Raw genomic sequence first — 144,179 nt, forward strand, 5'->3', positions numbered from 1 at the left:
AGCTGATATTATGGATGACAGAAGGAATAAGAAAGTCAGAAGATGAGGCGGGAGAATAGTTGAGTTTTAGTGTGAAAAGTTTGCCTCAGAAATTTATTCATGTATTGTTTTGGTTTGCTAATGCTCCCGAAATGCAATATACCAGAAATGGAATGGCGTTTAAAAAGGGGATTTATTAAGTTGCAAGTATACAGTTGTAAGGCCATAAGAATGTCCAAACTAAGGCATCCAAAAAAAGATACTTTGACTCAAGAAAGCCAGTGGGTCCAGAACACATCTGTCAGCTGGGAAGGCACATGGCTGGTGTCTGCTGAAGTCTTTGGCATATGGTTCAAGCAACTTCCCCAGGGGTGTTTTCTTTCTGCGCCTCCAAACATCTGGGTCTCCTGTTGGTTCTGTTCAGCTCTGAAGCTTTTGCCAAAATGGTTCCCTCTTAAAGGACTCCAGTAAGCAACCCCACCTTGAATGGGTAGAGACTCATCTCCATGGAAACCACCTGTCATGGTTAGGGACAGGTGTCAACTTGGCCAAGTTGTGGTACCTGTTCATATGATTGGGCAAGCGCTGGCCTGCCTGTTGCAATGAGGACATTTCATAGGATTAGGTCATGATCACGTCAGCTACATCCACAGCTGATTCCATTTGTAATCAGCCAAAGGGGAGTGTCTCCTGCAATTAGTGATGCTAAATCCAATCATGGGAAGCCTTTTAAGGAGGACTCAGAGGAGACAGATTCCATTCCTGCTTTGGCTGGTGAGCCTCTCCTGTGGAGTTCGTCCAGGCCATCCATTGGAGTCGTCGGCTTCGCAGCCTGCCCTGTGGATTTTGGACTCTGCGTTCCTACGGTCACGTGAGACACTTTCATAAATTTTATATTTGCAAGTGTTCCCTGTTGGTTCTGTTTCTCTAGAGAACCCTAACTAATACACCACCTAATCAAAAAGTCCCACCCAACAGCATTGAATCAGGCCTAAAGAACATAGCTTTTCTAGGGTACACAATTTTTTCAAACCGGAAGAACAGACATTATGTTAGTGGCATCTCTCACCTGTTAGAATGGCAAAAATCCAAAATTTTGACAACTCACTGTGCTGGTAGGTTGAGTGAAATAGACATTCTTGGAAATAAATAGTAGGCATGCAAAATGTTGCAAGCTTATGGCAATGCCTGCCTAAATGACAGGGGCACACACTCTTTAAAGTAGCCACTCCATTTCTAGAAATGTATCCTAATGATAAACCTGCACACATTAAAAATTGAAGTGAGGACAAAATTAATATTGGAGCATTGTTCAAAATAGCAATTATTGGAAACAACCAAATGTCCTGGTTTGAAGCTATTATGTACCCCAGAAAGCCATGTCCTTTAATCTTTATTCGGTATTGTTTGGTGGGATCTTTTTTATTGTTTCCCTGGAAGTTGTGACCCGCCCAATTGTGGGTGGTAACTTTTGGTTAGATGGTTTCCATAGAGCTGTGTCTCCATCCATTCAAGGTGGGGTTGCTTACTGGAGCCCTTTATAACGGAACGATATTGGAAAAACTTTTAGAACTGATGGAGCCCACACAGCCAGAAACATTTGGATATGCATGAAGAAAATGCCCCTGGGGAAGTCATTGAAGATGCCTGGAGAGAAAGCTAACAGAGATCACCATGTGCCTTTCCAGCTGACAGAGGTGTTCTGGAACCATTGGCCTTCCTTGAATCAAGGCTTCTTTCACTGGATCCCTTAATTTGGACATTTTCACAGCCTTAGAATGGTAAACTTGCAACTTAATAAATTGCACTTTTTAAATGTCATTTTAATGTTGCATTCAGACAGCTCTTACAAACTAAAACACCAAGAAAAATCCATAAGGGGCTGGCTAAAACTATTACAAATCATGCTATGCAATACTATGCAACAATTGTTTTTTTTTTTTTTGGAAATGAGTGAAATCTACTCCCAGATAAGATGCAGTAACAGGGTCTGAAGCCATCATAAAAAAAAAAAGCAACAGACAAAATATATGAAACACAATTCTCAAGATACTTGACACTGGGCAGAGAAGGATAGTGGTCCCTGGAATCCAGGCAGAGCCCAGCAGACCCCTTGAGTAAGAGAGGAACTGGGAATCTGGGTAGAGCCATAGAGGAGAAAAATCAAGCAATGAAATTCCAGAAATGACACATGATCAAATTCATAGACAAGGACTCTAAAATAGTTATTATAACTAATTTCCACATTGCAAGAAAGAACAAGAAATATTGAACATATTAAGTAAGATATACAATATGACTTTTAAAAAAACAAGTAAATTGAACTTCAATGGATGAAAACTACAATGTCTAAGATGAAAGACATGAAATGTCTCATTTAAGGCAGATTATACTGCAGAAGAAAAGATGAGTGAACTTGAAGACATAGCAATAGATACCCAATATAAAATACATAGAGGAAAAAAGACTGAAAAAAATTAACACAGCATCAGTGAGCTGTAGGATTTATGACCACATATATGTATGTGGAACTTGCCACAGGCCATCAAAATGAGCCGTAGTCAGCCGGCAGCCCGTACTCTAAGCAAGGCCGTCACATACACAAGCCAGGAGACCTCTCACACATGCGCAGCAGAAGGTCAATGAGTCGGTAAAATCATGCCTCTGTCTAGCTCAGATATAGTTATAAATCCTAACTTGCCTGATGATTGGTCCATGATGTCATACCCAAACATTTCTGCATCTTGCTGTGTACACCTCCTTTGTCCCAACTCACCACAGCACCCTCAAAGCTTCGTGTCCTGCTGTACAGCTAAAATAAAAATGATTCAAGCCTGACCTCTTGTGTCACATCCTGGTTTGGAAGCTGCTCGGCTGAAGGCTGTGCCCCAGCATTAGGGGTGCAACATGTATAACTGCAGGAAGAGAAGAGAGAGAGGGAGCAAATAAAAAAAAAAATTTTTTAAGAAATAAGGGCCAGCAAACTTTTCCAAATTTGATGAAAATTATGAACCTACAGATCCAAGAATCTCAACAAACCACAAGCATAAGGACTGTACCAAGGCCCACATAATAAAATTGCTTTGTACTGATGATAAAAGAAATCTTAAAAGCAGCCAGAGTATAAAAGACCTATGTACAGAGGAACAAAGGTAAGGATGATAGCTCATGGGAAACGATAAAAGTCTGAAGACAGTGGAACAACAGCTCTGAAGTAGTTAAATTAAAAAGCCAACCAAGGAGGCAGGACAAAATGACAGCATAGTAAAGTCTGGAATTTAGTTTATCCTCCAGAGCAGCAGGTAAATAGCCAGGAACAGTAGAGAACAACTGCTGGGGGGACATCAGTGACTGGACACACAGGGTACACCAGTCTGGATCGGGTGGGAATGACTGAGATCCCTCACAGAACTGTAGGTCTCCCAAGCTGCGGAGGCCGGCACCCTTCCCCTAGGGACATGGCAAGCTAGTTCCTCTAGGGGAAAGGACACAGACTTTACTAGTAGCAAGGAGTTAGCTCAACCAAGCTCTAATTGTGAAATTATCAAATTCTGACTGCTGAAAACCGGCCCTGAGCACAGATAAACATAGAGTAAGCACTAAAGGAACCAGGTCTTTTTGCCCCAGCAGAGGGGGCAGGGCTGATGGAAGAAAAAAAAGAGAGAGAGGCTTTTTTAGTTGGATGGCAGAAAATACTGGAAAAGAGATGGAGCCCAAGAAAAGGGGGCATAGAGAGCCTGAGTACGCATAGAACCACATACTAACTCCAGCTCATGATTGGTAAACTCGGGGAGTAGGGGTCTGGCTCTGAAAAGGCTTTTTTTTTTTTTTTAACATAACAGCTCACTAGATGGAACTGCTAGCACTCTCAGGCTCCAGCCCTGCCCTAGGTGAGGGCAAAATTAAGGCACATCTAAGAGACAAAGTAAAAAGTCAAAGGAACAGGGACAATTCTCTAACAGGTGTATCTTCCCCCAGAAAAGAGAGGGTGAGGACCCTTCTTCAGGGAATTCAGCCCACAGGGGCTGGAAAAAAGAAGCAAAGAAATCCCACCTACTACCTCAGCCACTGTCTCAATGACACCACTGGCAGGGAAAGGCTGCTGAACTTAAAGGCACTGCATCACTTTACACTGGTGGGAAGCTGTGCACAGACAAGCACCAAATGCTGGACAGGACAGGAAAAGCACAGAGTCTAGGGGCTTCATAGGAAAGTCGAACAACCTGCTGGGTCTCACCCTCAGGGAAATATGATACTGGCTACATCTCTCTTGAGATGTGGGCCTGTCTGGTCTGGGAAAATCTGACTGCAGTCGATCATATCTGAGGAGACCCTCAAAAAAAAAAAACAGAAAAAAACAGGTTTTATATGGGCAGCACAAGAAACAAAAACACAAGAACTGAAAAATTCTAGTTAGTTAAACAGAACCTATGCTAGAAGTCTAGAACAAGTTGAACTAAATGCAAAAGAGCAGATAGAGAGCAAAGTCATCCAACCAGAACTCCCTAGGTAAAAGGGTGAAAATAACCTCCAGGATAAATTAATTAAGGAAATAAAATGCCTAGACACCAGCAAAAAATAATGAGTCATACTAGGAAAATTGAAGCTATGACCCAGTCAGAGGAACAAATCAACAGTCCAAATGAGATACAGGAGTTGAAACAACTAATTCAGGATGTTTGAACATATGTGCAAAATTTCGTCAAAAGTCAAATAAACAAGTTGAGGGAGGATATAAAGAAGGCACCGGGAAAACCTAAAGAAGAGCTCAAAAAATTTTAAAAACAAATCACAGAACTTATGGGAATGAAAGTCACAGTAGAAGATATGAAAAAAAATAATGGAGACTTACAACAATAAATCTGAAGAGGAGGAAGAAAGGATTAGTGGATTAGAGGCCCAGACATCTGAAATATAACACACAAAAGAAAAGATAGGGAAGATAATGTAAAAATATGAGCAAGGTCTCATGGAATTGAATGACAACATGAAGCACATGAATATATATATTATGAGTGTCCCAGAAGGAGAAGAGAAGCCAAAAGGAGCAGAAAGATGAAGTAATCACTGAAAATTTCCCATCTCTTATGAAAGACATAAAATTACAGATCCAAGAAGTGCAGCATACTCCAAACTAGCTACAAATAGACATACTCTAAGACATTTGCTAATCAGATTGCCAATTGTCAAACACAAAAAGAGAATTTTGAAAGCAGGAAGAGAAAAGCAATCCATCACACACAAGGGAAGCTCAATAACATTGTGTATGGATTTCTTAGCAGAAACCATGGAGGCAAGAAGGCAATAGTATGATATATTTAAGACTCTGAAAGAGAAAAATTGCCAACCAAAAATTCTATACCCAGCAAAACTGTCCTTCAAAAATGAGGGGAAAATTAAAATATTTTCAGACATACAGTCACTGAGATAATTTGTGACTAAGACACCAGCATTACAAGAAATATTAAAGGGAGTACAGCAGGCAGATAGGAAAAAACAGGAGAGAGAGGTCTGGAGAAGAGTGTAGAAAGGAAGACTATCAGTAAAGGTAAAAAAAAAAAAAAAAAAACTAAATATGGCATTGTTCTAGTTTGCTAGCTGCCGGAATGCAATATACCAGAAACGAAATGGCTTTTAACAAGGGGAATTTAATAAGTTGCTAGTTTACAGTTCTAAGGCTGAGAAAATGTCCCAATCAAAACAAGTCTATAGACATGTCCAATTTAAGGCATCTGGGGAAAGATACCCTGGTTCAAGAAGGCCGACGACGTTCAACATTTCTCTCTCAGCTGGAAGGGCACATGGCGAACATGGCGGCATCTGCTGGCTTTCTCGTGGCTCTACCAAAAAGGACTCTCTCCAAAATGTTTCCTCTTTTAAAGGATTCCAGCAAGCAACTCCACCTTCAGTGGGTGGAGACACACCTCCATGGAAATCATCTAATCAAAGGTTACCATCCACAATTGGGTGGGTCACATCTTCATGGAAACAATCAAAATGCTCCCACCCAGCAATACTGAATGAGGAGCAAGGGCATGGCTTTTCTGGGGTCCACCACAGATTCAGACCAGCACAGGCATATTGAATCTAAAAGACAAAATGGTAGAAAAAAAGTATTGTCTTTACAGTAATAACATTAAATGTTAATGGATTAAACTCCCCTATCCAAAGAAATAGACTGGTAGAATGGATTAAAAATCAGGACCCATGTATATGCCATCTACAGGCTACTCACTTTAGACCCAAGGACAAAAATAGGTTGAAGGTGAAAGGTTGGAAAAAGATATTTCATGCAAACAATATTCAGAAAAGAGCAGGGGTAGCTATACTAATATCCAGTAAGTTAGACTTCAAATGTAAAACAATTAAAAGAGACAAAGAAGGACACTATATATTAATAAAAGGAAAAATTCAATGAGAAGGCATAACAGTCATAAATATTTATGCACTGAACCAGAGTGCTCCAAAATACATGTAAAAACAATGACGATACTGAAAGGAAAAGTAGACACCTCTACTATAATAGTAGGTGTCATAGTCAGGCTCATGTGTCAATTTGGCCAGGTGGTGGTACCTATTTGTCTGGTTGGACAAGTGCTGGCCTGTCTTTTGCTATGAGGACATTTCATAGAATTAAATCATGATCATGTCAGCTACACCCACAGCTGATCCCATTTGTAATCAGCCAACGAGAGTGTCTTCTTTAATAAGTGATGCTTAATCTAATCACTGGAAGCCTTTTAAGGAGAATTCAGAGGAGACAGACTCTCCTCCTGCTTTGGCCAGTGAGCCTCTCCTGTAGTTTGTCCAGACCTTCTGTGATAGTTAGATTCAGTTGTCAACTTGGCCAGGTGAAGGCACCTAGTTCTGTTGCAGTGGACATGAGCCAATGGTATATGAACCTCATCTGTTGCTGATTACATCTGTAGTCAGCTAGGAGATGTGCCTGCTGCAATGAATGATGTTTGATGTAATTGGCTGGTGCTTAAATGAGAGACTCAATGTAGCACAGCACAGCCTAAGCAGCTCAGCATACCTCATCTCAGCACTCGCCGCTCAACCCAGGCCTTTGGAGATGCAGAAAGGAATCACCCCAGGGAAAGTGGTTGGAACCCAGAGGCCTGGAGACAAGGCCAGCAGAGATCACCCTGTGCCTTCCCACATAAGAAAGAACCTCAGTTGAAAGTTAGCTGCGTTTTCTCTGAAGAACTAATGAAATAAATCCCCTTTTATTAAAAGCCAATCCATCTCTGGTGTGTTGCATTCTGGCAGCTGGCAAACTAGAACCATATACCAGAAACAGAATGGCTTTTGAAAAGGGGAATTTAATAAGTTGTTAGTTTACAGTTCTAAGGCCGAGAAAATGTCCCAATTAAAACAAGTCTATAGAAATCTCCAATTAGAGGCTTCCAGGGAATAATACATTGGTTCAGGAAGGCCAATGAAGTTCAGGGTTTCTCTCTCAATTAAGAAGGCACATGGCGAATTCAGTCAGAGTTTCTCTCTCATCTGGAAAGGCACATGGTGAACATGGTCAGGGTTCCTGTCTCATCTGGAAGGACACATGGTGAATATGGCATCCTCTACTAGCTTCTTCTCCTGGCTTCCTGTTTCATGAAGCTCCCTGGGAGGCATTTTCCTTCTTCATCTCCAAAGGTCATTGGCTAGTGGACTCTGCTTCTCATGGCTATGTCATTCTGCTCTGCTGTCTCTGAATTGCTCATTCTCCAAAATGTTTTCTCTTTTATGGAATTCCAAGACCCACCCAAATGGGTGGAGACATGTCATCACCTAATCCATTTTAACAACCACTCTTGATCAAATCACATCTCCAGGGAGATTATCTGATTAAAGTTTCAAACATACAGCATTGAAGAGGTATTATTCTGCCTTTGTGATATGGAATTTAGATTAAAACATGGCTTATCTATGGGACATACATTCTTTCAAACCAGCATACCCTCCCTTGGAATTGTCAGCTGCACAACCTGCCCTACAGATTTTGGACTGTACATTTCAATGGTTACATGAGACACCTTTATAAATTTTATATGTACGAATATTTCCTGTTGATTCTGTTTCTCTAGAGAACCTTAACTAATACAACTTGGCACCAGGAGTAGTTCTAAAGAAACAGAATCTTAAAAATGGGTTTTTATGACTGGTTTTCTAAACTGACTGGACTCAAAGGCACTAAGGACCCTGATTCCCACAATCAGAATGACACTCCCAATCCATGGAGTGAGTTGGCAAAAGAGATAATCAAAATATCACCATTTGATTCTTCTAATGCTTTCCTTGTACGAAGCCAGGCTCTGGGGGATAATGTTTTTGACACCTTTATGGAGTTTTGTGGGAATAGGAGGTATAGAGATGTTGGCTGGTTGTGGTTAAATACACATTAATTTGTGAAAGGGATGGGCTTAAGGCTTCAAACAAGAAGCTTAAATGCCATCTGACAGATATAAATGTTTCTTTGAGGGTCCTGAAGGAAAATCTTATTTCCTGTAGCTGCAGACTTGAGATCTCTGAAAGTCAGAGTCAGAATCTTATTGTTAGAGTAGTTACTTTACAACATAAACTGAAATCTCAATATTACATGGCATCTGCCGTTAAAGTGAGGGCATTGATTGGAAAGGAATGGCACCCTGAGAAATGGGATGGTGACATATGGATTGATAATGATGTCCATGGAGAGGTTGAAACCCTAGGCCATGTTGAGTCTTCTCTAGGTAACCCTGTAACAGTCTGCCCTGAGGACATAGCTGCCCCACCTCCAGTCTGCCTTGAGGAGTTGGCCACCCAACCTCCACCTGAAGGAATTAGCCCTAGAGTGATTAATCCTGTTTCACCAGATGAAACTGCAAATGAATGCCCTGAAGTAAATGGCATTTACTTCAATAAGTATCTTATTGGAAGATACTTCTAATTCTTTTTATGACCCACGCCCACCACCCCTCATTTCTTCCAGACCTATAACTAGACTAAAGTCCCAACAGGCCCCTAAAGGTGAGGTACAAAGTATCACACATGAGGAGGTATGTTATACTCCAAAAGAACTGTGTGAGTTTTCCAATTTATATAGACAGAAAGCAGGAGAATATGTGTGGCAATGAATTTTAAGAGTGTGGGATAATGGTGGGAGGAACATAAGGCTGGATCAGGCTGAGTTTATTGATATGGGCCCACTAAGCAGAGATTCTGTTTTCAATGTTATAGCTCGAGGGGCTAGAAAAGGTATTAACAGTTTGTTTGGATGATTGGTTGAAACATGGATCAAAAGGTGGCTGACGTTACCCTAGGTTGAAATGCCAGAACTGCCCTGGTATAATGTAGATGAGGAGATCCAGAAGCTTAGAGAGATTGGAATGTTAGAGTGGATTTATCATGCAAAGTCTGGTCTTACACCCCAGGAATGTCCAGAGGATGCATCTTTTACAAGAACAGTGAGAAATAAATTTGTGAGACTAGCGCCATCATCCCTGAAGAGTTCTATAGTTGCACTTCTCTGTAGGTCAGACATTACTGTGGGAACTGTTGTCACTGAGCTGGATTTCTTAAACACAATGGGGATGACAGGATCCTGAGTTGACAGAAACCAGGTGGCAGCACTTGATCGCCAAAGATAGGGTAGACATGGCTATTATAATAGACAGCAAACTCAAAGCAGGAGTCAAAGTAATCTGACTCACAGAGATTTGTGGCATTGGCTAGTAAATCATGGGGTACCTAGAAGTACAATAGATGGGCAGCCTACTAAATTCTTGTTTGAGCTGTATAAACAAAAGAGTTCTAGGTCAAGTGAACAGAAGTCTAACCTGAATTATAAAAACACAGAGTCACAGCCCCTTAATTGATTTCCAGACTTGAGACAGTTTACAGACCCAGAGCCCCTTGAACTAAGGGGAGGCCAGGTCCCTTTGGGGAAGAACCCTGTTACATTGCCACTAATTTATACTGTTAATCTTCCTCCAAGCCTTCCCCAAGGAGACCGACGGCCTTTTACCAGGGTAACTGTGCATTGGGGAAAAGGAAATGATCAGATATTTCAGGGATTATTAGACACTGGTTCAGAAGTGACATTAATTCCAGGGGACCCAAAACATCACTCTGGTCCACCAGTCAGAGTGGGGGTTTATGGAGGCCAGGTGATCAATGGAGTTTTAGCTCAGGCCCATCTCACAGTGGGTCTAGTGGGTCCCCAGACCCATTCTGTAGTTATTTCCACAGTTCTAGAATGCATAATTGGAATAGACATACTGAGCAACTGGCAGAATCCCCATATTGGCTCTCTAACTCATGCAGTGAGGGCTATTATAGTGGGAGAAGCCAAGTGGAAGCCACTAGAACTGTCCATACCTAGCAAAATAGTAAATCAGAAGCAATACCAGATTCCTGGAGAGATCACAGAGATTACTGCCACTCTTAAGGAGGACTTGAAGGATGCATGGGTGGTGATTCCCACCACATCCCCCATTCAACTCTCCTATTTGTCCTGTGCAGGAAACAGATGGGTCTTAAGGATGACAGTGGATTATTGTAAGCTCAACCAGGTGGTAACTCCAATTGCAGGTGCTGTTCCAGATGTGGTATCATTGCTTGAGCAAGTCAATACATCCCCTGGTACCTGGCAAATGCTTTTTTCTCAATAACTGTTAGTAAGGACCACCAGAAACAGTTTGCTTTTAGCTGGCAAGGTCAGCAATATACTTTCACTGTCCTACCTCAGGGGTATATCAACTCTCCAGCCCTATGTCATAATCTTGTCTGCAAGGACCTTGATCATTTCTCCCTCCCACAAGACATCATACTGGTCCATTATATTGATGATAGCATGTTGATTGGACCTAGTGGGCAAAAGTAGCAACTACTCTAGACTTACTGGTAAGGCATTTGCATGTCAGAGGATGGGAGATAAATCCAACAAAAAAATAGGGGCCTTCCACCTCAGTGAAATTTCTAGGTGTCCAGTGGTATGGAGCATGTGGAGATATCCCTTTTATGGTGAAGGATAAGTTGCTGCATCTGGCTCTTTCTACAACCAAAAAAGAGGCACAATGCTTAGTTGGTCTCTTTGGATTTTTGGCAACAACATTCTCTCATTTGGGTGTGCTACTCTGGCCCATTTATTGAGTTACCAGAACAGCTGCTAATTTTGAGTGGGGACCTGAACAAGAAGAGGCTGTGTGACAGGTCCAGGCTGCTGTACAAGCTGCTCTGCCACTTGGGCCATATGATCCAGCAGATCCAATGGTGCTGGAAGTGTCAGTGGCAAATAGATATACTGTTTGGAGCCTTTGGCAGGCCCTTATAGGAGAATCACAATGCAGACTCTATGCAGACCCTTAGGATTTTGGAGCAAAGCCTTACATTTGCTGCAGATAACTACTCTCCTTTTGAGAAACAGCTTTTGGTCTGCTACTGGTTCTTAGTGGAGACCGAGCACTTAACCATGGGCCACCAAGTTACCATGAGACCTGAGTTGCCTATCATGAGCTGGATGTTATCTGACCCACCAAGCTATAAAATTGGGCATGCACAGCAGCACTCCATCGTAAAATGGAAATGGTATATATGAGATAGGGCCAGAGCAGGTCCTGAAGGCACAAGTAAGCTACATGAGGAAGTGGCCCAATTGCCCATGGTCTCCACTCTTGCCACATTGCCTTCTCTTTCCCAGACCAGAGCTATGGCTTCTTGGGGAGTCCCTTACAGTGAATTGACGGAGGAAGAGAAAACTCGGGCCTGGTTTACAGATGGTTCAGCACGACATGCAGGTACCACCTGAAAGTGGACAACTGCAGCACTACAACCCCTTTCTTGGGTGTCCTTGAAGGACAGTAGTGAGGGAAGATCCTCCCAGTGGGCAGAACTTCGAGCAGTGCTTCTAGTTGTTCATTGTGCTTCAAAGGAGAACAGGCCAGAGGTGCATTTATATATTGACACATGGGCTGTTGCTAATGGTTTGGTTGGATGGTCAGGGACTTGGAAAGGCCATAATTGGAAAATTGGTGACAAAGGTCTGGGGGAGAGGTATGTGGATAGAACCTTCTGAGTGGGCTAAAAACATGAAGATATTTGTGTCCCATCTGAATGCGCACCAGAGGGTGAATTCAGCAGAGGGGGTTTTAATAATCAGGTGGATAAGATGACTCATTCTGTGGATACCAGTCAGCCTCTTTCACCAGCAACACCAGCAATGGGCTCATGAACAAAGTGGTTATGGTGGTAGGGATGGAGGTTATGCATGGGCTCAGCAACATGGACCTCCAATCACCAAGACTGACTTGGCTACAGCCACTGCTGAGTGCCCAACCTGCCAGCAGCAGAGACCCACACTCAGCCGCCAATATGGCACCATCCCCAAGTTGACCAGCTGGCTACATGGTGACAGGTTGATTACATTGGACCACTCCGTTCATGGAAGGGGCAGTGATTTATTCTAACTGGAATAGACATATACTCTGGATATGGGTTTGGTTTCCCTGCATGCAATGCTTCTCCAGAACTACCATCTGTATGCCTTATCTATCATCATGGTATTCCACACAGCATTGCATCCGATCAGGGAACACACTTCACAGCAAATGAGGTGCGGAAATGGGCACATACACATGGAATTCTCTGGTCTTACCATGTTCCCCATCATCCAGAAGCAGCTAGATTGATAGAACGGTGGAACAGCCTTTTGAAAACTCAATTATAGTGCCAACTAGGTGCAATACCTTGAAGGGTTGGGTAATGTTCTCTGGGAAGCTGTGTAAGCTCTGAATTAGTGTCTGCTGTATGGTGCTGTTTCTCCCATAGCCAGGATCCATGGGTCCAGGAACCAAGGGGTGGAAATGGAAGTAGCACCACTCACTATTAGCCCTAGTGATCCACTAGGAAAACTTTTGTTTCCTGTCCCTGTGACCCTGAGCTCTGCTGGTCTACAGGTTTTAGTTCTAAAATGGGGAGTGCTTCCACCAAGAGAAACAACAATGATTCCATTGAACTAGAATCTAAGACTGCCACCTGGTCACTTTTGGCTACCTATGCCTCTGAATCAACAAGCCAAGAAGGGGATTACATTATTGACTGGGGTCACTGACCCTGACTATAGGGAGAAATTGGACTGCAACTACACAATGGAGGTAAAGAAGAGTTTTCCTGCAATACAGGAGATCCCCTAGGGTGTCTTTTAGTACTACCATGCTCTGTGATTAAAATCAATGGAAAACTGCAACAACCCAATCCAGGCAGGGCTACCAATGGGTCTGAAATTTCAGGAATGAAAGTTTGGGTCACCCCACCAGGCAAAGAGCCACAGCCAGCTAAAGTGCTTGCTTAGTATAGAGGGAACATGGAATGGGTAGTGGAAGAAGGTAGTGATAAATATGAACTACAGCCACATGATCAGTTACGGGAATGACTGTAATGCTGTTTTGTTCATGTTATACTGTTTAAGTTGTAAGATATCAAGTTTAAGAATGAGTATTACCCAAGAAATAGCATCCTATTCTGGAGAGATTCAGTGTATTTCTGGTTATATGCAGGACAGTTGAGTTTTGTTAGGTGAGAAAAAAAATGTGTCTTTTATTGTTTTCTATTTAGAAATTAGGTATGGCTAAAGTGATGAGTAAGGTGATGAGTATAGCTGACAAGGGGTGGACTGTCATGGTCAGGTTCATGTGTCAACTTGGCCAGGTGGTGGTACCTGTTTGTCTGGTTGGGCAAGTGCTGGCCTGTCTTTTGCTATGAGGATATTCCATAGAATTAAATCACGATCATATCAGCTGCATCCACAGCTGATTCCATTTGTAATCAGCCAAGGGGCAGTGTCTTCTGCAATGAGTGATGCTTAATCTAATCACTGGAAGCCTTTTAAGGACGATTCAGAAGAGACAAGCTCTCTTCCTGCTTTGGCTGGCGAGCCTCTCCTGTGGAGTTTGTCCAGACCCTCCATCAGAATCATCAGGTTCACAACCTGCCCTACACATTTTGGACTCTACATTCCCACGGTTATGTGAGACACTTTTATAAATTTTATATTTATGAATATTTCCTGTTGATTCTATTTCTCTACAGAACCATAACTCATATAGTAAGAGACTTCAACTCCATACTCTCATCAATGGATAGAACATCTAGAGAGAGGATCAATATGGAAAAAGAGATTTTGAACAATATGAAAAATGAACTAGACTTAACAGACATTTATAGGACATTATACCCCACAACAGCAGGGTACACATTTTTCTCAAGTACTCATGGATCATTTTTAAGGATAAACCATATGCTTGTTCACAAAGTAAGTCTAAATGAATTTTAAAATATTGAAATTATACAAAACACATTCTTAGATTATAATGGAATGAAGTTGGAAATCAATAACAGGCAGAGGGCCAGAAAATTCACAAATATATGGAGGCTAAACAACACACTCTTAAACAACAAGTGGGTCAAGGAAGAAATTACAAGAGAAATCAGTAAGTGTCTCAAGGCAGAAATAAATGAAATCAGAAATATGAAAACAATAGAGAAAATCAACAAAACCAGAACTTGATTCTTTGAGAAAATCAATAAAATCAATGGAGCCCTGAGCTAGGATGATCAAAAAAAAAAAAAAAAGAGAGAGAGAGAGAGAGGATACAAATAAATAAAATCGGATATGGAAAAGGAGACATAACCACTGACCCCACAGAAATAAAGGAGATAATGAGAGGATATATGCTAATTACTAGACAACATAGGTGAAATGGACACCTTCCTAGAAAAAAATGAATAATCAACACTGACTTGAGAAGAAACAGACAATCTTAACAAAACAGTCACAAGTAAAAAGATAGAAACAATCATCAAGAGGCACCCAAAAAAAGTAAAGTCCAGGACCAGATGGCTTCACATGTGAATTCTACCAAGCATTCAAGAAAAAATTATACCAATTATGTTCAAACTTTTCAAAAACATTGAACAGGAGAGAAAGCTATCTAACTCATACTATGAAGTTAACATCACCCTAATGCTGAAGCCAGGCAAAGATACTACAAGAAAAGAAAATTACAGACCAATCTCTTTAATGAATATAGATACAAAAATCCTCAACAAAATATTGCAAATCAAATCCAGCAGAATATTAAAAGAACTACACACCATGACCAAGTGGGATTTATTCCAGGTATGTAAGGCTGGTTCAACACAAGAAAATCATATAATACACCATATCCATATCAATAAGTCAAAGTGAATGAACCTTGAGGACAGTGTATTGAATGAAATGTCAGAAACAAAAAGGCAAATATTACATGCCTCACTCATATGGATAACTATAATACATAAACTCAGAGAACTGAAGTCGAGAGCATGAGTTATCAGTTTGGGGTCTATTGTAAAGCATCCGAGATTGTAAGCTCTTACAGCAGTCACATATATTCAGGAGTCACAACTGTCATTTCTAAATTCTGAGCTACTGAGTTATTTGTGTATAACCTGGTCATTCCCTGAAACTGGGGATATTTATGTGATACTTGAAATTCAGAGTTAGAGCACTGAAGCTATGAAAGTCAGCATTTCCCCATACAGCAGGTGTTAAAAAAGTTGAAAAAGTGATCAGATGTTGACTAGAGCTGTGAATGAAGCTCAGCTGGATAGGACTAAAGTGAATCAGAATACAGGGTAAAGGGTGATATGGTCTATACGTTAAAATGCCAACTTCTGGCTTTTTTTCATGGCACCTCGGAGGCCGTGGGCTGCTTCACCATGAAGTTGAACAGCTCCTTCCCTGCCACAGGCTGCCAGAAGTTCACTGAAGTGGACCATGACGATGAACACAAACTACGTACCTTTTAAGAGAAGCAAATGGCTACAGAGTTGCCGCTAATGCACTGGGCGAAGAGTGGAGGGTTGTGTTGTCCGAATCCGTGGTGGGGCCAAGGAGAACTGGAGAAAGAAAGGGCAGATCTGTTTGGGGTTGCATTGTGGATGCCAGTCTGAGTGTTCTCAACTTGGTTATTGTAAAAAAAAAAAAAAGGAGAGAAGGAAATTCCTAGACTGACTGATACTACTGTTCCTCATCAGGAGGGACCCAAAAGAGCCAGCAGAATCCGCAAACTTTTCAATCTCTCTAAGGAAGCTGATGTCCCCCAGTATGTTGTGAGAAAGCCCCTGAACAAAGAAGGTAAGAAACCCAGGAAAGCACCCAAGATGCAGCGTCTTGTTACTCCATGTGTCCTGTGGAAGTACATATTGCCCTGAACAAACAGCGTATAAGAAAAATAAGGCCGAGGCTACAGAATATGCTAAACTTTTGGCCAAGAGGATGAAGGAGGCCAAAGAAAAACACCAGGTAGATTGCCAAGAAACGGATGTTGTCCTCTCTGAGAGACGCTACCTCTAAATCTGAGTCTGATCAAAAATTAGATTTTCTAAGAGTTACAAATAAATAAGATCAGACATTAAACAAAACGAAACAAAACAAAAACTTCTGTACCCTAGGGAGAGATGTTTATTTGGTGTAAAATTTATATCTTGGGTAGTGCATTATCTAATTTAACTTGTATGATCAGTTTATTCAAGCACCATAATTACACGGAATCTTGAATAGGGCGTGAGACCATGCTGGGTTGTCCAGGTTAGTATGATGCCCCGATACATCCCAGAGTAATTTGAACAGAGAATAAAAATTATTTGCAAAAATCCCCTAGTGAGACTGAGAGAAAGGAGGAAATATTAAACTTCCCCATCTGGGGAATTCCTGATATTCTTGCAAGCAGTGGGGACAACCAATTCAATAGGCTGAGCCCTCAATCTTGGGGTTGGCCCCTGTCATGGTCAGGTTCATGTGTCAACTTGGCCAGGTGGGAGTACCTGTTTGTGTGGTTGGGCAAGTGCTGGTCTGTCTGCTGCTATGAGGACATTTCATAGAATTAAATCATGAACATGAGTGTCTTCTGCAATGGATGATGCTTAATCTAATCACTGGAAGCCTTTTAAGGAGGGTTCAGAAGAAACAAGCTCTCTTCCTGCTTTGGCTGGCGAGTCTCTCCTGTGGAGTTCATCCAGACCCTCCATTGGAGTCATCGGCTTCACAGCCTGCCCTGTGGGTTTTGGACTCTGCATTCCTGCGGTCATGTGAGACACTTTTATAAATTTTATATTTGCAAGTGTTCCCTGTTGATTCTGTTTCTCTAGAGAACCCTAACTAATACAGCCCCTATGAAACTTATTCTTGCAAAGGAGAAACTAAGTCTACTTATAATTATGCCTAAGAGTCATCCCCCCCAAAGAACCTCTTTTGTTGCTCAGATGTGGCCTCTGTTTCTAAGCCAACTCGGCAGGTGAACTCTCTGCCCTTCTTTCTATGTGGGACATGATTCCCAGGGGTGTAAATCTCCCTGGCAATGTGGGGACAGGACTCCTAGGATGACCCAGGACCTGGCAATGAATCAAGAAAAAGGCAACTTAAAAATAGTAGGCATATGTTTCTTGAAGATGATTGTATAATGATGTAGCTTTCACATTGTGACAATGTGATTGTGAAAACCTTGTGTCTGAAAACCTTCTTTTATCTACCTTATGGACAGATGAGTAAAACATACGGATTAGAATAAATAAATAGGGGGGAAAATAGTAGGCATGCTTTGGTTAGACATTGCTGCATATCATAACTTGCCAAACCTCAACCAAAACCATTCCTGCTAATCCTAAAGAACACCAAGGACATTATATAAGATTCTACAAAGGTTCCATGCACTAGGGTAACTCTTCAAAGCCTACAATCTCCAGATGGGTTCCTGGACGAGATAAGTCCTGAAATGCAGAGGGCCCAGCCCTTCCAGAACGTCAACTAGTTCCATCCCCCATCCCATATTATCGACAGCCCCTTCCAAAATGAAAAAGTTAGAATGGACATAGCCCCAATACCCCTAAAGAGTGGGGAAAAGATCAAAGGTGACGGTGGAGTTATACAGAGAAGTTCGGGTTTAACAAATAAATATGAGTGCTGAATCATTATACTGATATATATTTTTTAGCCTTCCAGTACCTTAGAGCAGCTAGAAGTAAAACCCTAAAATTATGGAATTATAACCCATACCAAACTCTGAAATCTGTTCTAGTTATTAGGATGTGCTTTGAAATTTATTGCTTTTATCTATGTATGTTATTTAAAGAGAAAGAGGAATAAAACAGAGAAGATAAGATTTAACAAATGAGTATAATTGTTATATTGATATTTCTGTTGGTCTCCAGTGTCTTGGAACAGCTAGAAGACAAAATGAAAAATCATGAAACTGTAACTCATACCCCAACTTTTAAATCTGTTCTATAACTACTTGTTAAAATGTACTTGGGGGCGGGCCTTGGTGGCTCAGCAAGCAGAGTTCTTGCCTGCCGTGCCAGAGACCCGGTGCCTACCCATGCCAAAAAAAAAAAAAAAAAAAAAGAAAAGTAAAGAAATGTACTTGGAAATGTATTGCTTTTTGGTATATACGTTGTATTTCACATTTTAAGAAATTAAAAAAAAAATAGTATGCAAACATCATAGTATCTTTGCTGGCCCTACCCCCACCCTGACTCTGGTTTAATGTGAAGCCAGTCTGTGCTCCCAGTGTATGCCTGGTACCAGTTCTGGAGGGAGAAAGCAACCCTTGTGCACATAACAGGGTACATGTCTATCTGTACTAATCTATTTGGTGGCAGCCTAAAAGACTGAACCAGGACACTTATTACAGACTCGTCAGAACTTGCCCTACATGCCCTTGGGACAACCAATAAACTGCAAAAAAGCAATCAAATCACAATGGCACAGGGCAACGTATAGCTGTTTTCAAGACTTGGAATGGAGAGCCCAGACCGGGAGGAAAGACTCTTTGGGGGCATTCACATCTGTGAAGATGGGAGAGTTTCCAAGGTCATGTGCACATGCACAGGCCAAAGCAAATGCTTAAAAAGACTGGGAGGGGTGTGGCATGTATGAATTTTTCTTTTTTGTTTCTTTTTCTGGAATGATGCAAATGTCCAAAAAAATGATCATGGTGATGAATGTGCAATTATGTGATGATATTGTGAGCCACTGACTATGCTATGTATGGAATGTTTGTATGTCAAGTTTTATTAATAAAAATATTTTTTAAAACAAAACAAACAAAGAAACAAAAGACTGGGAGGACCCTATGCTCTCACCGTGGGCTCTTCTTTAGGCCTGTTGTTCGGACGGCTAAATTCTGAAGGAGAGTATATGCACAAACCAATCTACAAAGACTGGGAAATGTGTTTTCTCTTCTTTTTTGTTAGTTCTTGGGATTCAAGGAAATCTCAGTCATATCACTAGCTGGATACAAGCTTAAGAAATGGACACCTCAGTCACTAATTTCCAGATATAACACATTAAATTATTAAAATGCCCAGTATGCAACAAAAGATTACAAGGCATGCAAAGAAATAGGGAACCATGGTCTGTGCAAAGGAGAAAGATAAAGAATTAGAAACCATCAAATGAAGAATACTAGACTTTGGATATACTAGACAAAGACTATTTTAAAAGTTGCCTTAAATATGCCCCAAGAGGTAAAAGAAAACATGGACAAATAACAAAAGGAAAATGATAGATGAGCAAAATGAGAATTTTACTAAAGAGATGGAAATCATAAAAAGGAACAAAAGCCCCAGAAATACTGGGGCTAAATAACCCCAATAACTGAAATAAAACATTCTCTAGAGGAGTTCAGCAGCATATTGGAGTTGGCAGAAGAAAGAATCAGTGAATCTGAAGGTAAGACAATTGAAACTATTCAGTCTGAGGAGCAAAAAGAAGAAGGAATGAAGAAAAGTGAACAGAGTGTGTGGGCTATGCTAGTTTGAAACTGTTATATAACCCAGAAAAGCCATATTTTTCTAGTACAATCTTGTAGGGGCAGATCTATTATTGGGGGGGAACTTTTGATTAGGTTGTTTCCATGGATATGTGACCCACCCAGTTTTTTATTAGGTTGTCTCTATGGACATGTGACTCTTCCCATTCAAGGTATGTCTTAATCTGCTTACTGGATTCTTTAACAAAGGGACATTTTGGAAAGGACGTAGATGCTTGGAGATGCAGACAGAAATGCCCCGGAAGATCACAGGTAATGGTGCATAGTAACTGAAAGAGCCAGAACCTGGAGAAAGCCAAGGGAGGCTAAGAGATGAACTTCAGAGTTTGCCCCAGAGACGCTGAGAGGACCCACAGATGCTTAAAGAGAGAAGCCACTGGAATCAGAAGCTGAAAGCCACAGAACCAGGAGCAAGGACCAGTATTGGCATCTTCCCAGATGACAGAGCAGCCTTACTTCAGAGTCAAGGTAGCTAGATGCCTTAATTTGGACATTTTCACAGCCTTAAAACTGTAAGTATGTAACCTAATAAATCCCCTTTGCAAAGGCCAATCCATTTCTGGTATATGCATTCAGGCGGATTTAGAAAACTGAAATAGATACATTAAGCATACTAATATATATGATATGAGAGGCCCTAATGGAGAAGAAAGAAGGGGGCTGAAAGAATATGTGAAGAAATAATGATTGAAAAGTTCATAAAGTTAATGAAAGACATGAATATACACATTCAAGATGCAAAAACACTCCAAACAGGATAGACTCAAAGAGATCCACACTGATGCACGTTATAATAAAACTGTTGAATGCCAAGCACAAAGAGAGAACCCTGAAAGCTTCAGAAGGAAGGAATGCACCACGAGCAAGGGAGCCCACGTAAGATTAAGTGCTACATTCCCGTTAGTGGCCATGGAGATAGGAAGGCAGTGGGATGGCATTTAAAGTGCTACTGAAAGAAAAAAGCTGCCAAGTAGGTATTATAGATCCAGAAGCAATTAAGACATTCCCAGATAAACAAAAGTGGAGGGAGTTTATCACCACTGGACTGGCCCAACATTAACTATTAATGGGAGTTCCACTGGTTGAAAAGAAAGGACATGAGACAGTAGATCAAAGGCCCATGCAGAAAGAAAGCTATCTGGTATAGACAACTACATGCGTAAACATAAGTGCCAGTATTATTGTATTTGTGGTTTGAAACTTCCCTTTTTACTTTTTACAGGATCTAAAGTGCAAATGCATAAAAAGTAATGATAAATCTACAGTTTTGGACACACAATGAAGGAAGATATAATTTGTGACAAGAACAACATAAAGGTAGGGGAGAGAGGGCTATAGGAACGTAGTTTCTGTATGCTTTTGAAGTTAAGTTCATATCAAATCAAATGAGATGGTAACTTAGATGACATTGGCAAATTCCTAGAGACACACTATTTACCTAAATTGACTCGGGAAGAAATAAAATATTTCAAGAAACTATAACAAGTAAAGAGACTGAATCAGTAATCAAAAATCTCTCAACAAAAAAAGACCAAAATCAGATGACTTCACTGGTGTATTTTACTTAACATTCAAAGAAAAATTAACATCTCATTTTTGGAGGGATGCAATCCAACCCATGACAACCAAGAGAAATGAAAACACACGTCCACACAGAAACTTAGACACAAATGTTTGCAGCAAGCAGCATTATTTGTATGAGCCAAAAGGTGGAAACAACTCAAATGCCCGTCTATTGACAAATGAGTAAATAATGTGAAAATCAGTGCAGTGAAATATTATATGGCAATGAATAGTATGAAGTTCTGATCCATGCTACCACATGGATGAACCCTGAAAACGTCATGCAAGAGAAAGAAGTCAGGCACCAAAGACCACATATTGCATTCACCAGTTATATGGAATGTCCAGACATCCCGTGTAGAGACAGAAAAAAGATTAGTGGTTGTCCAGGGCTAGGAAAAGTCTTGGAAGAATGTACAGAAAACAATGAGAGAGGCAAGGTGACTCAGCTCAACTGAGACTTCTCAGCATGGACTTCTTTTTCCTGTTGTTTAAATTGTTTGAACCATGTGAATACATAATCTATTCATATGAAATATAATAAAATTTAGGAAGGGTGGTTACTTCTCTTGGTGCTGAGATTACAAGTAATTTTTTAAAGTTACTTCTATACCTACTTAGGTTTTCCAGGCATTCTATAATAAATACATATTAATCCTATTATCAAGAAAAAATAAAATAGAAATAGAAAAAGTTTAGGATAAATTTTCCCATCTGTTTGTAAAGTTATGAAATGGAAAGTAAAAGAGCCTCAACTTCTCTTTCTCGCTCCCTAAAGACAACCATCTAAATAGTATTTTTGTGTGCATTTTCCATTAATTTTAAAACACCTGCATGCATTTGCAAATTATTTTTACATAAATTATGTCGCACCATTATGTGCCTTGCTTTTTTGCTTAATATATATTTTTACATAGATCCACTTCATTCTTTAATGAATGTATCACAGATATAACACCATTTTTCTACCTGTTCTAGTCTGCTAGCTGCCAGAATGCAGTATACCATAAACGGAATGGCTTTTCAAAAGGGGAATTTAATAAGTTGCTATTTTACAGTTCTAAGGCCGAGAAAATGTCCCAATTATAACAAGTCTATAGAAATGTCCAATCCAAGGCATCCAGGGAAAGATACCTTGGTTCAAGAAGACCGATCCCTCTTCGGGAAGTGGTGAGAACGGGGAGAAATTCAACTTCCCCAAGTTGAATTCTTGATATTCTCACAAACAGTGTGGACAACCAAAGCTATAGGCAGAGCCTCCAGTCTTGGGATTTGTTCATATGAAACTTAACCCTGCAAAGGATAGGTCAAGCCTACTTAAAATTTAGGCCTAAGAGTCACCCCCAAGAGAGCCTCTTTTGTCGCTCAGATGTGGCCGAGAACGAGCAGTCTCACCACCCTACCCCTCTCTACGTGGGACATGACTCCCGGGGGTGTGGACCTTCCTGGCAACGTGGGACAGACATCTTGGAATGAACGGAGACTCAGCATCAAGGGATCGAGAAAAACCCTGGAATGAGCTGAGACTTAGCATCAAGGGATTGAGAAAACCTTCTCGACCAAAAGGGGGAAGAGGGAAATGAGACAAAGCGTCAATGGCTGAGAGATTCCAAACAGAGTCGAGAGGTTATCCTGGAGGTTATTCTTATGCATCAAGTAGATATCATCTTGTTATTCAAGATGTAATGGAGAGGCTGGAGGGAACTGCCTGAAAATGTAGAGCTGTGTTCCAGTAGCCATGTTTCTTGAGGATGATTGAATAATGATACAGCTGTCACAATGTGACTGTGTGATTGTGAAAACCTTGTGTCTGATGCTTCTTTTATCTACCTTGTCAACAAAGGAGTAGAACATATGGAACAAAAATAAATAATAGGGGGAACAAATGCTAAAATAAATTTAGTTTAAATGCTAGTGATCAATGAAAACAAGGGGTAAGGGATATGGTAGGTATAATCTTTTTTTTTTTTCTTTCCTGTGTTCGTTTTATTTCTTTTTCTATTGTCTTTTTATTTCTTTTTCTGAATTAATGCAAATGTTCTAAGAAATGATGAAAATGCAACTAAGTGATGATATTGTGAATTACTGATTATGTATGTTGTTTTATTTTGTTTATTTTTTTAATTAATAAATAAATTTAAAAAAAAAAAAAGAAGAAGAAGGCCAATGAAGTTCAGGGTTTCTCTCTCATCTGAAAAGGCACATGGTGAACACGGTCAGGGTTTCTCTCGGCTGGAAGGGCACATGACGAACACGGTGTCATCTGCTAGCTTCTTCTCTGGGCTTCCTGTTTCATGAAGCTTCCCAGGAGGCATTTTCCTTCATCTCCAAAGGTCACTGGCTGGCAGACTCTGCTTCTCGTGGCTATGTTGTTCTGCTCTGCTCTCTCTGAATCTCTCTTTCTCCAAAATGTTTCCTCTTTTATAAGACTTCAGAAACTAATCAAGACCCACCCAAATGGGTGGAGACACGCCTCCACCTAATCCAGTTTAACAACCACTCTTGACCAATCACATCTCCAGGGAGATGATCTGATTACAGTTTCAAGCACACAGTACTGAGTAGGGATTAGAAGAAATGGCTGCCTTTACAAAATGGAATTAGGATTAAAACATGGCTTTTCTAGGGTGCATACATCCTTTCACACCAGCATACTAAAGACCCTTTCGGTATTTTCTTGTTTATTTCTATTTCAAATGCTGCAGTGGACATTCCTTTTCAATGCGTATTTATATACGTTTACCATTATCCATTCAGTGAGATACTTGGTAAAGATTTTAAAAATTGATTTGCAAAAGCTGTGCTGCCCGGGTTTGCCCACTAGGTGCCAGGAGAGCGCTACAAACCGTTGCGACAAAATTTAAAAGGGTTAAAATGGTTACCTTATATATATATATTTACCCCTTACCCCCCAAAAATGGTGAAAAAAATTAACAGCTCACAAGGAAGTCTAGAAACTTTAAAAACATACGGTTAAAAGCCTCCGAGAGAGGGCGGCGCCACGGTGGCTCAGGGGCCGAGTTCTCGCCTGCCCCACCTGAGACCCGGCTCGACGGCCGAAGCGCGCCCTGCAAAAGCGCCCGGGAGGAGCGCAGCCGGGGCGCTGTGAGCAACGTGCGGCTGCACTAACCACAGGCTCACGCGTGCCCGGGACCACAGGCAGGGCGCGCCCGTGGGGGCCGCAGAGGCTGCGAGGCGGCGTCGGGTCCGGGGAGCTTGGCGGCCGAGGCCCCTGGGAGGGCGGCGGTGCGGCCCCGGGCTGGGGGCGGGCGGAGCGGAGCCCACGCAAGACCAAGGCGGGAGAGGGGTGGGGCGCGAAGGTGTGCGGGGTAGCTGTGTAGTCGTGCCCCGGAGAGTTCAAATTACTTTTTTAAAAAAAAACTTTTAATTTTGAAATAATTCCAAACGTACAGGACAGTTGTGAAAGAAATGGAGAACACATGAAGGACTCCAGTATACCCCCACCCCAAATACCCAGGTCCACCAGCTTTTAACAGTGGCCACCTTAGCCGCATCATTCTCTCTAGATGTCCGTCCAGCCAGCCAGCCGTCCATCCATCCATCCAACTGACAGCCCGTTTAGCCACCTGTTTTCTAAACATTTGAGAGTAGATTGTAGACACCGCGCTCCTTGAACACTCGATACTCCCATGTACCTTTCCTGAGTTCAAGGATATCCAATTATGTAACCATCTTAAGTGCAGCCATCAAGTTCAGGAACTTTCACACTGCTGTAAAACCCAGAGTCTGCATTCCAGTCTTCTCATACGTCCCCATAATGTCCCTTTGGGCATTTTCTCCACCATGATTCAGTCCAGCCTAGGATTGTGTATTGCATTTAATCGTCTTTATCTCTTAAATCTTTCTCTCTCTCAACTCTGGAGGCACATACATGACACGAAATTCCCAGCCCACTTCTCCCGAGCGTACCATTCAGTGGTGTTGATCACACCATGTGCTACCCTTGCCGCCACCCAGCCCTGGAACTTTTTCATCACCTTATGCCTTAACTCCCCATTCCCCCTGCCCTCCCTAGAAACCTGTCCTCTCTTTCTGTCTCTGTGAATTTGCATATTCTAGTCACTTCATAAGTGGAATCATACAATATTTGCCCTTTTGTGTCTGGCTTATTTCATGCGACATGATGTCACTGAAGTTCACCCATGTCATAGCATGTCAAACTGCTTTAAAAATGATTAGAGAACTCATGGATTTACAGAACAATCGTGCATAAATACAGAATTCCCATATTCTACTCCACCACCAACACTTGCATTGGTGTGGAACATTTGTTAAAATTGATGACAATGCTTTTTTTTTTTTTTAATTCTACTATTTTATTATTATTATTTTTTAACGTGGGCAGGCACCAGGAATTGAATCCAGGTCTCCGGCATGGCGGGAGAGAACTCTGCCACTGAGCCACGGCTGCCTGCCCAATTCTACTATTCTTTAACAGTAGTTATACTTGTTACTACCGATGATTAAAGCAGTACTAGAACTATTGTCCATAGCTTAGACAGGGGTGTTTTCCCCCATATTCCCACCCTATTACTGTTATTCTTTCATGCATGCCTCTTTTATTACTCACCTATCCATACACTGGATAAAGGGAGTATCAATCACAAGGTTTTTATAGTCATATTTTATATTATTTTTTATTATATTTTATAGATAAATTTTATATTATATTTCATAGATAAAAGCTATATAGTTACACAGTCACTATCAAAGATTAAGGCTACTGGATTATAGTTCAACTAGAAACCAAAAAGAAATATCTATATAATGAGTCAGAAGCCATAATCATTGGTTAAATCCTAACTTCTCAGTTAACTTCCTCCCTCTCATTTGGTCATTCTCTCAATCTTCAGGACTATCTGGGCAATGACCAATCTTACTTCTTTGTGCTGAAAAAGGTGCTAACCTAGAGGAATGAACTGGTTGATGTTCGTGGAGAAACTGGTACCTCTGGGTTTCAGGGCTTACGAGGCATAGGAACAATCTGGAGGCCTTAAATTTCTGAAAAAACAAACTTACTAAATAAAACTTTTATAGAGTCTTAGATAGAGCCCCAGATATTCTTTAGGGTTTTCAGGAAAACTGTTCCTTGGGGCTTGTCACACTGTGGAAATTTGCAGTATCTGGCTGAAGCTTGTATAAAAGTGACTTTAAGAATGATGTCCCCACTCTATCTGAAATCTCTTAGCCAATGAAACTTTATTTTGTTTCATTTCTCTCCCTCCTTTTAGTCAAGAAAGCATTCAGGGCCAGACTCATTCCTGGGAGTCCTGTCCCATGTTGCCAGGGAGACTTACACCCCCTCAGGGTCATGTCCCACATAAGGGGGAGGGTAGTGAGTTTATTTGCAGAGTTGGTTTAGAGAGAAAGACCACATCTGAACAACAAAAGAAGGTCTCTGGGGGTGACTCAGGCATAATTACAAGTAGGCTTAGCTTCGCTTTTGCAGAAATAAGTTTCATAAGGACAAACCTCAAGATCGAGGGTTTGGCTTATTATTATTGGTAGTCCCTAATACTTAAGAGAATATGAGAAATTCCCCTGGTGGAGAAGATTAATAGTTCCACCTTTTTCCCCAGTCCCTCAAGTGGAGTTTGCAAATACTTTTTTATTTTCTGCCCAGAGTACTTTGGAATGTATCAGGGTATTACATTAACCTGTACAGAACAACAAGCTCTGATCCCGTATTCTAGGTTCCATGTAATTAAGTTGTTTAAATAAACCGATCAGGTTAAATTAGATAGTGTGCTAGAGAAAATTTGAATTTTGGACCAAATAAACATCTCTGCCTTTGGTCTCACCAGAGTTTAAAGTTTTAAAATACAGACAGTATCATCCTTTACCCTGTATTCTGATTTACCTTAGTCCTAACCAGATCTGCTTCATTCGTATCTCCAATTGAAGTCTGATCTCTTTGTCAGCTTCTTTAACAGTTGCTGTATGGAGTAATGCTGACTTTCAGAACTGCAGGACTCTAACTCTGAGACTCAGGTGTCATACAGGTACCTAAAGTTCCAGGGAAGTACCAGGTGATACACAAAGAACCCAGCATCCCAGAATTTAGAAAAAACAGTTAAAAGTCAGGAATAGATGTGGCTTCTATAAGAGTTTACAATTTGGTGTATTTACAATGAGGCTTATTGAACATTCTGTACTCCTTGATCATCGATTGCCCAATCTGCCCACTTTCTATCCCTTGATAACCTATGCTCTTGATTTCAAGTTTCAGAGTTTCTTCTTTATAGTTAGTTTGCATTAATGAGACCATGCAGTAATTGTCTTTTTTTAGTGGGGGAGTGTTACATGGGCCAGAAACTGAACCCAGATCTCCCAAATGGCAGGTAGTCTGCCACTGAACCACTCGTGCTCCCCCTTCGAATTGTTTTTTTTCTTTCTTTTAAAAAAATTATTTATTTTTATTGATATGCATTATATATTCACATATCATGTAATAATCCAAAGTGTACAGTCAGGGGTTCACAATATCATATAGCTGTGCATTTATCATCACAATCGACTTTTTTTTAAACGAAAAATAACATATATACAAAAAAAGCAATAAATTTCAAAGCACATCGCAACAATTAGTTGCAGAACAGATTTCAGAGTTTGGTATGGGTTACAGTTCCACAATTTTAGGTTTTTACTTCTAGCTGCTGTGAGATACTGGAGACTAAAAGATATCAATGTAATGATTCAGCAATCATGCTCATTTGTTAAACCCTACCTTCTCTGTATAACTCTACCATCACCTTTGATCTTTCTCCCTCTCTTTAGGGGTATCTGGGCTATGCCCATTCTAACTTTTCACGTTGGAAGGGGCTGTCGATAATATGGGATGGGGGAAGGAACTAGTTGGTGTTCTGGAGAGGCTGGGCCCTCTGTGAATTGCTTTTTTATTTTTTTGGTGCACTGTCTGGGAATTGAATGTGGGCCTCCCACATGGAAGGTGAGCATTCTGCTACTGAACCACCCGCGCACCCTCAATTTGCTTTCTAAAAACAATGTCCAACGCAGTTTCCTCCTTGAAATTCCAAGTGGCTGCGCTGCAAGTATTCCCCACTAGGTGGCAGGAGAGGTCTAGGAGTCATTATGACAATTATGCCTCTTGCTGGTCAAAACTTAAATGAGGTCATAAGGCTGGAATTGGGGAAAAAAATTAATATTATGATTTTACTATTGCTGGTAGATCACCCCTAATAACCCAGTGCTTTGTGTAAGGTTAAGCTGATACAGTATTTTATAAACTCCTTATCTCAATATGTTATAAACTTTTTTTACTCCAATAAATATGGAACTTCATATTTATTTTGGAATAAATTTTTGAGATAAATTTTCATATTTATTCTGGATTGTATCAACACATCATAATTTATTGAACCAATCCCTGATAATTGGGCATTTAGACTTTTCTCCCCTATTATTTATGTAGTGTGGTTGTGGAGAAAAGCTTTTTTTTCAGCTGTTGGCAGAATTCTATGAGGCAGGAGAGACAAAAAGAGATGGGGAATGGACGCCCTTGGCAGTAAAGGGTTTTGAGCTTTTGGGGACAGTCAGAGGAAGGGGAAGATCTGGGCTGCAGAGAGACTGAAACATGTAGGAATCTGTATTTTAGAGGAAAATAGGTTTCTAAGAAGGGGATTTGCTAGCTGGGAAAGGAATGGTTTGTTAGGGTTCTAATGAACAGCCACGGAGGCTCTATTTAATAGAATTCTGCCCAGAAGCAGAAAAAAGGAGCAAAATTTAGGGTATGGATTGGAAAGACTTACTTTGGAATTGTATATAGGGGCTGGAAAGAGAAATTAGTCACATAGAGACAGAAAGCGTGGAAGGTAATAGCTCACATTGATGTACTCTGTTTTAATCATATGCTAATACATCTTGGGTGTTTTGAGGCTCAGGGTAGCTCTGAGTGAGAGAAGGGTCTTTGGATTTCAATAACGTTTTATAAATTAGCGACACGATTCCCTGACCTTCTGGCGTCTTGTTCTGACAGGTCTTAATTTCCACTGTATTGAAGATCAATTCGACTTCAGAGCTTAATTTCTACTAATTTCATAGCCCTAGGGATAATGAAATAATATTGGTGACAAATGAGAAACAACCAGCTCAAAAAAGTTCTTCAAAACTTTTTACCTGCTGGGAAATCGAATTTGCTCCCTGAATTAAAAAAAAAAAAAGTTCTGGTACAGCAGTCTACAAACTTAATCACTTATTTTCAGCAGCAGACTCTGGTAAAAATGAGATTCTGACATGGAATCTCAATATACAGAATCTGAATAAAGTAGGACTACTGGTTGCATTTCTTGGTTTACCCCACAGATGCCCTGAAAGGTATCAGGGCTTCTGAGCCCCAATGTGGAAGAGAGAGAGGACTGGACAGCATGTCAGCAGATGTCCAGAGGGCTGGAGCCACTCCCAGAGTTCGGACTTCCGGGGAGTCATCCTTGACTCACTGAACAAGCAGTCGTCAAGTGCCTGCTATTTGCCATGTCCTGAGACAGACCCTGAGTGCAGAAAGGTGACTAAGGTCGGTTCCTCTCCTCGAGGAGCTCAGGAAGAGGAGTGCTGTGCTGTTTTCCAAACTTTAGGAAGCACGATGATTGCTTAGTGTGCCCATTTAAAATGCCCATTTCCTGGGGCTCACCAAGATGCCAATGCAAAAGGCAGTACTGGAGCCCGTAAATCTGCATTTTCAATGAGCATCAACGCAGTGGGAGGGACAGAAACATAAACAAGCAGAGCAATTATAAAACAATGTGCTGAGTGTAACCACGGGGGAGATTCCAGGACGTGGAGGAGGAGCCGGGCGCACCCAAAGGGGGAATCCAGTAAAGCTTGCTTGGAGGGGCTGCAGGCTGACCTGAGTCTCCCAGGACTGTGGGGTAAGCCAAAAGGGAGAAGAGGAGGACTAGGCAGGCTCAGCAGTCAGCAGGGGCCGTGGCTCCACTACTAGAAACAAAGGCCTCTCAAATCTATTGTTTACTCTCTACCGTTTCTGTAGAAAGAACTTTTGCACTCTCATTTACTTCTGGCAAGGCCGGTGGGTCCTCCCACTTCCCCACTTCACAGATGATGACACTGACGTTTAGAGATTAAGTAGAAGGGAGGCCAGGTCTGGACTCCAGGTTTGCTTGTTTTCAAACCCGTGCCTTCAACTGTCAAACTCTATTGCCTCTTGAAGGGATGAAGCACAGGGGATGGATTGAAACCATTCTGAAGTGGTAAATTCCAAAGGACTGGGTGCAGACTCCCCGCTCTCCAGCCGGGGGCGCTGAAGTGGTACCAGCTACTGGCCAGTGAACCCTGGAAGAGGAGGCTGCTTACACTGGAAGATGAGTGAGACACTGTGAGCTTGATGGAGGTACCCAGGGAGTATTTCCCAGGCAGCTGCATGTTTGAGTTTGCAGCTTGGGTTAGAAACCTGATAGAGACACAGGTGTTGGAATTGGTCACCTTGGAACTCAATAAGCTCACGTCGGGGGAGGAGGTAGAATGAGAACAGAGAGGAGGAGGAATATGCTAAGGAGACAGAGAAGGAATGTCACAAGAGAACCAGAGAAATGGAGTGTCCTTGAAACTAAGGGGGGAGTTTCAAGAAGAGAGTGTTTGTTAGTTCAAGTGTAGTAGAAGGGTCTAGAAAGCTGCGGGGACTGAACCCAGTGGACTGGAGAATTTGGTTGCTATGAGTGACTCGAATGAGAGGAGGCGCTTCTGGAGCCCATTAGAGTAAGTTGCAGGATAAATAAGTAGCAAAAAAGTGGAGAGAACAAGTATGGACTGTGATTTTGAAAACCAAGGAAATGGCCCTGGTTCTCAAGCCAAAGAAACGTAGAAGTGCCGCTTCAGCAAATGATGATGATTAGGGATTCTGTCTGTCCCTTATCCTCCCTTCCTTGGGAATCTCTTCTCCTGGCCCCATAACTGCTGGGACAGGCACCAATCCCAGACTCGCTGCATGACATGCGTGCCAGCCGCTGCCTCTACCACCCCTTTTTGCTTGATAACTATTGGAGCAAACCCCGGATCCTGTGCTTGGTTTAGCCAATGAATAGGTGGCCATTTGCCATTTTGAATGGCATTCCTCCAATCCTGCAGCCACCACAAAACAAACACAAACAAGGACCCTGTTGGAGCTCCTGGCTCAGTTCTGTGCATCTGCTGGCCGCCAGACCCCAGCGGCGAGTTCCGCCGGAGTGGCCAGGCCCCTGACAACTGTCCATCCAGGGCCATGGGTGCCCAGGATGTCTGCTCAGAGCACCCCAAACTAGAGTCCATCTCTGCCAGGACATCCCTATGGCAATGAGAACATTCTAGTTAAAAAGAACAGCTCATCTTCTATCCAAGCGGCAGGCAGCTTCGGGATTGCTCTGTTCCCACAATCCCCAAACAAGGACAAATTGTCCCCCACGGTTGGTTTGGAAAGGACAGGGTGGGCAGGATGGCGTAAATCCTGAGCCTCCTCCAAGGACCCACAGGTAGGGACCGTGTCGGGGGAGAAGTGGTTTTGTCTTGTTCTTTTTTTTTTTTAAAGCCAAATAGGCTTGGTCCTGTGTATTATCATGGGTGGGATGTGGGTTGGAACGACAGGTGGGTGGAGGAAATGGAGATGGCTGGGCGGGGGTGGGGGTGGCTCTTGAAGGAGATGGGCCCTGGAGAGAGCAGGGGAAGCGGTGCAGCAGGGATCCTGGCCTGGACCTGGATCTGGGGCTTAGAGAAGGTCGGCAGCTCGTTCAAGGTCACGCAATAACCAAGGGGTCGTAGCCTGGGCCAGCTGGAGTCTACACGTAAATGCCCTGAGGTTCGTGGAGAGCATGCCTCGCCCAATTTTCTCCCCAGAGCAAGAAGCAAAGTCGCGATCCTGATCTGGAAGGACCAGGATTTGACTAGGGAGCGCGGAGAGAGCCGTAAAGGTTTGGAACCAGCGGGGTGCTATGGAGATGGCGCTGGCCAAAGATAAATGAAATCATTGAGAGAGGGGCCCGGACAAAACAAGACTCCTAAAATTTCTTGTGCAATGACCTGCAAGATTGTGATTCAGAGAGTCAACCACATGTCTAGGGTGGGAAACCGGGAAGGCCAGGAAGGGCTGCTGGCATGTGTGGGAACGAGGGTCCAGGGGCTGGAGAGGGCTGCGAGGCTGGAGAGCAGGTTTCACTGACAGAGGTGGGGAAAGCTGCAGGATGGCAGGCTGTGCTCCTGCGGTGGCTGTACCTGTTAAGGGGCTTTTCGCTGGACTGTCCATTCACATGCACTTTTATGGTTTAATCATAGGTTCCTAGCTAAGGAGTGCCTGAGTGGCTGACAAGTGGTGTGATAAGGTCTTAAAGAACCCATTTCTGGGCTTTGGTGTTTTTTTTAACCCCTTTCTTTAAACTTTTTATTCAGAAATAATTTCAAGTTTACCAACATTCTCTCATACCCTCAGATATCAAATCCATCAATTTCAACATTTAGCCACATTTGCTGTATAGCTCAATCAATCCATCTATCTGCGGTCATCTATTTATTTTCTGAACATTTGATAATTTGTGATTTACCATTCTGCTCGAATACTTGCACGTGTATTTGCTAAGAACAAGGATAGTCACTCTATAACTACCTTAACTACAGTTACCAAGTTCAAGGACATTGATGTATATAAAGTTTTCAGCCCATATTCCAATTTTACCATATGTCTTGATAATGTTATTTTGGCTCCCCTTCATTATTAGATCCAGTCCAGGCTCATGTATTATTGCTTTTGGTTGCTCTTCTTTAAAAAAAAAATACTGTGGAAACATATTTACAACTTGAACTTTCCCTTCTCACCCACTCCCAAGCACAGCATTCCCTGGGATTAAGCACATTCACCATACTGGGTTCCCCTCTCCGGTATCCTTTACCAGAACCTTCCCACAGCTCCAAGCAGATGCCCTACACATCAGGTACTGACTCCCCCTTCCCTGCCCCTGTAACATGCACTTTACTTTCTATCTCTGTGAGTTTGCATATTCTCACTATTTTATATAAGTGCAATCATACAATATCTATCTCTTTGTGTCTGGCTTATTCTGTTCAAAATGACGTCTTCAAAGTCCACCCATGTAGTGGCACGCGGCAGGACTTCATTCCTTTTCAAGGCTGAGTAATATTCCATTGCATGTATACACCACATTTTGTTTGTCCATTCATTTGCTGATGGATATCTAGGTCGCTTCCATCTTTTGCCAGCATCAGTATTTTCAAAAGCTCCTTGGGTTATTTGAATATGAGACCCAGTGCTCTACTTCTCTACACTACTGTCCCTTCTCTCCCTGAAAGGCAGCTGGTGGAGATCACTCTCATTCATTCAAAACTCCGTTGTGATGTCCCCAAGACGTCCCCAGTGCTGGGAATGCAAAGACAAAAGCACATGGTGTCCACCCATCCAGGTGAGTCTTATATTTTGTGATAGGGCGCTGCAAGCATACAGGAGTGGGTCCCCTTTCAGAGCTGGGGAAAAGGAGGTCCAGGAAGGCTTCCCACAAGAGGAGAAACCCCACCTTTTGGTTACACTCACTGCCCGGTTACTTCAGCTGCCTACTGCCAGCCGCGCCTACTGCCTAGCTCTTGCCCACATTGGGGCTAGTAGAGCTGGACTTCCATCGGTATACGATTTTAGGCAGGGATGCCACTTCCTCTCATTTATTCAACAATTATGTATTTACTGAGTACTTACTATGCTCCTCATCCTGGGAGTACCAGGAAGGAGAATCCAGTTCCTGAGCTCACAAGCATTCCAGGCTGGTGGGAGAGACAGGGAAATAAATGGATGAGGGTGGGTGTGCATTGCAGGTTGTCATGGGATTGGCAAGGAGGGTGCCTCGTCCAGGCCGGGGAAGGGGGGCATGGAGTAAGCTTCCCAGAAGGGAGGATCCCTGAGCTGGGTCTCGGATGGCCCAGTGGCAGTGTGGACAGAAGGGTCGAGAGGGACGCAAAGGGCAGTGGAAAGCAGGTCCCGAGGAGACCCTCTGGCAACCGCGCAGGGATGAGCAGGTCCTGGCTTCATTCCAGGGTTTTCCCGGCACAGCCAAGGGCAGAGGGCATGGTTGGGCAAGCAGTGACCATGAGCCCCTCATGCCTACTGCACGGCTAGCGTGTGCTACCGGGTGATGAATGCTCAGTGCTCGTGTCATTTAGTGAAGGAAGGATAATGTCCAGCCTTCATGTTACTCAGAGCGCAGGTGACTCACCGGCTGGGGACCAACTGACCAGTGGGTGATGTGTCAGACCGCTGAGTCCAGGAACAAGTGGATAGGGGACTTCACCAAGAAGGTCAGACAAAGCCAGAGGGCCATCCCAAGGGAGGTGAGCGACTGGACTCCAGTGGTGAGTTTAGTGCTGGAGTGTGGGAGAACAGGTTGATATCTTAGGAGACAGGGGTTGCGGCAGGAGCGCAGGGGGCTGACTGTGAGAAGCGCTTCGCCATCCCACTCCAGCTCCACCAGGCAAGAGTACGGCTCCATGTGCGAAGTGTTGAAGGGTTTGCGTCTTTGTTTCTCCATGTGGCAAAAAGAACAGACTCAGGTCCTGCCCCAAGCCGGGCCTGGAGCACACTACATGCACCGTCTCAGCCTCTGTCTTCTCACCTGCAACCTGGGAAGACTGTGACCATCTCCTCCTCAGATGTTCTGAGAATCAAAGACAGCCACATCTGTTCTCAGCCTACAGCAGCATGCACAAATAGTGGGCATTACTATTATTACGTTTATATTCTGTTTATTCAGGTAGATGCTAAATTCTTAGCAGACACAATTGTGTAACTCACAGCTTAGCGTACTTTCATCAACCTAATGCTCAATATGCATTTGCTGAAAATGCTGTTGTAAATGATGACACATTTTTAAAACCGCAATTCAGTGCACCTCAGTACATATTTATTGGACATTGGTTTACAAAGATCCAGTTCCTAACCTGCCTCAAGGGCCCTATAATCTGTAAAAGGAGATATACACAAAAACAGCTAAGGACAAGGATTTAAAGCCCACACATATTCATTTTCATACAGATCACAGGAAGGAGAAGACAAAACTTGGTTTTGGAAATGGTATGGAGTTGGAGGTATCAAATGCAAGGCATTCTCCTATTATTCAAACTTAGGGAGCCCAGACAACCTTGGAGGTGTGAAAAGATAACAGTCCTGAAAGCAACCTGCCAGCTTATATGGAGTTTCCTGTTTAGGGAAAAGTGCAGTTTAAATGTTAAAAGTTTCAAGTAGTAACCTTGATGTAGGATTTGCAGTAAAATAGTGGAAATCATTTATATGCTTCTAATTACTGCATTAAAAATCAATGAAGAAAAAAAGCAATAGAGATATCCAATTGCATGAATAACATAATTTTTAAATAGTGAAAGAATTGTTAAGAAATCAGATCTGTCTTAAATGTGGGGTCTACCACAGTGGTGACCGATGCGTTGTCTTAGGTCACGGACTGTCAGTACACATGTCACCCAGTGGGTTGGCACAGAAAATAAGCATTTATTGTCTCATGGTTTCCGAGGCTCAGGGCAACCATGATGCCCAAAATCAGGGCATCGGCCAGGTCATGCTTTCTCTCGGGAGTCCGTAGGGCTCTGGTGCTAGCCTGCCACAATCCTTGGGGTTCTTTGGCTCCTACTTTTGCCTCCATCACATGACCACACCTTTGTCCTTTCCTGCTGACTTCTCCCATCGGGCCCCTGCGAATCTTTCTCGGAAGGATTGTTTCTGAATTTCTCCTGCTTATAAAGGTCTCCAGTAATATGGTTTAAGACCCGCCCTTCAGTTTGCTCACACTTCAACTAAAAATAACAACTTCAAGAGGTGTTATTTGCTGTGGGTTCTGACCCACAGGGATACGGATTAAGAGCATGCCTTTTGTTGGGGCACATAACACAACCTGCCACGTTTACTGTAGCAAGTCTATAGACAGACTGCTGTCTTTAGGAAGAGTGATAAATGTTCATAGTGATACTCAAAAGCTCTTCAGAATTGAGCAATCATGCGGGCAGAACCAAATTTGGAATAAGAGCTGTAGTCTTCCAGCCAGACTGCCTGCTTTCTAATCCCAGCTCTGCCTGTTCTTAGCTGTGTGACCTTGAACAAGCATCTTGACCTCTCTGTGTCTCTGTCCCCACTATGGGTAAAATGGTGGCGATGGTAACTGTATCCTTTCTCATAGGACTGCCATGAGTATTGGATGAGACCATACATGGCAGGGTAGTGTCTGACCCAGGACAGGGGCTAAATACTATGATTATTATCACTAGTGTGGCTCACTGGACATGAATAAAATAAAATAAAATAAAATGAGCCTGCAGGTTTTGGGGAACTATATCCTTCAAAAAAAATAATCCCCAGCAGAAAGTTCCCAGAGATACTGGAATTCTTTTTTAGGGGTGTTTGCAGTGTTTCCTCACCTTATTTTAGGAAAGAAAATGTCCAAGTTTAGTTTTCTGGGTGGTCTGGGTTACTGTGGGTGGTCTGGGTTAGTGTGGCAGGAGGGACGGGTTGTCTAAAAATGCCAGTACATGCTGCTATCCCTGTGCTGATCTCACGTCACCCTCACCAAAAGCCCTAGGATCAGTACAGCCTCCCCATTTGACACAGAGGGAACCGGGTGAGACTACAGCCCCATCTTCTCCGGCTCCCAGGTCATAATTCATCGTAAGCCCAGACTTCGGAGTCACACAGACCGTGGGTCTGAAATCCGGTAGTTGCGTGACCTCGAACAGGCTCTTTACTTTCTGTGTCTTAATTTCCATTTGAAAAAGCCCATCTTCTGTCATAAGTTTGGGGGAGACATTTCTTCTTTGGAGAAGACGATGAGCAAACCCAGGTGGCCACCCAGTCGCCAGGGGGAGTTGGGGAGGGCTGTTTGGGGAACAGTTTGGGAGGTCCTTCTCCTGGAGAATTAGTTAGGTTTTTCAGGAGAGCGTGAACGTGGGGGCTGCATGTCCCGGCCCCAAGGAATGGGGCGCTGGCGTTCTCGGGAGTCTCGGATGCCCGTCGCAGTTTCCTTTAAAGCTTATTCAGGAAGAGGGCTGTTTGCTGCCTCTCGTACCTTGTGGAAGGCAGGAGACTTTGTTTTTAAGTTCACTTCTCCAGCAGCCGAAACCGCGTGACTGGAAAATGTGGGCGCCCCCCGCCACCCCGACTGATAACCATCATCCCTTTTGCCAGTACCCCCCCTATATTTCCAGCTCGTGCGCCCCCGCCGCCTGGAGTCCGCTCCCGCCCAATCGCGCGGCTGCAGCAACCGAGCGTGTTCCCCACCGCAGGGTTTCGCCGCAGCCCTATTTTTAGCCGCCGCCTTCTTTCGCCGCAGCCTTATTTTTGGGCGCCGCCTGCTGGCTCCGCAGGCCTGCGGGTCACGTGCGCGGGGAGCGCGCCTGAGCCTCCCGCCGCCCCTCCCCCCACCCCATCTCGCGCGCTGGCTGCCGAGCCCCGAGCGCTGAGCCCGGGCCGGGGTCCTCCTTCCCGCACCCCGCGCCCTCCTTCTGGGTGCGGGGCCTGGGCCTCCCGCGCGCGGCGATGCGGATCTGGAGCGCCGAGCACGTGTTCCGGTGAGCCCGGGCGGCGGGGCCCGGCTGCAGGTTCCTGCGCAGAGCTGGGTCTCCGACCCTTCGAAAGGGGCGGGGCTGCCCGTCTCCCAGGAAGGAGCCCACGCACGGCGGCGGACCGAGGGGGCGGGCGGTGGGGGGCCCGCTGGAGCGGGTGCGGGGGCCCTGCTTTCCTGGGGGAGGAGGGGAGGACAGGTGACTGCGCGCTCGCGGTTGGGAAGGACGCCGGGGCCGGGTGGTGGGGAGGAGGGGCGCCGGGCCGGGTGATGGGGAGGAGGGGCGCCGGGCGGGGTGGTGCGGAGGAGGGGCGCCGGGACCGAGTGATGGGGAGGAGGGCGCCGGGCCGGATGATGGGGAGGAGGGGCGCCGGGTGATGGGGAGGAGGGGCGCCGGGACCGAGTGATGGGGAGGAGGGCGCCGGGCCGGATGATGGGGAGGAGGGGCGCCGGGTGATGGGGAGGAGGGCGCCGGGAGGGGTGGTGCGGAGGAGGGGCGCCGGGAGGTGGGGAGGAGGGGCGCCGGGACCGAGTGATGGGGAGGAGGGGCGCCGGGTGATGGGGAGGAGGGCGCCGGGTGATGGGGAGGAGGGGCGCCGGGACCGAGTGATGGGGAGGAGGGCGCCGGGACCGAGTGATGGGGAGGAGGGGCGCCGGGACCGAGTGATGGGGAGGAGGGGCGCCGGGTGATGGGGAGGAGGGGCGCCGGGTGATGGGGAGGAGGGGCGCCGGGACCGAGTGATGGGGAGGAGGGCGCCGGGCCGGATGATGGGGAGGAGGGGCGCCGGGTGATGGGGAGGAGGGGCGCCGGGACCGAGTGATGGGGAGGAGGGCGCCGGGACCGAGTGATGGGGAGGAGGGCGCCGGGCCGGATGATGAGGAGGAGGGGCGCCGGGTGATGGGGAGGAGGGCGCCGGGACCGGGTGATGGGGAGGAGGGGCGCCGGGTGATGGGGAGGAGGGGCGCCGGGACCGGGTGATGGGGAGGAGGGGGCGCGAGAGGGGCGGAGGCGCGGTGGGAGAGGGTGTCCAGAGCACCCGGAAACAGCTCTAAGGAGGCTTTCGGGCCCTGGGGAGGGCCGAGGCGGAGTGGGGGGCTGGGGGTGGAGTCCGCGGCCCTGCGGGGCTGCGGCCCGCGCGGAGGCTGGTCTGGCCGGGGGCAGCCCCCTCCCTCCCGCAGGAGCAGCTGTCCCTGCCTGCACTCTGCCCTCCCAGGGGAGGGTTCGGGGGTGGGGAACGATGCTATTTAATGGCCCAGGGAGGGGCAGACCTGCCGAGGGCACTGTGCAGGTCACCCTGACGTGCAGGGGGATCCCACGGGGCGCTGCGCGATGGGGGGGGGGGGGGGGCGCTGGGACCCGGGCGGGAATGCACCCGCGGGCTCTGAAGGTCTCCCAGATGCAAAGCACTCTCTGCTTCTTAAGGCCTGCGCCAGCACTCTAAAATCCTGCTTTAAGATATATATATATTTTTTTAGCATGGGCAGGCACTGGGAATCGAAACCGGGTCTCCGGCATGGCAGGCAGGAATTCTGCCTGCTGAGCACAATGATTTTTAAATTCCCTGACTCCACTTTGAGAAGCATTTCGTTTTCGGGAAAACAAAGCAAAACAAATGCTGCATGAAACGGAATTATCTTTTGGCCTCTCTATGTAACAGTAAGAGGAAAATGTCTCAAGTGGTGTTAAAACTTCTGAACTTTTTTATTACGAAAACTTGAAACCTTTTGTGTGCGTATCCGTAAACTCTAATATTGTTTGTCTTTTTAAGTACACATCAAGGGGGTCACCTTCTATGCTCTTTTTGGCGACTGTTGTTCCTTTCAACAGTATGTTTTTGAGATTGGTATATATATATATCTCCACAGTTTGGGCTTCTCCCCACCCACAAATCATTGTGCAGCCACCCCTCTGGTATATGTTTCTGGACTGCTTATCTGATGGCTCCCATAGGCCAGCAGTAGCAGTCTCAAGCGTCTTAGCTTCAGGAACAGATACATCTATCAATTTTTACCATGTTAGAAATTAAAATTGAGAAATTTAAAAAAATGTATCAATTCGTTTAAAAATAATAATTGGCTTTATATTAATGTAACATTTTTAATAAAAATAACTTTTCTCAAACCTAAAAAATCAGTAAGGAGAGCGGCATTGGCGTATAATTTGACTAATGTCTCCAATGAACGACTTAATAGAGAAGACAGCTGAACTTCCCTAGCTCCCTCTGTATGCAGTCTCTCACAGTGTATTGTTTTGGTTGAGGTCTATGAATAAAACCCAGCCTCCCACAGACAGAAAACTGAAAAAGGTAGTATTATTTTAGTAGTCTTCTTAGGTAATTGGGGATAGTCTTTACTACTTCCACAAGGCAAATGGTGGCTTCTTTTTCACTTATTTATTTTGTTCCCCAACTTTTTAGACAGCTGCAAGAGGCATAAATTATATAACATAAATGTCACCATTTTAAGTGTGCAGTGTGATGATTTTTTAAAAATATAGACTTGTGCAGCCATCACCAACATCCAATTTTTTTTTTATTAATTTTTTAATTATTTAAAAATATAACAACAAACACAAGCATTCTTAACATATGATCATTCTGTTCTACATATATAATCTGTAATTCACGCTATCATCACATAGTTGCATGATCATTTCTTAGAACATTTGCATCAATTCAGAAAAAGAAAAAGACAACAGAAAAAAATTCATGTATATCATACCCCTTACCTCTCCCTTTCATTGATCACTAGCATTTCAATCTACTAAATTTATTTTGACATTTTTCCCCCTATTATTTGTTTTTATTCCATATGTTTTACTCGTCTGTCGATAAAACAGTAAAACGAGATAAAAGGAGCATCAGACACAAGGTTTTCAAAATCACACAGTCACATCGTGAAAGCTATATCATTATACAATCATTTTCAAGAAACATGGCTACTGGAACACAGCTCCACATTTTCAGGCAGTTCCCTCCAGTCTCTCCATTACATCTTAACTAACAAGGTGATACCTATTTATTTCTTTTCTTTTTTTTTATTAATTAAAAAAATTAACAACAAACAAAACATTAAGATATCATTCCATTCTACATATACAATCAGTAATTCTTAATATCATCACATAGTTGCATATTCATCATTTCTTAGAACATTTGCATCAATTTAGAAAAAGAAATAAAAAGACAACAGAAAAAGAAATAAAATGATAATAGAGAAAAAAAAGATTATACATACCATACCCCTTACCCCTCACTTTCATTTACCACTAGCATTTCAAACTAAATTTATTTTAACATTTGTTCCCCCTATTATTTATTTTTACTCCATATGTTCTACTCTTCTGTTGATATAGTAGCTAAAAGGAGCATCAGACACAAGGTTTTCACATTCACAGAGTCTCATTGTGAAAACTATATCATTTTTCAATCATCATCAAGAAACATGGCTATTGGACCACAGCTCTACATTTTCAGGCGGTTCCCTCCAGCCTCTCCATTACATCTTTTTTTTTTTTTTTATTAATTAAAGAAAAAAAAGAAATTAACCCAACATTTAGAAATCATTCCATTCTACATATGCAATCAGTAATTCTTAATATCATCACATAGATGTATGATCATCATTTCTTAGTACATTTGCGTCGATTTAGAAGAACTAGCAAAACAACAGAAAAAGATATAGAATGTTAATATAGAGAAAAAAATAAAAATAATAATAATAGTACAAAAAAAAAGACAAACAGACAGACAAAAAAAAAACCTATAGCTCAGATGCAGCTTCATTCAGTGTTTTAACATGATTACTTTACAATTAGGTATTATTGTGCTGTCCATTTTTGAGTTTTTGTATCTAGTCCTGTTGCACAGTCTGTATCCCTTCAGCTCCAATCACCCATTATCATACCCTGTTTCTAACTCCTGCTGGACTTGTTACCAATGACATATTCCAAGTGTATTCTCGAATGTCGGTTCACATCAGTGGGACCATACAGTATTTGTCCTTTAGTTTTTGGCTAGACTCACTCAGCATAATATTCTCTAGGTCCATCCATGTTATTACATGCTTCATAAGTTTATTCTGTCTTAAAGCTGCATAATATTCCATCGTATGTATATACCAGAGTTTGTTTAGCCACTCGTCTGTTGATGGACATTTTGGCTGTTTCCATCTCTTTGCAATTGTAAATAACACTGCTATAAACATTGGTGTGCAAATGTCCGTTTGTGTCTTTGCCCTTAAGTCCTTTGAGTAGATACCTAGCAATGGTATTGCTGGGTCATATGGCAATTCTATATTCAGCTTTTTGAGGAACCGCCAAACTGCCTTCCACAGTGGTTGCACCATTTGACATTCCCACCAACAGTGGATAAGTGTGCCTCTTTCTCCACATCCTCTCCAGCACTTGTCATTTTCTGTTTTGTTGATAATGGCCATTCTGGTGGGTGGGTGTGAGATGATATCTCATTGTAGTTTTGATTTGCATTTCTCTAATGGCCAGGGACATTGAGCATCTCTTCATGTGCCTTTTGGCCATTTGTATTTCCTCTTCTGATAGGTGTCTGTTCAAGTCTTTTTCCCATTTTGTAATTGGGTTGGCTGTCTTTTTGTTGTTGAGTTGGACAATCTCTTTATAAATTCTGGATACTAGACCTTTATCTGATATGTCATTTCCAAATATTATCTCCCATTGTGTAGGCTGTCTTTCTACTTTCTTGATGAAGTTCTTTGATGCACAAAAGTGTTTAATTTTGAGGAGCTCCCATTTATTTATTTCCTTCTTCAGTGCTCTTGCTTTAGGTTTAAGGTCCATAAAACCGCCTCCAATTGTAAGTTTCATAAGATATCTCCCTACATTTTCCTTTAACTGTTTTATGGTCTTAGACCTAATGTTTAGATCTTTGATCCATTTTGAGTTAACTTTTGTATAGGGTGTGAGATACGGGTCTTCTTTCATTCTTTTGCATGTGGATATCTAGTTCTCTAGGCACCATTTATTGAAGAGACTGTTCTGTCCCAGGTGAGTTGGCTTGACTGCCTTATCAAAGATCAAATGTCCATAGATGAGAGGGTCTATATCTGAGCTCTCTATTCGATTCCATTGGTCGATATATCTATCTTTATGCCAATACCATGCTGTTTTGACCACTGTGGCTTCATAATATGCCTTAAAGTCAGGCAGCGCGAGACCTCCAGTTTCGTTTTTTTTCCTCAAGATGTTTTTAGCAATTCGGGGCACCCTGCCCTTCCTGATAAATTTGCTTATTTGTTTTTCTATTTCGGAAAAATAAGTTGTTGGGATTTTGATTGGTATTGCATTGAATCTGTAGATCAATTTAGGTAGGATTGACATCTTAACTATATTTAGTCTTCCAATCCATGAACACGGTATGCCCTTCCATCTATTTAGGTCTTCTGTGATTTCTTTTAGCAGTTTTTTGTAGTTTTCTTTATATAGGTTTTTTGTCTCTTTAGTTAAATTTATTCCTAGGTATTTTATTCTTTTAGTTGCAATTGTAAATGGGATTCGTTTCTTGATTTCCCCCTCAGCTTGTTCATTACTAGTGTATAGAAATGATACAGATTTTTGAATGTTGATCTTGTAACCTGCTGCATTGCTGTACTCATTTATTAGTTCTAGTAGTTTTGTTGTGGATTTTTCCGGGTTTTCGACGTATAGTATCATATCATCTGCGAACAGTGATAGTTTTACTTCTTCCTTTCCAATTTTGATGCCTTGTATTTCTTTTTCTTGTCTAATTGCTCTGGCTAGAATCTCCAACACAATGTTGAATAATAGTGGTGATAATGAACATCTTTGTCTTGTTCCTGATCTTAGGGGGAAAGTTTTCAATTTTTCCCCATTGAGGATGATATTAGCTGTGGGTTTTTCATATATTCCCTCTATCATTTTAAGGAAGTTCCCTTGTATTCCTATCTTTTGAAGTGTTTTCAACAGGAAAGGATGTTGAATCTTGTCAAATGCCTTCTCTGCATCAATTGAGATGATCATGTGATTTTTCTGCTTTGGTTTGTTGATATGGTGTATTACATTAATTGATTTTCTTATGTTGAACCACCCTTGCATACCTGGGATGAATCCTACTTGGTCATGATGTATAATTCTTTTAATGTGTTGTTGGATACGATTTACTAGAATTTTATTGAGGATTTTTGCATCTGTGTTCATTAGAGAGATTGGTCTGTAGTTTTCTTTTTTTGTAATATCTTTGCTTGGTTTTGGTATGAGGGTGATGTTGGCTTCATAGAATGAATTAGGTAATTTTCCCTCCATTTCGATTTTTTTTGAAGAGTTTGAGGAGAGTTGGTACTAATTCTTTATGGAATGTTTGATAGAATTCACATGTGAAGCCGTCTGGTCCTGGACTTTTCTTTTTAGGAAGCTTTTGAATGACTGATTCAATTTCTTTACTTGTGATTGGTTTGTTGAGGTCATCTATGTCTTCTTGAGTCAAAGTTGGTTGTTCATGTCTTTCCAGGAACCCATCCATTTCATCTAAATTGTTGTATTTATTAGCGTAAAGTTGTTCATAGTATCCTGTTATTACCTCCTTTATTTCTGTGAGGTCAGTAGTTATGTCTCCTCTTCCATTTCTGATCTTATTTATTTGCATCCTCTCTCTTCTTCTTTTTGTCAATCTTGCTAAGGGCCCATCAATCTTATTGATTTTCTCATAGAACCAACTTCTGGTCTTATTGATTTTCTCTATTGTTTTCATGTTTTCAATTTCATTTATTTCTGCTTACTAATCTTTGTTATTTCTTTCCTTTTTCTTGCTTTGGGATTAGTTTGCTGTTCTTTCTCCAGTTCTTCCAAGTGGACAGTTAATTCCTGCATTTTTGCCTTTTTTTCTTTTATGATATAGGCATTTAGGGCAATAAATTTCCCTCTTAGCACTGCCTTTGCTGCATCCCATAAGTTTTGATATGCTGTGTTTTCATTTTCATTCGCCTCGAGGTATTTACTAATTTCTCTTGCAATTTCTTCTTTGACCCACTGGTTGTTTAAGAGTATGTTGTTGAGCCTCCACGTATTTTTGAATTTTCTGGCACTCTGCCTATTATTGATTTCCAACCTCATTCCTTTATGATCCGAGAAAGTGTTGTGTATGATTTCAATCTTTTTGAATTTGTTAAGACTTGCTTTGTGACCCAGCATATGGTCTATCTTTGAGAATGATCCATGAGCACTTGAGAAAAAGGTGTATCCTGCTGTTGTGGGATGTAATGTCCTATAAATGTCTGTTAAGTCTAGCTCATTTATAGTAATATTCAGATTGTCTATTTCTTTATTGATTCTCTGTCTAGATGTTCTGTCCATTGATGAGAGTGGTGAATTGAAATCTCCAACTATTATGGTATATGTGTCTATTTCCCTTTTCAGTGTTTGCAGTGTATTGCTCACGTATTTTGGGGCACTCTGGTTCGGTGCATAAAATTTATGATTGTTATGTCTTCTTGTTTAATTGTTCCTTTTATTAGTAGATAGTGTCCTTCTTTGTCTCTTTTAACTGTTTTACATTTGAAGTCTAATTTGTTGCATATTAGTATAGCTACTCCTGCTATTTTCTGGTTGTTATTTGCATGAAATATCTTTTCCCAACCTTTCACTTTCAATCTATGTTTATCTTTGGGTCTAAGATGTGTTTCCTGTAGACAGCATATAGAAGGATCCTGTTTTTTAATCCATTCTGCCAGTCTATGCCTTTTGATTGGGGAATTCAGTCCATTAACATTTAGTGTTATTACTGTTTGGATAATATTTTCCTTTACCATTTTGCCTTTTGTATTCTATATATCATATCTGACTTTCCTTCTTTCTACACTCTTCTCCATACCTCTCTCTTCTGTCTTTTCGTATCTGACTCTAGTGCTCCCTTTAGTATTTCTTGCAGAGCTGGTCTCTTGGTCACAAATTCTCTCAGTGACTTTTTGTCTAAGAATGTTTTAATTTCTCCCTCATTTTTGAAGGACAATTTTGCTGGACATAGGAGTCTTGGTTGGCAGTTTTTCTCTTTTAGTAATTTAAATGTATCATCCCACTGTCTTCTAGCTTCCATGGTTTCTGCTGAGAAATCTACACATAGTCTTATTGGGTTTCCCTTGTATGTGATGGATTGTTTTTCTCTTGCATCTTTCAAGATCCTCTCTTTCTCTTTGACCTCTGACATTCTAACTAGTAAGTGTCTTGGAGAACGCCTATTTGGGTCTAATCTCTTTGGGGTGTGCTGCACTTCTTGGATCTGTAATTTTAGGTTTTTCATAAGAATTGGGAAATTTTCAGTGATAATTTCTTCCATTAGTTTTTCTCCTCCTTTTCCCTTCTCTTCTCCTTCTGGGACACCCACAACACGTATATTTGTGCGGTTCAAATTGTCCTTCAGTTCCCTGATCCCCTGTTCAAATTTTTCCATTCTTTTCCCTATAGTTTCTGTTTCTTTTTGGAATTCAGATGTTCCATCCTCCAAATCACTAATTCTATCTTCTGTCTCTTTAAATCTATCATTGTATGTATCCATTGTTTTTTCCATCTTTTCTACTTCATCCTTCACTCCCATAAGCTCTTTGTTTTGTTTTTTCAGTTTTTCTATTTCTTCTTTTTGTTCAGCCCATGTCTTCTTCATGTCCTCCCTCAATTTATCGATTTCGTTTTTGAAGAGGTTTTCCATTTTTGTTCGTATATTCAGCATTAGTTGTCTCAGCTCCTGTATCTCATTTGAACTATTGGTTTGTTCTTTTGACTGGGCCATATTTTCAATTTTCTGAGCGTAATCCGTTATCTTCTGCTGGCATCTGGGCATTTAGTCAGATTTCCCTCGGTGTTGGACCCAACAGGTTGAAAGATTTTTCTGTGAAATCTCTGGGTTCTGTTTTTCTTATCCTGCCCTGTAGGTGGCGCTCGTGGCACATGTTTGTCTGCGGGTCCCACCAGTAAAAGTTGCTGTGGGTCCTTTAACTTTGGAAAACTCTCGCCCTGGGGGAGGTTCGCCAGCCTAAGCGGCTTGGAAGAGTGCCAGCTGGCCCGGGGATCCGAACGTGGGGAGGGTTGCCGGCCGCCGTAGCCCGGGAGAGTGCACCGTTCACAGCTGGACCGGGAAGTCAGGTGTTTGGAAGGGACCCCGGTCACTGTTCTCCATGGCCTGGGGATCTCCGATCCAATCCTCCCAGTTGTTCCAGGGGGCCATGCGTTGGGGGGGCGCCGGCCGCTGCAGCTTGAGGCCTGCCCAATTCTGCCAGCTGGCCCGGGAAGGAGGAAGGGAGGGACTCCGGCCGCTTGCCGCCCCGGCCCGGGGAAGCCCGCGCCCCTCGGCGATCTCACCGGAGCGGGTTCTCTCAGCCAGTCAGCCGTTCCAGGATGGGGTACGCTGTCTTTTTGATCTCTGTCGTGGCTCTGGAAGCTGTTTTGTATCGTTTCTACTCCCGTAGTAGCTGTTCTGGAGGAGGAACTAAGATCTGCGCGTCTTACTAAGCCGCCATCTTCTCCAGAAGTCCTCTCCATTACATCTTGAACAACAAGGTGATATCTACTTAATGCGTAAGAATAATCTCCAGGATAACCTCTCGACTCTGTTTGGAATCTCTCAGCCATTGACACTTAGTCTCATTTCACTCTTCCCCCTTTGGTCGAGAAGGTTCTCTCAGTCCCTTGATGTTAATTCTCAGCTCATTCTAGGGTTTTTCTCAGTCCCTTGATGCTGAGTCTCAGGCTCATTCCAGGATCTCTGTCCCATGTTGCCAGGAAAGTCCACACCCCTGGGAGTCGTGTCCCATGCAGAGAAGGGGAGGTTGTTGAGACTGCTCGTCATGTTGGCTGGAGGGAGAGGCCACATGTGAGCAACAAAAGAGGCTCTCTTGGGGGTGACTCTTTGGCCTGAATTTTAAGTAGGCTTAACCTATCCTTTGTGGGGTTAAGTTTCATATGAACAACCCCCAGAATTGGGGGCTTAGCCTATTACTTAATTAAAAAAAATTTTTAGTGTTTTATTCTGAAACACTTTCACATTTTTACAGGACAGTTACAAAAGTAATACACACCCCAAACAGAGAACTCCAACATACCCCTATCTCCCCAGAAACCCAGATCCACACGTTTTAACATTTCGCCATATTTGCCATGCCATTCTATCTCACAATCAAGCCATCTATCTATTCATCTGTCTATCATTTAATTTTCTCAACGCTGGAGTCTAGGTTGTATGCATCATGCTCCTTGAACACTTAATACTGCCATGTACGTTTCCCCAAGAATAAGGATATTCTTGTATGTAACCACCTTAAACGCAGTTATAAAGCTCAAGCAATTTAACAGCTGACAAGTCCGTATTTCAGTTTTTTTCAAATGCCCCAATAATGTCCCTTTTTTCTTTAATTTATAATTTTTTATTGTTAAATATAACACATACAAAGAAAAGAAAGGAAAGCAATGATTTTCAAAGTACACTTCAACAAATAGTTACAGAATAGATTTCACAGTTTGTTATGGGTTACCATTCCACTATTTTAGATTTTTCCTTCTAGCTGCTCCAAAACACTGGAGGCTAGAAAAAATAATCTTTGTGCGTGAAAAATAACATATATAACCAAAGAACAATAAATTTCAAAGCACATTGTAACAATTAGTTGTATAACAGATTTCAGAGCTTGGCATGGGTTACAATTCCACAAATTTCGGTTTTTACTTCTAGCTGCTCTAAGATACTGGAGACTGAAAGAAATATCAATATACTGATTCAGCACTCATGCTCATTTTTTAAACCCCGCCTTCTCTGTATAACTAACTCCACCATCAACCTTGATCCTTCTCCAACTCTTTAGGGGTATCTGGGCTTTGCCCATTCTATGTTTTTCATGTTGGAAGGACCGTCAGTAATAAGGGGTAGGAAGATGGAACTAGCTGATGTTCTGGAGAGGCTGGGCCCTCTAGGTTTCGAGACTTCTATGGCCCAGGAACATACCTGGGGGTTGTAGGTTTCTGGAAAGTTACCCTAGTGCATGGAACTTTGTAGAATCGTATATACTGCCCTAGGTGTTCTTTAGGATTGGCTGGAATGGTTTGGGTTGGGCTTTGATAAGTTATGATAGGTATCTGCAGGGCAGCGTGTTGTGCAGTGATTGGTAATCACATTTTTGATGATAGCTTCATGGTATAGGAGAGTGTTCATGGTCAGTTGGGTGTAAAAAGTAGATGAGAAACCCATATATGAAGTATGATCCCAATTTTTAAAAAAGTGTGTGCCTGTGTGTACATGTGTGTGTATATGGTCATGTTGATATGTGTGTATGTGCATTTCTGTGGGTATGTGTTGTGCGTGTGCCTCTCTGTGTATTTGTGTGTTTGTGTGTGTGTTGGTTGTTTGCATATTATGTTTGTGTATATGTATACATGTGTACATTAGTGTGTGTATAAATGTGTGCCTATACATATGTGTATGTACATATGTATGTGTGTCTCTGAATGTGTGTGTATGTGTGCCTCTAGGTTTGTGTTTGGTTGTGTATGTGTGTACATATGGGTTTGTACATATGTGTGTATGTGTGTCTGTGTGTGCATATGTGTCTGTGCATGTGTGTATATGTGCCTATGTGTGTCTTTCCATGTGTGTTTCTGTAAATGTGTGTGCCTGTGTATAGTTGTGTGCCTGTGTGTGTGTCCCTCTGCATGTGCATGCACGTGCGTGTGTCTCTCCCTGTGTGTGTGTGTGTGTGTGTGTGTGTGTGTGTGCACGTAGGTCTGCGTTTAGGCTGTGTCTGCACACGCTGTGCAGACAGGACTGGGGACCTCTGGAAGAGCGCCAGTGCTATGAAGACACCCAGGTGACGTCAGGGCTCTGCAGGGCTCAGGGCAGACACCCAAGGCGGTCGCCAGTGCAGCCTTACCAGTCTGGGTGTCTGAAGGAAGTCGAGGTGCTTGCTTGGAGATCAGACAAGGAACATAGGCTGGCATGTGTAATGCTTTCTTTTACTTAAACTTTTTATTTTGTAATAATTTCAAACTTACAAGACAGTTGCAAAAAAATACAAAACCCATACAGAGAGCTCACACATATCCCTGTCTTCCCTGCTGAGATGCCCAGAACCACCAATTTCAACATTTTCCCACATTTGCTGTATCATTCTATCTGTCCATCTATCCATCTGCCCATCCCCTCACCCCCCTATCCATCCATCCATCCATCCATCTGTCCATCCATTTTCTAAATACCTGAGAATAGGTTGGTACAGCATGTTCCTTGAACACAGAGCACTTTGTGTACATTTCCTGAAGACAAGGGTGGCTACTATATTAGGAAAGTATCAAGTCAAGTTTCAGTCCGGATCCCAGTTTTTTTCATATGTCCCAATAATGCCCATTTGGGCATTTTTGCCTCCATTATTTGATCCAGTTCAGGATCAGGTATTGCATTTAGTTGCCACTGTCCCTATAACTCCTCTTAATTTTTCATTGTGGAAACCATAAACTTTCCCACCTCAACCACTTCCAGGCGTGTAATTCAGTGGGATTTGCCACATCCATAGTGTCCTGTTGCCCTCACCACCATCCATTGCCAGCACTTTCCCTTCGCCCGAAACAGGAATCTACCCATTATGCATTAATTCCCCGTGGCTCCTTTTCTCCCCACACCCCTGATAACCTGTATTCTTTCTGAGTCAGTGCATTCACTTGTGCTAGGTATTTTATGTAAGTGAAATAATGCAATGTCTGTCCTTTGGTGTCTGGGTTATTTTACCCAAGATACTCACTCCAGTGTTCCTCACGTTGTTTCCTGAGTCAGAGCTTCTCTCCTTCTCGTGGCCGAGCCATGCTCCATGGTGTGTCTGCACCGCATCCGGTTTACCTGCGGGACACTTGGGCTGCTCACACCTATGGACTGTTGTGAATAATACCACGAATGGACATTGGTGTGCTAGAGATGCTTCTAGTTTTCCTCGCGCTTTCCTTTTCCCCTGCAAATATTTGAACACATTTTTTAAAAATTTATTTATGAAACACAACCACTTACAAATATGAGTATTCTGAACATATGAACTTTCCATACTTGGTGTACAATCAGTGGCTCACAATATCATCAAATAGTTGTGTATTCATCATCGTGATCATTTCTTAGAACATTTGCATCAATTCAGAAAAATAAAACAGAAAATAACTCATACATGCCATACCCCTTACCCCTCCCCTTCATTGATTACTAGCATTTCAATCTAGTAAATTTATTTTAACATTTTTAAATGTACAGACTAAGGCTTTGGCCACCTCAAGTCCTGTACCAGTTAGAAGCTGGAAGAGGAGTTAATTTGGGCCGACACAGGAGCGGTTGGGCGCAGCAGCCTGCTCTGGACGTGTGTCGGACCGATGTTATTATTTCATGATGATACTGTCAAGCTGCGGGGAGTCCGCGGCCAATTAGGACAAGGGGAACAGCCGTGGCGCAGATGATGCGCGAGCTCCCGTGTCCCCTTCTCCCCACGGAGCATCGCCAGGAGAGGTGGGACGGACGCAGCACAGACGGGGATTCCCTTTGCTGCCGGGGTGGAGGGGCCGAGGGGTCCGGGTGACAGGTTCAGGGACCAGGAGGCTGGGAGGAAAGACGGGAGGGGGGCTGGGAAAGGACCGAGGCAGAGGGGTGAACGCCCTGATGGGGCCTCTGCAGGAGGGTCCTGGGCTCGGGGTGCAGACGTGCCTGTGGCCTGCTGGGTGGGGAGGCCTGACTGCAGCTCCCTTCAGAGCTGGCAGAGAAGCCCTGGCTGGGCCCCAAATGCGGTGGGGGAAGAGGGGTGGGGACGGGCCAGCGCTTTCTACTGCCCAGGGTCAGTATATCACATGCAGGATTTCAGTCTTAAACTTTTTTTGTGTGTGTGATGTGACTGTAGCAGTCATATTTGAAACTCAAAAAGGAAACCATTGTGTTTCAAAACAGCTAAATACGCAGGTCCAAAAAAAGTTTTTTTTTTTAAACTGCCACATTCACTCCGAAGCCCATTCATCTCCTTCAGCATCCCAAAGATTAAGCACATGTTCTGCTTGGCTATATAATAAAGTGGCAACCACGCTGCACCACTGACATCACCGGACAGTTGCCTATAAAACTAGACTTCTGACGCTGGGCTCCAGCCTCATTTTCTCACAGGTCATCATCCTCATCCGGCAGAGCAGTTGTCTGAGCAACCTCTAAGTCATGCTCATACTGTGCTGCCAAAGCTGGGTCCATGACAACCTCTGGTGGGGCAAGGGCAGGCATGGCAACAAACTCCAAGTTAGGGTCACCACTCAGTTTTCTAGCAAGCCAAAGGAAGGGCTTTTCAAAGTTGTAGTTACTTTTGGCAGAAATGTCATAGTACTGAAGATTCTTCTTTCGGTGGAAGACAATGGATTTTGCCTTAACTTTCCTGTCCTTAATATCCACTTTGTTGCCGCACAACACGATGGGGATGTTTTCACACACTCGTACCAGATCTCTATGCCAGTTAGGCACATTCTTGTAAGTAACTCTTGATGTTCCATCAAACATTATAATGGCACATTGGGCTTGGATGTAATAGCCACCTCTCAGTCCACCAAATTTCTCCTGACCCGCGGTATCCCATACGCTGAATTTAATAGGTCCTCTGTTGGTATGGAACACAAGGGGATGCACCTCAACGCCCAAGGTGGCTACATACTTCTCGAATTCACCAGTCAGATGACGTTTTACAAATGTAGTTTTTCCAGTACCGCCATCGCCAACCAATACAAGTTTAAACTGAACTTGGGGTTCTCCTTGGGCGGCCATGGCGATGGTTCTTCCAGAAGCGTCTCCGTCCCCCGTCTGACTGAGCAGTCTTAAACTTTTTATTTTGAAATACTTTCACGTGTTGAGGACGGTTACAAAACTAATACAGACCCCATACAGAGAACTCCAACACACCCTGTCCTCGTGGATACCCAGATCCACCCACCAATGTTAACATTTTGCCACATTTGCTGTTTTATTCTGTCCATCCATCGATATATGAACCCATCCGTCTCTTCATCTCTCTGCCTGCCTACTCATCAACACATTTTCTCAACACCTGAGTGTGGGTCGTATGCATCGTGCTCCTTGGACAATTAGCACTGCCGTGTGCCTTTCCTAAGAACAAGGATACTCACATCTGTAACTGCCTTAACTGCAATTATCAAGGTCAATAAATTTAACACTGAAATAAATCTTACATTCTACATTCCAGTTTATTCACGTGTTCTGACAGTGTCGTTTTGAGCCTTCTCTCCTCCCTTGTAAATCCTGTCTAGGGTCATGTTTTCCTTTAATTGTTGGTGTCTCTTTAGTTGCTCTTGTTCTGGATTGTGGGAATGAGTTGTAATTTGCTAAAGCAGATGCCATGCAGTGGGTGGGCTTAAACGGTGGGATTTATTGGCTCATGATTTTGCAGCGAGGTAAAGTCCAAAATCGAGGTGTCATCAGGGCGCTGCTTTCTCCCAGAAGACCGTGGTACTCGGGCTGGCTGCTGGCGATCCTGAGACGTTGGTTTTCTGTCTCCTGGCAGTGCGCATCGCGTCTCTGGCTTCTCCTTTTTTTCCAGGGTCTGTTGAGTTTTAGTTTCTGGCTGTTCCTCTGACCTTCTGGCTTTGTGTTCTGAATTTCATTCTGGTTATAAAGGACTCCAAGACAGAATTAAGACCCATCCTGGTTGAAGGGAGCCATACCTTAACCGAAGTAACCTCGTCAGAAGGTCCCCTGTTGGAGAACGTGTTTTTCTGGGGGGCATGGTCCAGACCACTGCAGAACCTATATACAACGTAAGCATTCCCGTCTCCCCCACTCCCAAGCACACCGTTCCTTGGATTGTTCACATTTACAGTGTTGTGATACCCTCACCGCCTTCCATTACTAAAACTTTCCTGTCTCCACAAACAGAAGCCCTATGCCCTTTAGGCATTAACTCGCCATTCCCCCTGTCTCCTGCCCCTGGCAACCTGTACTTTAATTTCTGTCTCTACAAGTCTTCATATTCTCTGATATTTTCTTTGCAGCTACCAAGGGGCTTAAATTTAACCTCCTAAATCTTTAACAATCTCATTTGTTTTGATACCAAACTAACTTCAGTAGTCTATGCAAACTATGTTCCTATACCCGTCCATTGCCCCACTTTTATGTCGCTTTTATCACAAATGACATATTTATACATTATGAATCTAAAACCCCAGTTTAGCATTGTCTTTTTTTTGCATTTACCTTTTAGATCCTGTAGGAAGTAAAAATTAGAATTATAAACCAGTAATACAATAGTACTGGCATTTATATCTACCCTTACCAGAGATCTTTACTTTTTCAAAGCATCTTTGATCTATTATCTATTTATCTATTGCCCTTTCCTTTCAACCTCCAGAACTCTCCTTAGCATGTTTTGTGGGGCTGATATGGTGGTGACAGCTCCCTCAGTTTTTGCTTATCTGAGACTATCTTAATCTCTTCCTCATTTTTGAAAGACAGTTTTGCTAGATATAGGATTCTTTTTTTTATTAATTAAAAAAAGAATTAACAAAACAATTAGAAATCATTCCATTCTACATGTACAATCAGTAATTCTTAATAACATCACATAGTTGCATATTCATCATTTCTTAGTACATTTGCATCGATTTAGAAAAAGAAATAAAAAGACAACAGAATAAGAATTAAAACAATAATAGAAAGAAAAAAAAAAAAACAAAAACCCTATACCTCACATGCAGCTTCATTCAGTGTTTTAACATAATTGCATTACAATTGGGTAGTATTGTGCTGTCCATTTCTGAGTTTTTATATCCAGTCCCGTTGTACAGTCTGTATCCCTTCAGCTCCAATTACCCCTTCTCTTTTTTTTTTTTTTTAATTAACGGAAAAAAAGAAATTAACCCAACATTTAGAAATCATACCATTCTACATATGCAATCAGTAATTCTTAACATCATCACATAGATGCATGATCATCATTTCTTAGTACATTTGCATTGGTTTAGAAAAACTAGCAACATAACCGAAAAAGATATAGAATGTTAATACAGAGACAAAAATAAAAGTAATAATAGTAAAGTCAAAACGAAACAAAACAAAACAAAACAAAACAAAAACCTATAGCTCAGATGCAGCTTCATTCAGTGTTTTAACAAGATTACTTTACAATTAGGTATTATTGTGTTGTCCATTTTTGAGTTTTTGTATCTAGTCCTGTTGCACAGTCTGTATCCCTTCAACTCCAATTGGCCATTATCTTACCCTGTTTCTACCTCCTGCTGGACTCTGTTACCAATGACATATTCCAAATTTATTCTCGAATGTCTGTTCACATCAGTGGGACCATACAGTATTTGTCCTTTAGTTTTTGGCTAGACTCACTCAGCATAATGTTCTCTAGGTTCATCCATGTTATTACATGCTTCATAAGTTTATCCTGTCTTAAAGCTGCATAGTATTCCATCGTATGTATATACCACAGTTTGTTTAGCCACTCTTCTGTTGATGGAGATTTCGGCTGTTTCCATCTCTTTGCAATTGTAAATAACGCTGCTATAAACATTGGTGTGCAAATGTCCGATTGTGTCTTTGCCCTTAAGTCCTTTGAGTATATTCCCAGCAATGGTATTGCTGGGTCGTATGGCAATTCTATATTCAGCTTTTTGAGGAACCGCCAAACTGCCTTCCACAGTGGTTGCACCATTTGACATTCCCACCAACAGTGGATAAGTGTGCCTCTTTCTCCGCATCCTCTCCAGCACTTGTCATTTTCTGTTTTGTTGATAATGGCCATTCTGGTGGGTGTGAGATGATATCTCATTGTGGTTTTGATTTGCATTTCTCTAATGGCCAGGGACATTGAGCATCTCTTCATGTGCCTTTTGGCCATTTTTATTTCCTCTTCTGAGAGGTGTCTGTTCAAGTCTTTTTCCCATTTTGTAATTGGGTTGGCTGTCTTTTTGTTGTTGAGATGAACAATCTCTTTATAAATTCTGGATACTAGACCTTTATCTGATATATCATTTCCAAATATTGTCTCCCATTGTGTAGGCTGTCTTTCTACTTTCTTGATGAAGTTCTTTGATGCACAAAAGTGTTTAATTTTGAGGAGCTCCCATTTATTTATTTCCTTCTTCAGTGTTCTTGCTTTAGGTTTAAGGTCCATAAAACCGCCTCCAGTTGTACGATCCATAAGATATCTCCCAACATTTTCCTCTAACTGTTTTATGGTCTTAGACCTAATGTTTAGATCTTTGATCCATTTTGAGTTAACTTTTGTATAGGGTGTGAGATACGGGTCCTCTTTCATTCTTTTGCATATGGATATCCAGTTCTCTAGGCACCATTTATTGAAGAGACTGTTCTGTCCCAGGTGAGTTGGCTTGACTGCCTTATCAAAGATCAAATGTCCATAGATGAGAGGGTCTATATCTGAGCACTCTATTCGATTCCATTGGTCGATATATCTATCTTTATGCCAATACCATGCTGTTTTGACCACTGTGGCTTCATAATATGCCTTAAAGTCCGGCATCACTAGACCTCCAGCTTCGTTTTTTTTCCTCAAGATGTTTTTAGCAATTCGGGGCACCCTGCCCTTCCTGATAAATTTGCTTATTGGTTTTTCTATTTCTGAAAAATAAGTTGTAGGGATTTTGATTGGTATTGCATTGAATCTGTAAATCAATTTAGGTAGGATTGACATCTTAACTATATTTAGTCTTCCAATCCATGAACACGGTATGCCCTTCCATCTATTTAGGTCTTCTGTGATTTCTTTTAACAGTTTTTTGTAGTTTTCTTTATACAGGTTTTTTGTCTCTTTAGTTAAATTTATTCCTAGGTATTTTATTCTTTTAGTTGCAATTGTAAATGGGATTCGTTTCTTGATTTCCCCCTCAGCTTGTTCATTACTAGTGTATAGAAATGCTACAGATTTTTGAATGTTGATCTTGTAACCTGCTACTTTTCTATACTCATTTATTAGCTCTAGTAGTTTTGTTGTGGATTTTTCCGGGTTTTCGACGTATAGTATCATATCGTCTGCAAACAGTGATAGTTTTACTTCTTCCTTTCCAATTTTGATGCCTTGTATTTCTTTTTCTTGTCTAATTGCTCTGGCTAGAACCTCCAACACAATGTTGAATAATAGTGGTGATAGTGGACATCCTTGTCTTGTTCCTGATCTTAGGGGGAAAGTTTTCAATTTTTCCCCATTGAGGATGATATTAGCTGTGGGTTTTTCATATATTCCCTTTATCATTTTAAGGAAGTTCCCTTGTATTCCTATCCTTTGAAGTGTTTTCAACAGGAAAGGATGTTGAATCTTGTCAAATGCCTTCTCTGCATCAATTGAGATGATCATGTGGTTTTTCTGCTTTGATTTGTTGATATGGTGTATTACATTAATTGATTTTCTTATGTTGAACCATCCTTGCATACCTGGGATGAATCCTACTTGGTCATGATGTATAATTCTTTTAATGTGTTGTTGGATACGATTTGCTAGAATTTTATTGAGGATTTTTGCATCTATATTCATTAGAGAGATTGGTCTGTAGTTTTCTTTTTTTGTAATATCTTTGCCTGGTTTTGGTATGAGGGTGATGTTAGCTTCATAGAATGAATTAGGTAGTTTTCCCTCCACTTCGATTTTTTTGAAGAGTTTGAGGAGAATTGGTACTAATTCTTTCTGGAATGTTTGGTAGAATTCACATGTGAAGCCATCTGGTCCTGGACTTTTCTTTTTAGGAAGCTTTTGAATGACTGATTCAATTTCTTTACTTGTGATTGGTTTGTTGAGGTCATCTATGTCTTCTTGAGTCAAAGTTGGTTGTTCATGTCTTTCCAGGAACCTGTCCATTTCATCTAAATTGTTGTATTTATTAGCGTAAAGTTGTTCATAGTATCCTGTTATTACCTCCTTTATTTCTGTGAGGTCAGTAGTTATGTCTCCTCTTCCATTTCTGATCTTATTTATTTGCATCCTCTCTCTTCTTCTTTTTGTCAATCTTGCTAAGGGCCCATCAATCTTATTGATTTTCTCATAGAACCAACTTCTGGTCTTATTGATTTTCTCTATTGTTTTCATGTTTTCAATTTCATTTATTTCTGCTCTGATCTTTGTTATTTCTTTCCTTTTTCTTGCTTTGGGATTAGTTTGCTGTTCTTTCTCCAGTTCTTCCAAGTGAACAGTTAATTCCTGCATTTTTGCCTTTTCTTCTTTTCTGATATAGGCATTTAGGGCAATAAATTTCCCTCTTAGCACTGCCTTTGCTGCATCCCATAAGTTTTGATATGTTGTGTTTTCGTTTTCATTCGCCTCGAGGTATTTACTAATTTCTCTTGCAATTTCTTCTTTGACCCACTCGTTGTTTAAGAGTGTGTTGTTGAGCCTCCACGTATTTGTGAATTTTCTGTCATTCCGCCTATTATTGATTTCCAACTTCATTCCTTTATGATCCGAGAAAGTGTTGTGTATGATTTCAATCTTTTTAAATTTGTTGAGACTTGATTTGTGACCCAGCATATGGTCTATCTTTGAGAATGATCCATGAGCACTTGAGAAAAAGGTGTATCCTGCTGTTGTGGAATTTAATGTCCTATAAATGTCTGTTAAGTCTAGCTCCTTTATAGTAATATTCAGATTCTCTATTTCTTTATTGATCCTCTGTCTAGATGTTCTGTCCATTGATGAGAGTGGTGAATTGAAGTCTCCAACTATTATGGTATTTGTGTCTATTTCCTTTTTCAGTGTTTGCAGTATATTCCTCACGTATTTTGGGGCATTCTGGTTCGGTGCATAAATATTTATGATTGTTATGTCTTCTTGTTTAATTGTTCCTTTTATTAGTAGATAGTGTCCTTCTTTGTCTCTTTTAACTGTTTTACATTTGAAGTCTAACTTGTTGGATATTAGTATAGCCACTCCTGCTATTTTCTGGTTGTTATTTGCATGAAATATCTTTTCCCAACCTTTCACTTTCAACCTATGTTTATCTTTGGGTCTAAGATGTGTTTCCTGTAGACAGCATATAGAAGGATCCTGTTTTTTAATCCATTCTGCCATTCTGTGTCTTTTGATTGGGAAATTCAGTCCATTAACATTTAGTGTTATTACTGTTTGGATAATATTTTCCTCTACCATTTTGCCTTTTGTATTCTATATATCATATCTGATTTTCCTTCTTTCTACACTCTTCTCCATACCTCTCTCTTCTGTCTTTTCGTATCTGACTCTAGTGCTCCCTTTAGTATTTCTTGCAGAGCTGGTCTCTTGGTCACAGATTCTCTCAGTGACTTTTTGTCTGAGAATGTTTTAATTTCTCCCTCATTTTTGAAGGACAATTTTTCTGGATATCGGAGTCTTGGTTGGCAGTTTTTCTCTTTTAGTAATTTAAATATATCATCCCACTGTCTTCTAGCCTCCATGGTTTCTGCTGAGAAATCTACACATAGTCTTATTGGGTTTCCCTTGTATGTGATGGATTGCTTCTCTCTCGCTGCTTTCAAGATCTCTCTTTCGCTTTGACCTCTGACATTCTAACTAGTAAGTGTCTTGGAGAATGCCTATTTGGGTCTAATATCTTTGGGGTGCGCTGCACTTCTTGGATCTGTAATTTTAGGTCTTTCATAAGAGTTGGGAAATTTTCAGTGAAAATTTCTTCCATTAGTTTTTCTCCTCCTTTTCCTTTCTCTTCTCCTTCTGGGACACCCACAACACGTATATTTGTGCGGTTCATATTGTCCTTGAGTTCCCTGATACCCTGTTCAAATTTTTCCATTCTTTTCCCGATAGTTTCTGTTTGTTTTTGAAATTCAGATGTTCCATCCTCCAAATCAGTAATTCTATCTTCTATCTCTTTGAATCTATCATTGTAGGTATCCATTGTTTTTTCTATCTTTTCTACTTTGTCCTTCACTTCCATAAGTTCTGTGATTTGTTTTTTCAGTTTTTCTATTTCTTCTTTATGTTCAGCCCATGTCTTCTTCATGTCCTCCCTCAATTTATCGATTTCGTTTTTGAAGAGGTTTTCCATTTCTGTTCGTACATTCAGCATTAGTTGTCTCAGCTCCTGTATCTCATTTGAACTATTGGTTTGTTCCTTTGACTGGGCCATATTTTCAATTATTTGAGCGTGATCCGTTATCTTCTGTTGGCGTCTGCGCATTTAGACAGATTTCCCTGGGTATTGGATCCAAAAGTTTGGAAGATTTTTCTGTGAAATCTCTGGGTTCTGTTTTTCTTATCCTGCCCAGTAGGTGGCGCTTGTGGCACACGTTTGTCTGCGGGTCCCACCAGTAAAAGGTGCTGTGGGACCTTTAACTTTGGAAAACTCTCGCCCTGGGGGAGGTTCGCTAGCCGAAGCGGTTTGGAAGGGTTCGAGCCGGCCCGGGGTCCGAATGCAGGGAGGGTTGCTGGCCGCCGCAGCCCGGGAAAGCGCCCGTCCGAATTTCCTAGTCGCCCGGGCGACAAGCGTGGCGGGAGGGCGCCAGCGGCAGCGGCCCGCCTGGGAGAGTGCACGTTCCCAGGGAGTCACGGGTTTGGAAGGGGCCTCCCCGACCCGTTACCGTTCTCCGCGGCCTGGAGATTTCCTATCCAATTCTCTCAATTGGTCCGGGGGGCCGTGTGTGGTGTGGGCGCCAGCCGCCACGGTTCTCCCAGCCGGCTCGTGAAGGGGGAAGGGAGTGACTCCGGCCGCTTGCCGCCCCTCCCGGTGAAGCCCGCGCGCCTCGGCGATCTCACCCGAGCGGCTTCTCTCAGCCAGCCAGCCGTTCCAGGATGGGGTATGCTGTCTTTTTTATCTCTGTTGTGGCTTTGGGCGCTGTTGTGTATCGTTTCTACTCCCCTAGTTGCTGTCCTGGAGAAGAAACTAAGATCCGTGCGTCTTACTAAGCGGCCATCTTTTCCGGAAGTCTAGATATAGGATTCTTGGTTGACAGTTTTTTGCTTTCAGCACTTTAAGTTCCATTGCCTTCTTGCCTTCATGGTTTCTGATAAGAAATTGGCATTTACTCTAATTGAGGATCCCCTGAACATGATATATTTCTTCTCTTTTGCAACTATCAGAGCCCTCAGTTTATTTGGGGGATTCAACAGTTTGATTATAATATGCTGTGGTATGGCCCTTTGGTTACAACTTGCATGGAACATCTCTTTCTATCCTTTCACTTTCAATCTATTTGTATCCTTGTGTCTAAGATGAGTCTCTTGTAGGCAGCATATAGCTGGATTGTATTTCTTAATCTATTCTGCCAATCTGTATCTTTTAATTGGTAAATTTAGTCCATTGACATTCAGAGTTAATACTGAAAAGGTGTTTCTTGAATCTACCATCTGATCCTTTGGATTTTGCTTGTCAGATTTATATATTCATTTCCTTCTATCTCTTTTTATCCTTTAAGTTACCCTTATTGGTACTCCTCCTCCAGACCTCCCTTTCCTGTCTTTTTTTTCAACTGGTAGAGCTCCTTTTAGTATTTCTTGTAAGGTCAGTCTCTTGTTGACAGATTCTGTTGGGATTTGTTTGTCTGAAAATTTTAATCTCTCCCTCAAGTTTTTTTCCTTCTTCTTTTTTTTTTGCAATGGGTAGGCTCGAGGAATTGAACCTGACTCTCTGGCATGGCAGGTAAGAATTCTGCCATTGAGCCACCATTGCACCACCCTCTCCCTCAGTTTTAAAGGACAGTTTGGCTGGGTAAAGAATTCTTGGCTGGAAGTCTTTCTCTTTTGGGATCTTAAATATATTTCATACCACTGCCTTCTTACCTCAATGATGCCAGTTGACTGGTCTGAACTCAGTCTCATGTGGTTTCCCTTGTATGTAGTAGATTGTTTTTCTCTTGCCACTTTCAAGATTTTCTGCTTCTCTTCAACATTTGACAGATTGATTAGTATGTGTCTTAGGGAAGGCTATTTGGATTTATTCTATTTGGAGCTTGTTGGGCTTCTTTGATTGGTGTATTCATGTCATTTATGAAGATTGGGAAGTTTTCCCCCATTATATCCTCAACTAATCTTCCAAACCCTTTACTCCTCTCTTCTTCTGGGACAACAATGATTCTTATATTTGTGTACTTTGTTGTCCATCATTTGCCTGAGATCCAATTCAAATTTTTCCATCTTTTTTGCCATTTGCTCTTTTGTGTGTTTGAAATCAGTTGCCCTGTCCTCTGGTCCATTTATTCTCTCTTCTACCCCTTCAAGTCTGCTGTTGTGTGTCTCTAGTATTTTTTTTATTTGATCTACTGTGTCTTTAATCTCTGTGATATCTGCTATATCTTAGTCTCTTCTTTCAAATTCCTCTCTATGCTCTTCCAGTCTTTTTTATCTCCTTTATGTTGTTAGCCATCCCATTTATTTTATTTATTAGAGTTATACAAACATCTTTGATTAGTTGTTCCAAAGTCTGTGTCTCCTCCAGTGTTTTAATTTGGTCATTAGGCTGGGCTATATCTGTCAGCATCTTGATATGCTTAGTGATCTTCTGTTGTCTTCATGGCATGTAAATATCGTGACTGGTTTACTTTGTAAGTTGATTTCCTTCAGCAGTCTGAAGCCTTGTATTTGCAGGATGGATGTGGCGCAGGATGCAGGGCACGGGTTGGGGCACAGCAGTGAGGTGATGCTTTGCAGCCCAGGTGTAGGCACAGGCTGGGGATGCTACCCTGGAGCCTCGGAGCATAGGGTGTGTGTCGCGGGGTTGTAGAGGTGCAGTGCAGGGGTTGTGGGGATGGGGTGCAGCTCAGACAGGCCTTGGAGCGCAGGAGCAGGGCGCGACATGGGGGACATTGAGGGAGAGTCTTCCTAGTTCCAGTCTCCCCGTCCCTGCACTCCTGAGGGCGCTGGACTTCCTTTTGGAAAGGCTTGTCTTAGAGCGTTTGCAGCAGCTGGATTGTCTCTGGTTCTTAACATCTCAACTCTTCACCTTCTGTAACCAGGACCTGCAGTTCTGGGTGGGGATCTCAGCTGGTCCACTTGTCCAGACTGGTGTACACTGTGTGTCTGGTCACTAGCATGGCCCCAGGCTATTTACTAGCTGCTCTGGAGAATGAACTAAATCCCGCACCTCACTAAGCCTCCCTCTTGCCCCATTCTCCTATGGTGTGGTCTTATTTGTATTTATCCTGCATGGAGTTTGTGGAGCATCATGATATGCATGATTATGTTTTTTGTTATATTTGGGAAGTTTTCAGCCAATATATCTTTGAATATTCTCTCTGCCTCTTTCTCTTTATTCTAGTGGCACTCCTACAAGAAATGCCACGTGTATTTTGGTAGGCTTGATGGTGTTCTGCAGGATTGGTGTTAATTCTTCCTGGAATGTTTGGTAAAATTAACTGTGAAGCCATTTGGTCCTGGGCTTTTCTTTGTTCGGAGGGTTTTGATTTCTTATTTAATCTCTTTACTAGTTATTTGTCTATTGAGATTTTCTACTCCTTCTTGAGTCAGTGCAGGTAATTTGTGTTTCTAGGAATTTGTTCATTTCATCTTGGTTATCCAGTTTTTGGTGTACAGTTCTTCAGAGTATCCTCTTGTAATCCTTTTTATTTCTCTGGGATTGGTAGTCATAGCTCCCCTTTCATTTCTGATTTTAATTTGTTCCTCCCTCTTTTTTTTTATTAATTAAAAAAAATTAACTAACACAACGTTTAGAAATCATTCCATTCTACATATGCAATCAGTAATTCTTTTTTTTTCTTTTTTTTTATTAATTAAAAAAAGAATTAACAAAACAATTAGAAATCATTCCAATCTACATGTACAATCAATAATTCTTAATAACATCACATAGTTGCATATTCATCATTTCTTAGTACATTTGCATCGATTTAGAAAAAGAAATAAAAAGACAACAGAATAAGAATTAAAACAATAGAAAGAAAAAAAACAAAAACAAAAACAAAAACAAAAAACCTATACCTCACATGCAGCTTCATTCAGTGTTTTAACATAATTGCATTACAATTGGGTAGTATTGTACTGTCCATTTCTGAGTTTTTATATCCAGTCCCGTTGTACAGTCTGTATCCCTTCAGCTCCAATTACCCCTTCTCTTTTTTTTTTTTTTTTAATTAACGGAAAAAAAGAAATTAACCCAACATTTAGAAATCATACCATTCTACATATGCAATCAGTAATTCTTAACATCATCACATAGATGTATGATCATCATTTCTTAGTACATTTGCATGAATTTAGAAAAAGAAATAGCAAGACAACAGAAAAAGAAATAAAATGATAATATAGAGAACAAAATAAAAATAAAAAATACAAAAATATATATAAAAAACAAACAAGCAAAAAACTATAGCTCAGATGCAGCTTCATTCAGTGTTTTAACATAATTACATTACAATTAGGTAGTATTGTGCTGTCCATTTTTGAGTTTTTGTATCTAGTCCTGTTGCACAGTCTGTATCCCTTCAGCTCCAATCACCCATTATCATACCCTGTTTCTAACTCCTGCTGGACTTGTTACCAATGACATATTCCAACTTTATTCTCTAATGTCAGTTCACATCAGTGGGACCATACAGTATTTGTCCTTTAGTTTTTGGCTAGTCTCACTCAGCATAATGTTCGCTAGGTCCATCCATGTTATTACATGCTTCATAAGTTTATTCTGTCTTAAAGCTGCATAATATTCCATCGTATGTATATACCACAGTTTGTTTAGCCACTCGTCTGTTGATGGACATTTCGGCTGTTTCTATCTTTTTGCAATTGTAAATAATGCTGCTATAAACATTGGTGTGCAAATGTCCGTTTGTGTCTTTGCCCTTAAGTCCTTTGAGTAGATACCTAGCGATGGTATTGTTGGGTCGTATGGCAATTCTATATTCAGTTTTTTGAGGAACCGCCAAACTGCCTTCCACAGTGGTTGCACCATTTGACATTCCCACCAACAGTGGATAAGTGTGCCTCTTTCTCCGCATCCTCTCCAGCACTTGTCATTTTCTGTTTTGTTGATAATGGCCATTCTGGTGGGTGTGAGATGATATCTCATTGTGGTTTTGATTTGCATTTCTCTAATGACCAGGGACATTGAGCATCTCTTCATGTGCCTTTTGGCCATTTGTATTTCCTCTTCTGATAGGTGTCTGTTCAAGTCTTTTTCCCATTTTGTAATTGGGTTGGCTGTCTTTTTGTTGTTGAGTTGAACAATCTCTTTATATATTCTGGATACTAGACCTTTATCTGATATGTCATTTCCAAATATTGTCTCCCATTGTGTAGGCTCTCTTTCTACTTTCTTGATGAAGTTCTTTGATGCACAAAAGTGTTTAATTTTGAGGAGTTCCCATTTATTTATTTCCTTCTTCAGTGCTCTTGCTTTAGTTTTAAGGTCCATAAAACCACCTCCAATTGTAAGTTTCATAAGATATCTCCCTACATTTTCCTCTAACTGTTTTATGGTCTTAGACCCAATGTTTAGATCTTTGATCCATTTTGAGTTAACTTTTGTATAGGGTGTGAGATACGGGTCTTCTTTCATTCTTTTGCATATGGATATCCAGTTCTCTAGGCACCATTTATTGAAGAGACTGTTCTGTCCCAGGTGAGTTGGCTTGACTGCCTTATAAAAGATCAAATGTCCATAGATGAGGGGGTCTATATCTGAGCTCTCTATTCGATTCCATTGGTCGATATATCTATCTTTATGCCAATACCATGCTGTTTTGTCCACTGTGGCTTCATAATATGCCTTAAAGTCCGGCAGCTTGAGACCTCCAGCTTCGTTTTTTTGCCTCAAGATACTTTTAGCAATTCGGAGCACCCTGCTCTTCCAGATAAATTTGCTTATTTGTTTTTCTATTTCGGAAAAATAAGTTGTTGGGATTTTGATTGGTATTGCATTGAATCTGTAAATCAATTTAGGTAGGATTGACATCTTAACTATATTTAGTCTTCCAATCCATGAACACGGTATGCCCTTTCATCTATTTAGGTCTTCTGTGATTTCTTTTAACAGTTTTTGGTAGTTTTCTTTGTATAGGCCTTTTGTCTCTTTAGTTAAATTTATTCCTAAGTACTTTATTCTTCTAGTTGCAATTGTAAATGGAATTCGTTTCTTGATTTCCCCCTCAGCTTGTTCATTGCTAGTGTATAGAAACGCTACAGATTTTTGAATGTTGATCTTGTAACCTGGTACTTTGCTGTACACATTTATTAGCTCTAGTAGTTTTGTTGTGGATTTTTCTGGTTTTTCTACGTATAGTATCATATCGTCTGCAAACAGTGATAGTTTTACTTCTTCCTTTCCAATTTTGATGCCTTGTATTTCTTTTTCTTGTCTAATTGCTCTGGCTACAACCTCCAACACGATGTTGAATAATAGCGGTGATAATGGACATCCTTATCTTGTTCCTGATCTTAGGGGGAAAGTTTTCAATTTTTCCCCAATGAGGATGATATTAGCTGTGGGTTTTTCATATATTCCCTCTATCATTTTAAGGAAGTTCCCTTGTATTCCTATCCTTTGAAATGTTTTCAACAGGAAAGGATGTTAAAACTTGTCAGATGCCTTCTCTGCATCAATTGAGATGATCATGTGATTTTTCTGCTTTGATTTGTTGATATGGTGTATTACATTAATTGATTTTCTTATGTTGAACCACCCTTGCATACCTGGGATGAATCCTACTTGGTCATGATGTATAATTGTTTTAATGTGTTGCTGGATTCGATTTGCTAGAATTTTGTTGAGGATTTTTGCGTCCATATTCATTAGAGAGATTGGTCTGTAGTTTTCTTTTTTTGTAATATCTTTGCCTGGTTTTGGTATGAGGGTGATGTTGGCTTCATAGAATGAATTAGGTAGCTTTCCTTCCACTTCGATTTTTTTGAAGAGTTTGAGGAGAGTTGGTACTAATTCTTTCTGGAATGTTTGGTAGAATTCACATGTGAAGCCGTCTGGTCCTGGACTTTTCTTTTTAGGAAGCTTTTGAATGACTGATTCAATTTCTTTACTTGTGATTGGTTTGTTAGGGTCATCTATTTCTTCTTGAGTCAAAGTAGGTTGTTCATGCCTTTCTAGGAACTTGTCCATTTCATCTACATTGTTGTATTTATTAGCATAAAGTTGTTCATAGTATCCTGTTATTACCTCCTTTATTTCTGTGAGGTCAGTAGTTATGTCTCCTCTTCCATTTCTGATCTTATTTATTTGCGTCCTCTCTCTTCTTCTTATTGTCAGTCTTGCTAAGAGCCCATCAATCTTATTGATTTTCTCATACAACCAACTTCTGGTCTTATTGATTTTCTCTATTGTTTTCATGTTCTCAATTTCATTTATTTCTGCTCTAATCTTTGTTATTTCTTTCCTTTTGCTTGCTTTGGGTCAGTTTGCTGTTCTTTCTCCAGTTCTTCCAAGTGGACAGTTAATTCCTGAATTTTTGCCTTTTCTTCTTTTCTGATATAGGCATTTAGGGCAATAAATTTCCCTCTTAGCACTGCCTTTGCTGCGTCCCATAAGTTTTGATATGTTGTGTTTTCATTTTCATTCGCCTCGAGATCTTTACTAATTTCTCTTGTAATTTCTTCCTTGACCCACTCGTTGTTTAAGAGTGTGTTGTTGAGCCTCCACGTATTTGTGAATTTTCTGTCATTCTGCCTGTTATTGATTTCCAACTTCATTCCTTTATGATCCGAGAAAGTGTTGTGTATGATTTCAATCTTTTTAAATTTGTTGAGACTTGCTTTGTGACCCAGCATATGGTCTATCTTTGAGAATGATCCATGAGCACTTGAGAAAAAGGTGTATCCTGCTGTTGTGGGGTGTAATGTCCTATAAATGTATGTTAAGTCTAGCTCATTTATTGTAATATTCAAGTTCTCTGTTTCTTTATTGATCCTCTGTCTAGATGTTCTGTCCATTGATGAGAGTGGCGAATTGAAGTCTCCAACTATTATGGTAGATGTGTCTATTTCCCTTTTCAGTGATTGCAATGTATTCCTCACGTATTTTGGGGCATTTTGATTCGGTGCATAAATATTTATGATTGTTATGTCTTCTTGTTTAATTGTTCCTTTTATTAGTAGATAGTGTCCTTCTTTGTCTCTTTTAACTCTTTTACATTTGAAGTCTAATTTGTTGGATATTAGTATAGCTACTCCTGCTATTTTCTGGTTGTTATTTGCATGAAATATCTTTTCCCAACCTTTCACTTTCAATCTATGTTTATCTTTGGGTCTAAGATATGTTTCCTGTAGACAGCATATAGAAGGATCCTGTTTTTTAATCCATTCTGCCAGTCTATGTCTTTTGATTGGGGAATTCAGTCCATTAACATTTAGTGTTATTACTGTTTGGGTAATACTTTCCTCTACCATTTTGCCTTTTGTATTATATATATCATATCTGATTTTCCTTCTTTCTACACTCATCTCCATACCTCTCTCTTCTGTCTTTTCGTATCTGACTCTAGTGCTCCCTTTAGTATTTCTTGCAGAGCTGGTCTCTTGGTCACAAATTCTCTCAGTGACTTTTTGTCTGAAAATGTTTTAATTTCTCCCTCATTTTTGAAGGACAATTTTGCTGAGTATAGAAGTCTTGGTTGGCAGTTTTTCTCTTTTAGTAATTTAAATATATCATCCCACTGTCTTGTAGCTTCCATGGTTTCTGCTGAGAAATCTACACATAGTCTTATTGGGTTTCCCTTGTATGTGATGGATTGTTTTTCTCTTGCTGCTTTCAAGATCCTCTCTTTCTCTTTGACCTCTGACATTCTAACTTGTAAGTGTCTTGGAGAACGCCTATTTGGGTGTAATCTCTTTGGGGTGGGCTGCACTTCTTGGATCTGTAAATTTAGGTCTTTCATAAGAGTTGGGAAATTTTCAGTGATAATTTCTTCCATTAGTTTTTCTCCTCCTTTCCCCTTTTCTTCTCCTTCTGGGACACCCACAACACATATATTTGTGCACTTCATATTATCATTCAATTCCCTGAGCCCCTGCTCAAATTTTCCATTCTTTTCCCTATAGTTTCTGTTTCTTTTTGGATTTCAGATGTTCCATCCTCCAGTTCACAAATTCTAGCCTCTGTCTCTTTAAATCTGTCATTGTAGGTTTCCATTGTTTTTTTCATCTCTTCTACTGTGTTTTTCAATCCCATAAGTTCTGTGATTTGTTTTTTCAGACTTTCCATTTCTTCTTTTTGTTCACCCCATGCCTTCTTCATGTCTTCCCTCAATTTATCGATTTGGTTTTTAAAGAGGTTTTCCATTTCTGTTCGTATATTCAGCTTTAGTTGTCTCAGCTCCTGTATCTCATTTGAGCTATTGGTTTGTTCCTTTGACTGGGCCATATCTTCATTTTTCCTGGTGTGATTTGTTATTTTCTGCTGGCGTGTGAGCATTTAATCAGATTTCCCTGAATGTGTGACCCAGCAGGTTGAAAGACGTTCCTGTGAAGTCTCTGGGCTCTGTTTTTCTTATCCTGCCCAGTATGTGGTGCTTGTCTGTCTGCAGGTCCCACCAGCAAAAGATGTTGTGGCTCCTTTAACTTTGGAAGACTCTCACTGCTGGGTGTGTGGTGGAGACAGAGGAAAGTTTTTAGGTTGGTTTTAATGGCTTCAAATTGTGAAGTCCTGGAATCTGAATTCCTTGAGAGAGGGATTCCACCTGACTTGCGTTTCACCCCTCCTGCAGGGAAGGTTCAGGTGGTAGAGAGCCCTGAGAGCAGCCTGTTTCTGCGTTTGGGGCAGTTGTAACCTATGTAATCCCAGCGCTGAACCCAGAGGCACCAAGCCTCCGTAGAAACAGCCGCAGAAGGCTCTGTTTCGCCCCCTTTCCTCTTTTTCAGTTAGCCCAATCGGTGACTTCCGCCTTGATCAGTTTCGCCTGAGCTGAGGGCCTATTTTTAGTAGTCAGAAGTTGTTCCTTAATGCCACTATTGGTGTTAGGTTGGCCTCAGTCTCTACTACTGTTGGAGACTCTTTCCTTTCCCTCCGGGAAGTCGCCTGTGGGGAAGGGTCGCCAGCCGCCGCAGCTTGGGGAACCGCTGTTCCGATGCTCCCAGCCGGCCCAGGAAGCCGCGTGTGTGGAAGGGGCTCTGGTCGCCGGCCACCGCGGCTTGGGGTACAGCTGTTCTGAGGCTACTAGCCGGCCCGGGAAGCCATGCGTGGGGGAGGGTCGCCGGCCACCGTGGCTTGGGGAACCGCCGCTCCAAAGCTCCCATCTGACCTGGGAAGGAGGGAGGGAGGGGCTCCGGCCGCCAGCCGTCTCAGCCCGGGGAAGCGCGCGCCTCTCGGGGACCTCACCGCAGCGGAGTCTCTTAGCCAGTCCAGCCGTTCCAGAATGGGGTACGCTGTGTGTCTGGTCTCTGTCGTGGCTCCGGGAGCTGTTGTGTACTGTTTCTCGTTCTTTAGTAGTTGTTCTGGAGGAGGAACTAAGACCCACGTGCCTTACTAAGCTGCCATCTTCTCCGGAAGTTCCCTCTCTCTTTTTTCTTTGTCAGTTTAATAAAGGTTTGTCAATTTTATTGATCTTTTCAGAGAACAACTTAGGTTTTGCTGGTTCTATTGTTTTTTAATTCTCTTAATTCATTTATCTCCACTCTTATCATTTTTGCTTTCTTCCTTCTGCTTGCTTTGGATTTAGTTTGCTTTCCTTTTTCTAAATCCTTCAGTTGTGAGCTTGGGTCTCTGATTTGAGATCTTTCTTCTTTTTAAATGTAACTATTTAGAGCTATGAAGCTCCCTCTTGGCCCTACCTTTGCTACAGTCTAAAAATTTTGGTATGCTGTATTTTCATTTTCATTCACCTCAAGATATTTCCTAATTGTCCTTGCGATTTCTTTTTTGACCCTTTTGCTGTTTAAGAGTATATTGTTTAATTTCCACATATTGATAAATTTCCCCGTTCTCTGTTATTGATTTCTAGCTTCATTCCATTGGAGTCAGAAAAGATACATTATATGATATCAATATGTTTGGATTTACTGAGACTCTTTTTATGGTTTATCCTGGGGAATAATCTGTATGCATGAGAGAAGAATGTATATTCTACTGCTGTAGTGTGACGTATTCTATATATGTCTGTTAAGTCTAGTTAGTTCAGAGTATCACTGAAGTCTCCTCTTTTCTTGTTGATCTGTCTAGATGTTCCGTCCGTTATTGAAAGTGATGTGTTGTAATCTACTATTAATTGGAGCTCTCTATTTCTCCCTTCAGATCTGTCAATGTTTGTTTCATATATCTTTTGGCTCTGCTGTTAGGTACATGTTTTAATTTTCTACAGTTGCTGAAATGTAATAGACTAGAAATGGGTTGGCTTTTACAGTAGGGATTCATTAATTTACAAGTTTACATTTCTGAAGCCATACAAATGTCCAAATCAAGGCCTCAACAGGAAGCTTTCTCCCCAGAGACTGGCTGCTGTGGTCCTCAAGGTACATGGCAATATCTGCTGGTCTCTCCCTCCTCACCCAGGTTTCGTTGCCTCCAGCTTCTGGTTTCAGTATCTTCCCCTGTGCTTATGCAGTTGCTTCCTGTTTTCTGTGTTCCTTCTCACTCAGTTTCTCCTACAGAAGACTCCAAAAGCAGTAAGACCCACCTGGGGCAGGGCTCAACTGCCCTCACCTTGACCTAATCAGGAGGTCCTGCCCACAACAGGTGTACATCCACAGGAATGTATTAACTTGAAGAACATATCTTCTGGGGTCTGCTCAGCTTCAATCCATCACAGTGCATAATATTTATGATTGTTTTATCTTGTTTTATCAGTATATAGTGTCCTACTTTGTTTCTTATAACAGTTTTTGATGTAAAGTTTATTTTACTATCCAGTGTTAGTATAGCTAACTCAGCTTTCTTTCATTTACAATTTGCTGGGATGTATTTTTCCATACTTTCATTTTTAACCCACTTGTGTCTTTAAATTTAAGGTGAGTCTCTTTTATTTAGATTTCACATAGTTGGGTCATGCTTTTTAATGCATTCTGCCAATCTCTGCCTTTTGACTGAAGAGTTTAATCTATTTATATTTTAAATAACTGACAATAATGCAGGACTTTCTTTTGCCATTTTGCCATTTGGTCTTTGTAAATCATACCTTTTTTTTCACCCTCAATTCTTCTGTTAATGCTTACTTTCATATTTTTTGATGTTTCATATATTGTACTGTTTTAAGTACCTTCCATTTCTTTATGAGAACATTTTTCTTGTTTTTTTTGGTGGTTACCTTGGGGCTAAAATTTAGCATCCTAAATCTGTAACAATCACGTGTGGTTAGTTACCAATTTAATTTCAATAGCATACATGAACACTGTTGCTATACCCCATCCATTCTCCACCTTTTGTTGTACTCATTAAATGCAACAATCTTGTATAATTTTATAAATTTATGCCCGAAACCATAGATTTGTCTTTATTTTTATGCCTTTACATTGATATCTTGTAAGACATAGAAAGTGAAGTTACATACCCAAACAATAAGATACAGTACCATTGATATATAATTACCATGTGGTTACCTCAGCTGGAGGTCTTTATTTCTTTATGCTGAAAGAGCTTAAACATGTATATTGTCTAGCGTCCTTCCATTCAGTCTGAAGAATTCCCTTTGGCATTGTTTGTAGGTTAGGTTTAGTGGTGAAGAACTCCCTCAGCTTTTTAAAAAAAATTTTTTAATTGTTAAATATAACATATATACAAAGACGTAGAACAGATTTCAGAGTTTGCTATGGGTTACCATTCCATTATTTCAGATTTTTACTTCTAGCTGCTCCAAAATACTGGGGGCCAGAAGAAACATTTTTTTTTTTGTAAAAATTAAAACATGTACACACACACACACACACACACACACATATATATTACACACATATATAAAAGCAATAAATTTCAAACCACATAACAACAATTAGTTGTATAACAGATTTCAGAGTTTGGTATTGGTTCCAATTCCACCATGTTAGGTTTTTACTTCTAGCAGCTCTAAGATACTGAGACTAAAAGAAATACCAATATAATGATTTAGCACTCTTACTCAATTGTTAAACCCAACTTTCTCTGTATGACTCCACCATCACCTGTGATGTTTCTCCCACCCTTTAGGGGCATTTGGACTATGCCATTCTAAGTTTTTCATGGTGGAAGGGGCGGTTGATAATATGGCATATGGAGATGAAACTATGTGATGTTCTGGAGAGGCTGGGCCCTTTGCATTTTAGAACTTATCTGATCCAGGGACCCATCTGAACTCCTTCAGCTTCTATTTATGTTGGAATGTCTTAATATCTACCTCATTTTTTAAAGAAAGTCTCACTCATATGTAAAAGTTTTGGTTTGTGATTGTTTTCTTTCAGCACTTAAATATTTCATCCGTCTGCTTTCTTAGCTCCTTAGCTAAGTCTGGTGAGAAATCAGCACTTAGTCTTATTGGGATTCTGTTGTACATAACCAGTTGCTTTTCTTTTGTAGTTTTTAGAACTCTGTGTCCTTAGCATGGTTTGATTACTCTGTGTCTTGGCTTGGTTCTTTTTGAATTTATCCTGTTTGTGGCTTATGATGTGCTTTGAAATTTATTGCTTTTATGTATTTATGTTTTTTATATATATGTGTGTGTGTGTGTGTTTTATTTTTTACAGAAAAAATGTTTCTTCTAGCCTCCAGTGTTTTGGAGCAGCTAGAAGTAAAAATCTGAAATAATGGAATGGTAACCCACAGCAAACTTGTAAATCTGTTCTATGTCTACTTGTTGAAGGGTACTTTGAAAATCATTGCTTTTTCTTTCTTTTCCCTGTTGATTCTGTTTCTCTAGAGAACCCTAATACATCTTGGTACCAAGAGTGGTTCTTAAGAAACAGAATCTTAAAATGGGTTTTTATGAATGGTTTTCTACTCTGACTGAACTCAAAGGCACTGAGGACTTTGAGTACCAAAATCAGAATGACACTCCCAATCCATGGAGTGAGTTGGCAAATGAGATAGTCAAAATGTCACCATTTGATTCTTCTAATGCTTTGCTTGTACGAAGCCAGACTCTGGGGGATAATGTTTTTGACACCTTTACAGAGTTTTGTGGAAATAAGAGGTATAGCGATGTTGGTTGGTTGTTGTTATATACACTGGCTACATTAAGGAATGAAAAGGGTGGGCTTAAGATTTCAAACGAGAAGCTTAAGCGCTGTCTAACAGATATAGAAGTTTCTATGAGTATCCTGAAGGAAAATCTTATTTCCTGTAGCTGTAGACTTGACATCTCTGAAAATCAGACTCAGAATCTTATTGTTAGAGTAGCAACTTTACAATGTAAACTGAAATCTGAGTGTTGCATGCTGTCTGCCATTAAAGTGAAGGCATTGATTGGAAAGGAGTGGGACCCTGAAAGATGGGATGGTGACATATGGATTGATGATGTCGGTAGAGAGGTTGAAACCCTAGGTCATGCTGAGTCTTCTCTAGATAACTCTGTAATAGTTTGCCCTGAGGACATAACCACCCCACCTCCAGCCTGCCTTGAGGAGTTGGCCACCGAACCTCCTCCTGAAGGGATTAGCCCTAGAGTGAGTAATCCTGTTTCACCAGATGAAACTGCAAATGAAGGCCCTGAAGCAAATGGCTTGGAAGATATTTCTAATTCTTTTCATGACCCACCCCTACCAAACCCTCATTCCTTCCAGACCTATAACTAGACTAAAGTCCCAACAGGCCCCTAAAGGTGAGGTACAAAGTATCACACGTGAGGAGGTACGTTATACTCCAAAAGAACTGTGTGAGTTTTCCAATTTATATAGACAGAAATCAGGGGAATATGTGTGGCAATGGATCTTAAGAGTGTGGAATAATGATGGGAGGAATATAAGGCTGTATCAGGCTGAGTTTATTGATATGGGCCCACTAAGCAGAGATTCTGCATTCAATGTTATAGCTTGAGGGGCTAGAAAAGGTATTAACAGTTTGTTTGGATGGTTGGCTGAAACATGGATCAAAAGGTGGCCAACATTACTTGAGGTTGAAATGCCAGAACTGCCCTGGTATAATGTAGATGAGGGGATCCAGAGGCTTGGAGAGACTGGAATGTTAGAGTGGATTTATCATGCAAAGTCTGCTGTTACACCCCAGGAATGTCCGGAGGATGCACCTTTTTTACCAGAACAGTGAGAAAAAAATTTGTGAGACTAGCGCCATCATCCATGAAGAGCTCTGTGGTTGACCTTCTCTGTAGGTCAGATATTACTGTAGGAACTGCCGTCACTGAGCTGGAATCCTTAAACACAATGAGGATGATGGGATCCCGAGTTGGCAGAAGTCAGATGGCAGCACTTAATTGCCAAAGACAGGGTAGACGTGGCTATTATAATAGACAGCAAACTCAAAGCAGGTGTCACAATTATTTGACTCGCAGAGATTTGTGGCATTGGCTAATAAATCATGGGGTACCTAGAAATACTATAGAAGAGCAGTCTACTAAATTCTTGTTCGAGCTGTATAAACAAAAGAGTTCTAGGTCAAGTGAACACAAGTCTAACCTGAATTATAAAAACAGAGAGGCACGGCCCCTTAATCAATTTCCAGATTTGAGACAGTTTACAGTCCCAGAGCCCCTTAAATGAAGGGGAGGCCAGGTCCCTTTGGCAGAGAACCCTGTTACATTGCCACAAATTTATACTGTTAATCTTCCTCCAAGCCTTCCCCAAGGAGACTGATGGCCTTTTACCAGGGTAACTATGCATTGGAGAAAAGGAAATGATCATATATTTCAGGGATTATTAGACACTGGTTCAGAAGTGACGTTAATTCCAGGGGACCCAAAACATCACTCTGGTTCACCAGTCAGAGTGGGAGCTTATGGAAGCCAGGTGATCAATGGAGTTTTAGCTCAGGTCCATCTCATGTGGGTCCAGTGGGCCCCCGGACCTATTCTGTAGTTATTTCCCCAGTTCCAGAATGTATAATTGGTGTAGACATATGGAGCAACTGGCAGAATCCCCACGTTGGTTCTCTAACTCGTGCAGTGAGGGCTATTATGGTGGGAAAGGCCAAGCGGAAGCCACTAGAACTGCCCGTACCAAACAAAATAGTAAGTCAGAAGCAATACTGGATTCCTGGAGAGATTGCAGAGATTACTGCCACTCTTAAGGACCTGAAGGATGCAGGGGTGGTGACTCCCACCACATCCCCATTCAACTCTCCTATTTGGCCTGTGCAGAAAACAGATGGGTATTGGAGGATGACAGTGGATTATCGTAGGCTCAACAAGTGGTAACTCCAATTGCAGCTGCTGTTCCAGATGTGGTATCATTGCTTGAGCAAATCAGTACATCCCCTGATACCTGGTATGCAGCTATTGATCTGGCAAATGCTTTTTTCTCAATAGCTATTAGTAAGGACCACCAGAAACAGTTTGCTTTCAGCTGGCAAGGTCAGCAATATACTTTCATTGTCCTACCTCAGGTATATCAACTCTCCAGCCCTATGTCATAATCTTGTTCACAGGAAACTTGATCGTTTCTCCCTCCCACAAGACATCACACTGGTCCATTATATTGATGATATCATGTTTATTGGACCTAGTGAGCAAGAAGTAGCAACTACTCTAGATTTACTGGTAAGACATTTGTGTGTCAGAGGATGGGAGATAAATCCAACAAAAATACAGGGGCCTTCCACCTCAGTGAAATTTCTAGGTGTCCAGTGGTGTGGGGCATGTCGAGATATCCCTTCTAAGGTGAAGGATAAGTTGCTGCATCTGGCCCCTCCTATGACCAAAATAGAGGCACAACACCTAGTTGGTCTCTTTGGATTTTGGCGACAACATATTCTTCATTTGGGTGTGCTACTCTGGCCTATTTACCGAGTGACCAGAAAAGCTGCTAATTTTGAGTGGGAACCTGAACAAGAGGAGGCTCTGTGACAGGTCCAGTCTGCTGTACAAGCCGCTCTGCCACTTGGGCCGTATGATCCAGCAGATCCAATGATGCTGGAAGTGTCAGTGGCAAGTAGAGGTGCTGTCTTTGGCAAGCCCCTATCGGAGAATCACAAAGCAGACCCTGAGGATTTAGGACCAAAGCCTTACCATCTGCGGCAGATAACTGTTCTCCTTTTGAGAAACAGCTTTTGGCTTGCTCCTGGCCCTTAGTAGAGACTGAACGCTTAACCATGGGACCTGAGTTGCCTATTATGATCTGGGTGTTGTCTGACCCACCAAGCTGTAAAGTTGGGCATGGGCTGCAGCACTCTATTGTAAAATGGAAATGGTATATACGAGATAGGGCCAGAGCAGGTCCTGAAGACACAAGGAAGTTACATGAAGAAGTGGCCCAAATGCCCACGGTCTCCACTCCTGCCACATTACCTTCTCTTTCCCAGACCAGAGCTATGGCCTCTTGGGGAGTTCCTTACAGTGAATTGACTGAGGAAGAGAAAACCCAGGCCTGGTTTACAGATGGTTCAGCATGATATGCAGGTACCACCCAAAAGTGGACAGCTGCAGTATTACAACCCCTTTCTGGGGTGTCCTTGAAGGACAGTGTTGAGGGGAAATCCTCCCAGTAGGCAGAACTTCGAGCAGTGCATCTGGTTGTTCATTTTGCTTGGAAGAAAAACTGGCCAGAGGTGTGTTTGTATACTGACTCATGGGCTGTTGCTAATGGTTTGGCTGGATGGTCAGGGACTTGGAAAGACCATAATTGGAAAATTGGTGACAAAGAGGTCTGGGGAAGAGGTATGTGGATAGACCTTTCTGAGTGGGCTAAAAACATGAAGATATTTGTGTCCCATGTGAATGCGTACCAGAGGGTGACTTCAGCAGAGGATGGTTTTAATAATTAAGTGGATAAGATGACCTGTTCTGTGGATACCAGTCAGCCTCTTTCACCAGCAACTCCTGTCATTGCCCAATGGGCTCATGAACAAAGTGGTCATGGTGGTAGGGATGGAGGTTATGCATGGGCTCAGCAACATGGACTTCCACTCACCAAGGCTGACCTGGCTACAGCCACTGCTGAGTGCCCAATCTGCCAGCAGCAGAGACCTATACTCAGCCCCTGATACGGCACCATTCCCGAGGTGACCAGCCAGCTACATGGTGGCAGGTTGATTACATTGGACCACTCCCTTCATGGAAGGGGCAGTGATTTGTTCTAACTGGAATAGACACATACTCTGGATATGGGTTTGCTTTCCCTGCACGCAATGCTTCTGCCAAAACTACTATCCGTGGGCTTACAGAATGCCTTATCCGTTGTCATGGTATTCCACATAGCATTGCTTCGGATCAAGGAACACACTTTGCAGCAAATGCAGTGTGGGTATGGGCACATGCTCATGGAATTCTCTGATCTTACCATGTTCCCCATCATCCAGAAGAAGCTGGATTGATAGAACGGTGGAATGGCCTTTGAAAACTCAATTATGGTGCTAACTAGGTGGTAATATCTTGAAAGACTGGGGTAATGTTTTCCAGGAAGCTGTGTATGCTCTGAATCAGCGTCCGCTGTATGGTGCTGTTTCTCCCATAGCCAGGATCCAGGAACCAAGGGGTGGAAATGGGAGTGGTACCACTCACTATTACCCCTAGTGATCCACTAGGATAATTTTTGCTTCCTGTCCCTGAGACCCTGAGTTCTGCTGGTCTACAGGTTTCAGTTCCAAAAGGGGTAGTGCTTCCACCAGGAGAAACAACAATGACTCCATTGAACTGGAATTTCAGACTGCCACCTGGTCACTTTGGGCTACTCATGCCTCTGGATCAGCAAGCCAAGAAGGGGATTGCATTATTGTCTGGGGTGATTGACCCTATCGGGGAAGTAGGACTGCAACTACACAATGGAGGTAAAGAAGAGTTTTCTTGGAATATAGGAGATCCCCTGGGGCGTCTATTAGTACTACCATACTCTGTGATTAAAATCAGTGGAAAACTGCAACAACCGAGTCCAGGCAGGACCACTAATGGCTCTGAGACTTCAGGAATGAAGGTTTGGGTCACCCCACCAGGCAAAGAACCACGACCAGCTGAATTGCTTGCTGAGGGTAAAGGGAACATGGAATGGGTGGTGGAAAACGGTAGTGATAAAATGAACTTCGACCACGTGATCAGTTATAGAAATGAGGACTCTAATGCTGTTTTGTTCATGTTATACTATTTAAGTTGTAAGATATCAAGTTTAGGAATGAAAATTACCCAAGGATTTGCACCCTATTCTGGAGAGATTTAATGTGTTTCCAGTTATATTCAGGACAGTTAAGTATTGTTTGGTGAAAGAAAAAATGTGTGTTTTATTGTTTTTTATTTAGAAATTAGGTATGGTTTAAGGTGGTGTGTATATAGCTGCCAAGCTGACAAGGGGTAGACTCTCATGGTCAGGTTCATGTGTCAGCTTGGCCAGGTGGTGATACCTCTTTGTCTGTTTGGGCAAGTACTGGCCTGTCTGTTGCAATGAGAACATTTCATGGATTTAAATCACGATCATGTCAGCTGCACCCACAGCTGATTCCATTTGTAATCAGCCAAAGGGGAGTGTTTTCTGCAAGTGATGTTTAATCTAATCACTGGAAGCCTTTTAAGGAACATTCAGAAGAGACAGGCTCTCTTCCTGCTTTGGCTGGTGAGCCTCTCCTGTGGAGTTCGTCCAGACCCTCCATCGGAATCATCAGCTTCACAGCCTGCCCTATGGATTTTGGACTCTGCATTCCCGTCGTTATGTGAAACACTTTTATAAATTTTATATTTGTGAGTGTTCCCTGTTGATTCTGTTTCTCTAGTGAACCCTAATACACATCCTTTCAATCCAGCACAATGCATATATACAAACAAGCTATAAATTTCTAAGCATAGCACCACAGTTAGTCGTAGAACATATTTCAGACTTTCACATGGGTTACAATTTCACAATTTTAGGTTTTTACTTCTTGCTGGTCTAAAATACTGGAGACTAAAAGAGATATCAATTTAATGATTCAGCATTCATAATTCATTTGTTAAGTCCTATCTTCTATGTATAATTCCACCATCACTTTTGATCTTTCCGTACTTCTCATCGGGATTGTTTGGGCTATGGCAATTCTAAATTTTTTATATTGGAAGGGTCTGTCACTAATATGGAGTAGGGATATAGAACTATCTGATGTTCTGGAGAGGCTGGGCTAGGTTTCAGGACTTATCTGGACCAGGGACCCATCTGGAGGTTGTAGGTTTCTGGAAAGTTATTCTAGTGCCCAGAACCCTTGTGGAATCTTATATATTACCCTAGGTGTTCTTTAGGATTGGCTGGAATGGTCCTAGTTGGGGGTTGGCAAGTTGTGATCGGTAGCAAGATCTAACTGAAGCTTGCATAAGAGCAACCTCCAGAGTAGCCTCTGGACTCTATTTGAACTCTCTCTGCTGTTGATACTTTATTAGTTACGCATCTTTTCCCCCATTTTATCAGGATGGAATCATCAATCTTATGGTGCCAAGTCTGGATTCATCTCTGGGAGTCATCTCCTACGTCTCCAGGGAGACTTTCACCCTTGGATGTCATGTCCCATGTAGGGGGGAGGGCAATGATTTCACTGGCAGAGTTGGGCTTAGAGTAACTGAGACCACATCTGAGTAACAACGGAGGTCCTCCAGAAGTAACTCTTAGGTATGCCTATAGTTAGGCTAAGCTTCTCTGCTACCTAAATAACCTTCACAAGAGTAAGCCTCATGATCAAGGGCATGGCTATTGATTTGGGTGTCCCTAAAGTTTGACACAGTATCAGAGGATTCTCTGATGGCAAGGTTAATGGTTCCATAGTCTTTCTACCCTCCCTCAGGGGACTTTGCCAATACTTTTTGATTATCTTTTTAATATACTCTAGGATGCTTCCAGGCTTTACACTAATCTATACAAGATTAATGGACCTCTTTCTCATTCTGTGCTCTCTGTGTTTCAGTTGTTCAAATGAGCTATATAGATAGGTTGAATTAGATTACGCACTACAGAAAATTTCAGTTCTGGATCAAATAAACCTTTCTTCCAGTGGTCACAAAGAGTATATGTGGTTCTAAAATAGAGACACTGTCTTCCTTACCCCTATGTTCTGAATTCCTTTGACCCCAATCTGTTTCGCATGGTTCTTATCTCTCAATATCAGGTTATATATATAAAACAGCCTCTCCAAATCCAGAAGTAATAATCATCACTCCAGACTTAATGTGTCTGCTCTAAAAGCTTACAGTCCAGGCCCCCGTTTTCTTATAAGCATTTTCTAAAGGTGAAAATGTTTGTTGTTTTTTTTTGTTTCTGGCTTATTTTGTCTCACCAAATGTCCCACATGTTCATTCACATCATTGCGTGCCTGAAGACAATGTTCCTTTTTGCAGGAGCACAACCTTAATTCATAAGTATACACCATAATTCACCAATCTACTTCTCTGTCAGTGCATCCTTCAGCCACCTGCATTCATTGGGCATCATGTAGAGGGTCCAAAGTCCACAGTCCATCAGCATTCTCAATTTTAGATAATTTCATTGTTCCCAAGAGACAGAAAACCAATAAACACACACTTGCCAAATAGGGTATCAAAACCTTCTCTTAACTTCCAGCATTTTTGATATTTGAAATTGCAGCAGCACCCTACTTCATGATACCAAAATCTATTTTGGTTTGCTAAAGCTGCCAGAATGCAGAGTACCAGAAATGGGCTGGCTTTTAATGGAGATTTATTAACTTACAATTTACAGATCTTAGGCCTTGAAAATGTCCAAATTAAGGCATCAACAGGATCACGCTTGGACTTTGAAGAAAGGCTGCAGCATCTGGGACTCCTTTGTCACATGGGAAGGCACATGGCAGGCATCGGCTGGTTATTTGCTCCCAGGTGTTATTGCTTTCAGCTTCTGGTTCCAATACCCTCCCCCATGGGTCCTCTCTTAGCTTCTTTGGGCTTTTTTCTCTAAGCTTTCTGGGCTTTCTCTGCCCTTTATCCATTCATAAAGGACTCCAGTAAAAGGATTAAGACCCACCTTGAATGGGATGGGTCACATCTCAATTGAAATAACCTAAAACCCTCCCACAATAGGTCTGCACCTACAAGAATGGACTTAAAGAACCTGGCCCTCTCTGGGGTACATAACAGCTTCAAACCAGCACACTAGGGAAGATGCCTGAGCTGCTCCCACCCAGGGATTTGAGACTTCTCCTTGGCCTGCAACACGGTTGGAATTTTTGGTCATAAGATTATTTCATGGCCATGGTCATGTGCTTGGTTTCCACCAAGGCTCAAGAACAGACCAGTGACTACCTCTCAGTGGGTGTGTGGTTTTTAGCAGACTCTGAGACCTTATGGGGTCCAAATGCCCAGTGGGTACTCCTGACCTGGAATGGTGTTTTTCTCCTGTAGGCCTTAACCAGGGACCCAGGAGGGTGCCGAGAGCTGTGACACAAATGGCAAACCCAGGTGGGGTGACTAGGGGGCCATCAAAGGCAGTGGCTTTCCTTGTAAGGTGTAGGTGGGTCAGAGTGCCAGCAACCGTATAGTTCCACCAATCATGGGGCCTCCTTTTATTTGCTGGACAGAGAAGACTCAAAGCTTGGCTGTCAACTCCTTTGAAATGAGACACCATACCTGGGCCAGATTATGCCCAGGAATTACACTTGGTTTCTAGGTCTTTGTGCCTTGGTTGTGTTAATGGCCTAGCTGTGTTGCCACACGAAGGTCCCTGTGGGCAGTGCTCTGGTCTGGGCCCATAGGAGGATGCCCTTAGTGTAGCGGAACGCTAGTTCTCCCCTCTGGAGGGGGGCTCTGTACAGGTCTTGCCCTCTAGTTGATGCCAGACAGCTGGGGGGTTCAGGTACCTGTAGAAGGCTGTTAAAGGTGTACTGTTCATTTAGTCATCATTCATTCATTCATTCTGGAATGACCCAGTGCTTGTTCTGTGCCAGACATCAGGCTGGGGTCAGGGAACACTGGTACCTGCCCTCGGTGGTGTAGAGTCCCTTGGATGGACATAAACCTAAGCCTGCCCATCCAGCATAGAGGCTGTGCCAGTTTGAAAGTATTATGTACCCCAGAAAAGCCATATTTTAATCCTGATCCAACACTGTAGGGTGGAAACCTTGATTAGATTATCTCCACAGAGATGTGGTGTGTCCAATTGTGGGTGTGACCTTTTGATTAGATGGAGATGTGACTCCACCCATTCTAGGTGGGTCATGATAAGTTCACTAGAGACCTTTAAAAGAAGAAACGATAGAGAGACAGAAACTTCAGAGCAGAGCTGACACAGATGCAGATAACTGGAGAACAAAGACATGGCTGTTTGGGGAAGCTTGGAGCCAGCAGACGTCGCCATGAGATGTTCAGCAAGCCAGAACCTGGAGAGAGCGAAGGGAAGCCAGGAGATGATAGACAGTTCTGAGAAGCAAAGTGAGGAACCCCCACAGGAACAGAGGCTGAAAGCAACAGAACCCAGGATCAAAGGACCAGCAGACGCCAGCCACATGCCTTCCCAGCTGGCAGAAGTGCTCCAGATGCATTGGCCTTTCTTGAATTAAGGAATCTTTCCCTGGATGCCTTAGTTTGGACATTTTTATAAGCTTAGAACTGTAAACTTGTAATTTATTAAATTCCCCTTTTTAAAAACCGTTTTCGTTCTGGCATATTGCACTCCAGCAGCTTGCAAACTAACACAGAGGCCAACTGATCCTGAGCCTTGGATGGAGAGGGGTGCTGGGCAGCGCATTTGTGGTGTCCGCTACTGCACACTGTGGGTCCTCAGCTTGCGTGGTGATGGTCGCAGAGTCAGGTGCGTCTGCAGCCCAGACCAGCACTGAGGCCAGATGGGGTGTTGCATGGAGAGAAACTCCCAGAGAACTTTGCCTTCCTTGAGATCAGCAAAAGGGCAGTTGTTTCTTTTCCTTCCTCCAATACTGTTTTAGGGAGATCCCAGCAGTAGGTGCAGGTAGTCAGGTTGGTTCACAGATTCCACACGTCTCCCCAGCAGTTCCCATCAGGGCTCTAGGGCAAAGGCAAGTGGGCTGCACAGGAGGAATCTTTTCATGGAGCTCTGCAAGGGCCTGAGGGGCCCCAAAGCCAGGCCTGGGTAAGGGCCCCGTGGTGATGGCCTCAGGCTCCCAACTGGAGGGCCGTCTCTGCCCCCCTCACCCTATTGCCCGGTGGCAGGGCTTGTAGTCGCTGTGCACTCGTATCTAGAGACCCAGGAAGTGGCAGCTCTCTCTGAACTTCCCACCAGGCACAGGGACCCCAGCCTAAGCCCTGGTCCTGTTATCTCTGGAAGCCACGTGATCCAGGTGGGGGTCAGTGGGCTTTGCAGCTCCACTGAGGGCACCAGCGAGGCACCCATGGGCCGGTGATCTGATGCCTTCCCGTGAGTTCTACAGGGGTCAGGTTTGGGCACTGGTTATCACCCCCTGCCACCCTCTTCCTGATGGTCAATCCTGGGTGTGGGAGGGCTGGGGGCCACCTGGGGAGGGAGGGACACTTGTGCTTTGTGGTCTTGACGTTCACTGCTGGGGTGATTGCCCCTAGCGACCCTCTGCTTACTGAGCCCAGGATGACTCAGGCTTGACCCGGAGGCCTGTGGGCCACCTCTAGTCCCCAAGGCCACTGGGTGCTGGGGGAGTTGTCCCCAAGGGCTTTACGCGTTTCTCTACCGAGTGTGACAACTGGCAGTGCCGGGGGCATTTGTCTGCGCTGGGACCTGCTCAGAGTTCAGAGCGCAGCCTGGGGACTGTGGCCGTGTGGTCCCAGCGAGGGAGGGCCCTGCTGCCCCCCAGCCGAACCCCTTGGCTAGCTGGCTTATCTGCTGCATGGGGGTGCTTGGCCTGGGGGCTGGTGGCTAAAGCAGCGGGGTGGGGCCCCCTCAGGACTGCAGTTCTCTGTAAACAAGCCACCCTCTCGCCCTGGCACCCACTGGCCCAGGGCCTCATGCTCGACTGACCACCCTGCTCCCCACGCTCCTTTGTTGAACTGCTGGGAATCAGTGGCCAATTCGGACAAGGAGCCAAACTAAGGGGAACAGCCAAGCCTTTGTGCCCATCCTGCTGTGGCACAGATGATGCGCGAGCTCCCATGTCCCCTTCTCCCCACGGAGCAGCGCCAGGCGAGGTGGGACGGATGCAGCACAGATGGGGATTCCCTTTGCTGTTGGGGTGGCGGGGCCGAGGGGCCCGGGTGACAGGTTCAGGGACCAGGAGGCTGGGAGGAAAGACTGGAGTGGGGCTGGGAAAGGACCGAGGCAGAGGAGTGAACGCCCTGATGGGGCCTCTGCAGGGAGGGACCTGGGCTAGGGGTGCAGACTTGCATGTGGACTGCTGGGTGGGGGGCCCTGACTGCAGCTCCCTTCAGAGCCGGCAGAGAGGCCCTGCTGGGCCCTGTGAAGGGTGGAGGTGGAGGGTGGAGGGTGGAGGGTGGAGGGTGGAGGGTGGAGGGTGGAGGGTGGAGGGTGGAGGTGGAGGGTGGAGGGTGGAGGTGGAGGGTGGGGGCAGGCAGTGCCTTCTCACTGCCCAGGGTCAGGCCTTAAGGATTCCATGCGGAGGCTTGGCCTTCTCCGAGATACATGTTCCAGTTACCTTCAAGGAAGCCCCAAAAGAGAAACTTCTGCACCCAAGCAAGCCTCAGCCTGGGCTCTTGCATCGCCCTGGGACCCGCGTCGTGGGCTCTCCAGGCGTTTGTGTTGATGCATTGTTGTCTCTTGCCCCCAGCCACCCCTGGGACACGGTCATCAAGGCGGCCATGAGGAAGTATCCGAACCCCATGAACCCCTGCGTGGTGGGGGTGGATGTGCTGGAGCGGATGGTGGACGGCCAGGGCCGGCTGCACAGCCACCGCCTCCTCAGCACCGAGTGGGGGCTGCCCGCCTTCGTCAAGGCGGTGAGTGGGGTGCCTGGTCCCCCCTGCCTGGGGCTGTTCCCGGGCCCCCCCAGATGATGCGCTTGTGCACTTCCCCCGATTGCCCATCCCCTTGGCTCCCAACCCCGCCCAGTCTCGCCATTCCCCACTCCACCGTGGGCCAGGCTGCAGTCAACACTCCCTGCATTTCTGCACAATGGTTCCATAATGCAAATCAAAGGCTTTATCTGCCCAGGTGCTGGCAAAGCCACAGCAGTTGCATCCTTGCCTGTCTGTCCCTATGTCCTCTGCTCCACCGTGTCCCGTGCATGGCAGATTTCTGCCCCAGGAAGCTGGATGTAATGTCCCTTAGCCGGATGGGCTTCTTCCCCAGGACAGGCTTCTCCCCCAGGTGCTGCTCAGCTGGCTCCCATCCCTGTCCCCCCAGGCTCTGCTCACTCTGGCAGTGTCTGCCGCATCCAGCTCCCCCTCCCCTTGCCCCCTGAGCCCTTCCTGGTGTGGTTTACTGCTCCCTCCCGCTCACTATATTTGAATTCATTTATTGGGTTAATGTCTGTCTCACCCACTAGAATGAAAGTGCCCTGAAGACAGGGTCTTTCTCTGCTGTGTATTTTGCTGTATCCCCAGTTGCATTGTTTATTAATGAATAAATGAATGACTTAGCAAATGAAATGGTATTTTGGGTTTGATGGTATGAAATTATGTATTTTTTAATACATTCCAATATTAATTTTCTTTTGTTTTTTAGATTTTGGGAACCAGTAGGACTTTGACATACATCAAAGAACATTCTATTGTGGATCCGGTGGAGAAGAGAATGGAGCTGTGTTCCACCAATGTAAGCAATGACCTAAGAAGAGAAAGGTGCTTATATTTCTTGGTGATGGTGCATAATGCCTTCATTTAAATTTACTTCCAGCCCTTCTTTGGTCTAAATAATCTTTTATTTTTAATAGAAATGCTGAATTTATTTAGCAGTATTTTACTTATCTTTTTATTCAAGTATAATTAATATTTAGAAAACTGTGTGCATAATGATGGCTTGTCATGAATTGAACATCCCCATGCATCCAGCAGGCAGGTCAAGAAGCAGAGCGTGACCGGTCTCCAGGATGCCCCCCATTCTCCCCTCCACTATTCCCTCCAAAGGGATGCTGCTATCCTCAGTTCCAACAGCAGTGGTAATTTTCAAAGCTACTTTCTCCCTTCCTCTCTCACTTCAAAAAATTTATATTAGCCTAATGCAAATTCAGAAAAACAAGCTGGGGAAATGTATGGTCTTATGAATTATTGAAGTCATATGTATGAATTATTAAAGTCTTATAAAATATGACTTATTTTCTGCCCACATAGGAATGGTCTGATATGGGTAAAATCATTACACGGCACCCTCACACGGACTTTTTTCTCTCATCATATCTCCTTAACCTGCCCATCTTTATCCCCTCTGTCTGTTTACATCATTGTTCATTTATTCATTCCAGAATGATCCGGTGCCTGCTCTGTAAGGGGCAGGGACTACTAGGAGTAAGAGCTGTTTCCGCCCTAAATGGCGCACACTCAGTGGACAGGCCTAAAGTGTGCATAGTGCATGCAGGGGATGGGGAGGCTGCGCTGTGAGTCCACAAACATAGAGGAGGTAACAGTGAGGCGGGGCCTTGGAGGCTGGAAGGAACATTCCAGACAGCCCACCAGGGGGCTGGTGTTCTGTGCGCAGGTACCCTGAGAGAATGTGGGCTGTTCAAGAGACAAACTGGTGTTTCAAGACACGAAGGCCGAAGGCGGCTGGGAGATATGCTCTAGAGAGGCGCAGGAGCCACACAGAAGAGTTCAGAGTTTTTTTGCTGGGGCTAGGGAACCACTGGGGAGTTTGTTGCAGGGACATGAGGCAATCAGATGGTGTGTGGAAAGGTCACCCCAGGCAGCTCTGGGAAGAAGGACAGAAGGTGCCAAGGTGAGAGCCAGGGAGACTAGTCAGGCAGGTGTACCACAGCCCAGGCGAGAATCTGAGGACCTGGCCACCGGGAGGAGAGGGCTGGGCCTGGGTGCGATGCAGCTGATCGGTCTGGCTGTGGGAGATTTCTGTTTTGGGCATCGGTGAAAGCAGGGTCGCTTACTGAGGGTTGCAGGATGCAGCACAGGTCAGGGAAGAGAGGCAGGTTTGTTTGGACAGGCTGTGTGAGGTCTCCATACATTCTTGGCTTTGGCTGGGAGCTGAGGCTATATGTCTGGGGTGGAAGATGCAGGCCTGGGCCGCAAAGTCAGAAGCCCAGAGCACTGGAGTGGTGGTGAGGATGGAGATGGCGAACCTCAGCCTGTAGTGGGCAGGCACAAGTCAGGGTCTGCTGGCTGTGAGGAGCCCTGGAGGAGTAATCAGAGTACAGGAGAGGAAAGAGTGCATGGTGCTCCAGAAAGGGATGGAGGCGAGCTTCAAGATGGGAGGCTATGGAGAGCAAATCATAAGGGTTTCCACAGCCCTCTTTAGGCATTTTATTTGGGCGCTCAGTGTTTAAAACTATACAGGGAAAACAGGGCAGGGGTGTGGGGTCCTTGAAATTGTCCTCTCCCCTTCCCATGGTCTCTGAAGCATCTTTGAATTTCTAAGAAATCTGTGAATTCACTTGAAGACCACTGGCTCAGACTGCAGCAAGGGCCTCTGTTGGTCCCTCACAGGGGAAATCTGTTCGTCTTAAGGATTAGATTCTGAATGGCTTCCAGGCTGAAGCCCAAACTCAATCTAGTAAGTCCTGTACTGCCTGCCCAGCCTTCCAGCTCGACCCCCAGTCGAGCATAGGCACCAGTCACGGTGCATAAAGTCCCTTGATGAACCAGTGTCCTTTTTCAGTTCCTGACAGTTTACGTATTCTCTTCTCTCTGCTAGAACACATCCTGCTTTCCTTGGAAAATTCCATTTCATCTTTCAAGAAAGCTTAGTTTGTCAAGAAAGAGGGGTAGTTCATACTTCAGTGAAGTGTCATGGAAAGGAATGGGGTTCTGGAGTTAGGGCAGATTTGTGTTTGTGTAGTTAGATTCAGTTGTCAACTTGGCCAGGTGAAGGTGCCTAGTTCTGTTGCCGTGGACATGAGCTGATGGTACGTGAACCTCATCTGTTGCTGATTCCATCTGCAGTCAGCTAGGAGGAATGCCTGCTGCAATGAATGATGTTTGATTTAATTGGCTGCTGCTTAAATGAGAGACTCAATATAGTTCAGCATCCCTCATCTCAGCACTCGCAGCTCAGTCCAGGCCTGGAGAGAAGGCCAGCAGAGATCGCCCTGTGCCTTCTGGCATAAGAAAGAACCTCAGTTTAAAGTTAGCTGCCTTTCCTCTGAAAAACTAATGAAATATATCCCCTTTTATTAAAAGCCAATCCATCTCTGGTGTGTTGCATTCCGGCAGCTAGCAAAGTAGAACAGTGTTTAAATTCTGAAACTTTTTAACGTAAAAGCTCTATGATTCTGGTGAGCTGTCTACCTTTTCTGGGTCTGTTTCTTATCTCAAAAGAGAAAGAATAAAGCTCATAGTATTGTTATGAGGATTAATGAAGGGAAATAAGGTTTAGAAAGTACAGTGTCTGGCATAAATATATTGCACATAAAATTATAATAGCAAATCAGTTTAATTAATAGATATTATTAAATATTTCTATACAGTGTACTCATTGTAAGCAACAAGACCGTTTGCTACCTCAGTGCTCAGTAGGAGGAAAGAGATTTCTGGGATGGTAAGAGGCCAAGAAGGGAATTCAGTGTCAGATTATTACATGGGCAAAAAACAGTGTTTAAATCTGTCACTGCTGGATCGTTACATTGCTCTTGACAACTTAAAAAAAAGTATTTTATTGCAACTGGCTGTCTGAGAAGAGGATAATTTGGCATAAACTATGATAAAATTCTAGTGGAGCCACATGTGGCTATTTAAATTTAAATTAATAAAATTAAATTAATTCTAGTTCCTCAGTTTCTCAGTTTCACTGACCACATTTCAAGTGTTCCTTAGCCACATGTGTTTCATATCCATGCTGGACAGCCTAGATATAGAGCATTTCTGCTATCACGGAAAATTTTGTTGGACAGTGCTGTTCTAGAACTCTGGTTTTTCAATAGGTTTTAAGAGAAAGTATTATGTCAGTGTGAGGTCCATTTATTTACTGGATGCAATACCTGCGTAGACAAGATACAGTCTTGTTTTTGGTTTTTGTGTTTACTCACGTGAAATCTCAGGAGACTGAGCTTCAAGACCAGGGTCTGGCATGGGTGGGTGAAGAGCTTCCTGCTCATTTACTTGGGGAGTATTTTTTCCTTTTCTACAACTCTTGATGGAATTGGAGTTTAAAAGCACTTTGAAGTGAAGGCCCCGCTCAGGTTGCAAGTGGGGATGTAGAAAGACAGCAGATGACAAGTGAGAAGGAGCATCTAAGACACGGCATGTCCAAGGACTTAATGTGGTGAGACCTCCTGTGCCTAAATGCTGCCTCTGTCCTGCTTCCAGCAAGTAGTGATTTGGGGATCGGAGTGTATGGGAAGGCAAGAGAAATAGGAGCTAAAGCCATTGTTTCCTTCTCTTTTTAAAGATTACACTCACAAATTTGGTATCAGTTAATGAGAGGTTGGTGTACACTCCTCATCCAGAGAACCCTGAAATGTAAGTCATCACACCCTGGGCTGGGCAGGACACGGAGCCTCCCAGCCTTTCAGGGCGTCAGCCTTTATTTCTTGCTCATCTGCAGGACTGTGCTCACCCAGGAAGCCATTATCACCGTAAAGGGGATCAGCCTGGGCAGCTATCTGGAGAGCTTGATGGCTAGCACCATATCATCCAATGCAAAGAAGGTAAGGTATGCGTCTCAGTCCCAGGTTCGTGCTCTCGGTGTGGAGGGCCAGAGGGACGGGGTGAGATCCTAGTAAGAAATCCCAGAGCGCTGGGACTCGCTCTTCATCTGACTTGTCACCACCAGGGCATCTTGTTCAGCCGCATCCAGCGGAAGGGAAAGGCTGGCCGGGTCTGAGTGGAATGCCTCTGCGGGGCCGAGGGGGCCAAGGCTACCTTCCTTACCAGGAAAAGGATGGGGTAAATCTAAATAAGGAACAGAACCCCCAGCAGGCAGCTACCACCTCAGAGAGCTGAAATGGCCAAGGCTTAGTGAACAGAATACCAGGCTGATGAGCCCCAAACATCAAACAGATAATCCTGGGTCAACTTTCTCAGGCAGGGTCTCCCTCATTTCCAGTGGCTTTGGCTGGATCCCCAGCCGCGCTATTTCCCTGCAGGCAGCTGCTATCTCTGCACGTCTAGGCGGCGGGGTTTGGAAGCGAGATCTGTGAAATGAAAAGGGAAGAGAAAGGAGGGACCCCCTCAATCCGCCCCGGCTCCCTTCTCCCCCAGTGCGGCGAGGGCTCGGCCTCAGGCAACGATGACCACCGGGGCTCCAGGCCGCCCTCCAACCCTGCTCAGAGGTGACGCAAAGAGCGCGGACATTTCAGAAGGAGGAGGTCACGCAAACTGGGTGTCCCGACGCTCAGTGGGCCAGGGCCTTGTGGGTCCCCTCACACAGCCTCCCGGCCCGCTGTCTCCGCCGGTCGTTTCCGGGGCAGCGAGGTGGCGCCTCAGGTCATTTCCGGGTCAGCGAGATGCCGCCCAAAGCTGACCTTCCCTCTTTCCGTCCGCTGATGGGAGAGTCGGTGGATTCTAGTTTTTGGAAAACCCAGATTTGAGAAGTCGAGGCACCAGCCGACTCCTCCCGGGGATATGGCAAGGCGCGGAATGGGGGAGCGGCGGTGGCCAGCCCCGAAGGCCGCACTGGGGGACGCGCGTCGTGGAGGAGGGGAGAGTGCTGCCAGGCACCCCCACCACCCCCCGCCCGGCCTCGCCTGGCCACGCCCCTGGCGCTCTGTTGCATCCCTCAGTCCAGGAGGCCACAGGCCCCACAGCGGACCATTGTCTCCCATCCTGGTGAGCAGATGCCGCCGCCTTTGCAGCGAAACCCTTGGACATCCTCTTAGTCAGTCTGGTGGGCTGGGGACGGAGGCGGCCGGCCATTCTGGGTTGAGGAGGTGCCCTGGGCTGTTGCTGAGAATTTGGGGCACTGAAGGGTGCCCCCTTATCTCAGCATTGGCAGTGGACGGTGGCCGCCGCCAGGGGCCTGGATCTCAGGTCCCACTGCGCTCCTCTCTGTTGCTGCGGGGGTGGGCTGCTGTCCAGTGGGTGGCTCAGCACCCCGTGCGCTGACGGCTGCCCTTGCCCCGGAAGATGACACTGCACATCCACACCCGGCCCCCAGGCCTCCGCATCCCCGGGGGCCGAGAAGAATCCTTGGTTTCCTTCGCTGTCTGTTTCCTGTCTGTGTTTCATGGTAGAGTTTCGTTTCAAGGGGAGTGGGAACATTTGTTACCTGGTGGCTGATGAAAGTGCTTAGTTCAGCTGCTCTTGCTTCTTGCTTGCTCTTCTCAGAACTTGGTTGCTTAAACAATTATTCAAATGTGTGTGTATTAGTAAAGCTTTTATTAGTAGGTCCAGCTAGGTTAACGGTTTATCCAATGGGAGAAATAGTTCAATTTGTGTGGAAGATTCATATGTTCTCATAAAGAAGATTTTGTGCTGTTAGGTCAAGTTTGCAGCCAGGAGATAGCTGGCCCAGCTCTTCCTGTGCTACAAGCCCACAGCTAACCCAGGGATTGCCAGTCTGCAGTCCTTTTTAGTGATAAAAGCTATTAGAGCTCCAATAATCGTTCCTTGGTTGCCTATGCCACCAGTGGCTGGGCTGTCAAAACTAATTTGGCATTTAATTGGTCAGCAGTCATCTTCATACTCTAAGAAAGTAAAGGAGTTTCTTGTTTCCCTTTGCTTAGGGAATCCTTATACTCCTGCCTTGAAATCCCTCCTCCCTGAGCATTGGTGCTCCACTGTGCTGGGCCCAGGCTTCTGGGCTTTCTGTGTGTTTCCAGCATGTGTGTTTCCATGTGGATCAAGGCCTCTTTAATAGCTTCTTGCTTATTTTGCTTAAGTCACTGAAACTTGCGTTTGCTGGAGACCTTCACCTTGTATACCTGTCATGAACTGCCATGGGCTGGCCTCTCTCCTCTCATCAACTCACTCCTAAGTTAGATGCATCTGGAGAGCTGTCTGGCCTGGAGCACACAGGGTTTGCTTAGTGTAGGTGTGTAGGATGGTATCAGAGACTCTGACAGATTTTAGAGCTAAACTGCATTAACTCTTTAATTAGATACTGCACCCAAAAATAAAGAACAAAAGAAAAACAAGTGAGTCCTACCTAGGCGTCCCTGGGCCAGGCTGGGAGACTTGTGGATCTGTTCTGCACGGGCTGTCTACTCGAGGCCTGCAGGGATGACCTCCACAGCAGACGGCCCAGGCCAGGTCACAGTGAGTTCCAGCAGGTCATCAGAGAGGGTGAAGGCCAGCTGAAGGAACCTGTCAACAAGGTGGGACCTCTGCTGTCTCCCCACCTGGCCAGCTGCTGGCCTGACCTGGCTCCTGCCTGCAGCCACTGCAAGTCTGTTCACTTGGGCTATTAGTGGTTTGATCCTTTTAGTGCCACAGTTTATTTTTCCTTATAGTAGTTCCCACCTCTTTTCTGCCCACTTTGGGACCTTAGTAACTCTATCTCTTTTCAGATTACATCACCATTTCCCTCACATGCCCCTCCGTCAAGAGTGTCTCCACCTTACCAATCCCTTCTGCAGAGGCCTGGCTGCTCCGCTTCTCACGTCAGATGGTCTCTCTCAGTTTCACTTCTTCTCCCTCCCTGTGTTCACACCTGCCCATGGTAGCAGTAGGCCACTCACCTCCACCTGAGATGGCAGCGCCACAGGGACACACGTGTGCTCACCTGTGCTTGTGGTGAAAACCATAAGGAAGCTGAAACCTGTTTGGAAGTACTTGTCAGCTTTCCAGAATGCTCGAATTAAGAGGTACAATTAAAACTGTTCAGGAAGAGCTAGGTACCGCTCCCTTTTCGGGGGTTTGCTTATCCTGTGGCCTGGAGCCTGGCAATCCTAATGGTCTGCAAGATCCTGGATTGTTTCTCTTGTTCAGCTCTGCCTGATGGAAAGGAGGTCTCTGCCCAGCCCAGGTTCGCACACGGCTGTGGGAGCCTGCTGTTTCAGGGAGGCTGTGACAGCAGGAACCACTCCATATGAGGTAGTAGCAAATGTCTTTGTGATTTTAAGTATTTAGTTGTCCTGTTACCTTTAGAACTCCAACTGAGAATTTTTATTTTCCTGTTTTCAAAAGTCAAAATTAAGGTTTCTTTAGGTATATTTTGAATCATAAAAACTTTAGAGAAGCCCTCCTGCAGGCCCTCCCCATAAGGGGAGATTTTTCTTTTTTTTAGATAATGCTTTTAGTTTTATAATTAATATTATTTCTAATCCAAAGTGAATGAATATGTTATTCATTTTTGAGCTCTTTTTAATTAAAGTATTTTATGCATGGCTTAAATTAAAATAGAGTTAAAAGATTTATGGTAAAAACACCTTCCACCCCCACCTCACCCATGCCCCCATACACGCTTCTACTCTCCCTGAGGCGGCTCTCCACTCTTTTGGCTATTTCTGGAATTTATCTCCAGATTTCTAAACAACATGCATATTCTGCTATATCTTGATTCAACAACTGCAGACATAATCTGCTGGCTTCCTATTATGGTTGAATATTATCTCTTATATCTTCCTCTCCCCCATTTCCACAGTATAACTGTGTGGTAATTTATGGTTAAAACCATATTCAAAATTTCTGTAATTTTGAAAATATGTATATTGTTTTTACCAAGCCAAGCAGTATAGCATAATGACATTTTTTCTTATATATATTTTTCCTTTTCCTGAAGGTGGTAATTACCTGATTCTTTCCTTTTAATTTTCTTTTAAATCTGTGACTACTTCCACACTCTTCAAACCCTCTAATGAAAATATATTTTTTCACAACATCAAGCCTTTTAGATACATGCCACTTTCATTTTTTTCCCCCTGAAATACAGTCTTGTTGCATGTAAACTGATTACTTTCATGTAGCCATACAGCTGTCATCTGGTCTGTCCTTTGCTGCCATCCTGAGAATTTCCTTGGCCTTTCTCCTGCCTTGCATTCCTTCTTTCCTGGATTTCATGTCTTTCTCTTTAAGTTTTGATGGTGGATCACATCATGCATTAGCTTCCTGAGACATTGCCCATCTGAAAATATCTCTTCTGTCCTCATACTTCATTCATAGTTGGATATATAATTCTAGATGAAAAATACTTTCTACTAAGAATTTTAAAGGCATTTCCATTTGATTCTTTATCTTCTGTATGTGATCTCTCTGAAAGTTTTAGGATCTCTTTATTCCTAATCTGTGAAACTTCATTATGCCTTTTCACATTTATTGTGCTGCATCGCATGAATGTCACCTTCTTGGTTTTGCTACTATGCTACAATCATGTAAGATGTCTTGGGGGAAACTGGATGAAGGGCGTACAGGACCTCTCTATACTACAAGGGTAGCTTCCTATGACTCTATAATAATTTCAAAGATAAAGGTTAAAAAAATTTAGTGACTTCTTGGAAAACGGTGAAGTAGGGCCCTCCAAGAATTGGACTTTTCACCTAAACAAATAAACTGGCAAAAATCAATAGAATAGATTTTTTTGGAACTATGGATTCTTATCAAGTACTTACACCAATGAGGGGAGCCCTTAATGAAGAATGAGGCTGTGAGAATTTGGTAAGAGAGTGCTGTGGTGCTTTTGTCACCTGCCTACTGTCCCTGGTTCCCTAGCTTGGCAGCAGACATAGTTACAGTTTTACATGATTCTGGTATGGCTTACTGGTGCCAAAGTAGCAATATAGACCTTGCTGTAAAATAATTGTATATGTGTGTTATGACCTTGTCAGGTGGTGCCCTGATAGACTGGCTTCATTTTTTTTCACCCCTCACACTTGAGTGACTTTCTGGGTAGTGTCTGTTGGAAGCATATACTACCTGTGGCTGTTTGGTACAAAGCCAACCTGCAAAGACCAGGAAAGGGCTTTTTTTGTGTGTTTGTGTGTGTGTGTGTGTGAGAGTATTTTTTTATTGGTGCCAAGCATTTATAGAAACCTTTGCTGGCTGACCACTCAGATAATGGAACAGAAATTTCACTGAACACAGGTGACAAGGAATGGAGTGTTTGCAAGAAAAGCTTGGAAGAGTCCCTAAACAAATGGATGGCTGGAGTCTCAACAGGTAACAACAGTAAACCTTGGGGAGGTGGGAAGATCTGATTTCTACAGTTACCACATTATAATATTCAAAATGTCCTGTTTTCAACAAAAATCACAAGGCATACATCTTGACCAAAAGGGGGAAGAGAAGTGTAACAAAAAAGGCATCAGTGGCAGAGAGAGTTCAAATACAGTCGAAAGTCTACTGTGGAGGTCCTTCTTATGCAAGCTTCAGTTAGACATTGCTACCTATCATAACCTGCCAAACCCCAACCAAACCCATTCCTGCTAATCCTAAAGAACACCTAGGGCATTATATGTCATTCTACGAAAATTCCATGCACTAGGGTAACTTTCCAGAAACTTGCAACCTCCAGATGGATCCCTGGGCCAGATAAGTCCTGAAATGCAGAGGGCCCAGCCTCTCCAGAACATCAACTAGTTCCATTCCTCTACCCCGTATTATCGACAGCCCCTTGCAACATGAAAACGTTAGAATGGCCATAGCCCAAATACCCCTAAAGAATGGGAGAAAGATCAAAGGTGATGATGGAGTTATACAGAGAATGTTGGGTTTAACAAATGAGTATGACTGCTGAATCATTATATTGATTTTGTTTTTTTTGGTCTCCAGTGTCTTGGAGCAGCTAGAAGAAAAAACAAAAAATTGTGGAACTGTAACCTATACCAAACTTTGAAATCTGTTCTATAACTACTTGTTAAAATGTACTTGGAAATTTATTGCTTCTTTTGTATATATATTATATTTCACAATAAAAAAGTTAAAACAAATTACAAGGCATACAAAGAAGAAGCAAAATATGGCTCATTCACAGGAAAAAAAAATTGACAGACTATTCCTAAGGAACCCCAGACGTTGGACTTACTAGCCAAATTTTAAATCAACTGTCTTAAATATGTTCAAATGGCTAAGAGAAAACATAAACAAAGAACTAAAGGAAACCAGGAAAACAATGTATGAACAGGTGTGATTATCAATAAAAGGATAGAAGTTATAAAAAGAAGCCAAATAAGCAAGTTAAGGCTTAAAATGCACAGGGTTCCTATTTGGAATGATGGAAATGCTTTGGTAATGGATGGTGGTTACAGTAGCACAATATTGTGAATCTAATTAACAGCACTGACGTGGTTAAAAGGGGTTATATATATGGTAACAGAATAAAATTTTAAAAAAATCCATGGAAGTACACAATACAGTGACAAAGTTAAACCATGGACTTTAGTTAATAGTACAGTTATAAAAATATGCCTTTATTAATTGAAACAAATGTGCCACAACATACAAGGTGTGTGTTAATAATAGGGTGGTATGGGAATCCTGTATTTTATGCATGATTGTTCTGTAAATTGACAACTTTTCTAATAAAGGGGAAAAGGAGCCAAATAGAAATTCCAGAGCTGAAAAATACAATAGCTGAAATCCCAAGTGGAATTGCCAAGTCACCTGTTAATTCTATGTTCAGCTTTCTGAGGAACCACCAAACTGATTGTCACAGTGTCTGGGCTGGCACCATTTTACATACCAGCAATAATATATAAGGGTTCCAGTTTCCCCATATCCTCGTCAACACTTATTTTCTTCTTCCTTTTTACATAATAACCATCTGAGTGAGTGTGAAGGGGTATCTCATGTGGTTTTGATTTGCATTTCCCTGAACCAGTGATGTTGTGCATCCTTTCATGTATGTGTTGGCGTCTTGTATATCGTTGGAGAAATGCCTCTTTGAGACCTGTGCCCATTTTAAATTGGGTTGTCTTTTTGTTAAGTTGTGGGGGTTCTTTATATATGCTAGATATTTAGTCCTTATCAGATATATGGTTAGCATGTTAATCTTGACCACCTGGACACTGTCTTCCAACTTTTTTACTAATTTTTTTATTTCATCAAATTATATTCTTAACTTCTAAGACCTCTTTTCATTCTGCTAATTGCTTTACATCTTCATATAGTGGTTTTCGAGGCTACTAAAGTTTTTCTGTTTATCTTCTTCTGGGGTGATTTACAGAAGAGACCGGCAAAAAAGCCTCCCCCCCCCCACTATCTTATAATCAAAGTTCTGTTCATTTCATAAGCTACCTTAATTTAAAAATAGATGAAAGCACTCTGGGTTTGTGGTTAAAACAAGAGTGCTGGCAAGTCAGTGTTGAAGAGTAAAGGCTCCTCTTTCTCGAGTGACCTTCCGGAACGGCTTTGTGCACATGCTAGTATATGTGTATGTTTTTTATAAAATGAAGATGGGGTCCTCCTGTATACACGGTTTAGTGCCTTTTTCTTGCTTTCCAGCGCTGCTGCCTGGAAGCTCTCTCTCTTGGGGTTTAGCTGGCGGAATCCAGGCCTCCATCCTGCAGGCCCCGGGCCGTCTGCAGACAGCGCCGGGCGGGTCTGGGTCGGGGCCGCGCGCGGGCACAACTCCTGCTGTCGGGCCGCGAACGTCAGCCTGCCCCTGCCTGCGACCCCCTCTCCCGCGGGGCGCCTCATGTTCCGCTTGTTTCCCTATGCACCAGGCCCTAAAATCTGTCCTCCGGGCACTTCGGTTCTGGGGGGAAATGGGGGCGGCGTCGAGAGCCCCTCCAGGGCGGCAGATGCCTGGGCGCGGCGGGGCGCACGCCAGCGAGTCACCGCGTCGCAGCTCTCACCAGCGGGCACAAACAGGCACGCCCCTGTGTTGGGTTTTACTTCTGTCCTTTCCCCGAGCAATACACTTATTAGTTTCTTCTTTAAGGGGCCAGCCATTAAACCAAGAAAGTAGCAGCAGCTGCTCTCAGCCTTCCTCGGGAGGAAACCTGGCTTCCTACCTCCCGCTGTGGGCTGGCGACGGACGCGGCAGTTTTTCCCACAGTCACGCCTTCCGCAGTCACGGCGAGGACCGACGGGCGAGGCGCCGGCGCGGGGGCCGTGGGGGCCGCCGCCGCCTCCAGCGTGGGGTCCTGCCGCGTCAGGACACGTCGCCGACCCCCCCGGGGCTTTCGGCCCCCGCCCACCGACGTCGCCCCCCTCTCCTTCTCTGCAGGGCCGCGAAGCCGTGGAGTGGGTCATCGGCAGCCTCAACGCTGAGCTCGAGGACCTGGCGGCACCGGCCTCCGAGACCGCGTGAGGCCCGCAAAGGACTTGCGGGTCGGATCCGGACGCCGAGGGGAGCTGAGAGGGACCCAAGAGGGACCCAAGGAGGGAGCTGAGGGGGAGCCCAGGGGGGCCGAGGGGAAGCTGAGGGGTGGCCAAGAGGGAGCCGAGGGGGGCCGAGAGGAACCCGAGGGGGAGCTGAGAGGGAGCCGAGGGGGAGCCCAGGGGGACCGAGGGGAAGCTGAGGGGGAGCCGAGGGGGAGCCGAGGGGGAGTCGAGGGGGAGCCGAGGGGGGCCGAGAGGAACCCGAGGGGGAGCTGAGAGGGAGCCGAGGGGGAGCCGAGGGGGGCCGAGAGGGAGCCGAGGGGGAGCTGAGGAGGAGCCCAGGGGGGCCGAGGGGAAGCTGAGGGGGGGCCGAGGGGGAGCCGAGGGGGGCCGAGAGGAACCCGAGGGGGAGCTGAGAGGGAGCCGAGGGGGAGCCGAGGGGGGCCGAGAGGGAGCCGAGGGGGAGCTGAGGAGGAGCCCAGGGGGGCCGAGGGGAAGCTGAGGGGGGGCCGAGGGGGAGCCGAGGGGGAGTCGAGGGGGAGCCGAGGGGGGCCGAGAGGAACCCGAGGGGGAGCTGAGAGGGAGCCGAGGGGGAGCCGAGGGGGCCGAGGGGGAGCCGAGGGGGCCGAGGGGGAGCCGAGGGGGCCGAGGGGGAGCCGAGGGGGCCGAGGGGGAGCCGAGGGGGCCGAGGGGGAGCCGAGGGGGAGCTGAGGGGGAGCCCAGGGGGGCCGAGGGGGAGCTGAGGGGTGGCCGAGAGGGAGCCGAGAGGGAGCCGAGGGGGAGCCGAGGGGGAGCCGAGGGGGCCGAGGGGGAGCCGAGGGGGCCGAGGGGGAGCCGAGGGGGAGCTGAGGGGGAGCCCAGGGGGGCCGAGGGGAAGCTGAGGGGTGGCCGAGAGGGAGCCGAGAGGGAGCCGAGGGGGGCCGAGAGGAACTCGAGAGGAACCCGAGGGGGAGCCGAGAGGGAGCGGAGGGCGAGCCGTGGGGGGTCGACAGGGACGCAAGGGGAGCCGACGGGGCTGAGGGGGAGCTGAGGGGTAGCCGGGGAGGGGCGCCGAAGGGGTAGCCGAGGGGAACCTTCTCCCCGAGACCTCGGCTCCCCGCCCTGCAGACCGGACCTGGCGGCAGGTGGGACGTTGGCTCCGAGGACGGGCCCCGCGGGCAGGGTGGGCTGCCTTAGGAAAGGGACCCCCAGGAGGGCTGAATCTGCATGCCTTGGCCTACATCTTACTGTGTTTTGTGTGTGGGAAGAAAGTTGGGTTTTTTGTTGTTTACTAAACAAGAAGTTGATTTAAGTCTTTGATATCCCTTCTCCACAATATGAGAAAGGAAAGTGGCCTTCTGCGTGATGGTGGCCAGTCCCTGGGTCTGCCCAGGGTCTTCTGTGGATGGCCCTGGGCTGGAACTGGAAATACTGTGCTCCAGCTATGGAATACACTTTAGCAGGCTTTTTTTAATTTTTAATTTTTACTTTTATGATCAATAGTACAAGTTAACTACCATACTGCAAAAGAGGGAAGTAGTAAGAAGTTAGTGATACTAATTGTACAGTTTGGGTTCCTAGCCTTGACTTTTCATCAAGTTCTGTGTTGACATCTTCAGCTGTTGTAGGACAGTTCACTTAGGGCGGGGGTCGGCCCACTGCAGTCTGTGCCTATTTTTGTACAACCTGGAAGTTAAGGGCGGTTTTTATATTTTTAAAGAGTTGTAAAAAAAAAAAAAAGACACTCCCACACAGAGAACAGTGTGCGGCAGGCTGTGAGGTCGACAGAGCCTGTGGTATCTGCTCTCTGACCCTTCTTAGAGATCCCATTGCGTTTCCCAGTTAACAAGTATCAGATGAAGTTCGTTCCCTTCCATAAAACGCTCTTTTCCCCATTTCCAATTAGCACTACTTCCATTTTCCCAAATATAAAACCTGAGTTACTAAACACTTCTTCCTTTGCTCTTTCTCTCTGTAGCCATTTGGAAACCAAATAATTCCTTTCAAATGTCTCAGGCCAATTTGATTTCATTCTACCTTTACTGTTCCCGTCTGCTGTGGATACAGCTTGTGGTGGCCAGCTCCCGAGATGGCCCTGGATGAGGCCAGCGCCTGCATGGGGCCTCCTCCCGCCCTGAACAGGGCTGGACTGTCGTGCATGGGATAGGATGGTGTGTGACTTCCAAGAGAAGGTCGGCAGAGACTCTGTTGTTTGCGCACTGCTTGCTCTCGCAGCACTCACTGGGGGAAGCCAGCTGCCATGTCCTGAGGATACCCAAGTTGCCCACCAGAGAGGTGTGTGTGGCCAGGAACCCTGACCTGCTGCCAGCACCCACTTGCCAGTTGTGTGAGGAAGGCGCCAGTAGACATGCTGACCGCAGCCCATGGGAGACACCCACACGCAACTGCCCAGCTAAAGCTCCTGAATTCTTGACGCATGGGAACTTGTGAAATAGTAAATGTTTATTGTTTTGAGCCACTGAGTTTTGGGGTAATTTGTTACACTGCAATAGGTAGACATACATCATCTTGTACTAAATTTGTACAATCACCTCCCAACAGGTCTTCCAGCTTTCATTCTGTGCCACATCTTTGTCAAATTGCTCCAAAATATTTCTATCCTAACTGCTTGACCACAAAGCTAGAGAGGGGGGAGGTGCAGAGCTAGTTCAGAGGTAGGATTCTCACCTGCCATGCGGGAGACCCAGGTTCAATGCCCAGCCCTTGCACTAACCTGCCCCTCCCTCCCCCCCCACCCCAGATTCAACAAATGGTGTTGCAATAATAGGACAGTCACCTGGGAGAAGAATGAAATGTGACCCCCCCACACACCATACAGCATACAAAAAATAAAAAAGCTAGAGAGATTTCTCGTTTTTTTTTTGGAAAACATCAAAACCAAGGCTTAGGTGCTGAAAACAGATGATTCCGGAGCACGTAGCCATCAGCTCAAATACTTTGAGAATACTGGGCTCCGTCCTTTCAACCCACCTTAACCTCTACTTCCAGGAAGCTGTCCCTTGCTTGATTCCAGATCAAAGTACAATAGCTTACTATCAATTCGCAGAGATTTATATTGCCTTTTTTAACTGTTCATGTATGTATGTGACAAATTTATCCTTAAAGTTTGTCAAGAGCTAAGATCAGATATGCCACTTTGCACACGTAGTTCTGGGCATTTGTTAAGCACTTAGGTGACGAGATGTGAGGCCTGAATTCTGAGCTGTACTAGCTCACTAGGTCAGCAGCTGGAGATGGACAGCACCAGCATGGGGACAGGATAGGCCTAAGGCTGGACTTGGGTCTCATAGTCTGGCCTTAGGCAAATGACAGTCTTACTAATTAGTCCTAAATCTCTCATCTGTAAAAAGAGTCCCACTTCAGAGGTGGGGACTGAATGAGATAATGTGGTTGAGGGTCCTTAGCACCAGAAGGCTGGTTTATTAAATCATCAGTCAGTTGATTGCAGCTGTGTCTGATTATTATATCTATTATCAACTAAGGGTGTGTATCCTGCAAATGGAGTGATCCAGTCAGTTGGATTTGATCCAATCTGTTGAAGACTTTTAAGGGAGAAGAGAGAATTTTCAGTTTCTTCATCCGTGGAGCCTCTGCTGTGGAGTTTATCCAGACCCTTCCTCAGAGTTGCCAGCCTTGCAGCCTGCTCTACGGATTGGGGATTTTTGCATTCCCACGGAATGAGACACTTTTATAAATCTTGTATTTACAGATATCTCTTGATTCTGTTTCTCTAGAGGACGCTAATAGAGCCCAAGAGGAGGGTGAGGTGTGGCCCTTACAAGAGTACAGGTGGGTCCTGCAAGCTCTGAGATGCACTAATGGTGAGAGCTGCCAGCTCAAAACCTCTCTTCTAGCTAGCTGTTTCAGGGCTGCGTGATGTGTTGATTCAGGACTGTCCTCTCCGTGGGCTGCCTGGTGCACAGATCCACTGAGGAGCACAGCTGACACGCTGAGCCACCTGTGGGAGGACCTCCTCATGGTTCTCTATTTCTCACTTATTCTCATTTCCATAATGAGCCTATTCATTCATTTGTTCATTTACTCCACAAGCTTACTTACATATAACACCTGTTATATGCCAAACATTTTTCTAGAACCTGAGATATGGTAGTGAACAAAGTTGACAAAAATGCCTCCCCCCATGGGACAGTGGATGTTAGGTGCTAAATGCAATGGCAAAAATCAAACGTGCAAAGAAAGATGGAGGAACAGGAACCACTGCAGGGAGAAATGAGAAATAAGATGGCATTTAAGAACATCACTTGGATGGGAGAGTAGGGAGATTAGCAGAGCCACAGAAGGCAGAGCCAGAGAGTGAAGAGCAGTGGGAGGGAATGGCAAGGAGGCTCCCTCCAACCATTAGACCTGTTCACAGAAGGAACTCAGCGTAAGTGTCTCCTCTGTCCTGGGCATGTTTAAACAGAGCCAAGATAGCACATCAGCACAGCTTGTAGAAGATTCCTGCTGTTGGGTGCAGGGTGGACCAAACGTCTTCTTGGACCACTCTCAGCTCTAAAAGCCAATAGTACTGTTTTACTTTCCTAGGCTGTTCAAAGCAAATACCATAAAATCAGCTAGGCTAAACAAAGGGAATTTATTCGCTCACAGTTTTGAGGCTGGGGAAATGTCCAAATCAAGGCATCATCAGAGTGATACTTTCTTCCTGAAGACAGCTAGCTGCTGGCAATCCTTGGCTCCCCTGCCGCATGGCAATGCACACGTGATCAGGCTGGATAACAAGAGTTTTCTCATATTTTCACTCATTGATCAAGTAGACAAAAATGGTCTATGTGGTTTCCCCTATAGTCATGTATTTCTCTTTAAATACACGAGGGAATGCACATTACACCGTGGGAATGAAGAAAGGTAAAGGACCCGATATTGCCAAGGTACAGCAAGTCTTTCCATTGAACATGATCAGGAGATAAACCATTAGTAATTGGCTACTGCTAATGCAAAATGACTGGTGCAAAGTTTTTAATATGGATCAACTCACCTTCTGAGGTTTGTCTTTTAATTTTGGGAAACAGACTTAGATTTTTTATAGCAATTAGTAAAACAGAATTTGCCTTTGCCTCCCCAAATTTCAAATAAATTGCATCCTTGTGCTTTTTCTTGCCTTCATGAAATGTACATTATCAGGTTTATCCTCAACATGGAGATTATTGCTTAGAAACATGAGTCATTTTGCTTTCCACTTCAGCAAAAGAGTTGGCCTGGACGAAGGTTTTTCTTAACTTCTAATTACAGTTGGCTCAGATTCTAAATGCTTTTACTGGTCGGTACCTGTGTGGTACTGGTTGCTTAATACAGAATTTTGAATTATCTCCACTAGTTAAAAGTGGCCTTAGAGACCATGTAGTCCAACAGCCTTGTTTTAAAATGGAACGTACTGAAATCCAGACCATGTTAAGGAATCTTCCTAGTGTCAGGTCACTGGTCTGTGGCCAAGCTGCAGTACAGTTTAGTTAGAACTGTTCTGAACGCTGGGTGCTGCTGAGAAAGGATCTGCTTCACTAATTACAGACTAGGTGTTTTCATTTATCGGGATGAAAGCTGTTGGGTCCCCAAAAATCTTTTCTGCTAGTACCATTTTGGACAAGAGAGAGGTCCAGTTTTCACTATGAAGGCCATGTGTTGTGTCATCAGCTATCCCTAGAGAAATATTTTAGGCTGTTCTAGGAGTCACCTTGAGGTGGGAGTGTCCAGTTATCTGAGAGTGATATTGTATTCCATGGATTTCATTTTGGAAACCATCTGGAGACTGTGACAGGAGAACCACATGGGCTTTTTTATTTTTTTAAGCTCTGTGCATTTTAAGGTTTAACTCCCTATTCCCTATCCCACTCCATCCCCTGGTAACCTACATTCTAGATTCTAACTCTATGAGTTTGCTTATTCTAATTATTTCTCATCAGTGAGATCACATGATACTTGTCCTTTTGCATGTCTTACTTCACTCAACATGATGTCTTCAAGGTTCATCCATGTCGTTGCATGTTTTAGAACTTCACTCCTTTTTACAGCTGAATAATATTCCACACGTGTATATACCACATTTTATTTATGCATTCATTGACTGATGGACACTTGTGTTGCTTCCATCTTTCGGTGATTGTGAATAATGCTGCTGTGGACATCGCAGTGCACATGTCTGTTCAGGTCCTTGCTTTTAATTCTTTTGGGTATTAACTCCATAGGCTTTTTTTGTTAAGTAATTGGTCCCTCCTTAGCAGAAAGGCTGAAGTCTAGGGCTGCTTTTCTCTTTGAGATGTCCGAGATCCAAGTTCCTTCACTTTAAAAATAGAAGTTTTTCTGTTTTCTGTTACATGTTTAGAAACCACACTGCAGGAACTACATCATTGCAGTTTTGCCTGCATAGTGTTGCTGTTCCTTCTTCCTCTTTCTCCCACATGCTGCCGTATGACATTTACACGTTTGCTTAGGAACTTGATATTCAGATCAGCTCTACAGAAGTCCAGCAGTTTGTCTTGGCATTACTACTCTCCCCAAACTGATGCTCCTGGAGGATTGGAACTGGATGTTCTGCACAGGGTCACATTAGAAAAGGGTACTGGGAGGAGATGGGACAGAGCATGACTGATGGTCCCTGTACCCAGAGGGGCACCAAAACGAAAAGAATATATCCAAGCAGGGAAGGCTAGAGAACCACCTGCTCCAGTCTGTCACTCTTTGGTGGCTACACCGAAGGGAAGAGTGCCTCTTTCCTTTAACTGATAAAGCCCGGATTCATTACCCAGTTTGTAAGAGCATTTCTTCTAGCACAGGACCCTTCTTTAGTTGGTACAAGAAATCTTGAAAAGTGAGCTGTGTCGAACATGGCATAGATTCAAACATCTAGATAATTCTTCCACTCTTAAGCCTCAGGGATATAAATGAATTTCTTGTTGCTTTACTCTTTGAGAGCTCTATGCTGTCATCTGTAGATCCCTTCTATTTTCAATGCTTCAGTAATATGGGCTCAGATTCCGCCACCAGCATCAAACTCCAAAAGCGGGAGCAGAGCTGCAGGCTGTCTGCACTGTCTCCCCCCAGGCAAGGACATATCTCTCACCCCACCCCAGGGGTTTTATCCAAACCACTACTTCCTAAAAAAACGTGCAGTTCAGACCACTCCCTGGAGAAGAAGGCTGACCATTAAAAAGTCCTGTCAAAGACCTGGAAAACGGCACTCTCTGCGTGGAACAAAGAAGAGACAACACAGGTAGAAGAGAATGGATGTCTGACAAGGCATGCCGTTTTGTGATTTCTGGTCATTTGGAGTCACAATCTTCCTTCATTTTCATGCCTGAGATGACACAGGTTTTTTCCTCTCTAGAAGTGCCTTAGGCATGACTTATTAGGTCAGGGAGGACTCCATATCAACCATTAAGTGTGGGAGGGGAGAACCCTGCTATGATCAAAGAACAGATAGTATATACTTAAGCTGGCAGAATTAGGAAATGTAAACCTCTCTCAGGATAATCACATGGGAATCTAAAATGACAGTTTACATTCCCACCTTATCAACTAAATTTAGAAGCCCTTCCCCTTAAGCTAAAAATGGAACACACACGTTTTCATTTGACCTGGAGTTAAGGTTAATTTTAATTTAATCTCATTTTTGAAAATACTGAAAGAATATGTTAAATTTAGTCTAAAGAAATAAATTATACATCACCACACACATTTTAATGGAATGAGCCAGGATAATAGTGCAAATTCAGTCAGTTTCCTGTCCCTTAACATTTTGGTAGTGCAGGCCGTGTTTTCTGTGAAATAGGTTCTTAGCTCTGACTACTCTGGATGGGCACAGGGAGATGTTTCTAGGACAGGTGCCTTCGGCTAACATGAACACACCTTCTTATAAGATAAGTATCTCTGGATGTGGAGTCTTTAAATGCATCTTATGGACAACCAAGCTCTTTTCTAAAAGAAATTCTTTTATGAAATCCCAGACTTTGATGCTTTACAACTATATATCTTTTCTTCAATTGGAACTAGGGTATAAAAAGAAAACATTGTAAGGTAAGGACTACCCCAAAGTTTTCCCATTTATGGTATCCAAGTCTTCTGTATCTCTGGAATCTAGAAGGCATAAGTCAAGGACTCTGACTTAGAAAGTCATTGCACTTGGATCATGAATGGGACCTGCCAAAAATGTCTCATGACACAAATATCACAGAGAAACTTCAGTGGGAGGAGATCCTAAAAATGTTTGCAATGTAAGAGAATAATGGCGTAAGTAAATGAATGAATAAACAACACAATAGCATGTGATTTTAAGACACACGAAGGTCAATGATGCTCTCTTAGTTAACATAAAAACATAAGAACTTTCCTAAATTCATTCTGGGTTTAATCTTCTTAATTTACTTCTCAAGTCTTTAAGTGCTGCAACAATACATTTTCTTACCATGGGACCTTTTCTCATAATATCCCTTGAGGAATTCTATTTAGACAGTATGTAGATCTTTCCATACATAATTTAAGTCTCCATATATTTGACTTATATAACAAAATGTTACATACTATTTATAGAATTTTAATTTCCAACCCTGTTGAGGTAAAAAAGGAATCACAACTGCTTGGTAACATGGCAAAGTTACTGGTGGTGGCTTTATTTAATCTTTCGAATTGTGGCCCTCTCAAAATGGCCATAAGCTGCCAACACAAAAGTATCCTCCTTCTCACTTACCTAGGTAGTTTCTAACAGCTTATAACCAAAAGCATCACTATTTCACAACAGGAACTCAACACAGAAGATAGGATGGAAAGCAATTTTATTTTTCCCTGTGTAATTTGTAAAATAAAATACTTCAATGGAAAATGTTTAGCACTGTGACACCACCCTGAATGCCACAGCGACCTTGAATTCTATACACACAGAGAGCCAGATCAAAGCCCCAGAGTACACTGTCCTCCATGGCCTGCAACGGTTTTGCATGTACAGAATTCTCTGCTATTTTAGCAAATAGCAACATAATTTAAAAACTTTCATGTCTCCTATGTGACACCTAAAATCAAGTCCTACATTTATTAATATAGCTAGAAAAATGAAAGCCTTAAAAAATTCTTAGTAAGGGTTCATGATCCTACGCATATATGTTCAAACTTAAGTCATTTTAAAAACTCCCACATTGTAACTTGTTTAATTTCAAAGACATATGACTTGAAATTTAGCGAGATTGTTAAGTCAGCATATATACCAATTATTTGATTTAATTTTCATTTGTCTGGGGAGTTAATTCCCACTGTCCACTGAATGAATGCCATTTAAATATTAATAAATATATTACAGTATTTACAAGCATTCGCATATACTCTGACGTTGATAGAGAGTAAAGCTATGGGGAAGGAAATGAAATTCTCCCAACAGGGAAACCCAAAGGAACTGGCCTGGCCTGGAGTGAGTTAGGATAAGAATAAGGAAGGCAAGAAGGGTGACCTTCAAATATACACATAGTGATGTAGGACATCACATTCCAATGACATGATAAGCCAACCACAACTTTTTTTTTATTGGATCAGAGGTAAATGCTGAGCAGCAGGGAATCAAGACAAAAGGAATACTGCTGACACATTCTCTTAGAAGTAAGAATAGGAAGCTGTGCCTAAAGTCTAAAGTTAGACTAGGCTAAAGTGTTTCCAAGTAGGGGGTACATGTCATCGATAAGGGAGGTTCAAATCTAAAAATTTGTTTTGGCACCAAAAAGTGATGCTAATTTGACTTCTACAATTTAACTGTGCCACGTGCTCTTTCCTTCCACTGTTTCAGCAAATGTGCCATCCACTCGGCTCCTCCGAGGGTCTGCTACTGAAGAGCTGGCATTCTTGTGCTCTGCTAGGAGGTGACCTTGACGGCTGAGCAGGCCTAGGCAGCACCCTCAACCTGAACTAGTGAAGTAACAAATATTTACTAAATATGTGCTTTGAGAATGTGAAATTCTTACTTTTAAAGTTTAGTTTCTTACGTTTTAATAAAAAGAGTTAATTGATCATTATTTTAAAAAGCAGATTAACCTAGGTGCATGTTTGTATACAAATACCATTTCCTTTCACTTAAACATCTTCCCAGTTGTCCTTTCAGAAGTTCTAGTCTGGGGCCAAAGTGTGTGGATCTCATGTAACTCTCTGGAGTAAAAAGTTCAAATAGTTTCTTGGAAAATTTTATAAATGAGATTCACCCAATACATTTTTATAAAGTCCTTAAAAATAGTCTTTAAAGGAATTTAAACATTCCATAATCAACAGGGTTTTCCCAGTGGGCCACTTTCACATGTACCCACTAACAAACCGTTAACATGCATTCTTTTAGTCAACTAGCAACGTTTATTTCATAAGTAGAAGTATAAGCCATTTACTAAACTGTAAATTTTAATCCATTAAAACCACTACCAGAGCAGCTCGGAGGCATTGCTGTCAGTTTACTGCTGAAAGGTGCTGCAATGCAGCTGTCACGCTGTCATAGCCAGGCCATTGTGGTCCTGCCCACAGATGCCTGCATGACCTGATTTCTCAAACATGGCCAGCAGCGGCACTGGCTGGCATTGCTAAGCACACCAAATTCATAAAGCACAGACCATGCTGCGGCGGGCAAGTCGAGAAGTTTCAGATATCCAATGCCACGCCCCCCCCGCCCCGCCCCCTTTGTCAACACCCACCTTCCTCATGCAGGTCCCTTACCAGGAAAACTACTGCAAAGAGACATCTGGAAAGCCTGTCAGTAGGCTAATTTTTTTGTAATTTTAAAACAGCTAGACAATCTTTTTTCTTTTAAAATTCATTTATAAAAATAAACAAATTTCAGGTTGAGATCTTAGGTACCAAATTGTGGACTAACTGGCAGATGTGGCAGCTGCACTTAAAGTTATGAACATGCAGGTGATGATATGTGAGCTCCAGCTTTTTCCCTACAGGGTGGCCCAAAGCCAGCAGCCTATGCTGTCACAAACCTCTTCAGTCAATCCTGACACTTGCTCCTTCCTGACAAGCTTTTAGCCTTCCTTTGTCCCCAACTCCCAAGACACTTTAATTCTTAGACCTCCAGTATAAACTACTAGTTGCCACAACACATTCAAGACAGGAGGCAGCGTCGACTGCCCTGGGCAACCACAGCGACTCAGAGGAGCTGACTGCTCACTGGGGTGGCAGGTTATTCAGATGCTTTGCACAAGGCAGGCATAAAGTTCCTCATTTACTCTTTATCACAGGACAGCAATAACGTACAAATCAGGTGGACAGCGTTAACAAACCTCTCTAGGCTTTGTGCAGGGGCCCTGCCTCCAGCTGTCTGGGGTCTGGGAGGGCTCTGGGTCAGGGTGGCCATTAGAGAGGAACACTGTCAGGTGCAAATGCCAATATGACTTACTGCTTAGAGCTGTGCTAACGTTGACACCTTTGTTAGGTTGATTTCCAAGGTGAGAAGCTCTTTGCCTTAGTCAGAAAATTATTGAAGTAACAGTAAAGAACTGCACTAAGGAAGATGTTTCTGGCCTTCAAATCCACACATACAACAAAAGTAAGTTTCAAACTCCTGTCTGCTTTCAGTGCAAACGAGCAGCAGGTTGGCCTGCCTCATTTCACTGATCAACATGAACACAGCATTCAGTATGCAGAACAATGTGACGCAGCAAACATCTGACCTAATGCAAATTCAAGCCTATTAAATAAAACCACGGGGAGGAAAGACAGGCCGGTTCACTGTCCTGCGCATCGGTGCCAATTCTGGACACAGAAGCAGCTGCAAGGCACAGGCTCAGACCTCGTTGATTGTCCTCTCTGAAGGGCAGTACTCCGAGGGACCAGGAGAGGACATATAGAAAGATTGTGTTTTCCTTTTTAACCGTGCTCTTTTGTTGGCCAACACTAGGCTACGCCGACTCGAACTGATGATTTCTGAAATAAACTTTTTGCAGTCTACACACACCTCCATAGTGCTCCAGCCCTCCATGAGCTCTTTGGGAAACTGCAGTTCTTCATCTGATTTGTCCATAGACTTAGATTTTGAGGAGAACCTAAGAAGAAAACAAAACAGACTCAGTATCATTACTTGTATTTTAACTACAATACTAAGAAGACTGTATGTGTAAAAAGTAAATTTGTTGCCCCAGCATTATGAAATCGGTGAGGATGATTTAATTGTTATGTTCTTCCAAAGAGGAATTACTTAGGGGCAAGATGCAGAAATATTTTAAAAAAGGAGCCAGGAAGTATGTTTTATTAACTCTTGGTTCTTCTGGTTCTTTTGGTATTCAGGACATTCACCTGCTTACCATACATAAATGGATTGTGAATTTTAACTCCCTGTGGTTTTATTTAATAGGCTTGAATTTGCATGATGAAATAAAGTACAAGCTACTAAAGTTCTACTGGTGATTCAGCAGGTACTTTCCCTTCTTTTTTTGGTAGCCCAGTAGCCCAGTGTCATGTCTAATGGAGATAGTTAGCTGGGTAGTGGGTCAGACTATAGGAAACTTAGGTACATTCATCTTAATCCTATGACATAGCCTAAAAATTTATTTTCTGCCAGCTTTCTTGTCATTCGAAAGAATACACTTCTTGTATTTATCAGGTATGCCTCCCCCTCCCCAGCAATTCTCTATATTTGGGTGGTTGGCTCTTTGGATTCCAGAGAGCCAGAGTTAACTATACTAACATTATAACTAATGTTTTTTGAGAGCTTTTTGAGATAACTAGGAATCATCTGTTCACTCACCATTTTAATTAAACCAAATAGGAATGTAACTAGTAATACGATAATCTGTGTGTTCCGAGTAGGGACAGAAAAGAAGACAAGCATGGCTTATGGTCAGCCCTGAGTCCACTGATGACACAACTCATAGAGGTAACCGTGCAGAGAGAGGGCGCTTGCTGGGCTCTCAATGTCATCCCCACTACCAGTACTCCTCCCTCACAGTGGGAGGCTGGGGCCACCGGGCACCCAGGGCTTGCTGACCTCCCTCCATCTTCCTTAAGGAACAGAACTAACCATTCCTACAATTCAATGGAAAGGGGTTGATAATCATTTTCTTTATGTTGCTAGCTTTTGATATAAAGCTTTATTTCTGCCTTTACAATAGCAAGCTAAAGGTATGGCAGATGGTTGAAAACACTGGAAGTAGAGAAGGACTGGACAGTTTTTAAAGAAGATTTTAAAGTATACAATAAACTAGCTATTTCTAATGTGGGAAAAAATAGAAACTATGAGTTTAAAATGCTCTTCAAATAGCTAGATATCACCCCTTGATAAGTTACCTTTGCTTAAGTCTTGGAGATTTGTTTGTAAGTCAAAACCAATTATATTAAAACCAACCAACCACCCAAACCCTCCTTAAATAAAAAACCATCACAGTCCTCAAAAGAGATATTCTTCTTTGACACGGGGTGCTTTGAAGAGCACCAGGCCTCTTGCTCACTTGGCAATGCTTCGAAGTGGCCGATGGTGGCTGGTGGAGGGTTTTTCTGGTCTCATAAAACTTTCCCCTCTTTGCAAGGCAGAAGGTCCCAAAGAAAAGATTGGAAGAGTGGAGTATGGCTTTGATGGCAGTCGCATCTAATATCCCAAAATAAAACCAGAAATGAGCAGTACTGTTGGAGATACAGAATCATTAAAGCTAACACAAATTATAATTTAACCAAGCTTAGTTTACCTTTTTGCAACACTGTGAGCACACTGGCCTGTGTACAAAACAAAAAGGATTACTTGGTATGACACCATGGCTGTTACTGGAGAGCTAGAGAAGCAGTGGTTACATGGCTGTGAATTTCTAACAGTTAATTGCAAAAACTCTGGTTCTTCTATCAGAATGTAACAAATTAGTATAACTGTAAATTGCCAAAAAGACAATCAATCTAAAACTTCACTCTTATATAGTATCCTATAAAGGGATCAACTTATATCTCTTTGGAATTTTCTTATTTGGCTACCTGGGAATCATATGATAATCATGTCTATTTTTTCTGTTCACCATGACATATTACTATTAGAATTAATCTTGCTTATGTAAAATAAGATGCAGAGAAACATTTTCCAGGTGTTTGGTCCACTTTTAGAATAAATCAATATTCCTAAAGTCCTCAAAGATAACCTGATATAACACAATAGACTGGGTCAAATCTAGAAAAATGAAAAAAATCAAGGTTAACAGGTATTTCTTTATTGCTAAATCTACCTTTTCATTAATTACAAAATACCTACCTCTTACAGAATTGACAGGTATAAGACCAGGTGAAGAAGGAGAATCTCCTGGTTCGGCAACAAAAGCAGAGCTAAGATTGAAAATTTAAAAGGAGAAAAAGAGCATCATCAGTATTTTCCTTAAATTAGGTAAAGTGTTTGAATACACTTTAAATTTACATATGAGGGAAATTTGGTAGACAAGGGGAGGAAGAAAATTTGAAAAGCCTGTGCTTCTGGTGGGCTGTAACTGGCCCACATCGCTATCAGTTTACTATGGAAGGCAATGACGGCACAGCTTTCAAGTGCCCCGCCATCACAGGAGCAATCTGAAGGTTCCAAAAGGGTCTGGTTCTCTTCCTCAGATATAGTTTCTTTGTAAGTCTTTAAAAAGTATAATGACTAAATACAGACAGGTTCTATGAAAGTATACCATTATTTATTATGGTGGTTGTCAAATCTGCCACAGGTATTTATTTCTATGGGAAACACAAAAATAGTCCTCTTGTTAGCAAAGCAGAAGCAGGGACTGTCTACTAGCGTGAACACAATGTAACCCCTGAAGTCCCTGGAGTTCACCTGGCTGACGGCTCTCTTTGGAGACAGTCTCTATCTGATTGTCCATCCTTCTACCTCTACCCTAACCAGTGATACCTTTCCTTTTTTCAGGGCGGTGTAGATGTCTTTGTATTGTTGGTATTTTTCCAGCTCTGCCTTCACCAGGACCTGGCGAATATGCATCACTTCCTCCACAGTGAGAGCGAGGCATTCCACTGGGTAGCAGAATTCCTCCTGAAATCCAAAATTCCACAAGTGAGAAACTCCCACCTCCTTGTCTGGGAACTGCAAAATTTCCATCCGATCAAACACCTCATTAGTAGCTCCAGAGAAAAGAAGCTTCCCCATGAAAACTGGAACAGATCTGGTTCACTCTCAGGCACCACGTGAATTTTAAATTCACTAAGACAACAGAGTGGAAAACTTCTGTTGACTATGTGAAACAATTATCGCCTATCAAAATTTCTGGTACATGAAAGCTCCTTGTACTTGCTCAGATAGCTTATAACTCCATTCCATTAAGTGGAGCTATATACATACTTATACAATGAATCTTGAAAAAAATTTTGTTGTTCTGAACAATTTGTATCCATTTTATCCTATGATCACACAAAGACATTTCTTAGTTTTGTGCTTTAAACTATATGTTGGTAGAGAAATAGCAAATCTATAAGATTGGTACTGTTTTAAAAACTGGTTTGTGGTACCCAGAATAGCCCAGAGGAGATGGTTAGTAATTTATACTGAGAAGCATTATTTAGTGGCCAGTTACATCAACACACCTTGACAAATCCTAGCGGGAGGAGAGGAATTTGAACTTTAAGTTATGGATGTTGTTTACATTCAAAAAGCAAATTCTGAGGCTGGACCCACAGTCGCGCAGATGAGTGCCATTACTTTTAAACAAGTGCTGGGTGCAGAGCCAGCCCTGGGAAGACATGGGAACTCATGAATTTTCATGGGAGCTGATGTAACTGAGCCCAATGAACACAAAGCCTCGGCCCAGCCACCCGCCTCCAGCCTGCGTTTGATTGGGTCAGCGCAGAAAGAGCGGTCCTGCGGTTGTCGCCGGGCCTCACAGGGGCCATTGTGGTGGCGACACGGAGACCTCTGTTCTCAGTGCCGGTGCATTCTGGTTCACTCCCAGCAACAGCACTGCCGACTGGCATTCTGGAAACCGGAGAAGCCAAATAAGAAAGCACAGGACTGCGCATGAAGTCAGTGCACACAGGCTAAACATTCTGTTCTGTCTTTCAACAGGAGAAAAATAAAAACAGATCTACGTTGCAAACTTGACAAACATTAGCATTTACTAAAATACACAGTTTAAAGAATTGCTTCTGACTAAAAATCAACCTAAGGAAAGATTAAATTTGCTTAAAATGTTTTGGGAAAAAAAATCCTACAACTGAATTTTTAAGATAAGGAGCTTAGAAACTGAAGGATGGGGGTGGGGACAGTTTGTTTAGAAAGACTTCATCAGCTATTCTTAGATGCCCAAAATACTTAAAATAAAACAGCCATCAACAAAATTTGTTCGTTCAATGGGAAAAGTTTTTAAAGATAATAGGATTAAACTGGCATGTTCCCACTCTCCTCCATTTTGCTCCAGTCTGAGAACAAAGGAACTGCCCTTTGGAAGGTGAGGCTGCTGGCACGTGGGCTAGCAGTGCTGGCCAACACACCTTAAGGATGGCTTTCTCAGCCTTCTGCAGCATTCAGAAGTCTTCCTGCTCTCATTTTTATTCATCAGTGATATATAGGACTGTGGCGCATTTTCACTGACAAAATTGCTGAGTTGCAACAAAATAATGTATTAGTCTAGCAAATAACCAGAGAATTGCTACTTGAGATGTGTTATCATGACTGTTAAGAAGATAGCAGAGTGCCAATTTAACTAACTTTACCAGTAGGGACCTGAGCTGGTAAACATTTCAGGTAGACTGGTAATTCTTTTTTATTTGCAGGAATATATTAACATGCAATAAATTTGACAGCTTGTATTTTCCTCTCTTCAGTCTTAGGTCACAAAAGGGCTTAGTTAGGCATACTGCTTTGAACCAAATGCAAATCGAGTACTTCATAGGAAAAAGAAGGAAGTTATGGATTTTTCCCCTTTTTTTGTTTTTTTAAACAGACTACCCTTTAGTAAAATAATTTTCATGAGGTCAAATGCTAATGTTTTAATTTGGAGTTTTCCAAGGACAACAAAACTTTAATGCAACATGAAAGAATATGACAAATGGTTTCTAGAATATTTTAATGATGCTTTTCAATTGACACAAAGTATTAATTCAATGCACCCAGCCAAATTAAACTTTAACAGATCTTGCTGAGATACTAATGCTCCGAAATGTACAGAGCTCTTTGAACTCAGTCAGGAGTGAGAAGCCAGGTCCCCTACCTGCACCCTTGTTCTGTACTTAGTCACCCAGAGCGGGCACCAAGTTCATTTCAGGGGTCTGAGGCTGACCAGGAGGTGAGGACCGTCTCAGCACAGTGCTTTCTCCCGTGCTTCTCTGAGTTTAAATCTGACTCTTAGGCTCAGTGAAGGGAAGCTAAATAAAGGTTACAATATGCTACAGGAGCCAGTGTACCTTTAGAGCTTCCCTTTATGCATGTCACTAAAATGCTGAGTTTTTATTCAAAATTTTGCTTAGATTTTAGATTTTACAATACAAAAGGGGTGACACAGAGAGATTACAGACCAAAACTTATAAATTCAGTTACTCCATCTCCACAGGGAGATGGAGCAGTCATGTTTTTTATAGTAGTCTTGATTAGCAATAACTTCATAATTAAGTACCAGATATTTGAAAATTATCCAAACAGCCATTAGTTTTTAGGTTTTTAATAAACAAAAAGAAGGCAAACAAAAATAACAACTATTTAGTTTAATTGCTCTTATTTTTCTTCAAGTTAAACTTTAAATGCAAAGTGAATCATTTCTTTGCCTGAAGTCCTGTGTGGACTCAATGCACATATCTCTACTAGGAGGGTCAGAAATAATGCTGGAAGATTGTCACTAATCAATAGCAGGAGGAAGGATAGGAGATAAAGTCATCCCTCCCACATGGCCCTATGTTCGGGCCAAGAAGCCAGATCTAAAAAATCTAGGAAAAAGCACCAACATTCACCCTGGATTTCAGTACAAACAAGTAGAGAAAACAATTTGCTGACTCTCATTTACATTCAGGGTCTCCTTTCTAAAGCAAGATGGGCAATAAAGAATGACAAAGGAACCAGCTGCTACACTTGTCAAGGACCTGTTCAGTAAACGGAGGCTGCAGGGGCCTGGAATGGGTGGAACAGGCAACTGACAAATGCTGGCCTCGGGGACCCGCCACACAGGGTGCAAAAACAAAATGTCCAAGGGCTTTTTACTTCAGTGGAGTTCAGAAATTATTATATTTTCTAAAAAATGTGAAGGTGCAAATAATAGCAAAATGTACTTGATGCAAGAATCTCCCCCCAAAATGTAGATTTATTTAAAATAACTATCAATAAAACAAAAACTCAAAATTTCTTTCTCTAGAGAAGTAAAGTGGTTTGTTGTAAAAACCACAGGTGTTGGGGAAAAGAAAAGTTCCCTAAATCCTGGAGAGGCACATTCTATGGGCGTGCAGCCCAACAAGACTGCAGCCTGGTGGGCAGGGAAGGACACGACCTGGTCAGGGCAGGTGGAGCCCCGCGCGGAGGGTGGGCAGAGGCTCTCGGCGTGGGGCGCGGCACATCCTACTCAGCGCTCCTCCCAGGCATGGCAGTTAGGCCTCCCAGAAACAAACGCTCACAGGCCTTCTCATCTGATGCTGCATTTTGAGTTTGTTGTCCTTTCAGAGTTATTCTCCTCTCAACTGAGACCAGAGTGTGATCTATGCATCCTACAAAAGATTTGAATCAACCATCAGAAGCAAAGTGCCCATCTAAGCTGTTAATTCTTGCAGAGTGCTGTAGCTGAGGTATCACTGTCAGAGATACAGAGAGGAAATAATTCCCAGAACCAGCAGAAAGAGGCCAACCTTTGAGGGTTTCCACCTGCTTGTAAAAGCTCTCTCACACAGATAATACATAGCCCCTGCTACCCCAAACACGGCTGCTTCAAAAGGGTGAGAGCTGAGCAGAGAAGCTGTTTGTATGGTAGAAAAAAGTGGTCGGAAAGGCGTCCTTGGCCAAACACTGGTTATCCTAGGAACCTGAACAATAGATAAGGAAAAAGAAAAATGGTGGGGAGTGGGGGAGAGAAAGGGGAAAATAATGCTGACAAATAGTGATTATAGATCATGAAGGAAAAACAAAACAAAACAAACCCCCATGGAGGGCTTTAACAGCAAATTCACAACGTTTGTCTGTGCCCACATCCTGCACCTGTGTTCCTCGAATCAGTCATCAACGCATGAGATCGTTCCCTGAGAATCTCAACATCACACAGCAAAGACTTAAAACGGGGATTTCCCACACCTGTTCCTGTGACCGCTCGTCCCCGCATGCAGCTTGCTGGGCTGCTGGACAGAGGCTTGCTCTTTCTGGGGCAGCTTGGGGACACAGGTCAGTGAGCGGAACAGGCTGTGCCTGCCAGGAGCAGACACTTACAGACAGGTCCCCTTTCACCTCAAGGTGGGCAAGCATCACTTATTTGACCAAATGATGAAGAAAGGTGTATTTTTTAACATCCCAAGAAAGAGAGGGAGGTGCAATGAAAATAACGATTATTAAAGAACAAAAGCATTTCTGCCATCTTCAGTTGTGGAGCTACAAATACAAAACGATACCGTTTTCTAAAATGCACTTAGATTTTCAAATTAATTATCACACTTAAAAAATAGTACTTACCAAGCTAGAGGGCACTGCCACAAAAAGTGTGATTTTTAGGGATTGGCCAAGACAAGCTACTAGCATGAAAAGCTGTTACTTTGACCTGGATGCTCATTTTGTCCTGCTGTGCCCAGCGGCACTCTGAGGGAGCCACAGTTTTGTATGGACGACATGCCCCTGCCCTACAACCTAAACACAATATAGTGTTAACTAAAAGAGCTTGCCTGCTGCCGCCCCACAAAATCAACTCCCTCCCTTCCTCCACGCTAAGAGTTCACTTTCCCAGGAGGGGTCACTCACTGGCCTGTGGTTGTGGGCTGATGGTCTTTATTGTGATAACTTTTGAATGTCATTAGCTGAAGCTACCTTTGTAAAATGATCTGATAATTTTTTTATATCAATGATGTTCTGTATTTAAGGCTAACCTCAATAATGTTATATAACCACAAAGGCCAGGTACATAACTGAATGATAGACTGTCTTCTAGCAAAAGCTGGGTGAAGAGAAGAATATGCTAATTACTGGGCTTATGAAAAAAGTCACAAAAGAGTTACTGCTCACATATTTTTAAGTTGTGATAATAACAGTATATTTTACCACAGCTACAACTTATTTACATGAGCAAAAGTCTTCAGATTTGAATGTGCCTGGTTGGAGTTCTGCTTTTATGTTGGCAGACCTCTGATGAGACTCTTTCCTCAAATGGCAGTATTTTGGTAGTTTTTCTAAGGAGTTAGAAGACTTCTATCAGGAAGTCATAAAGTCATTAGTTTTTTTATTATTCTGTTTTGCAATACAGGTGATGTATCAAATTTCAATACTACAGGCTCTACCTAAACTCAACGTTCTCATTGTAATAGGACAGTCCCCCTCTACTTTGTCCTCTTGTCCCTCCCAGGGTGAGAGGAGAATATCTGCTGCTGCTTCATTTGAACCCCTAATGATTCACTAAAGCCTAAAAACAGGATTAAACCAATTCTAGTGTTTTTTATTCATGCATATCAGGAAAAAAATTAGATAAAGATGTTTTTCTTATTCCTGGGTATCTGAAAAAAAACGAGATAACAGACTGTATGTAGAATTATTGATTTAAGCATTGCATTACCCCTGCAACTCTTTCTGAAGCAAAGTGGGACTACAAGAGACTCTATGGACCTCCTTTTGCTAGTGGGTCTGGCAGGACTAACTAGTTTTTCTTGGCAAGGGGCCTCATGTGCTCTGTTCCACTGTCCTGGAAGTTAAGTTTCCACCAAATGAACCAGAACTCTCCTGGAAAACATCAAGTATCAACTTTGGATCCCAATACCAGGAAGTATACTTGAAAGCAATGTATAATGGTAATGGATCGAAATTTTCCCATTCTAGTTCTTCCCCAATAAAATACTCTACTGTAGTCAGACTCTGCTAAGAGCTTTTAATTAGTATTTAATAATTTTTAAATGAATGATTATCCTTTGTAAGGAAGAAAGTGTTTCTTTAATAAGAATCTGTATTTTCAACCACTGATAAATGTTCCAAGGAAAAAATAAAAAACTACTCAAACTGAATAAAGAATGGCCAAACTTCATTTAGGTTATTATTAGGGTTTTAGTTCCCTCTAGTTTTAGAGAGTGTTTTTCTCCTGTAATCCTCTCCAGAAAGCTAAGGACCCCAGGCCTCCCAGGCAGCCCCAAGCCCCCTGCAGACCTTCGGTTACTTACAAGGGACCGGGAGCTCTGCTTGGACACAGGCAGGAACTGCCTCACGCTAGTAGGTGTCTCCTTTTCAATGGAGTGGCGTCTCTGGGGAGGCTGCCGTCTCTCAGGCTGGGGTGTGGATGATATGGGCAAGAATTTCGGAGGCTCTGAAGATTTAACCAAGTGAGAACAATTTAAACCAAAATAGAAACCGCAGATTTTGAATTTTCTAATAGAAAATCCTTCATCATTTGTGACAAATAATGCATTCAAAGATGATGCGTTTATTTCACTGGAGAGGTCTATTGCGATGGTAATCCTCAGGGGTAGACTCTGAGGTGTGTTATAGAAGAATCTCTGAGATAAACTTGCTACAAGAAAAAGGAAAAAAAAATTCAGTGATTTTAATAGTCGCTTAAACACATAAAAACGTAGAATAAGTACAGTATCAGATTTGCACACACAAATGTCCTCTTGTACTTTCCACAGAATTTTGCATTTAGAATCTTAGGCATTATTTTAAAAACATGTAAAAGTGTATATGCTGTGTGGCCAAAAAGACTCCCAAATCATTACAAAATTCTCAAGTATATGCTTTATTTTCACCTTTTTAAAGATAAAACAAGAAAACTCTTTCTTCTATATGTATATCAGACTTTTTTTGTCCTCAAGTTTGAATATAAAAGCTCTAACTCAAATTTCAAAAAATAATCATCAACTTTGATGTTTGCTGAGTACCACTACTCTCTGCCTAATAATATTTTGGGACATGATTTAAATAAAGGAGACTGTTTTAGGATCTGAATGGTTCTGGATTCACCTTTTGAAAATTTAAGGAAGACACTAGAAATGAATTATGCTGCCAGAATTTTATTTAGCACTACCTCCCACGATGTCTGAAAAGTAAGGCCACTTCATGCAGTGGGTGCAGGGAAGGGAAAATCAAAACAAAGTCATATATGAGCCATCTATTTGGACTATACCACCAAAAGGAACCACTAAAGGAAAACCAAGCACATAAACCATAGTCAAGAAAAGATACAGAAATCCATTATTTGATTTAATTAGGTCCCTATTAAAATTTAATGGGCATGGCCAAATAATTACAAATGAAAGCAAGGTCAGGTCAGTTCTTATTGTTTTTGATATGATCTGTTTAAGAAAATCAAAATATCATATCAAGAATTTTAACCATTGAAACCTCCGTGTGTATGGGAAATCAGTGTTCTAAGAGTATATTATATAACATATAATTTTTTTTTTTCTTCTTGCATGGGCAGGCATTGGGAATCGAACCTGGGTTTCTGGCATGGCAGGTGAGAACTGTGCCTGCTGAGCCACCATGGCCTGCCCCATATAATTAATTTTAATCTTTCAAAATAATCCTAAAAATAAAAAAGATTATTAAAAGCATTTAGAAATCAACAACTTTAGGTATCTATGTTCAACACGTACCACCTGAAGAGTTATAAAGGTGCTGTTACTATCTACACATTTATGTGGGGGTATGTGTGTGAGTGTGGATGGGGGTGATGATAAGTGTGATTAGGGCTTCTCATGTAATTAACTTCAGGAAAGTAGAGAATAAATCTAAATATATACACCTATCCACCCACCCATGCATCCATTCATCCATCCACCTCGGTTGCTTTATTCGCTGCAACCAAAAACATAGTCTGTAAATACAAATCAGATTGATGTCTTCTAAGTTAAGAGCCTGAAGCCCAGTTTAGCTCTACCTTATAATGTAAGCCCAGGAAAATAAACGAATCTTGCTGACACTGACCAGCAGAACTCCAGTTAGTTCTTTCCACCCCAAATAGCCCCAGGGCACTTTGGTAGCCATGCTCTCAGTCCAGTGTACTTTGTAATGGTATAAGACGCCAGTTCTCTGGGAGGTGAACACTCACTTTTCCGTGTGGACAAAGCTTCCAGCCCGGGCTCATCCAGGAAGGAGGGAGAAACGCTACTGCTGCTGGTGGACTTGTGCATTGCTTCTTCCTGAGAAAGGCAGGGCAGAAAGAGAGCTCTTACGGTGCACAGGGCTCTCGCTGCTAATAATAACATGCAATTATTAAATTCTTACCATAACATGGGCTTCGAATTATAATGCTGATGGTGCAAACTGAAAGTTGTCTAAAATGAGACAGGCATGGTTGAATCCTGGCTTTGTCCTTTGTTAGAGTGATGGGACACTGAACAAGTTTCTTATTTCTGTTTTGGCATTTATAAAAGAGGGTATATAAATAATATCAACTTTTCCATAGGTTATTGGAAAGATTGGGATAATGTGCTCAAAATGCTTAACACATTACCTGGCACACAATGAGAGTAAATGGTAGCTAATATTATTATTAGAAGAATATTTACCCATTTATGAAAGTGAGAGACTAAGCTCCATGAAGGGAGACAGCTGTGTTAGTTTCATCTGCCTACTGCCAAACCTATCGCTCAGGAGTAAGGTAAATATTTATTGAGTGAATGGATGATAAAAAGCATTTCATGAAATGTCATATGAATCTAGATAAATATCTTCATTGTGCCAAATAAAACTTTTATTCCAGTGAGAAAAAAATCTTAATTTGCTTTAGATTATACCAAAATGAGGCACAATATTTATTTGTGAAATATTTACTTTCTACTATTTGATGAGACATATACATTAGGTAGAAGACAATTGATTTCCATTGTAATATTTATAGAAAATGGCTGAATTTTTTTTTTTTTTTTTTTTGGTATGGGCAGGCTTCAGAATCAACCCTGGGTTTCTAGCATGGCAGGTGAGAATTCTGCCACTGAGCCACCATTGCACTGCCCTAAAGATTTTTTAAGTACAGAAAAAACTATGTAAATACATTCATTCATGAAATATGTGGGATAAATAGTGAAAATGCCCTTTGACCTAAGTCGCTAAAATGACCTTAAGAATTAGCCATTCTCTAAAAACCGGCCTTACCTAAAACCTATGGCTGAAATCATTATTCTCAAACAAACTACAAGACAAAGAATTTAGGTGAAGAGTAAGAGAAGGAAAAGGCTTTGTAAACCATACAGCTCAAACAAAGAAGGCTTCAATGGTGACACCCCACACTCGGGACTGGGCAAGACTGAGCAGTATATGCAAAAGCCGTTATTCCAGATATGGTTAGGTCACACAAGTCTCCAGAAAAAGCAAGCAAGTAATTAAAAGGATATCTTTCTGCTCATAGAAGGTCAAAAGGAAATAAAAGCCAAGAGTCTCTCTCAAGAAAATAAAAAAGAAGTAAAATACAGAATTTCCCAAATTATTATCTGATGGGGTAGGTGTTCCCTGATTTAAATAGCAGAATCTACCTTCCTGGCCCATATACTTCAGGCCATTTAAAGTCTAATTTTTTTAGTGTTAAGGGAGAAAGAGATTATGTTTCTTTCTTCACAAGTGGAATGTAGTTGTAAAATAAAATTCTGTATATTGGAAATATTGTCACACTTCTTTCCATTAGAAAAAAGTGAAAGAAGTCATTCTATAAATAGTCAAAATGAAGTCTTTTTTAAGCAAATGGAAACAATCAATAATTTTAATCACGAAGGTTAAAATTCCAAAGAACTGGAAAACACGAGGAAGACGCTCACTGTCTGGAAGCGGTGGTACAAGGAAACACCTCTGCATTTTCGGTATGTGCCCACATCTATACCCAGTTTAAAACATGTCAACATTCAATTTTATACTCAGTGTGTCTCTTTAGCTTTTACTTTGTATTTCATGTTCTCTTTATATGTTTTTTTTTTTTTGCATGGGCAGGCACCAGGAATTCAACCCGGATCTCTGGCCTGGCAGGCAAGAAGTCCGCCTGCAGGGCCACCGTGGCCCTCTTTATATGCATTTTGATCTTCAAAATGAGGAAAGCAGTTTGGGGAAGCTCTTTTGGCAAGAGTCTCTCTTTTTCTCTCACATCTCTTCTTCAATAAGACCCTATAAAACCTCAAAGCAGGATTTCCCATCACCTTTTCCTATCTTTTAAATAACTGCTTATGTTTGATGGCCTTGAAAAATTTTTAAAGAAGCAAAGCAACTTAATCAGGAGACCTGGAACCTGTCAACTCCACTCTAATAAGATTTGTGAACTTAGGCAAGGAATTTAACATTCGTGACCATCTTTTTTCAACTATAAAAGTAGGTGGTTGGATGGCATATTCTTGATGGCCCTTCTACTTCAAAAGTGGACGACGACTTCGATTCGTGGAGCCTGCCCATGCCAAAAGAAAAAAAAAGTATACAATCAAAGTAAACTTCTTTCCTGACTCTTCTTTTTCAAAGTCAACACTAAAAACTTGCAGATATGGTTCTAGGAAAATTAAAATTTCAGTTTACGTGAATTTAAAGGTAACATTCAATTTTTTTTTTGGCCTAATAATGCAGGATATTTTAATTTCACTCTTAATTACTTTTTCTTCTTAAGTTTTTTATTCTGAAATAATTTCAAATTTATAAGACTGTTATAAAAATAAGACAAAACCTGCACAGAGAACTCCAACATTCACCCCTCTTTCCAGATACCCAGATTTACCAATTTCAACTTTTTGCCACATTTCATGTATCATTTTATCTATCCATTCAGCTCATCTATCAATTTATCTTCCTATCACTTTTCTAAACATTTGAAAGTAGATTGTATATACTTCTTGAAAACATAATATTTCTATGTACGTTTCCTTAAGAACAAGGATACTCACTTATTTAATTATCTTCATACAGTTATCAAGTTTAAGAGAGTTAAAATTTATATAAAGTTTTCAGTCTATATTCTAATTTCTTCTTATGTCCCTACAATGTCCTTAGGCTTTTCCTCCCCCATTATTAGATGTAGTCCAGGCTCACATATTGTCTTTATTTGCTCTGCCTTTTTTTTTTAATTTATGGGACCATATATATACAGCATGAACTTTCCCACCATCCCAAACAGAGACTTTACCCCATTAAGCACTATCTCCTCATTTCCCCTGCTCCCCATTCCTGGTAACCTGTACTCCACTTTCATGTCTCTATGTCTGCATATTCTAGCTATTTCATGCAGGTGGAATCACACAAACTCTGTTCCTTTTTATCTGACTTGTTTCACTCAACATGATGTGTTCAAGGTTTATCCATCTTGAAGCATCTATATAAAGTTCATCCTTTTTAAGGCTGAGTCATATTCCCGTGTATGCATATATTATATTTCGTTTATCCATTCATCTGCTGGTGGACATTCGGGTGGATTTCACCTTTTGGCTTTTGTGGCATTATTCACAACACTGTTTTACAGATATCTGGACGAGTCCATGTTTTCAATTCTTTGGGATATATACCTAGAAATGGGATTGCATGGTCCTATGGTAGCTCTATGTTTAACTTTCTAAGGAATATCCAAGCTGTTTTCCATAGCAGCTGCTCCAATTTACATTTTTAGGGTCAAGATGGCGGCTGAACAACGTGCGCATTTTAGTTCGTCCTCCAGAACAACTACTAAATAACCAGAAACAGTACAGAACAGCTCCTGGGGCCACGTCAGTGACCAGACACAGCGTACCCCAGTCTGGACCAGCTGGACTGGCTGCGAGCACCTCCCCGAACAGTGAGTTCCCAAAGCTGCGGCGGCCAGCGCCCCTCCCCCACAGGCCACTTCCCAGAGGAGAAAGGAAAGGACTTTACCAGCAGCAGGGACTGGGCACAATCAAACGCCAATTGTGGAACTAATTAACAAATTCTGACTACTAAAAATAGGCCCCCGGCTTAGGTGAACCTGATCAAAGCGGAGGTTGCTCATTTTTGCCCTGGTGCCAAGGGGGCAGGACTGACAGAAAAAGGGGAAAAAAAAAAGAAGGAAACAGAGGTTTTTGTGGCTGTGTATCTACAAAGGCTTGACTGCCTCTGGATACAGCAGCAGGACTTTTCAGGCTGCAACTGCCCCAGGCATAGGCAGAAGTGAGCTCTTTTGGGGGCTTGTCTGGAGCCTGTGCCTTCCCCAGGGGCGGGGTGAAGCCCAACTCAGGTGGAATCCCTCCATCAAGGAATTCAGACACCAGGGCTTGGTAATTTGAAGCCATTAAAACCAGCCTACAACCTCTCCTCTCTCTCCACCACGCCCCCAGCAGGGAGAGTCTGCCAAAGTTAAAGGTACTGCATCATCTTATGCTGGTGGGACCTGCAGTCAGACAAGCGCCACGCACAGGGCAGGATAAGAAAAACAGAGTCCAGAGACTTCACAGGAAAGTCTTTCAACCTGCTGGGTCTCACCCTTGGAAAACTGATGCAGGTGACTCTTTCCTCCTGATAGGAGGCCAGTTTGGTCTGGGAAAATCTGGCTGGGGTCTATAATATCTAAATAGACCCTCCTAAGTGTGTGTGTGGGGGAAGGCACCACACAAGCAGGGCAAGAAACAAGAAAACAAGAACTGAAAAATTCTCCTCTGTTAAACAAAACTTAAGCTAAAGGTCCAGATAAAGCTGAATGGAATGCCAAAGAACAGATAGACAACAAATTCATCTAGCAAGAAAACCCTAGATAAAAGAAGTGAAAGCAATCTCCAGAATAAACTAATTAAGGTAATTAAATGCCTACACGCCAGCAAAAATTTACATTTTTACTAGCAACATAAGAGGGGGTCTATATTATTTTTGCAACTGTTCTGCAAGAATTGAATAAACTACTCCTTTTGCAGCTAGGTGAGCCACTGCTTCTTTCTAAGGAGAAATCAAAGTCTATGCCAGGTTCTGCAGCAGTAGCTCTGATCTCATGGCCACCATCTCAAGGGCTTTATTAGTGGGACAGTGCAAAGAGGGGAGGGCATCTGGGAAGTGGTGGAGGTGGTGTCAGTATGCGAGTGTTGACTATATTATGTAGCGCTTCCTCTTAGGATGGAAAAGGAGCTCCAAATGGCTCTCTCAGGTCTAGAGGGCCCTGAAGGAAGGGACCAGGTGGCAATGGGCATGGTCTCAACTCGCCTCCATTTCTAGCTGACACTGTGCCTTGTATAAATTTAGTTTGTAGAAAGGGTTTTGGTGCTTAAAAGAACGTCTGGAAGCCCCTCATCAAATGGGAAGGAAGGAAGGAAAAATGATAAAATGGAGAAGGCAGAAAAAGAGTAAGATTAGATTTCTGAGACTCCTTGCTATTTAGTCTCTATTGGTCTTCAATTACATCCCTGAGTCTCGACTTTGCCTTTGTTCATGGCACAACCTTTGCCAGGAATTCATTAAATCAGCAAACCCACCACCTCCCAGGGAGGGAGTAAGAAACCGAGATTTGGATCAGGCTGCAATTCTGTCCTCAGGGAAATTACAGTCCAGTAGAGGAGAAAAATGAAAACACACTAGGACACCACAAAGTTAAGTATTAGACAACAAAGTAGACGCCCTCTGCCAGGCTATGATGCTCATCTGATGCCAAAACCGGAATCCAGCCTCTTTCCTGAGGCTCCTCCAGCCATTTGAGCCGACTGGCTCCTACAGGCTCTGACGTTTGTGGTCTAGTCGTACACTAATCAGTCTGAAACATACTTGTGGACAGTGGGTGCTCACCAAATACCTACCATCATCCTTCTGGAGATGTCTTCCATTTCTCATTTAAATGATAACAACCAGAGGGCAGAGGGGTCTTATTTCTGCCTCTACCCTTGGTACTTAATGAAATGATATGTAATACAAAGGCATTCAATAAATATTTAACTGGAAAAACAAAGAAGCTGGTGAAAAGAACACACAGAAAAAGAGACAAAAGTACAGAACAGAAAATTACTATAACATGTGAATGAAGAGAGTCTGAGAAATGTGATGTGGATGTATTTAACAGCCTGTATGTGTGGGCATTTATATGTGAGCAAGTATGACCATTCCAAAATGCCTGGTTTAGGAACTTTCTAACATCAGGCATTAATTAAGGTAGGGAAAAAATTCCTCAATGTCTTTTCCTGCTGCTAGGGTAGAACTTAAAAATTCTGGAATTGGGGGAACTTCTGGGAAAGATGGTACAGTAGGGAGGTTCAGGACTCACTCCTCATCCAGAACCGGCTAGTGGACAGGCAGGACCTGCCTGGGGGTCTGGAGGCCAGGGGGGCACTTTATAGCATCCAGAGAAGAGCAGGAAGAAGAGGCTGAGAAGCCACAGTAAAGAACTGTGAGTAGTTTGCTTTGTAGTGGTTGCTGGTGCCCATCCCCCATTCTTGAGGCAGGATACCTTGGGGTCTGGTCCGTGGCTGGCTGCTGCGAATGGAGAGGGATGTGGAATTCCTCTTCCCCAAGAATGGGTGGGTCATGGCTGGACACTCATCAGGGCTTTTGATCCATGAGTTTGGATCTCAGGGTCCTGGCTCTGAACTGCTGTTTCAGCCAGGCCTGAACAGGGTCAGCTGCAGCAACTGTTTCAACTCCACCCCCAAAAGGAGTGAAGGCAGTGGAGGTTTAAAGACACAGGGCTTCCTTAGGGCTATGAGGAAGTTTGCTAAAGGGTGTCATCTGTTGGGCAGGCCAGGAAAGTGTAGCTTTGGGGAGTTGCAAAAAAAAGGCTTTCCTGATGCTTTCTCCAGGGCTCTTAGGAGTGGGTCTGTGTCTGAGTCAATGAAAGGAGTGTGAAAAAACACTATAGAGACAAAACAAAAACAAAGAGGATAGAATGAGATTCCCAGAGAATGAAGAGAGGAAAGGAAGCTTTCCCTGGGGTGAAACAACTGCTCAAATAGTGAAATCTTAAAAATTATACTTCATATCCAGGACAAAAATCAGATGATGAAAAACTAAAAAACTTTGATCAGTTAAACCCAGGCAGTTCTAAAGGACTAGAACAAATTGAACCATGTGTCAAAGATGAGCCTTAATGCAAAGCCAATTAACAATAAACCGGAGGCAAGAGAGAGAAAATGACCCTCAGAGTAAACTCATCAAGATAATCAGATGCCTAGACATCAGTTAAAAATTATGAGCCATAATAAGAAATAAGATATGGCCCAAAGGAACAAATCAAAACTTTAGAGGAGACATAGAATTTGGAATGACTAATCAAAGATGTACAAATAAATCTCCAATCAATTCAAGGAGATGAAGGAAAATATGGCTGAAGAGATAAAGGATATTAAGAAAACACTGAGTCAACTTTTTAATTCTTTAAGAAGAATTAAAAAGTATACAAAGAAACAGAAATTATGGGAATGAAAGGCACAACAGAAGAGATTAAAAATACACTAGAGATTCCCAGCTCATGCACTGCCCCCTCCCCGCCCCCCCAAATTCACTAGAAGCATACAACAGCAGATATGAACAGGCAAAAGAAAGAATCAGCAAACTAGAACAGAGAACAATTGAAATCTTACAGAGAGAAGAAGAGAGAGAGAAAAGAATGGAAAAAACTGAGAAGGGTCTCAGGGAACTGAAGGACAGCACAAAGCACAAAAATATATGTCATGAGTGTTCCAGAAGGAAAAGAGAAGGGAAAATGGCAGAAAGAATATCTGAGGAAATAATGGCTGGAAATTTCCCAACGCTTATGAAAGATACAAATATATATGTCCAATGTGCTCCAAACAGAATAAATACTAACAGACCTACCCCAAGACACATGTTAATCAGAATGTCAAATGCCAAAAATAAAGAGAGAATCCTGTAAGCATCAAGGGAAAAGCGACCCGTCACAGATAAAGGAATGGTAATAAGACTAAGAGCCGATTTCTCATCATAAACTATGGAGGCAAGGTGGAAGTGGTATGATATCTTTAAGGTACTGAAATAGAAGAACTGCCAGCTAAGAACTCTTTATCTGGAAAAACTGTCCTTCAAAAATGAGGGAGAATTTAAAATATTCACAGATAAACAAAAACTGAGAGAGGACAAGAGACCTGTCCTATAAGAAATACTAAAGAGAGTTCTGCAGGCTGAAAGGAAAAGATAGGAGAGAGTGGGTAGAAGAACTGTGAAGAAATGAAGATTATCAGTAAAGGTAACTAACAGGATAAAAAGAGAGAGAGAGAAAAGATATAATATATGAAAACCAAAGGATAAAATGGCAGAATCCTGCTTTTACAGTAATAACACCAAATGTTAATGGATTAAACTCCCCAATCAAAACACAGAAACTGGCAGAATAAATTTAAAAAGTATGCTGTCTATAAAGTCACCTTAGACTCAAAGGTGCAAATAGGTTGAAAGTGAAAGGTTGGAAAAAGAAACCAAAAAAGAGCTACAGTAGCGATACTAACATCAGTCCAAAGAGACTTTAAATGCAAAACTGTTATAACAAAGAAGGACACTATATATTAATAAAAGGTGAAATTGAGAAAGAATAAGTAATCATCATAAATATTTATGCAGCTAACCATGGTGCCCCAAAGTACATGAGGCAAACACTGGCAAAACTGAAGGGAGAAATAGGTCTCTACAGTAGCAGTTGGAGACTTCAATACACTACTCTCACCAATAGAACATCTAGGCAGAGGAACAATAAGGAAACAGAGAACTTGAATAACATGATAAATGAACTAGAACTAACAGACATATAAAAAATACTGCACACCAAAGCAAGTGCTCTTGGGTCATTCTCCAAGATAGACCAGGTGTTGGGTCACAAAAAAGTCTCAATATATTTTAAAAAAGATTGAAATCATACAAAGCACTTTCATTGACCATAATGGAAGCAGCAACAGCCAGAGAACTGGAAAATTCACAAATATATGGAATTTAAACAACACACTCAATCAGTGGATCAAAGAAGAATGTGCAAGGGAAATCAGTAAATATCTTGCGACAAACGAAAACGACAACACAACATATCAAAACTTACATGATGCAGCAAAGGCGAAGCTGAGGGAAATTTATAGCCCTAAATGTTTACAAAGAAGAAAGAGCTAAAATCAAAGATTCAACTGCACACTTGAGTAATACAGAAGAACAGCAAACTAATTCCAAAGCAAGCAGAAGGAAAGAAAAACAAAGATTAGAACAGAAATAAATGAAACTGAAAAAAAAAGAGAAAATTAAAATTAAAAGTTGGTTCTTTGAGAAGAGCAATAAAGGTGACTATATTTAGCTACACTGACAAAGAAGAAAAGAGAGAAGATGCAAATACATAAAAACAGAAATGAGAGGTGGGACATTACTACTGACCCCACAGAAATAAAAGGGATCATAAGAGGATATTATGAACGATTGTATGCCCAAAAATCAGACAACCAAGAGGATATGGAGAAATTCCTAGAAACACATGAACAAACTACACTGACTCTAGGAGAAATATAGGACCTAAACAGACCGATTACAAGTAAAGAGATGGAATCAGTCATCAAAAGCCTATCAACAACAAAAAAGCCCAGGACCAGATCGCTTCACAAATGAAATCTACTGATTGTTCCAATAAGAATTAATACCAATCATGTTCAAACTCTTCCAAAAATTGAAGAAGGGATATACTACCTAACTCATTCTAAGAAACCAACATCACTCTAAAACCAAAGCCAGATAAAGATACTACAGGAAAAGAAAACTTCAAACCAATCTCTCTAATGAATAAAGACGTAAAATTCCTTGACAAAATATTGCAAATTGAATCCAATAGCACATTAAAAGAATTAAACACCATAATCAAGTGCTATTTAACCCAGGTATTCAAGGGTGGTTCTGCGTAAGAAAATCAATTAATGTAATACACTGCATTAACATATCAAAGGGAAAAAACACATGATCATCTTGATTGATACAGAAAAGGCATTTGAAGAATCCAGTATCTTTTCTTGATAAAACCACATAGAAAAATAGGGATAGAAAGAAACCTACTCAACACGATAAAGGCATATACGAAAAACCCATAGCAAACATCATACTCAATGGTGAAAGACTGAAAGTTTTCCAAGATCTGGAACAATACAAAGATGCCCACTGTCAAAACTAATATTCAACATTGTACTGAAAATTACAGTCAGAGCAGTTAGGCAAGAAAAAGATATAAAAGGCATCCAAATTGGAAAGGAAGAAATAAAACTTTCACTATTTCTAGATGACATGATCCCATTATATAAAGCCCCCCAAAATCTACAACAAAGCTACTAGAGTTAATAAATGAGTTCAGCAAACTGGCAAATATAAGATCAATAAGCAAAAGTCAGTAGTGCTTCTATTCATTAATAATGAGAAATCTCGGAGGATGAAAAAAATTTCATTTACAACAGCAATAAAAAGAATCAAATACCTAGGAATAAATTTAACCAAGGATGTAAAGGACTTATACTCAAAAAACTACAAAACAACAAGTTCAAGAAATCAAAGACCTAAATACATGGAAGGACATTCTGTGTTCATGAAATTGGGAGACTAAATATCATTAAGATGACAATTCTACCCAAATTAATTTACAGATTCAAGGCCATCCCAATACAAATTCCAACACTGTATCTTGCAGAAATGGAAGAGCCAATTATCAAATTTATTTGGAAGGGTAAGGGGTCCCCAAAAGCCAAAAACATCTTGAAGAGGAATAAAGTTGGAGGATTCACACTTCTTAATATTAAAGCCATATAACAAATCTACAATGATGAAAACAACATGGCACTGGCATAAAGATTGGCTAATAGAAATGAATTGAGAGTTTAGAAACAGACCCTCACATGTATGGCCTATTGATGTTTAACAATGCTGCCTAGTGCACTCAACTGGGAAAGAATACTCTCTTCAACCAATGGTACTGGGAGAAGTAGATATCCATATACAAAGAATGAAAGAGGACTACTACCGCACACCATACATAACAATAAACTCAAAATGGATTAAAGACCTAAATATAAGAACCTGGATCATAAACTCCTAGAAGAAAATGTGGGGAAGCATCTTCAAGATCTTGTGGTAGGTAATAGTTTCTTAGACTTTACACCCAAACCACAAGAAGAAAGAAAAAGTAGATAAATGAAGCCTCCTCAAAATTAAAAACTTTTGTGCTTCAAAGGACTTTGTCAAGAAAACAAAAAGGCACTCTTCTCAATGGGAGAAAGTATTTGGAAACCACATATCTGATAAGGGCTTAATATCCAGAATAAATAAAGAATCCTATAATTCAGCAATAAAAACACAAAAAGCCCAATTAAAAAATGGAGTACACATTTTTCCAAAGAGGAAATACAAATGGCTAAAAAGTACATGAAAAGATGCTCAACATCACTAGCTATTAGGGGATGCAAGTCAAAACCACCATGAGATAACATTTCACACTTACTAGAATGGCCACTAGTAAAAAAAAACAGGAAACTACAAGTGTTGGAGCAACGTGAAGAAATAAGGACACTCATTCTTTGCTGTTTTAAAATGATGCAACTGCAGTGGCAGACAGTTTGGTGGTTCCTCAGGAAGCTAAGTACAGAACTGCCATATGATCTGGCAATCCTGCTACTACGTGTATACTCAGAAGAACTGAAAGCAGGGACAGGAATAGACATTTGCCCACTGATGTTCTAGCAACATTATTTACAATTGCAAAAAGATAGAAACATACAGAAGGACAAATGCTGTATGATCTGACCGATGTGAAATAATTATAGGAAGCAAACTCACAGAGTTAGAATCTAGAATACAGGTTATCAGGGGACGGACTGGGTAGAGAATGGGGAGCTGATGCTTACTTTGTATAGAATTTCTATTTAGGTTGATTATAAAGGGATTATAAAAGGATAGTGGTGATGGTAGCACATTATTGTGAGTATAATTAACAACACTGAATCATGTTTGTGAATGTGGTTGAAAGGGGAACTTTAGGGTCATGCATGCCACTATACGGAAAGCTAGAAGATGAAACAAGGAACTGTATAATATAGTGAACCCTGCTGTATATGAAGGTGGTTAATTGTACAAATACATGAATTAGAACTAATGTATATCACAGCTACAAGGTGTTAATAATACGGTGGTATATGGGATAAATTTACCTAATGCAATCTATGGACTACATTTAACAATAATATCTTAATCTTTTTCCATCTGCTATAACAAGTGTTAACAGCAGGGGTTATATGGGAATGTTGTATTTTTTACATGACTTTTTTGTAAACGTACAACTTTTGCAATTAAAAAATGACAATAATTAAAAAACATACTAAATGGAATAGAAAGTATTACATATGGCATAATTCCATTTACAAAGAATGCAAATACAAACAAATTTATTGAGTCAGAATTAGATTAGTGGTAATGTAGGGTTGGAGGATAGAAGGATTGAGGTGATTGCTAAGGGGTTTGTGTTTTTCTTTTTGGAATAATGAAAATGTTCTTTTTTTTTTGTATTAATTTTATTCCATTTTCTGTATAACTTTAAAGCAGATCAAGGTTTATTTTCACAGGCTTCAAGAAATGGTTAAAAGTCACAGGACAATCTCTCTCCCACCAAAATGTTGCATATTTTGGTAAGTGTTTGTCCTAGAGGGAAAGACTGAAATTTACATTAGCGGTGCTGTGCAAGATTCTGACATAAATGGAGACCTAAATCCAGCCTGCCGTAGAGGTTTTAGTCCTCTGTTCAGGTACCTGGACAGAAGCCATAAGCTGTTGAGCATGACAGGAAAAGAAGGCAGTAAGGATGGATTGCAGGCACCTAGCATGTGAGGAGAAAGGAATGCCAGATTCCTTGGAATGGTGTGTTGTTTCCTCCCCACCCCGCTCCCCCACAACTTCAAGTCATCTGTATAGGAAGTTGCTCGGCGGAGATCCCAGAGAAAGGGTCGAAGACTCCCTCAACTACCCTGGTACAAGTCACTGCTACAGCAGCTGGTCGAGGAGAACCTACCATCTCATAGTCAAGGCAGATCCAGGATGGAATGCAAAATAAAAGAAATGCATATAGGGAACAATTTTGCTTGGAATGTGAGATGGCCAAGCCTCAGCCACTGGGCCAGTGCAACTTTTGTCTTACTTGTCAATAGTGAAAAATTAATTTGGTTAGAAGATCTAACTGGAAACACACCAGTTGCTGCTATCCTCATGCGCTCACTGTTAGTAAAAGACCTGTGCAAAGCACATTCTGATTTCTTAATTCCTAAAAACTGTTTTATTCTTCCCGAAATAAAGTAACCCTCAGAGCTGAAAACTAAACCCATTAATCTTGGTCTGAAGTTCCAAAAGAATAGACTTGTGGTGTGATTGAGCTGATATGGAAAAGCTATCCCTTCTTGAAGATTATCAGCTGACCCCACTCCAAATCTTAATCTGAATTATATTTCAGTGAAGGCAGGTAGATGTGCTTCTCAGAACAGAAAAGCGGTTTAAGAGCAGGAAGGTAGATGAAACCTAGAAAAGAACCATTTTGATACAGATTTATCTCATGGTGTGAAGAAAGAGGGCAAAGAACCAGTGGCACTTCACTTATCCAACAACTGCTGTCAGTGTGGTGACCAACTTTTAGCCATCCATATGGTCTTGAACTGCTCAGGGACCGGGAACTCGATAAAGTTATCACTTTCTGGAAGAATAAGGACATTCATCTCAGATTTGGCACTGAATATCTTACAATCCAGGGAATTCTTGCTCATATAAGCATGGCAGCCATCTGTTTTGCTGATGGAAATGGTTGGCAGTTTAATCTGAACTTTGATATCCACACTACTGATTATCTCTACAATGCCCACCATATCATTGAACACCAATCCAAGTTTCTTACTGTTATCTACTGTAATGGAGTTAATTTTGCCCCTGATCTGCAATGCTGTGTCGACACACTTGTACATGTTAGCCACCTGCTCCAGCTCTGTATCATCAATCACCAGGTTAGAAACATTCTAATTTTCCACTCTTCACTTCTTGCCTTCCAGTTACAGTAGAACTGGCTCTTTCTTTGGGGCTGCTTTGAGGGAAGGAATGACGCCTTTTATGTGCGGAAAATGCTTTGGGGCCATTGTGTACTGGACCACTCTGAGCCTTCAGGGCAGGGTTCTTGGTTTGTTTTTTTTTTTCACGGTTCACCTTGGATTAAGTTCAATAAAAAGCAAAGGGTATACAAATATTTACAACAATTTTAAAGAAAAAAATGGCCCTATTAAAATGGTCCCAACAATGAACTCAGAAGTCTATGGCAAATAGGTGCTCTGATGAACTATTTATAAATACTTTAGTTAGGTACAGTTGTACTGAAAGAGTTCACTTAAAATTTTCAAATAATTGTTCCTGTTAATCCTCGAACTGTGCTTATCATAGTTTAACATTTCTATTAAATGTGTGTGTTGAATTTCATGTTATCCAAGTGTAGTAGCTTCCCCTTACCATTTACTGTTAAGGACTTCAACTGGCCATCTTCTCCACCTTTACTTTCTTGACTATTCTCAGTAGTTCTCTTTGTAATGATTTTTCTGCCATTAACTAGTTTAGTAGAGGTTGATATGGAGTTGAAGTTGCCAATTCTACCACCAAAGGATGTTGAAGAAACTGAAGTAAGGGTCCCGTGTCCCAATGTACCAAATGAAGCAAATCTGTTTCAAAAGAAGAAAATCCATCTCCAAAAGACGGAAACCCACAGACGGCAGAGAAAAAAATCCGTTTCTGATTCCACAGAGGCCTCTTCAATTTCCAAAAAACTTCTCAAATGGGTCTTTGCAGAAGTGAAATGAAAATGGCTCCCCTCCATCAAAAAATTTAAGACATCATCTGGATTATGGAATATAAAAGGGCAGGGTTCTTGTGGTCTTCATGTCATCAGATACATGTTTCTGAGCATGTGTAATACTCTCCCCCTGATTAATTTGGGAAGAGTGCTGAAGATGAAGCACAGTCATCTGAGCCTGAATTGGTCGGGACTGGGTGGGGGGAGATGGACCTGGTTGAAGGGGTGGGGGTGGGAGGACTCCATCCAGCTGAGGGTCCAGATATCAATCCACTCAGTTCTTTGCCACAGGGTCCTTTTGCTCCAGACCAGCTCAGTGGTATGATACTCCTTAATGTAAGCCTGCTGCTCTGTCCATATACTCAAGTAAGCTTTGACCCAGCCCACATGCTCCTTATCCACATCTTTTGTACTCCTTGAGGACTTGATTTGTATAAAATATGGCAGCACCATTCATTTCTTTCATGTAAGGCCCAGGCTTGGGAGTCAAAGCCACTCAACCCAGGGCCTGGATGCTTTCACTTACAGCTGACAGGTGATTGAACAACTTGCTGGCTCAGTTCTTCTCTCAAAAGATTATCACTTTTTGGATCTGCTCTGAGATGGGTGCCAACAATTTAGAAAGCTTATTACCTGTTGGATGCTGGCACTGAGAGGCTGCAGTCAAGAGAGCCTACTCCAACTTCAAGCCTGTGTGGACCATCTCCGCATGTTTCTGCATATTTCCCCCAATCTCTTTACTGATCCTCACGTACTCTGCTACAGGATCGGCAAGAAGCACGTCAAATGCTTGCACATAAGGAGACAATCCTTTGGATTACTGTCTCCATATCCACGGTGCATGTCAGAGACCTGGGATACTGCTTCCTGCACAGTGGATGTATAATCTTTCTACAAGATTTGCACGTCAGCCAAATTGCACCACCTTGGAATGGTGAACAATTGCTCTCCACTTCTGGCAAGAACTGCTCAGCAATCTTCCCTAAATGTTCTTAATAAGATGTCTACTGATTGTGGGATGGACTATGTGGTATGTGAAGGTATCACAATAAAACTTCTTTTAAAACAAAATAAAAAAAAAAATTCTGGAAATGGAAGAGATCTGGAGATCACCGAATGAAATGCCCTCATCAGATGGATGGCAATGGCAGCTGACAAGATGCAGCATCCTATTGTAGGCTTTGGAACCCGAACCAGAACCAGGGCAGGTTCTGTACAGACAACAGTCTTCACTAGTTTACACTGTCAGGAAAACTTTGCAAGGGCTATGCGGTGTGTCATTCATGTCTATATAAACTTCAATTAATATCTAGCATTATCAAAGACATTCTTCTGAGTTTGTTTTAACCAGCCAGGAGGTAATCTGAAAGCAGTTTAATTTAAGACATCTTGGTAGGATGAACCAAACTACCCAACCACTGTTTTTTTTTTATTAATCAAAAAAAAAAGAAAAGAAATTAACACAACATTTAGAAATCATTCCAATCTACACATGCACTCAGTAATTCTTAGTATCATCACATAGATGTATGATCATCATTTCTTAGTACATTTGCATCGATTTAGGAAAAGAACTAGCAAAACAGCAGAAAAAGATATAGAATGTTAATATAGAGAAGAGAATTAAAATAATAATACTAATAAAATATATATATATACAAAAAAAGGAAAAAGAAAAAAGCAAAAACAAAAGATACAAAGAAACGAACAAACAAACAAAAAACTATATTTCAGGTGCAGCTTCATTCAGTGTTCCAACATAGTTACATTACACTTAGGTATTATTGTGCTGTCCATTTTTGAGTTTTTGTATCTAGTCCTGTTGCACAGTCTGTATCCCTTCAGCTTCAATTACCCATTATCTTACCCTGTTTCTAACTCCTGCTGGTCTCTGTTACCAATGATATATTCCAAGCTGATTCTCGAATGTTGGTTCACATCAGTGGGACCATACAGTGTTTGTCCTTTAGTTTTTGGCTAGACTCACTCAGCATAATGTTCTCTAGGTCCATCCATGTTATTACATGCTTCATAAGTTTATTCTGTCTTAAAGCTGCATAATATTCCATCGTAGGTATATGCCACAGTTTGTTTAGCCACTCGTCTGTTGATGGATATTTTGGCTGTTTCCATCTCTTTGCAATTGTAGATAATGCTGCTATAAACGCTGGTGTGCAAATGTCCGTCTGTGTCTTTGCCCTTAAGTCCTTTGAGTAGATACCTAGCAGTGGTATTGCTGGGTCGTAATCCATTCTGCCATTCTATGTCTTTTGATTGGGAAATTCAGTCCATTAAATTGTAGTGTTATTACTGTTTGGATAATATTTTCCTCTACCATTTTGGCTTTTGTATTATATATATCATATCTGGTTTTCCTTCATTCTACACTTTACTCCATACCTCTCTCTTCTGTCTTTTCGTATCTGACTCTAGTGCTCCCTTTAGTATTTCTTGCAGAGCTGGTCTCTTGGTCACAAATTCTCTCAGTGACTTTTTGTCTATAAATGTTTTAATTTCTCCTTCATTTTTGAAGGACAATTTTGCTGGATATAGAAGTCTTGGTTGGCAGTTTTTCTCTTTTAGTAATTTAAATATATCATCCCACTGTCTTCTAGCTTCCATGGTTTCTGCTGAGAAATCTACATATAGTCTTATTGGGTTTCCCTTGTATGTGACAGATTGTTTTTCTCTTGCTGCTTTCAAGATCCTCTCTTTCTCTTTGACCTCTGACATTCTAACTAGTAAGTGTCTTGGAGAACGCCTATTTGGGTCTATTCTCTTTGGGGTGCGCTGCACTTCTTGGATCTGCCAATTTAGGTCTTTCATAAGAGTTGGGAAATTTTCAGTGATAATTTCTTCCATTAGTTTTTCTCCTCCTTTTCCCTTCTCTTCTTCTTCTGGGACACCCACAACACGTATATTTGTGCGCTTTATATTGTCATTCAGTTCCCTGATCCCCTGCTCAAGTTTTTCCATTCTTTTCCCTATAGTTTCTGTTTCTTTTTGGAATTCAGATGTTCCATCCTCCAGTTCACTAATTGTAGCTTCTGTCTCTTTAGATCTACCATTGTAGGTATCCATTGTTTTTTCCATTTTTTCTTCTTTGTCCTTCACTCCCATAAGTTCTGTGATTTGTTTTTTCAGATTTTCTATTTCTTCTTTTTGTTCAGCCCATGTCTTCTTCATGTCCTCCCTCAATTTATTGATTTGGTTTTTGAAGAATTTTTCCATTTCTGTTCGTATATTCAGCATTAGTTGTCTCAGCTCCTGTATCTCATTTGAACTATTGGTTTGTTCCTTTGACTGGGCCATATCTTCAATTTTCCGAGCGTCATCCATTATTTTCTGCTGGTGTCTGGGCATTTGATCAGATTTCCCTGGGTGTGGGACCTGGCTGATTGAAAGGTTTTTCTGTGAAATCTCTGGGCTCTGTTTTTCTTTTCCTGCCAAGTAGGTGGCGCTCGTGGTGCTCGTCTGTCTGCGGGGCCCACCAGTAAAAGATGCTGTGGCTCCTTTAACTTGCCAATCCGAATCTCGCAGCTGGCCCGGGAAACCGCGCGCCCCTCGGGTATCTCACTGCAGCGGATTCTCCCTGCCCGTTCAGCCGTTCCAGAATGGGGTACGCTGTCTTTTTGGTCTCTGTCGTGGCTCCGGGAGCTGTTTCGTATTGTTTCTGTTTCTTTAGTTGCTTTTCTGGAGGAGGAACTAAGACCCGCGCGTCTTACTAAGCCGCCATCTTCTCCGGAAGTCCCCTACCCAATCACTATTAAGATTGATAAATAAAATCTAGTGGGCCCAACATGGAGGCGTGCATACTAAGTCTCAAGTCAGCAAAACTAAAAATCTAAGCTAGTTTGTATTTCCTGTAAATGTGATACAGCCGATCAGTTATGGTCAAGTAACGTCCTCATTCTTAAGCAACCACCTATTTCCCACTAAGTAAAATGAAACTTAGTGTCAGCCAATCAGACCATTTCCTCACTTTCTTCCACATTCGCTCTCTGTGAGTTTCCCCTTTCCATCCCCTCAGCGGAGGTTCCTTCCACTTTATGAATAGGATGTGGCCTGATTCATCAATTGCTCAATAAAGCTGTGAAATTTGAAATCGGACAAAAAGTTTTTTTGTTTGTTTATCAAATTAAAGCTGTGCCTCATCAATAGAAACTTTATTAAAACTTAGATTTTATAAAGTCTAAATATGAAATATAGTTGATTGAAAAGAAAGCTTTCTGCTTATTGGTATAAGTTTTTTTTTGTTTTCTACTAGCACTGACTAAACAACTATGATTCATTGCGGCTTAAACCAGCAGTCAGCGAGGAAGGTCAGAGATAATTGTATCTAGCGCTAATCTCTCTTTTCAGTACCTTATTTCCTGCATAATATTCTGATGATGGGTATTTGGATGGAAATGATCTATATCTGATTTGCGTAGTATGTCCAGCAAATATCTCAAGATTCAGATTTGGAGCGTTAGCATCTTATCTTTAAAAATAAAGGTCATCTAAGAAGATTCTAGAGGCTATAAATATATCTCATTATGGGACTGGTGTATGTTATTGTCTCGGTGGAGGTGCATGACTGAGGACTAAGAAAGGAGTTAAAAGTAGGTCAGTAGGAATGAAGCTGAATGTGAGAGTGACAGAGGGAGGAGGGCTGGGGGCACAAATGAAATCAGAAGGAAAGACAGACAATAAAGACTGAGATGGTATAATCTAGGAATGCCTAGAATGTATAATGATAGTGACTAAATGTACAAATTTAAAAATGTTTTACATGAGGAAGAACAAAGGAATGACAATAATGCAGAGTGCTGAAAATAGATGGTAATTAATATTTTAAAACTTTAATGTATGTGCAAGACTAAAGCAAAAAATGTTTATTTGGTATAAAATTTATATTTTGACTAGTGCATTTCCTAATATAACTTATATAGACAGCTTAATTGAACACTATAAGTACATGGAACCTTGAGTAGGGCATGAAATTTTGGAGGTTTGTCCAGAGTGATGCCTCAATAAATCCCAGAGTAATTTGAACAGTGAATAAAAAAGTATTTGGAAAGTCCCCTTAGGGGAGTGGTGAGAAAAGGGGAAAATTCAACTTTCCCAAGTGGAGAATTCTTGATATTCTCACAAGCAGTGGGGACAATCAAAGCAATAGGCTGAGCCCTCAATCTTGGGGTCTGTTCACATGAAACTTAATCCTGTGAAGGATAGGCTAAACCTACTTAAAATTAGGCCTAAGAGGCACCCCCAAGAGAACCTCTTCTGTTGCTCAGATGTAGCCTCTCTCTCAGCCAACACAACAAGCAAACTCACTGCCCTTCCCCTCTCTATGTGGGACATGACTCCCAGGGGTGTGGACCTTCCTGGCAATGCGGGACAGAAATCCTAGAATGAGCTGGGACTCAGCATCAAGGGATTGAGAAAACCTTCTCGACCAAAAGGGGGGAACAGAGAAATGAGACAAAATAAAGTGTCAATGGCTGAGAGATTCCAAACAGAGTCGAGAGGTTATCCTGGAGGTTATTCTTATGCATTAAACAGATACCATCTTTTTTGTTAAGGTGTAATGGAGAGGCTGGAAGGAACTGCCTGAAAACGCAGAGCTGTGTTCCAGTAGCCATGTTTCTTGATGATGACTGAATAATGATATAGCTTTCGCAATGTGACTGTGCAATTGTGAAAACCTTGTGTCTGATGCTTCTTTTATCTACCTTATGGACAGATGAGTAAAACATATGGATTAAAAATAAATAAATAATAGGGGGAACAAATGTTAAAGCAAATTTAGTGGATTGAAATGCTAGTGATCAATGAAAAGGAGGGGTAAGGGGTATGGTATGTATGAATTTTTTTTGTTTTTTATTTCTTTTTCTGAATTGATGTAAATGTTCTTAGAAATGATCATGATGATGGATATAAAACTACGTGATAAAAAATGTTCATATTGTATGTTGGTTGGTTTTATTAATAAAAATTAAAAAAAAAAAAGGAAGGTGCGCTCAGCACACCCCTTTCCTTAGCTCAGCACTGCCCAGTTGAACTTTCTGTGATGATGGAAATGCTTCCCACAGGTGGCTATGTAAAAGACTGAGAAAATCCTCTTTTTTTTTTCTTTATGATATATGGTGGGGGTCACATTTCATTTTGGTGGCTATCCCCTTTATTGCAGCACCATTTGTTGAATTTTTGGGGGGTGGGGGGCATGGCAGGGAAAGTACACAGGCAGGGAATCAAACCTGGGTCTCCCACATGGCAGGCGAGAATTCTACCACTGAACTAACTTTGCACCCCGTAGATGCTCTTTTAATGTAAGCCATTGTCCCTATAGGTTAGCATGAATATATTTAAATACTTGTCTACTGGGTGTTAGGAATTAGAGATCAGAGTGAATTATGCACAGCCCCTCTTTGCAGGGTACTTGCAGTCTGCTGGGTAGGGGGATAGATATAAATGGATAATTACACAATAAAGTATTAAGTGCTCTAACTCTAATAATAGAGAGAAGGAAAGGTTGCTATGGAATCACAGACAAGGGGTCCTTATGGGGTAGCAGGGTCAGGATCATCTTCAGGGAAGGTAAGGTGTGCACTGACTACGAAAGGATGAAGAAGTGAGGGATTTCGGACTGTGCAGGAAAGAGCACTTGGCAATTGGCTGAAGAACACAATTTGCCGGAGGGAGTGATGTGAAACGAAACTGGTGGTGTTAGCAGGGATCAGTTTAATCACAGAGGTGCTTAATGTTAGGGAACGTGTCTCCTGTGAGTGTGGAAGAGGGGGCGTGACAAAGAACGGGTGGCTGTGAGGAGGATGAAATTGAGAGGAGGAGGTGAGGTCAGAAAGACTGGTAGAGAGAGACAGAGAGAGACAGAGAGAAGGCCGAGAGAAGGCAGAGAGTAATAAGGACATCGCCTCACTGCTCCTAAGGCTGAAGAAGAGTTTAGTTAAATCTTTGTGAATGGATTGACTGGACCAGGGCAGAGAATTGTTACAGGAGGGTGAGGAGGGTTTAAGAATTATCCCTCTGACCCTAACTCGGACGCATGTGGGAAGAAGAGCTAGCTTCTGGTTTTGGTACATGTGTCCTCTGGTTAGGCAGAGGGTGAGGGAGGAGGGAAGATGGAGTGAGAGTTCATTTTACTTGTGGGGTGGTTCTGAGGACCTCGCAGTGGTGACACCCAGCAGGGATGATGACCCAAATCTATTGGTTGAGGCAGAGAGAGATGCGGAAGCAACAGCATCCAGGTGGGTGCTGGAGGAAATGAGATTTTTCTCTCCAAAGCAGTAGGGGTATAGAGAGCGC

The 144,179-nt window shown here is 42.4% G+C and overlaps 3 protein-coding genes, 1 long non-coding RNA gene and 2 pseudogenes across 20 annotated transcripts in view; 2 read left to right on the top strand and 4 right to left on the bottom strand.

The window, feature by feature from the left end:
* The first annotated feature begins 37,882 nt into the window (after nt 1–37,882).
* On the top strand, nt 37,883–101,772 carry PRELID3A (PRELI domain containing 3A). The gene is made up of 7 exons (XM_077136023.1): nt 37,883–37,979; nt 85,605–85,773; nt 86,501–86,590; nt 90,326–90,396; nt 90,482–90,584; nt 98,981–99,060; nt 101,033–101,772. Exons 1-7 carry the CDS (start codon nt 37,948–37,950, stop codon nt 101,049–101,051), a joined length of 564 nt encoding a protein of 187 aa, XP_076992138.1. The 5' UTR covers nt 37,883–37,947; the 3' UTR covers nt 101,052–101,772.
* On the bottom strand, nt 52,077–52,804 carry LOC143662715 (GTP-binding nuclear protein Ran-like). Its single transcript, XM_077136143.1, has one exon. It carries the CDS (start codon nt 52,759–52,761, stop codon nt 52,114–52,116), a length of 648 nt encoding a protein of 215 aa, XP_076992258.1. The 5' UTR covers nt 52,762–52,804; the 3' UTR covers nt 52,077–52,113.
* On the top strand, nt 91,348–97,810 carry LOC143662358 (uncharacterized). The gene is made up of 3 exons (XR_013165304.1): nt 91,348–91,704; nt 95,896–95,970; nt 96,583–97,810. It is a non-coding gene; the product is annotated as an uncharacterized LOC143662358 (long non-coding RNA).
* A 7,944-nt stretch (nt 101,773–109,716) lies between the features above and the next one.
* Nucleotides 109,717–144,179, bottom strand: part of SPIRE1 (spire type actin nucleation factor 1) — a 362,107-nt gene continuing 327,644 nt past the window's right edge. For 8 of the 17 annotated variants that reach the window (XM_077136035.1, XM_077136036.1, XM_077136039.1 and 5 more), the window contains 8 exons: nt 122,211–122,301; nt 120,325–120,467; nt 117,832–118,005; nt 113,909–114,046; nt 113,276–113,346; nt 112,728–112,755; nt 112,494–112,630; nt 109,718–111,092 (listed from right to left, as the gene is read on the bottom strand). In XM_077136035.1, coding sequence (XP_076992150.1) covers nt 110,834–111,092; nt 112,494–112,630; nt 112,728–112,755; nt 113,276–113,346; nt 113,909–114,046; nt 117,832–118,005; nt 120,325–120,467; nt 122,211–122,301 — 1,041 coding nt within the window. In that variant the 3' untranslated portion in view covers nt 109,718–110,833. Of the gene's footprint in view, nt 111,093–112,493; nt 112,631–112,727; nt 112,756–113,275; nt 113,347–113,908; nt 114,047–117,831; nt 118,006–120,324; nt 120,468–122,210; nt 122,302–144,179 lie in introns of all 17 variants that reach the window. The other 9 variants (XM_077136029.1, XM_077136030.1, XM_077136026.1 and 6 more) reach the window with 3 other exon arrangements.
* Nucleotides 134,964–136,627, bottom strand: LOC143662780 (adenylyl cyclase-associated protein 1 pseudogene; annotated as a pseudogene).
* LOC143662782 (adenylyl cyclase-associated protein 1 pseudogene) lies at nt 136,029–140,865 on the bottom strand (annotated as a pseudogene).

Source organism: Tamandua tetradactyla, chromosome 18 (assembly GCF_023851605.1).
Source record: "Tamandua tetradactyla isolate mTamTet1 chromosome 18, mTamTet1.pri, whole genome shotgun sequence".
In the NCBI taxonomy this organism is placed as follows: Eukaryota; Metazoa; Chordata; class Mammalia; order Pilosa; family Myrmecophagidae; genus Tamandua; species Tamandua tetradactyla.

Coding starts and splice junctions, on each gene's coding strand:
- LOC143662715 (XM_077136143.1), bottom strand. CDS start 52,761: ATGGCCGCCCAAGGAGAACCCCAAGTTCAGTTTAAACTTGTATTGGTT.
- PRELID3A (XM_077136023.1), top strand. CDS start 37,948: ATGCGGATCTGGAGCGCCGAGCACGTGTTCCG. Junction 37,980..85,604: donor AGCGCCGAGCACGTGTTCCG/GTGAGCCCGGGC, acceptor TCTTGCCCCCAG/CCACCCCTGGGACACGGTCA. Junction 85,774..86,500: donor TGCCCGCCTTCGTCAAGGCG/GTGAGTGGGGTG, acceptor TTTGTTTTTTAG/ATTTTGGGAACCAGTAGGAC.